General features: G+C 35.4%; 2 protein-coding genes across 5 annotated transcripts; both read left to right on the top strand.

Annotated features, from left to right (window-relative positions):
• Positions 1-65,133: 65,133 nt before the first annotated feature.
• LOC138693491 (uncharacterized) lies at positions 65,134-129,513 on the top strand. Of its 4 annotated transcripts, XM_069817495.1 has the most exons (7): positions 65,134-65,463; positions 92,307-92,352; positions 97,546-97,640; positions 106,818-106,891; positions 113,384-113,518; positions 115,143-115,225; positions 122,829-125,416. In XM_069817495.1, exons 4-7 carry the CDS (start codon positions 106,823-106,825, stop codon positions 122,995-122,997), a joined length of 456 nt encoding a protein of 151 aa, XP_069673596.1. In that variant the 5' UTR covers positions 65,134-65,463; positions 92,307-92,352; positions 97,546-97,640; positions 106,818-106,822; the 3' UTR covers positions 122,998-125,416. The 4 variants fall into 4 exon arrangements, with proteins under 4 accessions (XP_069673596.1, XP_069673598.1, XP_069673595.1 ...); XM_069817497.1 differs by lacking the exons at positions 92,307-92,352; positions 122,829-125,416 and adding an exon at positions 129,286-129,513; XM_069817494.1 differs by lacking the exon at positions 92,307-92,352.
• Positions 129,419-130,888, top strand: LOC138693369 (zinc finger protein 782-like; the record flags this gene model as incomplete). Its single annotated transcript, XM_069817289.1, has 1 exon — positions 129,419-130,888. A coding segment is annotated over one exon (894 nt), but the record flags the coding sequence as incomplete, so codon positions are not given.
• Positions 130,889-144,179: the final 13,291 nt, after the last annotated feature.

Genomic DNA, 144,179 nt, shown 5'->3' with positions numbered 1-144,179 from the left:
CTCCTATTCAAGAAACAGAACGTGGTCAAAAGGAAAGGCGAAATGATGGAAATAGTTCAAGCAAGAATAAGAGTCTAAAATATACTCGAAGCAGCAGGTGAGCCAGATATAGACTGTTTTCATGGTTTGATGAGAGAAGAAGTCCTAAAGAAAAGTAAATGTGAAGCAGCAAATCCAACCAGAAATGATATGCTGGAATTCTATTCAGAGCTCTATGTTAATGGCAAGAAGCCGTGCACATTTTGAACAAGTGTCAGAGCGCGAATTTACAAATCCCAGATTGAAACACTTGTAAAAATGGACTTGTATTTGGATAGGGAGCATCTCAGAAACCCCTTTTTCATAAGACATTGACAGAATTTCTCCCAAAGTTTAGTTCTGGAAGCAAGTATGATCTAGAGCATTTCTTACGAGCAGAATAGCGCTCTCTACATCGATAGTTAAGTATGTCCCTCTTTGTAGCACTTGTCATTTCTTTATCCCGCTCATTAATCCTCCTTCCACGTCCATTTTCTTTTAGCATTTCACCTTTTACATATATTTTTTACCTATTCGTCTCAACATGTCGCGTGACATTCGTGTAATTTTTCTAAATGTGGGTGCACACACTTGGACTTCTTCCCCAGTCTCCTTTGGTACAAAATAACTTAGTGAAATATCTCTGCCATACTTAGCCTGTTTATCATCAGTTTCTTTTTCTCTGGGTTGTTTACACGAGGTGCTAAATGAAAAAAATACCTGAGAACTGACTACAGATTACACAAAAAGATGGCTGAAAATTTTTTTGAAACTCTCAAGATCATAGAAAATAACACTATCACCGTGTGCTTTGATTGTCAACAGAATCAGCCTCTACCGAAATTATCAGTGGGGGATATATTTTACTCCCGCCAAGTCTGGCTTTACAATACTGTTCTGGAAGTCAATGAAGGAGGTGACATCCACCATTACACATGGCTTGGAACAGAAATGGAACGAGATATTAATGAAGTTTCTTCTGCAGTTCTGGACTATATTAAGAAACTAGAAGAGAAACTGGAAAAATCTACTGTGATATATAAATTGAGATTTTTTTCAGATTCATGCGTATCACAAAACAAAAATTCAGTAATGATGAGAATGTTATTGAGATTTTGTGATCTTCCAAGGTATTCACTAAAATAAAACATTACTTTCCTGTTATAGGGCACAGCTTCCTGCCACCCAATAGGATATTTGGTGTCTTTGAGAAGAACAGAAGAAATCAAAGTGCCATCGCAATGCCGTGAAATATTGAATCAATTGGGACGGTGCATGATTCTGAGTAATGATTGGGAAGTTTATGATAAAAAATCAAGTGCAAATAAAATTCTTAAACGGAAGCTGCCATTTAAGATGACAGAAGTGAAGCAAATCACATATGAGAAGAATGGGAGATGGAGGAGTCGACTGTGAAGTAAAGAACGTCTGCTGTTGAAGTACTAAAAGTGGCATCAGTAATTTCAAGGAAATTGACAAATCTTTTCCAGTCAAGCCTAAAAATCACGTGAATACGAAGAATAGGGATGATGTGAAAAAACTAATGAAATATTTCGATACATCAACAGAGAAAGCAAAAACATTCTACTCACAGGTATTACAAGATTTTCTGGAATCGAACCAAGAAAATAATGAAGCAGAATAGCCAGAAGAACCTTTGTATTAATGGGATACCTTGTGTTCTCAATAAAACAGAAGAAAAATTATTTATTTCAAAAATTAGATATATTTTTTCATAAAGTTGTATATTTCAATTTGAAGATGTTCAGTTTTGATAAAAACTCGCCAAATTCAATGCTATTTTCTGAGCTCTTGAACTAAGTAGTTGATATAAGATGTAATTATCATAATTGAACTTGGAATACTTAAATCATACGTATCTTTTAATTTTTGTTTAAATGTTAAGGGAAGAAAGTAAACAATAAAATGTGTTTCCTGAAAATTTTAGATTTTGAAGATGTTGATTTTTGAAAAAACGCTCCTCAATTCTTCCAAAGCTAGAGAAAAGAATAAGCCACAAACTTCTTGATTTTACTATTTATCACAGCTTTGATTTATTCAGATAGAGTTTCAATAAGCCTAGCTACGGTACTTGATATTCTACAAATATTGTAAGTTGTCTGGACATATTATTTTAGCAACCTTCACTAAACATTGTTACTGAATTGTCCGTGTTTAAGATGGCGAACAATTTTCCATGAAACTACATAGTTAACCAAGTTATGGGGGGGGAGGTATGGAGGGGCACTGCTCCCCCCAAACTCGTCTGAACTCTTTTTTTCATTAATGTTAGAAAATATTGAATTCAAAATATGTTTCTTTCTTTTGTTTATGATTAAGTTTCTGTGCTTAAATTGACGAATTAATGTCTTCAGATCATGTGTCTGGACTATAATATTTATTTAAAATTTTTGAATATATAAGAATTTCTAAACCTCATTTGAGAACTGAAAGTATTGTAATGTTTATTTTATAACAAACAACTTGTACTCATGTGTTAGAAGTCTGCAGGTGTTCAGGCCGCCACTTGGAGAAATATGAATAACATACTGCACAACAATGCAGAAAAAAGAAAAGTGATCCCGTTATAATGTGTAAATTTATAGACATTAAATAAAATAATTCGATATAATGTGTAAACTTAAAGAGAATAAATAAAGTAATTAAAGTTTAAATTTCATATGATATCTTCAGGAAAGCTTAATATAAAAAAGTTTCTGTTAGCATTGTTACGTAGGTTTATTGATGTATATGTTTTCTGTACGAGAGAGAAAAAGAGAGGGATTGTTTTAAATTATGCCCTATTATAATTTTTATAGTAGATCTACAGTTCAAGCCCTATACAATTCAGTCCGAAACATCTCGGATATGACATGTAACACTGTAAGAAACATGCCCCCCGAAAATACCTTTATTGAATGATCATATTCCGATATACTGTTCCACGGTCAAGCTATAACGGGGGAGGAGGTAAATGATGTTCCCCATAACTCCGTTATATGGGGATTCCATGGTTTAGCTTTGCCCCCCCCCCCAATGGAAACGGTTCTCTCTCCGCCTATGACCAATACTATGACCCAGGACGAATAGAATAAATAGTGTACGCACTTCTATGCTTTCCCATTGTCGGTGGCGGACCTGACAACTAATGGCACTTCGATCGCTAGGATCAATCGGTTGTCTGAAGTCAGATACCTCGAAAATGTATTTCTCGCGCGTTTAATGATGAAAGTTGCTTGGGATTGTTGATACTCTCTGTTGTTGAGGGTTCTGTAGTTGTCTTCAATTTGTTGTGCTTTGAGTTAGCCAGTTACAAAAGGATATTGTCTGGTGGTTTACAAAATAATTACAAAAATTCCGTACTGTTTTGTTCCGAGTTGTATATCGGAATACAGTAGAAATATTGTAACACGACATTTCTTTTCATCTCCTAAAGAAAAAGATGAGTTTGGAAAATGGGCCAGAGCGATTCCGCGGAAAAATAGGCAGCTTTCAGTAAATAACCGTATTTGTGATGTGCATTTTCCCGAATACATGATTATAAAATCAGACTGTTTTGTTATAAAAATACCGCGAGTGCATTGAAAATTACAAACAGAAACTGTACCTCACATTTTCCCTAATTTATCGAAATGATGAAATATATGAAAATAAACGTTACGGAGTGGTAACATTCGATGAGGTCAAACTCAGAGAAGAAATTCAATTTAATAATTATTACCTTAAAGTGGACGAATTTGTAGATTTCGGAGATCTCACGACTGATGTCCAAAAGAAACAATTAGCAAATCATGCATTAGTATTTATGTTTATGCCATTTATGCAAGATTGGATTCAACCAATTGCTATTTACGCTAGAAGAAACGCTACTCCAGGTGATACTCTCGCTAAAATTCTTATTACAAGTTGATCTAAAATTAGAAGCAGGCAGCTAATCATGGAGAGTAATTTAATTCATTTAACTTATAGGCACGTAAAATATCAATTAACTCTTTATATAGCCTATTAACAATTTGTAGGTTTTGTTTTCTGTCCCTGAATTCGCAATTTGTTACGAAAATATTGTTTAAATATTGAACTTATAATTGCTTTCACAACATTTCAGATCCCATTATATTTTCTGTTACGAACGTTCTTAATAGTATTACCGGTACCTGATAGAAGACTTATTAACTATGAATAAGGGACTACAAAGCAGTGGCGGCTCCTGCGTAATTCTTAAGAGGAGGAAAGAAGGTAACAGCACGAAATGACACCTTCTTGAATGAATGAAACATGCTACAAATTAGCCATCATGCATACATTAAAGACCAGGTAGTGTTTAAGCCCCTACAGTCTCGGCTGCGCGGAACGAGGAAACCGGGGCAAATTGAACGCTGCGCTTGCCGCCATGATGTAGGAGAGCAGACGCATAATAGCAGTGCGTAAATCACACAATTTAACGCTGTGATGATCTAAAATTGACAGATTATGTCCATTTTCGACGTTTAACGTAAAAATAGGACGAAATAAATATATTCAAAGTTTCATTGATATAGGTCAGAGCATTAAAAGAAAGAAAATACGAAGGCAGCAATTGATAGAAAACATGCTCATACATCCATAAATAGGCCTACACAATACACATTATAGAATGTATAATTTTACGATAATCAGCATATTGTTAGGTTTCAGAGAATCGAAAATTATATTAACATACATTACTCTTAGATCACAAGACGTAAATACATGCACCTTGATTACACAAGTTCCTATTATAATCAAATTCTTAAGTGAAATAAATATGTGATAATCAGTATAGACCTGTTGTTAAGTTTTAGAGAATCGTAAATTATATTACCGGTACTTTTAGACCACAGGACATAAGTAACCACGAAAAATATAATGCGCAAAGGTAGCAAAATTACATTGCATTTATAAGTCATTCTTCAATTAATAAAGGGAAAGCTATCAATTATAAAAAGTAGCCTACCAGTACCTAATACATTGCAATTAATAGGTAACATGAAGACCTAAAAACTAAACATAATCACATTATGTAAAAAAAAAAAATACTTTTTATTAGTGGATTTCTTTACATAATATATTGTTGAATAATTACAAGGGAAAAATTGTTACGGGGCCGGGTATCGATCCCGGGACCTCTGGTTGAACGTACCAGCGCTCTGCCACTAAGCTACCCGGGAACTCCACTCGACACCGTCTCAACTTTTCCCTTTATATCCACACAACTCGCGTGGGCTGACGAAGCCCCGGAACAATTTTTCCCTTGTAATTATTCAAATCTGCTTTACAGGAAGCTTTACCTGAAAGATTAGATTTGCATAATATATGCGTTCCTGTGTACGTTAACAGAAAAACCACAATTTCAAGTCACACAGAGTTTGTGTGCACTCGATGTGGGTCTCTGGCATTTCGTCAGCCCACGCGAGTTGTGTGGATATAAAGGGAAAAGTTGAGACGGTGTCGGGTGGAGTTCCCGGGTAGCTCAGTGGCAGAGCGCTGGTACGTTCAACCAGAGGTCCCGGGATCGATACCCGGCCCCGGAACAATTTTTCCCTTGTAATTATTCAAATCTGCTTTACAGGAAGCTTTACCTGAAAGATTAGATTTGCATAATATATTGTTATTTTATATATATATATATATATATATATATATATATATATATATATATATATATATATATATATACAGTATCATTGCTTGCGAAATGATAGTACGTAATTTTATGCACATATGTTATATCAATAAGATGACATTCCTTGCTTTTTTAATAATATATATTCGGCAAAATATAAACGGGTTATTTGTATGTGAACTATATGCATTTATAACCCCCCCAGTGCAAAATAATGCACTAACAATATCTGCAAAAACAAAACAACAACAAAGATTGCTGTGCAAATGACAGCATAGACCACTCACAAATATAAAGTAATTTTAATGGCCTACGGGGTAATGTCTCAACCTACAAAAAGCAACCTCTATTAAGTTACAAAATCTGCTACAATGTAATATTAAATGTTTAAATATTTATACACTTAATTAGGTAGATCATGTTTATTTGTTGTTAAACGCCAAAAGATGGTTTAACAGAAAATTAATAACTTTTCTCTTCCTCCCACCTCCTATAATCCCATTAGTGATATTTAGTTCCCACAGGAAATTATGTATTCATTTCCTTACATCTGAAACATAGCATGTTCTCCAACGAGATTAAACCCACGGCTGGCTAATTTATTAGTCTAGTTAGGTCTATACATATTGATCATGAACCCTGAATCATAAGTCCACAAAGTAGGCTTAGCTATTATAGCCATTTATTTATTTATTTATTTATTTATTTATTTACTTACTTATCCACCTATAGATTTTGAATCGATTTTTATTATCTTGCAGATAAATTAATTTACATAACAAAACAAAAAGTTATCTTTCCACTAATTGTATTTAATAACTGATGTGTAAGTCTAAATAATTCACTCAGTGGGATTTCTGTACAGTCTGATATACTTGTACTAACAATTAAGTATTCTTTGTTGTCGTAAACTACTGTTTGATTTTTAATGATATTGATAGTATAACAACAGAGATAATATATCCTACCTCTTGCAAATGGCTTCCAAATTAAACAGGGATGGTACAGCATCATCTTTCAAAATTCTATTGCCATTACTTTTCCAAAACTCTGTGTCTTTAAAATGAGCCGAAAACAATTTTACGTTAGGTGAAGGCACAAATTTATCCCTTTTAATAGCAACAAGCCACTTTGCAAGTAGCTCGGGTTTCGTGTTTACCGCCGTTTCTACCTATTTAATGGCGGCGTAAACATGCGCAGACTGGTTTCAATTTTGGACAGCACACCAGCGCTCCGTGTGAGTCTAGTATACTATATAACGTCTTTGGTAGTGTTAGGGTTGGCCTTCCCTTTTGTATAGCAATAATCTGTTTTTGTAAACTGATTTACCTAAATTGTCCAAAATATAATAGGTTTTCACTTCCATTCATTGTTGAATAACTGCACAAATTAACAATTACAAGGAAATTCACAATCTCGGAGCATTTTTCATGCACACTACAGCATCACACGTGTTGGAAGAGACCAGCTACTGTTGTCACGCCAGGAGAAGTCGCCTGAAGTACTTAGACGGGGCGGAGGAGAAACAGTCGCGCATGCGCACCGCGCTGTTCACTGCAGTATTCCTGTTCCACAAACATCTACTGCACGTGTCTATGAGTCTTGGCGACTTTATGAAAATAATAGTGGAGTTTTTATTGTAGTGTTTTATTAGTTTCTACAAGACAATTGTTTTCAGTATACCGCAAATCTTTGTATTGCTTTAGTTATCCTTTGCTTTTCGTGTTAATAGTGTTGATAATATAGTTAATGAATTTATGTTATTGTATACTGTTATTTAGGTTTATAGCAGTTTTTTTTTTTTTTTTTTTTTTTGGTTATTGTAAATATGTCGACAAAGAGGAAACAAGGATTGACAATCTATAGCGAAGAAAGGAATATTATTAGAAGTGCAAAATAATTCTGTGATGAAGAAAGAGAACAATAGTGCCTTTGCATTCCTCTTACGAAACCTACAGCAAAGGTAGAAAAGTACTCTAATCTATCCACAAGAACAATACAGCGTATAAGGCATGAAGTGAAAGACTGCACAGAAGGAAGTGCGTTGTCGACACCTGAGGGAGAAAAAAAAACGGAAACATCCAGACTACCGAAACGCAAATGTAGATCACTTCGACGGGAGACTGACAAAAACATATAATTGAGAATTTTTATTTGAAAAAGAAAGAGGGCCACCGGCGTAGCCTGCTGATCTGCAGTTGCGCTCGGGAGTGAGTTCGATTCCCGCTTGCGCTGACTACCTGGTTGGGTTTTTTCCGAGGTTTTCCCAACCAGAAGGCGAATGTCAGGTAATCTATGGCGAATCCTTGGTTTCATTTCGCCAACTACAATCTCGCCATCATCAATTCAATCGACACTGAAGAAGCTAGTAGTTATTACAGTGTCGTTAAATAACAAGTAAAAAAAGAAAATAGTAGCAATCTGCAACAAACTTCTACCCTTTTATAAGAGAAAATTGATTTGAAATGAAAGACAACATTAAGACGAATACTGAAGAAGAAGGATTTCAGGTGGAAGAAGTGTGCAGCAAAAAAAAATTGAGGGAAACACTGTGAATTAGAATACGTGAAGATATATACAGCAAATAAGAAAGCTTAGGAAAGTGGAAAAACCGATTTTGTATCTGGACGAGATGCGGATAGATAGGCCTACCAATTTAACGTTTCCCAAGTGCTGGCACAATAAAAATGTTACGGGAGTTTTGACTACCACAAATGTGTCCAGAACACTCATTGTTGTCCATCAGGGCTAATGGCTTTGTTGAGAGATTCGAGTTAATATACACGGCTGGAACATAAACAGACGATTATCATGGACAGATCATACTCCAGCAATTTTGAAAAATGTGATAAATGATAGTCATAGCGACAACACCGAAGATGCGGAATCTTTTATGTCTTCCGTGTAGCCAAGTAAGTGGACGAAGTTTTCAGGTCAGAGTGTAGCGTGAAGTTCCCCCGTCCCGCCTATCTACTCCCCGCGCCAACTCGTACTAACACGTAACCGGAACCGTTTTACGGAAATGGGAATGGGAAATAATCTGTTAGGAAAGCGAGAACACTGCACCCACCCACGTGGTCTATGTTGCCATATGTACATTTGACAAGTTCAGTATCACATGCTTTTGAAAAATATCAGTTCTTGTAAAGTCATATTACCATTATTATTCAAAGCTGCCGGTGGCCGATTAATTTTTTATGTCAAAATAATGTAGTTTGCAGTACCTTCAATTTCAAATTTATTTGTACAAAATTGACAACTTGGCTGTTGTCCGTCTAATAGACAATGAATGGAAGTGAATTTCAGAGGCCAAAAAAATATGCGATACTAACTTAGAACTACTTCCTCTTTGTTTTATATAAATCCAACTTCAACTTTCAGATATCCTCGTAAGTTTCAAATCATGAATATAGCTTATATAAAGTGCAATGAATAATATTTTTGATTTATAATTTTGAAAAAAAGTTTATATTGTGTCTTTCATAGCGTTGCGTTAGAACTGTTTTTATTGTGCCTCCTCCTAGATGTATTATAGTCCGGTTGAATGCAAGATCGTTAGATGGCAGCAGTAGCGAGCTTGCTGCACGACCAGTCGGTTTCTATTTTCCGCCCATGCGCTGATTCAGAGGAGGATCTCCTCCCTCTCCGTTCATTTACCCGCTTTAAAACTCTGCTTCTTTCTCTGGCCGCTAGTGCGCTGTTATCTATGTGTGCTAACTGCAGTAAAGGAGGAATGGATTGACTTTCCTCCACACAAAGAATTCGCATCTTTCTCACAGTTTTCTAGCAGCACATGAGCGTGCATCGTTTAAAACTCGATCAACCGAGATTTTCTTACAGCTGTGAACTTAAAAATTATCGAATCTTCCTTGAATTTCAAGGCACATATTTCATTTGGTTATTTACTTTCAAAAGAAGAAAATGTGAGGATGACGTTCCTCCCTTCCCTCCCTCGAGGAACCGCCACTGCTACAAAGGCATTTCTTAAGTTACAAATAGCCGGGTTAAATGCAGTGGCGGCTACTCCCTACGTGCTAACGTGCTGTAGCACGCCATAAAATTATCGTCGAAATAATATTGTTAAAAACGCACATAATACAAATTCTACTTATAACACTTCACTATTTTCGATAATTTGGTGCTATAGACTCAATGGAATCCATCCTTACTCTACGTGCTAATTTCCAATTTAGCTCGGCTAGCAGTGTCTGCTCATGCGCAGAACAGCACTTCACCTCGCCCCTCCTTGACATTTCGTCCTGCTTTTTCACACAACACCGTGCTCACTACTTTAGTAAGTCTATGGCTCACTATTGTGCAGCGCGTACTTTCACTTTGTTTTGGTGAAACTTTCTCTCTTCCCTTCTATATTCTTTGGTTCGTAGCAGTCGACGGAACAGTGCTGCCTACACACCGCTAAAGATATAACTTTGAAATAAAGAAAATACGTTTTATATATGTAGCTTATTTTTGCTTTTTGTGTTTTTCATAAATATAATCATATTGGAATACATTTGTGGACGTTTGTGTAAACAGGTTTACTTTTATATAATCTCAGCAGATAGTTTTGAGTTTATTATCTACGTGTTACGGCGGGGTCTATGTTGGCATACCTTATCGCGGGAGTCTGTTAAAATAGGGATTATTTTCCATTTTCAAAACAGCCTGTGCAGGTTTATGGTATTCATTATCTTTTATACTGTGGTCATTTTAAATGTATATTCTGCTGTGTGTCTGTCTATATTTTGTCCCAATGTAATTCAGATATATAATATAAGTTTAATGTGTATGTTAATCCAGAGACAGGTTTTAATATTGGGATTATAAACAGTTTCAAAAATATACTGTAATATCACAGTCTAGTATATACAGTCGCGAAGCTTGGGGTGATTTTTTGCATTTCTCGCGATAGTTGCTAGCCGCTTGGAGCGCTGTGTGTACTAGGAACAATCAACGAGTTAGAAAGTTTCTAACTCGTTGGGAACAATAGACTGTGTCACTGGTATCGTGATCTAATACAGGCCGTAAGACAGACCATGTGACTCGCTTAACCCGATCACGAAGGGCGGCGTTTCAAAATGTATTGGGATGCATAAAAAGTAACATACATTTCTCTAAAATGTAGTGTAATTGCATTAATAAAATTTAAAACAATGATTAGGAGACAATTCAGACATAATTCCTTGCGAGTTAAGGTGTAATATTATTTTTGGTGTGAAAATTACGTTCTTCGTATGTGTAATAGACCTACCTGCCTTTATTTGCATTAAATATTGCGAAATTATTGTACATTAATTTATGCACGATTCAATCATTTTCAGTTGCACCGCACGAATATTTAGATATGTTCAAATTATAGGTTATGTTTACTGTCCCAGTTGCCCCTTTCTGTCTAATTTTAGTGGTCTCCAATACCCTGACATTCATATGGAAATATTATAGGTTATGTTTACTATATCTTATATTCCTAAATTCGCAATTGTACATTATATTTAGCATAATGTCATGTATGATACTCCACACATTCTATTTGTCTTTATTTTAATACTACAATTGAGTATTGAATTATTGTATTTATCTACTACCTAAGAGAGGAAGTAACAATCGTACGTACACTAATTTCATAAGAGTGGTATGATAAATTTTCTGTCTTTATCAAGGAAGGTAGATGTGCTATATTAAAATCACAATATAAATTCATTTTATTAAACCTCAAAATAGCTTCCATTCTAAACTTAAAATGTTGATGCGAAAAGATTATGTTAACATGTAAAATTCTCTTCACATTAAAATAACACAGTTTTGTAATTATTTCTGCAACATATTATGCAACAAGAAGTAAAGGGAACTTATGGACACATTACACTAAATAAAACTTAGCTATGATACGTAATAAAGTTATAATATAATAATTCACTGAGCTCCATACACTGAAATAGAAAACCCGAACTTATATTATGGCCTGGTCTAGATCGAAAAGGCATTGACTGTGCCGTATTTCGCATTGTTGTGAAAAGTTATGTAAACTATGAAATGTTCGTTATCGGTTGTAAGAACTGTAAATGGCTAAAGTACAATAATTTGAGTAATACAGTAATATGGGACAAGGAGACGTTTGTTGCACTATAAATTCTAAGAAAAAGAGGTCAGAGTTATCCTTCTTCCGAAAGATCCAGGAAGGTGAGTTTATAAGATATAATATATACTTTATGAAAATAATAGGGAAAGAGTCTGTGATGAGGCGATAGTAGCGATCCTGGTGGCTAGCAACTATCTATGGATGCATATTTCAATTGTGTATGTTTGCATATTTAGTAAGTATTGAGCTTCGCAACTGTATATACTAAACTGTGGTTATATCATGATGAACTCCATCGATTCATTACTCAAAACTGCTTTCTCCAAGCAGCCATAGAAGATTAAATTAGAATTAAAAATCTATGGCGGCCAACACCAATATTGTGCAGAAAGTAAAGGATGGTAAAAACTATGTGTACACTAGGAAATGTAACAGAAGAGTTTATGACAACAGTGACTGGATATGTGGATGCGAAATACGAAATGCTCTGTTCTCCTTCCCTTGCCTCCTATTTAATATCGGTGATTCATGTCTACGACAGGTGTCAAAGATCTTGGTCTCTGAATGAATATATAAAGAAACATCCACACAGCAAGAAACATAAACTCGTTTGATCTTTGTACGATTGGCACCGCAAATATTGCAGCGCAGCTAATTGAGCTTATCAAGAATCAGCACAGAAACATAATGAGAAAGTCGAAAAAATCGATATATTTGTCGAAAATAATTGATTGTATTAAATGTTGTGGAAATTTGAACTAGCGCTACGTGGCCACGATGGGACGGAAGCGTCAGATAATCTCGGTGTGTTCATAGGTCTTACTAATCTGATAAGCAGCGTGGACAGTGTAGTGAGAGCATACATTGAAAATAGCAAAGTCGATTCAAAATGTCGACGGATGGATTTCACCTTCAAAATTTAAGAGAGTCTAAAAATATTTTAGCACGCTATTATTTTCAGGTACGAGCCGCCACTGGTTAAATGGAAGAAATTTGCTTTTAAAAAGGACTGCATTCAGCATAACTTCTTCCGAGTAACGCTCATAGCGGTAGCAGCGCCGCGTTGCGGCGGATTCGTGTAAACTCACAGTGCGTACACTATTTTTTTTCTTCTATTTGTCCTGCTATGACTTTTTGGAACGATTGTTTCGAACCTCTTACAAAGCCACTAAGTTTTTCTGCATGCTCTACATCTGAAAGAAAACATAAGCAATGTTGTTTTAGCTGAGTTACTGTCATTGCTCCGGAAGTCACAGTGAAAAGATTTCAGGTTCTGCTTCTCTGTTATGTTAACATGTCTGCTGTGGCATAAAGGCATGTCAGTGCCTAATAAAAATATTGGAACATAATCTCCTCCTAAGCAATAAAAAATCTCCCATAAATAAATTGCGCTTTTCTGTGTTAGCACTCGGCTTTGATAAAGATATTCTGCCATGACGCTGTCTTTGAGAAACGAGCGGGGTTAGATAACTAGTTAGTAAGTAGGGGGTGCGTTGACGTCATACTGAGCAGTCATCCATCTCAAGGACATGAGTTCAACTTTCTTATCTGAGCAGGCTATGCCCAGCTGCTCAATTCAAGATAGATTGTGATATATTGTTAAGTAACGATAATTAATCTAACAAGAATATAACGTTAAAGGGATTCATTGTTGTTACATTAGACTTCATACGATGAAAATAAACGCAAAAAAGAGGACCTACAACGAAGTGCCCGCTTATACGACATCTAGCGAGGAACGACTGTATTTCAGCATTTCGTGTGTGGATATTATTTGTGACCGCGGAATCTAACTAGTGCCGGTACCGTAACGTGTTTTCGCAGTGAGGATCAGGGGAGGTGCAGCTGGGATAGGAGTACTTACAACATGAAAATGAGAGAATGAAGATAACCTACGAGCACGGAAGGAGTTGGAGAACAATGTGCAGCAAGAAGATGAGCTGTTCATTGCAGTGGAGTATTGCCAGTCTGTTATCACCTTGTCAAATGTGGGATATACTTCCAACTGTGCTTCTAATGGTAAGTTCCTTTGTATTTAGAATGTATGTTACGAATGATGTAGATTTATCTGTTCGTCAGATTATGAAAGCAAGTAAGGTTATAGTGGTAAAAGTGTAAAATGCAAGGCGATAGAACTCTCCTTTTATTCGCTGATTTTTGTATTTACCATATTTTTTTAATCTTATTTCCATAGTTAGGGCCTACTTTAGGGCAAAAATGACATAAGTAGTGTATGTAATGTCTCGGATTTTGCAATTTAACCGGTATAATTCTTCTGTATCGTTGAAACTACTGTATGTACTGCCATGATTACACGCCACATTTAGGGTTGTAATAGCGATGGGTCGTTCATGAACGAACTAGTTCATTTGAACGACTCGTTCAAACGAACTGCTCATAGTTCGTTCATTATTTTTGAACTAATAGTTCATATACAGTTCACGTGTGCCGCACAATTGAACGAACGAACGAACACTGAATGGACTGAATTACGAACTGTAGTTGAATACATACGTGTAAAGTGACTTTGAGTTGTTTTGCGCTTGCATACTGAGTGATTAACAGAATTTTTATAATAAATTGGGGAAATGCGCACATTCGTGTTTTATAACTTTAATAGCGCTCAATGATACCGTCACATTTCTCTTCACCAAGTTCACACACGATTCACGATTGGTTCATTCGGGCTGTGCTGTGTCAGCTGTGTGGTGTGCTGTAGATGCAGTGCAGCCAACTCTACCAGATAGGTTCCGACTAACTACTATAATCTCTCTACTATAGAATCTCCTAAACTGATGCGAAAATCTGCCAGGAAATAATGTTGTGTATTTAATTTTATAACTATGTTTACTGTGAAGAATTAATCCACTTGAGTCAATATGTATTGTAAAAAAACTTAGAACTTTGACATAATTCACACAGCATTCAGCCAGCAGATGAATCCCTCTTCTATTTTAACACATATGGGACAAATACCTGTTTTGTGCATGAATTAACGTATACAATTACAATTCACTGCATACAAGCTATTTTCCAGCTTTTATGAAATTCAAATCTGTCAGAATCAGCAGTGAACTGGCAACACTGTGTAGATGTTCTGTCTTAATATTTCATAAAATAATCGATTAAAATATTATCTTGCAAGAAAAGGTCGGTTGGTATGTTATTTATCTGCAATAAGGAAGGGAGAAGTTGTGTTTCAAGGAGACTTCTTTTTGTCCTAGTTGTCCGCTTTATATGAAGGGACAGGGAGGAAATGAGAGAAAGAAGGTTATGTTCGCTATTCTCTCGCTATAGCTTTAGGTCAGAACACATTGCTATGCCATCTGTTGACGATTTCATTCATTACTTAGTGATACTGGCAACAAAGTGCGCACGAATGTGCGTTTTGTGCGATATTGAACTACTTAGTTCCTATTAGTTCATTTGTAAAATGAACGAACTAGTTCATTTGAACGACTCAAGTTCATGTGCGGGAACGAACGAACTAGCTCTTGACAATGAACTATTTCGCCCAACGCTAGGTTGTAAGAATATAGTGGGCCTGTCTTTTGTATAACTCGGTGACCACTGTATGTCTTTCTTCCTCTAATATACATGATCTGTTATTCATATATCCGCATATGAAGAAGCGGCCTAGATTATCCAACACTTATATAAAGTTAGAGCTAGGTCAGTATTTACCCTAGTTTCTAGTATATGAGGACCACACAGCAAGAAGGTTAAATAAGCATTCGAGCGTATGATGTTCCTTGTGCTTTTCTTGCGCGGAGGAAGGAGCGGCAACCAAGGAGTTGTCCCCCCCCCTCCACTCTACCAGCAACCCGCAGCAAAGAGCTCGCAATGCTTTGGTACGTTGTTGTGATGTAGTCGTAGGGTCTATGTTATTTAATGCATACAATTTACGGTGGGATATTTATTAACTTATGTAGAGAAGAGAATGAATGATCGGGTTAAAGAAGAAAATCAAATAAATTGTTATAATATAGCTTAATAGCTATTTAAATCAAGCCTTTAATGAGCATAAAATTCTTAAGGAAAAATATTAATATGCTGTAGGTGCTCTGATACAATTAATAAAGAGGCACTAGGTAGCTACAGTTATAAAAAAATAAATTCACACGTAAAAACAAAAGTTAATTGGCTGTTGAAGTTATAGGCTTTCTTCCTCTTATGAGGGACACGTCTGAAATATTCCTTTGCAGCAGCTACATTACATTATAGGAAGTTTTCTTATAAGGTAAGGGTGTTAAAATCTAACGACATGGACGAAATACCAGTATGTTCGAAAGCATTCATTTTCTTGTCTGAGATCTGTTATAAGCGACTTCAGGTATTTTTTTTTTAATACTACAGAACTTTCTCAAGTCTACAGGTATGCCATCTAAAGATCAACGAGGCAAACATCATAATCATCACAACAAAACATGTGATGATGTTCAAGGGACGGAAAAGCCATTATGGTCGTAAAAAAGTGATCGAATATATCTTCCCGACAATCTCAACATAAAACATTATGGAATATATATTTCACAAGGTCGTTCTGATGTGTCTTATGAACACTACAGGAAGATTTTCGAACCAGATTTAACGTATTATTTAGATATCCACGCCGTGACACTTGCAGTACATGTGACAAGTTTCAGGCTGTTCTCAAAGTTTATGATAACATTGTGTCTTTTCTTTTTGTACGTGAATACACTCGCAGAATGACGCTGTATTCGCTTTGTTTGTGTTTACGTACCAGCCAGGCCCGGTCTGCCTATGGCATATGACGCTGAATGTTCCGGCAACTCTATTCATCCTTTTTGCCGTGTACAGTTCATATGGATAAGAAAATAGCTAAGTTAGCTTCGTTAAAAAGGCACAGTTTCTTCTTAAGTTCAAATAATTGACACAGTACATAATTAAAAGTTGTTAGTTAAGTAAGTTTTAACATAGGCCCTAAGTGTTAAAAATGTTGTGCACCAAGAATTTTATCTTCATTTCAGTCACCCATTCAAGAGATGCATTAAATACCATTTCGTACAAGAAATGAGGCGTTGAAAGCAGAAGTGGTGTAAGTAATTTCTTTAACAATCCGTGTTAACATGATAAATTAATACAGGGACATCACTTTATTTTTACCAACATTTTTAACATTAACCTGGCTATACTCGGAAACACCGTTGCCCCCTTCCATTACAGGAGTTTGATGTTACTAGTGCAATATGTAAACAAATCATTTTACTAGGTATAGGAGGAGAGAAAAGTAGTGTATCCATTTATGTTGTAGGGAAATACGATATTACGATTTTCAGTTTGATCATCACTTTTACGGAATTTATCAAAATACAGTAGAGTAGTAACTTTTTTTTTTTTCAAAAACTCAACTTTTAAGGCGGCTATGTTCGTTATGTAATGTCTACTTTATTTAGCATATTAATTATTGATGTTATCATACAATATAGAGAGTGCATTTAAATTGAGGGGGTCATAAGTAAAGGGCTGTAAGTGCACTTAAGTTACTTTTGAGAAAATGGGGTTTAAATATTTAAGCTTTCGTAAAATCGGTGAAATCTTTTATTTAAATTTTAATGTGTGATGCGATTAAAATATCCCTTTGCCACTAAAATTTTAGATACTTTAGCTTACACACTGCTTGCACTTAACTCATGTTATTACAAATGTCACTAGCATTCCTTTGCTTCTAGCCACCTCAATTCAAAAAAAGCTAATCTGAATTTTTAAACAAGTTGCTGAAAATGGTTGCCGTTCATTACAATGCAGGCTTCAATTCAGTATGCATATTATAAAAAACATTTTGAAGCATATTCTCTGAAATTGAATTTATCGTTTCTTGAATATAATTTTTTAGTACGATATTATTAATATAGGTTCTTTCTTCTATAGAAAACGCAATCATATTTCTGAAACACACTATACACTGCAGTGTTTACTTCACTGCTTGAAGACTTCGAATGCAACAGCGGCCGTAAGTTTGTGTGTCTGACGGGAGCAAGGACATTAGTGAAGGGGTGGGAGTGAAGTACATTCAGAAATGCAGGTACAATAAAAATGCAAGTAAAAATAAAATGATGTCCCTGTATATATTTTTAGTAAAATGGTCAAGTTATCAGTTCTGGGGAACAGCACGCGGGACATTAGTTGTTACTCTGCGCCGTATTTTATTTTATTCCTTGTTATCTATTTTTGATTTACACCACTTCTGCTCTCAACGGCTCAAATGTCTGATTACCTACCAACTAATACTGTAATTAAGGTATTTAAATTGGTCACAGTGATGCCAAAAAGCAAAAAAGGGGGCATCATGTAAAACACAAATCTGTTCCCGTTCAACACGGAAACTTTATGCAGTACATTTTGCTCACTTAACTTTTATTATAAATGTAATATTTAATCTACTTCTCATATTTTTCTTGCTATTTCATTTTACTGTTGCTATGACATCGATTGAAGATTGATCATAATATACAACATAGGCACGACTACGAATGGCCAAGTCATTTTCTGCTTCCCCTGTTTATAAAGCCAGGGACGTTTTTCAATGAAATTAATAGAGGAGCCTTGCCTCCCGAAATAATTCGAAGAGAAATTCCTCATGTTAAAAACCATTAATTTGTATGAAAGACGAACGAGGACACAGCCTATGCCAGAAATGGCTATTTTAAATCCACAGCTGTTGCAATATGCTGGTGACGCAGCTCACAATGTCCCCTCTCCGTCCCTCCTCCTGCTTTTGAGTTCGAGGAATCCCCACATATAATGCAACGATGACACCACTTCTTTGTTTATGATCTACATTTTTTCCAACTCATTTCAAATCTATCAACTATCGCGATCGAACAGTAACGGTCATTAGTAGGTCTGAGAAATGTATCGTCGTTGTTCCTGCAATAACTCCTATATGTGCGAAATATAGGATACAATTTTTCAGTAGGAAGAAAAAACACATTTATTCATCCTATGGCAGCTGTACGTAGGAGACTGTAAATTCTCAAATTTTCGAAACGAAGAAATATAATTACATATAGGAGATTTTATTATTATTATTATTATTATTATTATTATTATTATTATTATTATTATCACTATCACTATTTAAGCTATTTAATAGAGCAAAAATCTGAAAATCGATGAATATGTCAGTTCTATCTATAGGATCTATCTATATCTACAGTATAGGAGTTATTGCAGGAACAACGACGATATGCCGTTATACTACCGGTGTGTCTCAGAGTTGGGGTGAGTTACCGCAGTCAGTGTCTTTCGTTCGTTTGAACTGATGCTTATCACGGGAAGTTAGTCCTCAGCATTTGGGCCATTGAAAGACACTCTTTTCACTTCGAAACACAACTATGTGCTAAGGAAAAATTTAAAGACATAATTTTCTTTATTAAAGATAAATTGCACAAGGCTATTTAAAAGACATTTTATTTTCTGTCTGTAGAAAATACACCTAATATAACATTGACAAGTATCAGCCTTATTATTTTACTATGTGATAGTGTATTACGTTTTTGTTTTACACAATTTTTCATTTCATATATTGCTGCAGTGAATAGCAAACCACATTTTCAAATTTTCAAAGCAGAATGATTGCCTGTTGCTAGAAAACACAGCCTTGCATCTAAAGAAACTTCGTTCCACTTCTGCAGAAACAATAGGGGCATATTTGAGATATTTTACACAAGCATTATTTATAAAGTCTGTATCATTATTACAAATTTCTTCATTTGATATTAAGTCACAAATTTCGTCCTCGGCATCTTGCTGTTATTCTTGTTTACAAGACGTTGAATGCTGCCTGTTACGAATAGCAGTATTCGGTCGTAATGTAACCGATCAACTGAAGTTCACTGCTGAACGAAGCACACTGAAACCCCAACGCAATTACGTACTGGTACCTAAAGTCAGAGGCGCATGTAGCGGCGTACAATTCTTAGCTCTAGTCATTAGTATTACCAACGGAAATAACAATACGGAATTAACAGTGTAGTTGACTATTTTTTCCTAACATCAGTTAAAACCAATTATTATTAAGTTTCATGGCCGGTTTCACCAACCTTCGTTATCATTATAACGTCTCGTTAAATAATTTAATGACACGTTAGTCAGTTTTTGTGTTTCACCAAGTATCATTATTGCTAACGCATCTTTAAATTCATCGTTAATTTATTAGGACCTATTCGTCGCGTTAAAACAGTAACGATGCGTTAAGAAGTCAACAACATGGCGGACGTAATTATTCGATGATGAAGTTCTTTATTTAGAACTTCAACATAACGACGAACTTATATGTTGTAATAACACTCGGAATAATCATTTTGAAGATTTAAGTGATAAAGAATTCCACGAAAGCTACACATTAAGGAAATAAGTAGTAAGAATGATTCTAGAAGAAACTGAATACCGGTATACTATATAGGTTAGAATACGACAGATAGAAATCACCCACTTAACGCCTCTTCAACAGATTCTTCTCGTTTTAAAATAACCTTGCGGGAAGTTTTGAAATAGTAATTGATGATATGAACGGGGTATCAAAAGCTGTATTGTCTAGATATGTGAATAAATTATCAGACGTACTATCAACATTACAATAGTCATTATTTCTATAGGCCTAATAAGCTTATAGCTAAATTTTATGTTGTCATAGACAACATAGATTGTGTACATGTTCCAATCGTATATCCTGGCAGTAATATAGCCAAAAGATTCTGCAATAGAAGATCCTATTTTACCTTCAGTATTCAAAAAATTCATAGGCCTATGTAAAGCTCCGCATAGAAAAATTGTGGCTAAACTAGCGCTGAGGTAGTTTCCTTCGTACTCTGCTTATACACCTTCACATACGAATCTGTGACAGGTTACGTTTGATTAGTTTAGGTTTTTGTTATGCCTTGCATATACGATCAACTGCATTACCACAAAAAATCCCTTATAAGTTCAAGGATTTTCACTTCTACCTCAGAACTACCTCAGCGCTAGTTTATTGAAATTTTAATAGGTTAGAATACGACAGATAGGAATCACCCACTTAACGCCTCTCCAACAGATTCTTCTCGGTTTAAGATAATGTTACGGTCTACACGGATAGCACAACATCCCAAAGGAGGATGCCTTTTAAATGAAAAGGGTGCAAAGAGATTTTCTTTTAGGAGACAATGGATACCCCTTAAAATCCAATTTAATGACACCTCTCCTGAATCCTGCCACACAAGCATGGCAAAATTGTTACAGGGTACTAATAAATCTGCATGAAATACAGTGGAAAAGTAGTATGCAATTTATGGAAGAGGCGATTTCCCGTCCTAAATTTAGGCCTAATATAATTGCTTAGAATGCTTTGTATAGAATTAATGTTGCATCAATTTTTAAGCTGTCGACCTTGTAGTCCGCTAAATTTTCTCAGATTTCCTTTAGAAGCTACAATTTAACTGCTCTACATTCCTATTATTTACATTTGGAAGCAGCTGTCTTTTTTTTTTTAATTGCGGTATGACAACATACTGTATTTAGGAAGATGTTCTTAAAATTACTGCCTCTTACCCGTTTGCCTATGATTGTTTCCTCATGCCAAACAAAGTCAGCCATGATCATATGTAACCAATGAAATTCGCGATTTCGAAGCCATGGTCGTATGAAAAACAAAACATGCAAGATACAAGTACAAAATCCCCTCGTTAGTAAACGCCTGTTAATTTTAAAGATACGAGGCTTGGTGAAACAGTCAACTTTTAAAGATTCCGTTAAAATTAAACGATCCATTTGCTGACAAGTCGTTTGTGCTGATTTAAAGAAGCTTGGTGAAACCGGCCATCAGTATTTTTTCATTAAATTTAAAAGCGACCGTTATCACTAGACCGCTTGAGTGCGGGCCCTAATACGGCGATTGCAGACGGGTATAGAGTATGACGTAAGTCTCTCTCGCCTTTCGCCGTACTGTTCCGTGCATCGAACCCGAAACATTCAGAGTGTGTTTAGCTGTCATACTGGAGAGTTGCGTGTATGAAATGCCATATTACAATGCCTAAAACAACTCGTTCACGAAGTGCAATACTAAATAATTTAGTGGAACAATTCGGACGCGATATATTTAGGCTATTATAGAATGAGAAAGTGTTGTATGTGTCATGTGTAATTTCAGATTATTACGAACTAAGAAGTACTGTTTTGAAAGACACTGTAATAGTAAAGCACACAAGGAAAATGTTGAACGCAATTCAAACAAGAACCAATCGAGTTCAAATAGTCGGTCACAATTCAATATAGACTTATGTGACATGTTGGTACACACACATTTGTGTGTACCAACATGTCACATAAGTCTATATTGAATTGTGACCGACTATTTGAACTCGATCATGGCGGCCGGGTAGCTCAGTTGGTAGAGCAGCTGGCTACGGACTGAAAGGTCCGGGGTTCGATCCCAGGTGGTGACAGGGTTTTTTCTCGTTGCCAAACTTTCAGAACGGCCCCGAGGTTCACTCAGCCTCCTATAAAATTGAGTACCGGGTCTTTCCCGGGGGTAAAAGGCGGTCAGAGCGTGGTGCCGACCACACCACCTCATTCTAGTGCCGAGGTCATGGAAAGCATGGGGCTCTACCTCCATGCCCCCCAAGTGCCTTCATGGCATGTTACGGGGATACCTTTACCTTTTACCTTTTTATACAAATTAACATAACCCAGGAGAAGCAACAATACGTAAAGAATATTTACCAATACGATTGGCAAAATTCGAGAAAGCGTGAACGATAAAAAAATAAATGGATTTCAGTTGATGAGTCTACAGACGTAAGTGGTAGATATGTGGCAAATGTGGTGGTCGTTATACTTTTCGAAAACTGTGCAGGAAAAAAAATTGTGCTAACTTCAGAGAAATTGGAAAAGGTAAACCATGCAACTATTGTCCAATTTTTTATAAGGCTATGCGCCTTTTATAGACGGAAAGGATTAAATATGATAATGTACTTCTTTTCATCACTGATGCAGCTCCATATATTATTAAGGTAGCAAAACAACTTAGAGCGGTATTCCAACATGGTGCATTTAACTTGTCTGGCGCACGAACTGCATGGAGTTGCTGGAGCTATTCGTGCTTTACATAGCGATGTGGACTGTTTTATAGCGTATGTGAAAAAACATATTTCTCAAAGTGCCTTCAAGAATATTAAAATTTCGAGAAATTGCACCAGCTCTCCCCCTTCCACCTTAATCCGTAGTTACGTGATGGAGCACCTGGCTTGAAGCTGCCTTATATTTCGCAGAACATTGAAATAAATTCAGTCTAGTTATTCATGCTTTAGATGGCAAAGATTCAGCTGCTATTACAACAGCAAATTCCCTGATTTCAGAAAATATGCACCAAAATCTACAATTCATGAAGACCAATTACGGAAACTTGCCACAAGTTATAACTCAACTGGAAACGTCTGGTCTACAAATGTCCGGGTGTATTAAATTATTTGAGAAATTATCGGAAATAATTAACAAGATACTCCAAGGACTGTATCCTGATAAGGTAAATGACAAATTAGGTAGTGTAATAAAAAATATTGGCTATGCTGTTTTGAACAGTTTGGTGAAAAATCAGGACAAAAACTTAATGAAAATGTAAACCTTTTCACGTACTTTCCATTAACCTCATGTGATGTCGAAAGAAGCTTTTCTCAGTACAAACATATTCTAACTGATACACGCAGAAGTTTCTCCTTTGACAATCTACTTATGTATATAGTTGTACATTGTAATTCCTTATTGTAAAGGAAAAGATTCCGTCGATATCGCATTAATTAGGTAAGTACGAAATATATGATTATTGTAAGGATGCAATTCATATACTCAAGACAGTACGTCTGAAGCACGCACAGTGAGTTGCCTACCTGAGAGTTCAGTACACTCGCCACGGAACGCTCCAGTCATACTTAACTTGACGGTAAAGGGCCCGCGCTTTAGTTATCAATCTTCAGTTGTAGTGACGTTTTGTTGCAATGGTCGTCGTCGCGGGTGTATGCTTGTTAAGTGATCAGGATTACGATCTGATAGTGGATAATTCTTAATAAAGAAAACTGTTAAGAATATCTGCAGTGTCGAGAACAGAGTGATAAATTGGACAGTAGCAGTGGCAATGAAACCCACAGCTCATGTTCATTTTCGTTGCAAGGATGTTCAAAGAAGTGAAAGGGAAAATGCCGTGCATACGGCTCGCAATTTTCAACCATCTTGCGTTAAAAATTTCCATGTGTAGTGTATGAAAAATCAGACGATGTCATTTTCTGTAAAATGTGTAAGGATTTTTTTTGGGGGGGGGGGAGCAGTTAAAGTTTTGTTGGGCTTTTGTGCAGAGTCCTGCCCCCTTCCAATATTTCAAAGAAGTCTGCACCTATGATATGCAGCAATTTCGTTTAGTAGCGAGGGGCAACTTGGGTGGTCTGAATATGAGTTCTCTCCCGACTTCATCTCGTTGGACCCTTTCATTTCACCGTGAAGAAGTACACAAATTCCACGATGCTTATGAGGCTGAAGCCCACAAACAGACCACAGATACCACCGAAGTTGCCTGAAAGAAAGAGAGCGAAGCAAATCATGTACAGGGACATCATTTTATTTTTACAAACATTTCTAATATTAACCTGGCTATACTTTGTTGACAACCGGAAACCCAGTTTGCTACCCCCTTCCACGACTGGAGTTCGATGATACTGGCGTAATATATAAACAAATCACTTTACTAGGTATAGGAGGGAAGAAAAGTAGTTCATCCATTAGGAAATATCACGCTTTTGAGTTTGATAATTTCCATTAGGTTTTTGTTTAATCAAAATACAATACAGTATTAACCCATTACTGCATAGCGTCCTAAAAATGGGACGTGCGTAAAATACTGATTTCTATGGAACTTTTTCTTGTTTAGTACAGTTGGAGGCATTGTTTAGAAGGTAAATTATTACATTGTATTACGGTGTTGCAGTATTTGAATTCCGCGCGAACATTTGTTCACACCAGCTAATTTTTTACAAAATGGCAGGATAACAGTATTTTGTGACGCACCGCGTGTAAGTTCATTCTAGTTACTCTGTTATGATGATACAGACATCTGATTTTATTTTTAATGAGTTGAATACTTCAGTTTTCATATGGTATATAACAACAATAAAATTTTCTTATATGTTGCTAGGTACAAGGTGAAATAAAGTGCCGTCCTAAAAATAGGACGCCCTGCAGTGTGCACTCCTGTAGTATTCTGTAATATGTATATGGTTTCTATTACATTGTGAGTGAAATTCTGGGGTTAATGGAAAATCAAAATAATAATAATGAGAGTCTAATATATGTGACCCCTCCAGAAGATTTCCATGATACAAATAAATACAGTGATAAATAGGACGACGAGCATGAGGCTTATTTGAATGATCTTGGAGGTAAAATGCTACTTAGTAAAGCGGAATTACAAAAAAAAAAAAAAAAAAAAAAAAAATGTAATGATGATAATGAAGATGACATTGTTGATGAAAGTATGCCAGAGTCTTCTAACATAAAAGCTGCAACAAATGATTTTGAAAGTAGGCTACATTAGACAAAAATGGAGCTGAGGTTTCTCGCACAAGTTATTGCCGTCCGAAAAGAAGGAAGCTAATATATGAACATTTCCAAGACAGGGATGGTAATTCCAGGTAGAAGGCCATCGTACTACTACAACTACAAGTACTATTATTACTACTATAACCACCAACGTACCGCGCCGTGGCATCGTGGTCTAAGGCATCCTGCCTCGGACTCGCGTTACGGAATGCGCGCTGGTTCGAGTCCTCATGGGGGAAGAAATTTTCTCATGAAATTTCGGCCAGTGTATGGGACCGGTGCCCACCCAGCATCATCATGCATTTGTGGAGCTACGATAGGTAGCGAAAAATCCTGTTTCGGAAACCAGCTATAAAGGCTGGGGGGGGGGGATCATCGTGCTAACCACACGATACGGCCATTCTGGTTGGATGATTGTCCACCTCTGTTTCGGCATGTGGACGTGAGACCAGCAGCAGACTGGTCGGTCTTGGCCTTTCATGGGCTGTAGAGCTACAAATTTTTTTACAATCACCACCATCAGCACCAGCGCTAGCAGCAGCAATAGCAGCACCATCACTAGCAGCAACAGCAGTACCAGCGCTAGTACAGAAACAGAGCAGCACCACCGTTGGCAGTACCGATGTTAGCAACAGCGGCAACAACAGAGTGGTGGTCCATCTTCACTTATTTTCTTGATGTTGCCATAGTAAATGCTTGGTTTCTGTACAGAAAAATGAAGCCTCAAAACTCTTCAGAACAGCTCCTCAACTTTTGCCGTCTCATGGCTTTTACAGTACTGAAAAGGAATGGGGTGAGTTCCCACTAAGGAAAAATTGTTCCCATCCCATCAGGAGACATAAGATTTGATGGTCAACACCACTGGCCAGTTGAAAATGAAACTCAGAGAAGGTGTGCTAATTGTACAGGGAAAGCGAAGTCCATCTGCAGCAAGTGTCAAATTGGACTCCACCCTAAATATTTCTACCCATACCACACAAAATAGTGTTGTGCAATGCGTAGGCTTGTGTGAGGAGGGCAGTTGAACCACTGATTCTAATGTGTGTATATGTATTTGCTACATAATAAATACATAAGTACTATTTGAACTAAAAGAGGGGTTATTCTATTCAGCTACTGTATCACTGACCACTATGCATAGCGTCCTATTTATGGGACGGTCCTTAATTTTTATCCCAGAAAGTAAATAAAGATAAAAATGGTAAGAAAGCATTCTTAAGTCACAAACTTAAACTCAGAAACGCATTTTTCAAGTTATTAATAACTTTATGCAGTAATGGGTTAACAATGAGTGTTTTTACTCACGAACTGAGCTGTCCATGTGGACGTAATAATTATGCGTGTATAGTAATTTTCTATCATACTGGTTGAGTGGAAAAGAAGGCCGATTGGCCTTAACTCTGCCAGTTAAAATAAACCATTATTATTATTATTATTATTATTATTATTATTATTATTATTATTATTATTATTATTATTATTATTATACAATCTACAGCACATTAGCGTACACTATAGAGAATGAAGTTAAATTGAAAAATAATCATAATATGGATATTTAAACACATTTTTTTTTAAATGGTGGCCGTTCATTTCAGTACAGGCTTCAGGTCTAATGTGCAAATTATTGCACTATAGACTATTGTACCTAATTCCAATTACCAGTTTCGTCCTTCGTACCAGTAAGGCCGGGTGCACACAGAATCAGACGCGACGCTACGTTTTGCTTTACAACGCCTCGCGACACCTTAAAACTGTCTGCTCGCGATAACTGATTTGCTGGCTGTGTGGGATTGGAAAACTGGCCTAGGCTAGAAAATGGCGTCAATAATAGAGGACTGTCTATATGAAAAATTCTATTGTATTTGTTTATTATTTCCTAAGGACGCAAGCTCCTGAAAATCTATACGATTGAAAGAGTCTTAAAATTAAAATGTACTGCACAAACGTCATTTGTTATGTTTATGACTACTTCACGACTCACAATAAAGACAAATAATATATTAAATCAATAATGAGTGATGGTATAGAGCAGAGAATTAGGCTTACTACAAATTACACTGGTCAACAGTCTTTTGCGCCAGACATAAGACTAACAAATTCTTACTAATTTCGATCTTCTGAATTAAAAAATAACAAGCAAAAATTTCCATCACTTCGGGTTTTCGAGATGCACAATATAATTAATTTTCTATGCATTTTATTTAAAAAATCACCGTATTTCGTGTGTAACTATTCTATTTTACAAATGTGAAGGCCCATTATGTGAAAACAATATTATTATAAGTAGGGCACCATGTTAGAAGCACTTGTAGAAAGGGAAATTATTTTATTGCCCTTCTACGAGTTTTTTTCGAGGAAGTGAAACAGGTTCGCGGTATAAATTCACTTGAGTTTACCTGATTTTACTTGAGATGTGCATTTCTTTCACGGTGAGCTTTAATTACATTACTGTAGTTTATATTTTGCAATATATCACCATGTCAAAACCACTTCTAGAAGCGGAAATTCTTTTATTGCCCTTTTCGTTTCCATTTGGAGGGAAAGAAACAGGTTCGCCGTATGAAAACGCTTCAGTTTACCAGGATATTTCTGTGGTGTTAGTATTCTGTGTAAGACGTGTATTTCTTTAAAGTGTGCTTTAATGGTAATATTCAAAGTACGAATGGTTTATATGTGCGGATTTGAAGATTGTAGCATTGCTTTTTGGAATGCAATTGGGCTACACAAAATTTTGCTGCTTTCTGTACGAACTGGACAGTCGCGCTCGAGATATTTTATTTTTATTTTATTTTATTTTATTATTTTACGACGCTGTATCAACATCTAGGTTATTTAGCGTCTGAATGAAATGAAAGTGATAATGCCGGTGAAATGAGTCCGGGGTCCAGCACCGAAAGTTACCCAGCATTTACTCGTATTGGGTTGAGGGAAAACCCCGGAAAAAACCTCAATCAGGTAACTTGCCCCGACCGGGATTCGAACCCGGGCCACCTGGTTTCGCGGCCAGACGCGCTGACCGTTACTCCACAGGTGTGGACTCGCGCTCGAGATAAGCATTATAAAATAAAAGACAATCACTAGAGCCAAGGAAGAAAAAAATTATACATCAACCCCTTGTACCTCAAAGCGAAGTAGGCTAATTGTACCTCTTTTACACAATAAGTTAGAGTTAATGAAGAATTTGTTAAAGGGATAAATTATAAAACTGAAGCATTTAAAAATATCCAGGAAAAATTTCCTGCTATTAATAATCCGTGGCGCTACACCCCGTGAAGAGCCCAGACCGACCAGCCGGCTGCTGGCCTCACGTCCACATGCCAAAACAGAGGTGGACGATCATCCAACTAGAATGGAGGTATCGTGTGGTTAGCACGATGATCCCTCCAGTCGTTATATCTGGCTTTCGCAACCTATCGTAGCTCCCCAAGTGCATCACGATGCTGGGTGGGCACCGGTCCCAAACACTGGCCGAAATTTCATGAGAAAATTTCTTCCCCCATGAGGACTCGGACCAGCGCGCATTCCTTAACATTTCCTGCTATTAGTGATTCAAAAATAAAAGAGGGAGTTCTCAATGGACCACAAATTAGAGAAATAATGAAGGACAATCACTTCGAATCTTTGCTGGAAGGAAAAGACACAGCCGTCTGTATAGCATTCAAGGAGGTTGAATTAATTTTCTGGATAACTGTAGAAGTGAGAACTATGAAGAACTAGTGAAAAATTTACTGTTGGCGTATTAAACTAGGGGTTGTAAAATTTCCCTGAAAATTCACTTCCTTCACTCACATCTTGACTTTTTTTCCCGAGAATTGTGCGATTTCAGTGATGAGCATGATGAGCGCTTCCATAAAGAAATTTCAACTATGGAAATAAGATACCAAGGACAATGGAGTACCAATATGCCAGCAGACTATTGTTGGACTTTAGCTCGTGATACCCAGTGTAAAAGGAAATGCAGAAAAAGAAAGCTGTAATCTTCTGAACAGTGAATATTTAGCCTTATTGTCATTATATAAAACAATATTTTGAATAGATATAAATTCCAAAATTTTTCAAAAACCGTAATCAACAACTGTTTTTATTGTCATATTCGTATTCAGGAGGCTCAAATTATATAGAAAACATATATCACATGCCTAGCGCAAAAAAAAAAAAAAAAAAAAATGTTAACATTTGTTACGCAGTGTTATTATTCACCTGGTGCTTTCATCTCATTTGCAATTTTTCAGAAACCACATTATTCTCGTGATATTGTTTCAAAGATTGTACAGAATGTATCTTTCCTGTACTAAATCAACTAATTTATTCGCATCGAGCTCCATTATGAATAATGTGCACTACACAACAATAGTATTTCTAGATAGTGAAAGCGTGCAATCATAGCCACTACTAACGCATGCGCAGTACACTGCAGCTATCAGACAGTCTCCTCGCGACGAACTTCAAGCAGTCATTCGATGTCGTCTCTTCGTGTCTCCTTGTGTCTGCTCGCGATCGTCGCGCCGCGTCTGATTCTGTGTGCACCCGGCCTAACTCATGTTGAAATAATTCTGTACTTAGTCTATAAAAGAGTATCTTACGTACTGTAAATTCAATCTTCACTTCTGTCCGATCCAAAAAGATAAAATTACTCAGCCATGCTATCTACTGTCCGTCCAAGTGGTTATGTCGCAGGGTCGTAGAAAGGGGGGGGATCACGTGACAATTAATTACTTAACTAGGCCCTTTTATTTAAGTTATTTTAAGCAGTTATATGGGTATAATATTACGTAGACGTCCAATTCCTAACAAAAATTAATGTTCTTAGAAAAGAGCTAAGACAGCCCAGCCACTAGCCTTTACAGAGAGGCGAATAGAAGCAGGTGGTGGAAACCGGGATGCGACGTAGGCGAATGGACGACAGTACCTATGCGAAAATGATTCAATATTGAAAGCCCTTTCGTCACTGGAAAACGTGAACATATTTTTGGAACGTACTGTTTACTATGACCGTAAGGCTACTATGACTGTATATATGCGGTCTTGGTTCTGTGTGGAGGACGGTTGAACTTCATTAGTACAGGGACATCATTTTATTTTTACTTCAATTTTTATTGTACCGTAGTTTCTGAATGTACTTCACTCCCACCCCTTCTACTAATGAAGTTCAACCGTCCTCCACACAGATCCAAGACTGCATATACAGTCATAGTAGCTTTACGTTCAGAGTAAACAGTACGTTCTAAAAATATGTTCGCGTTTTCTAGTGACGAAAGAGCTTTCAATATTGAATCATTTTCGCACAGGTACTGTCGTCCATTTGCCTACGTCGCATCGCTGTTTCCCCCATCTGCTTCTATTCGCCTTTCTGTAAAGGCTAGTGGCTGGGCTGTCTTAGCTCTTTTCTGAGAACATTAATTTCTGTTAGGAATTGGACGTCTGCGTAATATTATACCCATACAATTATTTAAAATAACTTAAATAAAAGAGCCTCGTTAAGTAATTAACTCTCACGTAATTTCCTCCTTTTCCACGACACTGCGATATAACCACTTGGACGGACAGTAGGATACATGTCTGAGTAATTTTATGTTTTCGGATCGGGCAGAAGTGAAGACTGAATTTACAGTACGTAAGGTACTCTTTTATAGAGTAGGTACAGAATTATTTCAACATGAGTTACTGATACGAAGTACGAAAGTGGTAATTGGAATTACGTACAATAGTCTATAGTGCGATAATATGCACAAAAGAACTGAAGCCTGTATCGAAATGAACGGCCACCATTTTCAAAAATGTGTTTAAATATCCATATTATGATTATTTTTCAATTTAACTTCCTTCTCTATAGTGTACGCTAATGTGCTGTAGACAGTATAATATACACTGCATAATGAATACGTCCGAATGGACAGCTCAGTTCGTGAGTAAAAACACTGAGTATTAATATAGTACTCTATTTTGATTAAACAAAAACCTAATGAAAATTATCAAACTCAAAAGCGTGATATTTCCTAGTTTACGTAAATGGATGAACTACTTTTCTTCCCTCCTATATCTAGTAAAGTGATATGTTTGTATTTTACGCCAGTATCATCGAACTCCAGTCGTGGAAGGGGGTAGGCAAACGGTGTTTGCGGTTCTCAATCTTGATTCAAAGGTATAGCCAGGTTAATATTAAAAATGTTAGTAAAAATAAAATGATGTCCCTGTAGAAGGGGTGGGAGTGAAGTACATTAAAAAACTCAGGTACAATAAAATTGAAGTAAAAATAAAATGATGTCGCTGTACATGCCATGTTTATTCGAAGACACGTACTTTGAAACTTAAGAGACTATGAAATGGTGGAATTATTATGATGCAATTTTGTAACGAGTTGAAATGTACACTGCTCCGCCGATATAGGAGAAAGCGATGTTACCGACTAGATACAACGCTCGGAGCAAGTCCCCTGCGTCACGTTTATATAGAGCGTGGGGAGTATTGTGGACAGTAAAACATTGAGCATGCGGGAATGGGTTTAAGAGTTGTTGATTAGTTATAACCCTCTGATTGAGGTTGTCGCTGATGTGTACAGATACGGAAATACAATTTGGAGCCCCATTACAACACGCTGCGCATGTGCAGTAAACAAGAGCCCCTGTATACAGGCCTATGCAACTTGTGGGTAGAGTGCAAAATTGTTGCCTGCATGCAGGTGGACTCCATCAAGACTCGCTACAAATTTTAATTCCATATCTACATCTATTATCAGGCAGCACATCTCACTTGACGATATGTGTCAGAGGAAGAACAATTGTTTGTATGCATCTGAAGTCTGACTAGTGTAATACGTAGTTAGCGACGTATGCAATGGAGGGGGGGAAAGGAACTGGCCACCCTACTCAATTATTTCCTGGCCTAGTTGCCTCATAAGTGGTGCCTTCTTGGTATCACTTGTGAAGTTCTGACCTGTCTAAACAACAATTAATTATAAAAAGTGAATCTGATACAACGTTAATGCAAATTAATTTTATTTTCTAAAATACATTTATGTATAAGATAGATAGATAGATAGATAGATAGATAGATAGATAGATAGATAGATAGATAGATAGATAGATAGATAGATAGATAGATAGATAGATAGATAGACAGACAGACAGGTAAATATTAGGCTATCTTAAAGTGTCTAGCGATATCCTTGACATATGTGCCGTTTTCAGACATAAGGTTGTCGGCGTGTTTGGCTTGGCCTCGTCACAGCAACGGACCACGCTGCGCTGTTTTGCTGCTTCCTTCAGATTCAGACGCATTCACTAAATCGGCGGCGCAGTGTGTCTGCAATAAACACCTTTAAGAACAGCTTAAAAGATAACCTTATTAGCATTTCACTCCAATCATACTGATTTAAACTATCACTGACTACATTGTTACTTCTTTCTTTAGACATCATCCTGATAGTGCTGTATTTTCAAAATTGTCTCATAATAATCTCTTTCTATTATCTAATATTATTTGAAATATATTAACATTCTATGTATTTTAGCTTAATTCTGCTACACAGTTTATTTCAGTGTTTAATAGTTCATAGTATTTTGTTGTTTAATTCGTAAATAACTCTTGTATACATGTAACTCTCATCTAAATCAAATTGTTGAATTCTTTTTAAGTTCATGCATATGTATATACACTTTTTGCTGGTTGAGTGGAAGAGAAGGCCTTACGGCCTTAACTCTGCCAGCTAAAATAAATCATTATTATTATTATTATTATTATTATTATTATTATTATTTATCTACTACGAAGAATGGCTATAAATCATGCTGACTTTGCAAGTAGGCTATGTTACACAGAATTTTACTTTGACATTGGAGTTTCGAAAACTTAGAAATAAAGCAAAGCAGGTAATCAGCCCGGGCAGAGCCTGACGCAGCCTGGGGTCAGGAGTTTAACTCCTTATTTTGTAGCTACTCTTGCAGACGGAGTTACATTAAACCATACAATTTAGCGTGGGCGATACAGAATTAGGTATAATAAGCAGGCCTGTGATATTGGAGCATGTTTACAGTGAAAGGAAGCCAACTCAACACAGTAGAGTACGTAGCACAGCTCCGTCCTGTGCAGTGCAGTCTGCAAAGAGAATAATTACTGAATTACTTTCTATCTTTAACTTCATTTCAATCATTAGAAATTTCAACTGAATGTGGGCTTAGATGTATTGTCTACTGCGTATTTAGTGTTTGGTTACAGTGAACGACAAGATGCATTCTCAAAGTTTCGAAAGCGAATTGTGTCTACTACTGTCTAGTATGGACTTGAATGCAGAAAAGCTGCGAAACGACAGATGCCTATGTGAAATATCTGACATCACTGAATTCGACATCTAAATTATCTACAGTGTGTTTCTAACCCGACAGAATATTAGCTACCTGACAGAGTGAACTGAACCCACTGTTTTTTGTAATGCAGATTTCATTTTTTCACACACTTTGTTGCCTGCATCGTCTTGTATACTATTTAGTTTAGCACAATGTTATTCATTACTGAAACTTCTTCCACCAGTTTAACCCCACTCTTTTCTAAACTTCCAATTGCATGAGCAATAAATCCAAAATTTGACACAATATAATGACACTGTTGTTCAATACTTGGGTCACAAAGCAGTAATTGAACCACACCTATAGAAGCTGCATCATTCTTATCGAACATCTCTATCACCTTCTTTACGCTGGAGAAACGTTCATGCAAGTATCTGCATGCTTGCAGCCGGGATCCCCACCGTGTTAAAACAGGAACAGGCGGAAGAGGCACTCCAGGACACTCGTTCCTCAATGTAGTAACACGAGCTGGAGTTTTTACAAATACTTTTTCACATTTGCAACTAGCCTATCGACTTCTGGAAATGGCGTCTAACATCACAGTCTAGTATATACAGTCGCGAAGCTTGGGGTGATTTTTTGCATTTCTCGCGATAGTTGCTAGCCGCTTGGAGCGCTGTGTGTACTAGGAACAGTAGGCTGTGTCACTACTATAGAGAGGCTGAAGACCTCTGATAAGCGCTCCCTGCGGAGGCCAACAGTACTATGGATCGTTCCCTACAAAACATGGTGGTCTACAGTACCGCCAGCCTCCGCAAGGAGTGCTTATCAAAGGTACACTGCCTCCTTGAATAATAAGGTGTCCCGTAGTTTCCAATTAATATTTTTTTCATATTCTTGTATGGTACACTTTCAATAATAATATTTCACGACATATCTAATTTTATTATTATTATTATTATTATTATTATTATTATTATTATTATTATTATTATTATTATTATTATTATTATTATTATTATTATTATGTATTTGTATTAATTGTAGACTTGGGTTAGTGGAAGAGCAGGCCTTAACTCTGCCAGGTAAAATAAAATAAATTCTTATATTTTTGGATACATCAATATTTAATTTAAACATTTCGCTATAGGTTTTGTAAAAAGCTGATTTATAAATGAAAAAGTTATAATTAAGACTTTAAAATTTCCAAAAATGTCTCATTCCCTCGGATTTAAATGAAATGTACCGTAAATCATAATATTCGTTGCTGGATAATTAAACCCTCTCAATACAGGTACCATTGCCGCAGAGAATTATAAGATAAGACGGACTGAGCATAAGCGAAATATCTGTATTAATAAGTTTGTACCATCAAGAGTTTACTATTTATTGTGTTTATAGGGCCTACTCCAATTTTCTTTTTATTAATGCGTAGGGCTATTTTTGTTAACAAAGAGGAAAGTTAGCACTTGCATCACACACAACTTGTCATTATTGTTCAAAATAATATAAGAACAGTTTTATTCAACAAAAGCCTCTGCCTAGTTGCGAGACACGTGTGAGATCAATATTTGTTTCAAATTATATTAGACTACACGATGTCTTCATCACGCGACAGTATTTGTTTCAAACTATATTAGACTACATGATGTCTCCATCACGCGAAAAGAAGTGTACCTAGCTGTGGCTCCTGTTGTTTCTGATAACAATGTTAATCGTAAGTATCTTATCGTTTCAATAAATGTGGTGAGTTATGATCACGAGTAACTTTCTATTAGTGTCATTCTTTAATTATTATGTTGCATGCTAAGAGGTTTATAGGTCAGTTTCTGTCAGATGCGTTTCCAATTCACTGTGGGCTAAAGCAAGGAGATGCACTATCACCTTTACTTTTTAACTTTGCTCTAGAGTATGCCATTAGGAAAGTCCAGGATAACAGAGAGGGTTTGGAATTGAACGGGTTACATCAGCTGCTTGTCTATGCGGATGACGTGAATTTGTTAGGAGAAAATCCACAAACTATTAGGGAAAACACGAGAATTTTACTGGAAGCAAGTAAAGAGATAGGTTTGGAAGTAAATCCCGAAAAGACAAAGTATATGATTATGTCTCGTGACGAGAATATTGTACGAAATGGAAATATAAAAATTGGAGATTTATCTTTTGAAAGGTAGAGAAGTTCAAATATCTGGGAGCAACAATAACAAATATAAATGATACTCGGGAGGAAATTAAACACAGAATAAATATGGGAAATGCCTGTTATTATTCGGTTGAGAAACTTTTATCATCCAGTCTGCTGTCGAAAAATCTGAAAGTTAGAATTTATAAAACAGTTATATTACCGGTTGTTCTGTATGGTTGTGAAACTTGGACTCTCACTTTGAGAGAGGAACATAGGTTAAGGGTGTCTGAGAATAAGGTGCTTAGGAAAATATTTGGGGCTAAGAGGGATGAAATTATAAGAGAATGGAGAAAGTTACACAACACAGAACTGCACGCATTGTATTCTTCACCTGACATAATTAGGAACATTAAATCCAGACGTTTGAGATGGGCAGGGCATGTAGCACGTATGGGCGAATCCAGAAATGCATATAGAGTGTTAGTTGGGAGGCCGGAGGGAAAAAGACCTTTAGGGAGGCCGTGACGTAGATGGGAAGATAATATTAAAATGGATTTAAGGGAGGTGGGATATGATGATAGAGAATGGATTCATTTTGCTCAGGATAGGGACCAATGGCGGGCTTATGTGAGGGCGGCAATGAACCTCCGGGTTCCTTAAAAGCCAGTAAGTAAGTAAGTATGATAAGAGGTTATTTGTAGTTTTAATAATTACAGTTTTCAAAAGTTCTCTGTGTTAATTCCAATTTCAAATGAATTTTTCTCAATAACTTAATTATTGGATTTTTTTTTATTTTCGCCACTACCTTTCCTATATTTTACTCCTATTAGTTACATACGTCGTTTCTCTTGAAATCACCTGGTCAGCACTGAATTACATGATTTCATATTAGGTTAGATTAGCTGTAAGGTAATTAAATTTGTGACGAAGTCAAAAAATTATTTATTTTTCTTCTGCCGAATACATTCATCCGTCTTTAGGTGCTTTGATTTGGTTGCATCGAGTATAGCTTGTCATTTAATATCTGGGCTATATTTAGTGAAACTAATAAAACATAGGCCTACAGCTGTTATAAAACGTAAAGTTTTGTGTGTATTTTACTTTTTACTTATTAACATAGTCTTAATATGTAACTCAATTCACAAGATTACTAATTTCATCGGTCATTTCCTACAACATCCGAGCCACGCCCCTTTGTTTTGACTAACCAAAATATGGCGGACCAATGTTCAATTGTCTTCAACTTTCAGAGGTCTTCAGCCTCTCTACGGCGTTTCAACCATATAAATTAATTGGAATGCATAAAAAGTAACATACAGAGGTGTGAAAATTATTAGAATAATCTTAATTTTAAAGGTTTTTTAATAGTTCCTTCACAAATATTAATTGAATTGATATACGTTCATTTGAACCTTCACAACAATGTAAACGCAAAGAACAATTTCTTTAAAGCATTTCTTAATTAATTTTTGATATTTCCAATTCCGCCAACATAATATAATAAGTTCTGAATTCCCATAACAATTGTAAAATAAGAAAAATACCAATGTACAACAATGCTTTCCGGCATTGTTAGTAGTAAATATATCCTGCATCAGTATAGTAATATTATATACCAATATTCATCAATTCAGTGAATATTTGTGAAGGAACTATTAAAAAACCTTTAAAATTAAGATTATTCTAATAATTTTCACACCTCTGTATATTTCTCTAAAATGTAGTGTAATTGCATTAATATAATTTAAAACAATGATTAGGAGACACTTCAGACATAATTCCTTGCGAGTTAAGGTGTAATATTATTCTTGGTGTGAAAATTACGTTCTTCGTATGTGTAATAGACCTACCTGCCTTTATTTCGATTAAATATTGCGAAATTATTGTACATTCATTTATACATGGTTCAATAATTTTCAGTTGCACCGCACAGATATTTTGATATGCTCAAATTATAGGTTATGTTTACTGTCCCAGTTGCCCCTTTCTGTCTAATTTTAGTGATCTCCAATGCCCTGCCATTCATATGGAAATATTATAGGTTATGTTTACTATATCTTATATTCATAAATTCGCAATTATACATTATAATTAAGTATAATGTCATGTATGATACTCCGCACATTCAATTTGTATTTTAATACTACAATTGAGTATTGAATTATTGTATTTATCTACTACCTAAGAGACGAACTAACAATCGTACGTGCATTAATTTCATAAGCGTGGTATGATAAATTTTCTGTCTTTATCAAGGAAGGTAGATGTGCTATATTAAAATCACAATATAAATTCTTTTTATTAAACCTCAAAATACAGTAGCTTCCATTCTAAACTTAAAATGTTGATGCGAAAAGATTATGTTAACATGTAAAATTCTCTTCACATTAAAATAACACAGTTTTGTAATTATTTCTGCAACATATTATGCAACAAGGAGTAAAGGGAACTTATGGACTCATTACACTAAATAAAACTTAGCTATGATACGCAATAAAGTTATAATATAATAATTCACTGAGCTCCATACACTGAAATAGAAAACCCGAACATACAGTATGTTATGGCCTGGTCTAGATCGAAAAGGCATTGACTGTGACGTATTTCGCATTGTTGTGAAAAGTTGTGTAAAGTGTAAAATGTTCGTTATCGGCTGTAATAACTGCAAATGGCTAAAATAGAATAATTTGAATAATAATGTGGGACAAGGAGACGTTTGTTGTACTATAAATTCTAAGAAAAAGAGGTCAGAGTTATCCTTCTTCCGAAAGATCCAGGAAGGTGAGTTTATAAAATGTAATATATACTTTATGAAAATAATATATAAACCTTATGTATTTCGTATTTCAATAGTGGAAGGAAGGTGTTAATTTTTTAAAAGAACACGATATCAAAAGTACAATACATTTTATTGTCTGCTAGGGAAAGAGTCTGTGATGAGGCGATAGTAGCGATCCTGGTGGCTAGCAACTATCTAAGGATGCATATTTCAACTGTCTATATTTGCGTATTTAGTAAGTATAACTTCGCACGAAAACATGACAACCTTCCCTCATCCCCTTCACCAGTTAACTGCTGGCACGCGCAAAGGATAAACCTTAGCCGAGTTGCCAATTCTTGAAGTCATTGCGATTTGCGAATGTTTTTCAAACTGTGTTCCGTGAAACCGCTATTTTCAGCGAGACTATATTATCTTTGTAAATATACGTTAATTTATAATTACTAAAACAAAATCGGTATAAAAATGAACAAACTTATTTTAAAAACACTTTATATTTATATTTTCACTAACATGTTTTGCCTAAATAAACAAAGAACTGCAGAATTATATAATAAGTGTTAAATTCTCATGTTATTGAAGTTCCAGAATTTTATACTTAATTAAGGATGTTGCGCTGGTAAAGTTTTCGGAAACTGTGATCATTGAATAGCAATTTATAGTACAAGAGAGTAAAATTAGATTTTATCCGCTTCGCCTTGGGTGATAATTTCCACGAGCGCATAAAATCTGTTTACTCTAGTGTGCTATACAATATTTTATTCATTACTGGTATGTAAATTTAATTTTAAATTGTAGGGCTTTTCTTTGTAATGTGTTGTTGGCGAAGAAGTTCATATATATTCATTTTAATTAATGCCAATATGTTGGTTGTCATGTAGAGAGTAATTTAAAAACATTTAATTCACTGCTGTAAGTTAGAAAACTTTTATTCACTGCTGTGAATAATGTCATTAATTAGGTTGCTAAGGACGGTGAAATAAAGACCAGTTTAGATACCAGTCATGGATAAATGCATTCCTTTTACATCATTTTTTCATAACACGAAAATCATATTAAAGCACGAAAGAATATATTTGTTTCTCTGCCAGTTTAGTTGCTGATTCGATGCAAATTTTCTGTAGGCCTAAGGAACTTTATAAGATACGAAATATGATTTAATTAATTAAGGGGGCATGTACACTTCTTATACTTTAAAACTCTGTTATGTAAAATATAGACTAATATAAAATTTAAGTTTCTACACAAACTATTGAAGTTCATTCAGGTAAAAACAACCTGTATTAGTTTTTTTTTAGTTATTTAACGACACTATCGATTACTAGGTTATTTAGTGTCGATGGGTTTGGTGATGGCAAAATGGTATTTGGCGAGATGAGGTCGAGGATTCGCTATAAATTACCTGTCATTCGACTTACTGTTGAGAAAAACCTCGGAAAAACCGCAATCAGATAAATCAGCCAAAGCGGGAACTGAACCCATGACCAAGTGTAACTTCAGATCATTAGTCACCTCAGCCAACTGAGCTACGCCAGTGGCTCTGTATTACCGGTAGTTCTGAAGTTATGATTTTTAATGTAAAGTGCGGCATTGGCTATAATAGCTGTTAAGTGGAAAACGGCATGAGCTTTTTCTTCTTCTTCGCAAACTATATTCCTTAAAAACCCTTTTCCTGGTAATTCCGAAAGTGCTGGATAGAATCGAATGACATTTTTTCTGCATTCTTAAACGTAATGTACAAATCAGGCCAGAATATTTCCGCAAGTTTATTTGCTGTTGGCGATATCTCTTTCGCGTACTGTTCACATACTGTTCGGCGAAGTAAATCACGCATAAAATCGTCTATCATACCGAATTCTGTTTTAATTCGTTTATTTTCTCTTTAGTTGGTGAACCGTAATTCTTAATTTCTATGCCCCATATATATTTTTTTACCAACTCCACCGGTTGCGTCCGATGTTAAGTGATTGTACTTATCAAACTGCCTCAACTTTCGATTACTCTATGCATAGAATTTCTAACGTTAGACACAATATTTTAACACTTTGTTTTCTTAGCTACGCTCCTCTGCAAATAAGATATCGTCGCTTAAGAACCAATACCGCGTAACTGACATTTTTGGCCAAAACTGTTTTTTTGCACAAATGTTACCTCCACTGTCATCTGCATGCATTGACAAGCGCGGAAATTTGATTGCATGAATGGCCTGCGTGCAAAGGAGGGGGGTACAATACCGCGTATCTGAAGTCACGAGAAGTCTGTAGGAAATACCGCGTATCTGACAACAGATAGGCTGTTATGTCTACTCCCAGCGCGCCCTCAGTACGGAAGCTGGTTCTCGTTAGTGCCTTGTAAAATTGTGTCAACAGTGTGTGATATTCTGAGAAGATTAAAAAAGTGTTCAGTTTCAATTATTTAAAAGGTAAATATAATAGAATTATTTCACTAATGTCAATTGACTGTTAGTTGAGCTGAATTCCCGCAGAATCTTACTGCAAGTTCATTCACTGAAATATAGTACATTTATTATTTTATTATTATATAGGCCTACAGACACAAGAAAAGAAATGGATAATGAATAAGACTACAGTCAGTTTAGCGAGAACGAAATCCTATCAGTGCTATGTTCTGCATTCAAGACGGGAGAAACTTCTGTGAACATGAACGAAGGTATGGCATAAGAAATATCACAGTTATTAAACGTTTATTTTTCTTCAGTTACGGAATCATAACAGCAAACTTAAATTAAGTACTTAATATAAATAATCACGAATAATTTGCGCTACATTCAGTGGTGCTGAGCTTGGTTCCTTCCATTTCCTCCGATAGGAGGAAGATCTAAATTGATGATAATATTTACTACACATGTTTTTTAATCCATTTATATCACATTTATAAACACTAGTAATCTCATCTTATTCGTAGGTGCACTGCCTCATAATTCAAATGCAAAAGAAAACCGTTCTTCTGAAAATGGGCTGCTGCAGATCAGGTATTATCCGTATAGTGTTATCAGTAAGGTTATGATCGTATTATGTAGTCTGGTATGATTTAAAGCAACACTATTAAAATAATACCGCTAGAAATAGGACAGGACAGAAACTGAAGACAATACCCCGTCAATGAAGGATCTACACCAAATTTCGGATGCGTCATCAGATGTAGACGACCCCGAAGAATTCGTGAGTGCTACTTATTCTACATCTTTACATTCGTCAGAAAAAGGTAAAGAGAAGAATCTACAAGCGTTTTATGGAAATTTGACAGAAAAGAAAAAGAAGTTCAAAGCCACAAAAGAGTAAGTGGAAGAAAATGAAAAATAGAAAGCTTAGAATGGAAGAGGAAGCTTATCTTAGCTACAAGAGATCGAAAGATGGCAAAGTGACACATGATACGGAAAGAGATGCAAGGAATTTGGAGCCAGAGTGTAGTTATAAAATGTGCCAAAATTCGAAAGTAAGGGGTTGTAATTTAATTTCTAATGAGAGAAGACACATCTTTCAGGCATTCTGGAAAACTATGACTTGGGAACAGAGGACCGTTTACGTATCATATCTTGTGGATTTCACTCCTACGAAAAGACCTGGCAGTACAAATTCTGAATCGAGAAGAAAGAGAACATTTGTCTACAACCTAAAAGTTGATGAGAAAAAAATTCAGGTTTGCAAAAAGATGTATCTGTGTACATTGGGAATTAAAGAATGAACAGTGCGATATTGGTTAGCTAATAGTACTGATGGCGTCCCTTCAGTAAAAGAAAGTCATGTTCTCGTGCAAAAGTACAGAAAAAAAAATAGCATTAGCAGCCTGCCTAATTACCGTCACTTTATTGTATATAGAACCGATTGTGCCATAGTTTTATGATAGTATTCCACACAAGGGTTACTCAAGGATTACTTTTTGCGATTTCAGCATAGGCCTATAATTATTTCTTTATTGTGTTTAACGAATATTGTACCTGAAAAATTATCATTATTATATTTTTATATGATTTTCTTTTCATTATTCACAAGTCAGTCAATAATAATAGTAATAATAATAATAATAATAGTGTTGAGTGTTAGAGAAGGCCGTATGGCCTTAACTCTGCCAGGTTAAATAAATCATTATTATTATTATTATTATTAATAGTAATGATAATATTAATTATTTATTATAAAATTATATTTGTCAGCAACGTTTTAGTAACAATTCTACTTATCTATTCAAATACCTAGTATGAAAATAAAGTACCTGGTATTAGATTATCATTATTATTATTATTATTATTATTATTATTATTATTATTACTATTATTATAACAATAAATATTGAACTGTGTCTTCTTTTTCCTTTCCCATAGTTTCAGCATTTGACTGACTAAGAATGCAGCAATCATTGTCTGGGACGTAATCTAGTGCTGATTCAAGCTACAGCCTACCGACCTTGACCTCAAGTTAAGTCAAGTCAGATGGTAGGACAACAATTCAGATAACACATTGATATATACAACAGCACGAATAATATTTCCAGAAGGCAGTTTTCACGCAAAGAAAACGCTTGTCAGCATGTGTCCTAAAGTTGTCTCACAATACCGCGTAACTAACAAAATGTAGTCAACGGCAGAGGTCCAATACCGCGTAAGTGACATGGCCAAATGTCTACGGCCATGATTATCAATTTTCACTTAGTTACAAATTAGTTAAGCTATTTCATAGCCATACACCACTTTTCAAGACTATTGCGTTATTTTTATGGTTTTTATTCGGTTTTTTCCTTCTCCTGTAAAATTTACATTTTGTCAGTTACGCGGTATTGGTTCTTAAGCGACGATATTCTGTTTTCTTCGACGGTGTTATTTGTTCTTGTGATGGTCCTGGATCTTCAGGTGAATCAGGAGGCCTGGCTGCGGATCATCTGCTCCAACACTCATTAATCATGGCCGGAATAAATAGACATATTGAAGCGCTTTCTGAGGCAAACATAAATGTTTCCAATTCTCCCCTGAATGCTAAGACTAACTGCAGTCTTTCTTAATACTGTATGTCCAAACAATTCACAAGTGTTTTCGTTCGTTGTTTGAAAGTCTTCTGTAATTTTATTATTATTATTATTATTATTATTATTATTATTATTATTATTATTATTATTTCGTGGAGTATATTCTAAATTACTTAGTTTTTTACAACTCCAAGATAGCAATGATAGATGAACAGCAATTCTAAAGACATAATTAACTTTATTAGGACAATAATATAACCCTGCCCAACTCCATACCCATCAAGGCTATCAAATCAGCCATGCAGTAAGAAACATGCAGTGGAGGAGCTCGCAGCCTCGTACGGACACGAAGTGTCACGACTTCCTCCGTACCACTGTGTTCTAAATCCTTTGGGAATGTTAAGTGTTATGTTTTATTTAACGACCCTCGCAACTGCCGAGGTTATATCAGCGTCGCCGGTGTGCCGGAATTTTATCCCGTAGGAGTTCTTTTACATGCCAGTAAATCTACTGACATGAGCCTGTCGCATTTAAGCACACAAACGCCATCGACCTAGCCCGGGATCGAACACGCAACCTCGGGCATAGAAGGTCAGCGCTATACCAACTGCGCCAACCAGGTCGACCTTTGGCATCAACTGAAGTCTTATGTTAGGAAAAACAATATTATCCCGACTTGAGTCTAGTGTGTTAACTTCTGCGTGATGGAGCTGCAACAATCGGTCCTCATAACTGGTCCTCCTGTGTTCAACATGCAATTAAAACGGAAGGGAATTATATGAAGCACGACAGGGACAGTAACCAAGAGAGATTTGTGATTCATTTAGGAGAGAGTGACGACGAATAGAGGTAAGGGACGAAAAATGTCATATTTTATTACATAACATTTCAGATTTCGCTGCGAATTTAGACACGAAACACAAATTGACAATATTCTTTCGATGTTATTATTATTATTATTATTATTATTATTATTATTATTATTATTATTATTATTATCATTATTGATGTAGTCTAAGTATGAAATATATTAGTTTGAAGAAGTTGACCGTACAATGATTCTAAAACGGATCTTTATACACACAGTAACTCAAAATTAACCATTCATTAATTCGTGATTGATTGAATGAAAGTACAATTTGTTGTATAGAAATAAATATACGATTGTTTCATACCCACGTGGCGAAGTCAATGTAAAACGTGACAACTGCGCGCCTAGAAATTTCCGCACGCGTCCCTTAATGACCGGGGTGGACCGTGTGGCTAAGTTCTTCTAGCAACAAAAGAGACCGACTGGGGATCCTTTGAAAAATACTAAACTGTGCTGGAACCTCTGCTGTTCTGTGGCACGCAGGGCGAGACAAGTGATTGTGCCGTCTTTCTGTATGTTGTTTTCAACGTAGTTACTGTCTTTAACATATTGGATGCTGCATCGGTAACAATCATACCTTGTCATGCTCTATACCTGATGGCCATAATAATTGCTTTGCATGTTGAGAAACCCCGCATATTGTAGGATTAATTGTTCACAGCATTTATCCCATCACACGGCAGTAGGTATGTCCAGCAGGGCCTTCCGGATCCAGACCCCCAACAATCACATTAACTACATGCCGCCCACAGCATCCGTCGTCTCATCAATTGACCCCCATGTGTTGGTTTGTTAGTTTATCTCTGACCTCAGTAATGCATGTGTTGTAAATTTTCTCAACATAGTACAGGGACATCATTTTATTTTTACTAACATTTCTAATATTAACCTTGCTATACCTTTGGATCTATGATTGAGAACCGGAAACACCCCCTTCCACGAATGGAGTTCGATGGTACTGACGTAAGATACAAACAAATCATTTTACTAGGTATAGGAGGAAAGAAAATTAGTTCATCCATTTACGTAAAGTAGGAAATATCGCGATTTTCAGTTTGATAATTTTGCATTAGGTTTTTCTTTAATCAAAATACAGTAAAATATTAACAATAAGTGTTTTTACTCACGAACTGAGCTGTCCATTCGGACGTATTCATTATGCAGTGTATATTATACTGTCTACCGCACATTAGCGTAGAATATAGAGAATTAAGTTAAATTGAAAAATAATCATAATATGGATATTTAAACTCAATTTTGAAAATGGTGGCCGTTCATTTCGATACAGGCATATTTGCATATTATCGCACTATACACTATTGTATCTAATTCCAATTACCAATGTTGTCCTTCGTACTAGTAACTCATGTTGAAATAATTCTGTACTTACTCCATAAAAGAGATCTTGCGTACTGTAAATTCAATCTTGACTTCTGTCCGATCCGAAAAGATAAAATTACTCAGACATGCTATCTACTGTCCGTCCAAGTGGTTTTGTCGCAGGGTATTAGAAAGGGGATAAATCACGTGACAGTTAATTACTTAAAGAGACCCTTTTATTTAATAATAATTTAATAATAATTCCAATTCCTAACAGAAATTAATGTTTTCAGAAAAGAGCTAAGACTGCCCAGCCATTATCCTTTACAGAGGGGCGAGCAGAAGCGGGTGGGGGACACCGGGATGCGACGTATGCAAATGGACGACAGTACCTGTGCGAAAATATGATTCAATATTGAAAGCTTTTTCGTCACTGAGAGACGCGAACATATATCTGGAACGTACTATACTCACTAACTCAGTACTGTTTACTCACTTTGACTGCATATGCGGCCTTGGTTTGTGTGGAGGACGGTTAGGAGTTTACTAGTAGAGGGGGTGGAAGTGAAGTACATTAAAAAACTCAGGTACAATAGAAATTGAAGTAAAAATAAAATGATGATCCTGTACTTTCGTAACGTAGTCTGATGTGGAATTTCACTTCCGGTGTATTCCTAGAAAACCTCGCGGAAGGCTGTATTTGCGAGTTTGTTAAATGGTATGTCGGCAGATATAAATGCCTTACACATGTCTTTATAAAATGTTGAATTCGACATAGGGTCCTTCTGCACATTTCCTTGTTCCAGTCGTTTATGTTCCATTGTACTTACGTGTCTTTGAATGTTATATTCCTTGTTTTTAGCAGACGTAATGCTGACATTGCAAAGTTTACAATACAGATTGTTATTTAGAATGCAGAATATATTTGCACCATACTGTGCAACTAAATATTCCAGTTCCCAGGCCGTGTTTCTTTCCTTCTGAGCCATACTGTGGAGCGCACTGCACTTGAACGAACTGAACCGCGGACGTTGTGTCCCTCCCTGCACACGTACACTTGCGTACTCCGTGTTGGCTTTCTTTCACTGTAAACATGCTGCAATGTCACAGGCCTAATAATAAGACAGAAGTGCGCACAAGCGTGCAATTAGTTTGGTGTGAGTTATTTCTCTTTACTGTATTCCACCAATGACTTCGTTCTGTTAGTGCAGTCACTAAGGCAGCCGTGGCGAAAATGCGACTCACGAGCACATTGTGGCTCGCAGTGCTTTTCTCTCGCTTCCTACCTACAACCCCCACCCTCTTACTCACTGGAGTCAAACTCCGTTCTATTTGTATTTGTCTCGGACCTGCGAGTGGCGTATCGTCGCAATATCTCTCTCGAAACCATGTACCTCTACAAAAAACGAAAGTTTCAAGTAGGATGGGAGGACGCATTCTTTTGCTTACAATATGATGAAAATATTAAATGTATGATTTGTTCACAAATATTACTAGGAAAACGGTTGTAAAACATAAAACGGCATTATAAGTTACTACATGTTACTGATGAAACATTAAAAGGTTAAGTATTATTATTATTATCATTATCATTATCATCTATGTACGTCGATTCTTTTACAGCAGATGTACGAATAATGCGGTTAGATCTTCAATTTAAACTCACAGATTTACAATGTGACGTTAAATGAAAACTAGATGTAAGGACTTGACAGATATTGAACTTTTCAAATCTTTGGAAAAAAATAAATATTTGAAGCTTCGTTCTTTCGCTTGCTCTGTTGAAGTCATGTTCGCTGTAACTTACGTTCGTGAAAAATTATTTTCAACAATGAAAATAGTAAAAATCAAATTTAGATCACGACTGACAGACAAATACCTTCGTGATCAACTACGATTAGCAGTAAGTGACATAATTCCTGATTTTGAAACTTTGTCGCAGACACATTCTGAAGACAGTTAATTTTAGGTTGTGATAATGTGTCCTATGTTTTCTTGTTCATTTCTTTCTTCGTTACACGTCCTAAACATTAACTTCCCCTTCGGTTGTCTGCCTCCCTCCATACGTGCTATGCACGTTGCAGCTTACACAGTGGCTCGGCGTACCATGGCCTTTTCGCCACGGCTGCACTAAAGTGATGTTTTGAACGCACTTCGTTGCACAGTTTGCACACGCATTCGGGGGAAGAGAATTAGGCATGCATTCAGCTGCAAAGTTTTTTCTTTAAACTGAACTTTAAACTTTAAACTGAACGAAAATTTAAGTACTCACCATCAGGTGGTGAGTACTTAACTTTTCGTCGTTCACCCATATGAAGCCAGTTACGTAGACCAATTTACCGACAGTGCCCTTGCCCAGGGTGAGCCGTGGGGGGTGGTCGACGCTACACCCGCGATGAGATGAGATGAGATGAGATGAGATGAGATGAGATGAGATGAGATGAGATGAGATGAGATGAGATGAGATGATGGGGATTTGTTGGAATGCCACAAGGAACCGGAACTCCCTGAGAAAATCAGGACGCCGGGCTTGCCCAAAACAAGTTATAACATCGAGAATAGAACTCGAGTCCACAGGTTTATAAGTCCAGAGTTCTATCTACTAGTAAACTAACTATAAATCTTTGAAATGCTCACATAAAAATAATCAGATACATTTCTAAGTTGATGGAAGTGTCATATGAAGCTAGGGTGACAAGTTTCTTTTATGGATTAATGTAATGTAACCAGTCAATTGTTGTCCTACGTAGAAGTGATGATCATGAATTTAGTACTGGAGTACCGTGTAGTCAGCGCGATGATCCCCTCCCGGCTTTTGTAGCCGGTTTTCGAAACCGGATTTCGTTAACTATCGTAGCTTCCCAAATTCACCATGATGCTGGGTGGGCACCGGTTCTATACACTTATCGAAATGTATTGCTTATAGATTATTATTTTATTACTGGAGTCAAGGAAAAGAGATAACTGAGCGAATTGTAACACTTCCTGAGCAAGTCATACCACATCTTGCTTCAAGCGCAGAGTTCTTGCTTCCGAAGAAGAGGTGCAGCACACCGTGGTTTCTGACAGTCATACTGTGTCTACAAAACACTAATGACTTGATATATTAACGTGCAGAATGTTCGTAGTCGTTTTCGTGGCCGTCGTCCTCATCAACATTCTCAACGTCGCATCATTTGTTTTATTGTAGTGTCGGTGCAACTAGTAATAGCGAGACGAGTCCGAAAATTTGCCATGAGATTACCTGACATTCGCCTTATAGTTGGGGAAAAAACTTCGTAAAAACTCCCAAGCAGGCAGTCAGCCCGATTAGGTTCAAACCCACGCCAGAGCGCAGCTTCGAATTATACAGGGTGATGCACGAGGACTTGCCGTCACTTACGCAGCTTAATTCCGAAGATATTCTGAGCAAAAAATGTCATATAAACATTTGTTCTAATCGCAATATTTTCAAAGTTACAGTAATTTGAAGTTGTTAGTAAAATACCGTTTACCTTTAGCTTTAGGGCTAAAAAAATATTACAAATAGAGAATGAACTATTCAGAAGTATCAATTCTTTAATTGGCTAGTGTTCTGAAGCTAAAAATGTGTTGTGAATTGCTTTGTACAGATTTTATTTTGCAATTTTTAACTAAAAGTTACATCATTCTTTATTTATTTATTTATTTAATTTACTTACTTAATTACTTATTTACTTATTTTACTTATTTTACTTATTTATTTATTTATTTATTCTGGTGTAATTAAGGCCATCAGGCCTTCTCTTCCACAACACAACGCACTTATCACAAAAATTGTTACAAATCATGCGACTTTAGGAACTTGTTCCTTTACAGTTTAATTATGCATCCTAATGTACAGTCTTAAAGAGTTTAAAAGAGTGGCGTGATTTGTAATAATTGTGATAAGTGCGTAAGAAAATGTTATTTTGTGGTTAAAAATCGATAAAAAAAATCTGTACGAAGCAACTATGGAATTCACAACACACTTTTAGCTTCAGAATACTAGATAATTAAAGAAATGATACTCCTGAATACTTCATTCTTTATCTATACTAATAATAAATCTGTAGCCGAAATTTTTCTGGTAATTTTCGATTTTCCAAAAATAATTGGTCCTAACATATATAATTAACTACCCTGAAACCGAAAATCGCATTTTTGAAATTTTTGTTTGTATGTCTGTCTGTATGTTTGTTACCTTTTCACGCGATAATGGCTGAACCGATTTATATGAAAATTGGAATGTAAATTAAGTTCGTTGTAACTTAGATTTTAGGCTATATGGCATTCAAAATACTTTATTTAAAAGGGGGATTATAATGGGGCCTGAATGAAATAAATCGAAATATCTCGCTTATTATTGATTTTTGTGAAAAATATTACATAACAAAAGTTTCTTTAAAAATGATTTCCGATAAGTTTTATTCTTTACAAAATTTTGGTAGGACTGATATTTAATGAGATAAATGAGTTTTAAAATTAAAATAACGCCATCTAAGACGGTGAAATGAATTAAGAACAAATGACTTCGTCTATAAGGGGCCTTGGACATCAACAATCGAAACAGGGGCTTTGTACATCAACAATCGAAAGCTATTAAACATAGCGTACAGAGAATGTTTCTGTGTTTGTATGAAGTAATATCAGAAGCTAAATTAACCGATTTGTATAATTAATTATTATTTCATCATTGGAAAGTGTAGTTTCTCTAGATGGACATAATGTTATAATGTTATTACCGTAACTTCTGAGTAAATCGAGGACAGGTAAGATTAAAATAGCTTCTTATGTACAGAAAATTTCATAGGCTATTTTGTACATTCGTTTTCTGTATTTCTTAAAATAATATTTATGTACACTCATTTTAATCTCAGAGAATTAACGAACAACGAGAGTGTATTGATTTAGTATGCAGTAATAGTACGTTAGCTTAGCAATCCATTATTTTATCATTCAAATTTTAACTATGCTCAATTGAATCGTGTTAAAGTACATAAAATATATATGCAATGAATGCAATGCAAAAAAATTGGGTAATGAGCGAAGCAGATTATCTTGCGCTGTTGTAAAAGTTGTTCCCTGGATCAAACGTCCTATTTTAATTATGTAATTACTTTATATTTATTTCTAACAGGTGCAGCGGAGCGCACGGGTACGGCTAGTACTAATAATAAATCTGTAGCCAAAATTTTTCTGGTAATTTTTGATTTTCCGAAAATAATTGGTGTTAACCTGTATAATTAATCACCCTGAAACCGAAAATCGCTTTTTTTTTTAATTTTTGTTTGTATGTCTGTCTGTCTGTCTGTCTGTCTGTCTGTCTGTCTGGATGTTTGTTCCCTTTTAACGCGATAATGGCTGAACCGCTTTATGTGAAATTGGAATATAAATTAAGTTCGTTGTAACTTAGATTTTAGGTTATATGGCAGTCAAAATACGTTATTTAAAAGGGGGGGTTATAACGGGGCCTGAATTAAATAAATCGAAATATCTCGCTTATTATTGATTTTTGTGAAAAATGTTAAATAACAAAAGTTTCTTTAAAAATTATTTCTGATAAGTTTTATTCTTTGAAAAATTTTGATAGGACTGATATTTAATGAGATAAATAAGTTTTGAAATTAAAATAACGCCATCTAAGGCGGTATAATGAAATAAAAAAACAACAATCGAAAGCTATGAAACATAACCTACAGAGAATGTTTCTGTGTTTGTATGAAGTAATATCGGAAGCTAAGTTAACCGATTTGTATAATTAATTATTATTTCACCATTGGAAAGTGTAGTTTCTCTAGATGGACATAATGCTATAATGTTATTACAGTAACTTCTGAGTGAATTGTGGACAGGTAAGATTAAAATAGCTTCTTATGCACAGAAAACTTGATAGGCTATTTTGTACATTCGTTTCCTGTATTTCCTAAAATAATTTTTATCTACACGTTCATTTTTATCTCAGAGAATTAACGAACAACGAGAGTGTATTGATTTAGTATGCAGTAATAGTACGTTAGCTTAGCAATACATTATTTTATAATTCAAATTTTAACTATGCTCAATTGAATCGTGTTAAAAAACATAAAATATATAGGCTATGCAATAAATGCAATGCAAAAAAATTGGGTAATGAGCCAAGTAGATTATGTTGCGCTGTTGTAAAAGTTGTTCCTCCTGAGATTCAAGAGCCCCCACAAATTAAAAACTTTCTAATTGGAGTACATCCGTTATCAACACACTTTTTTGTAATACAGTATAATATAATATAATATAATATAATATAATATAATATAATATAATATAATATAATATAATATAATATAATATGATATAATATGATATAATATAATATAATATAATATAATATAATATAATATAATATAATATAATATAATATAATATAATATAATATATTATAATATAATATAATATAATATATAATATAATATATAATATAATATAGTATAGCATAGTATAGTATAATATAATATAATATAATATAACATAATATAATATAATATAATATAATATAATTTAATATATAACATAACATAATAATAATAAATCTGTAGCCAAAATTTTTCCGGTAATTTTCGCTTTTCCAAAAATAATTGGTAATAACAATTAAGAAACATATTAAAGGAATTGTCATTGCACCAAATGAGTGGTCTCTAGATCAAAATGATCGCATTTCAATTTTTAAAATACAATTTAAATTAAGTAACATATTAAACGATTTATCCTTCTATCAAACACGAATGTTCCCTGGATCAAACGTCCTATTTTAATTATGTAATTGCTTTATATTTATTTCTAACGGGTGCAGCGGAGCGCACGGGTACGGCTAGTCTGTAATATATTTTTTACCCTTAAAACTCAAGAATAATGGTATTTTCAAATTAGTGTAATTCTGAAAATACTGAGATTAGGACAAATGTTTATATGACATGTTTTGCTCAGAACGGCTTCGGAAATAAGCTCCATAAGGAACGGTAAATCCTCGTGAATCACCCTGTATGTCTCCGCCATCGCCTGGATTTGAACTCGGTTCTGCGTCCGTCTTATGTCAATGCTTGTCAACTGAAGGCGGCTGAGAATATTATAGAATATGCCAAGTCAAAGTTGAGTAAGAAAATGTTCTGAAAGGGTAGGTTGGAGCAAAACAAAGAAGGATAAACATGAGAAAGTGATTGGATAAAAAGGAAGAGAGGATATATTAATTACTTGTGAACAAGGAGACAGCAACAAGATACAGTGCTCACAAGAACCCTGATCGGTCGTACGGCAAGAGGACGTCCGGCTGTTGCAGTCTGAGCATTCCAGGCACGAGACGGCCTCCTCCATCTCCGGACCCAGCTCGTCTGTGGCCTCTAAGGCAGCGTTTCTAAAAAAAATATCATTTTTGTAGCATATTTTAATAGCAGTATACTTATATTGTAAAACAGAATTAATTATTTAAAATTGAGGTAATTCATTTAATTTTATATTACTATTAGTATTTTATATTATATATTTATATTAATGTTAATAGAAAAAATTCATTTTAGTTTATTAATAAATCAAGGCTATTAGAGTTTGGATAATCTTTAACTTATTAACTAAACAAAATAAAAAAAAATGTTGGTACTCACATTAATGAGATGGATAAGCCTGCCGATTCTTGCACAGTTGTTCTATATTTGGATGTATGCTGATAAGCTCAAGTCGGAGATCGTCACATACATCGAGTCGATTTCGGTACTTTGTTTTTATTAGAGTTAGTGATGAAACCCTTTCTCACACAGATGTCAGTTCACAAAGTGCAGTCGTAGAGAACGGTTGTGTAGTAAGCAGCATATACAAGTAGGTTAGCGTGTGAAGAAGGTATGGGCGACGACCTAAATTCTTACAGGTCGCGAATCGGGTGCTTCAATGCAGGGCAGTGTTGCAGATGTTCAAAAGGTGAATATGCTACAGTGTCGGATAGAATCAACACATTTGTGGCCGCGGCTGTTTTATCAATTCTACTGATTATTGGAAATGTGGAGTTAAACCCTGGGCCTGGAGATACAGAAGGAAGAGTCTACAGTGATGAAGTGTTTCAAAGAGAATGGATAAACTATATGAAAGAAACTAGAGAAGACAGACTAAAGGCAAGTTTTCTACTAAACAAAGTAGCAAGTGATATAGATACATTAGTAAACAGATACACTGAAGTGGAAAAGAAGTTAAAGTCCAAGAGCGGGTGGTGTTAAAATCGATAGTTATAAAATGGGAGAATGATAGTAGAATTAATAACACTGTACTAATTTATGGTGTTGAAGAGCGCAATCATGAAAAAGGAATTGATACTGGTTTCGTAGTGTTAGAATTATTAACTGTTTCAGTCTAAACTTGGACATAAGTGCTATGAATAACGCGTATAGAGTCGGTAACGGAAAAAAAGACCAATTATTGTGAAATTGAACAGTTACTTTATCAAAGAGCACATTATTGCCAATACGCGTCAACTCAAAGGCACAAATATATTCATAGAAAATGACTTTGCAAAACAAATTGGAGAGAAAAGAAAGAAACTAATTCCAATATTAAAAGAAGCTCGAGGTAAAGGATTGAGGGCAACTTTCGTAAAAGATAAAATGAAGATAAACGGAAACATAGTTAACGTAGAGTCCTTAAATAATCAATTCACTGAGGATTTATTCAGTTGCTGCAACAACAGAAATAACGAAATAGAGACTTGTGGAAATAGAGCATCATCGACACCACACGTAAACAGAAGTGCATCACGAAACAGGAAGTCTAGAAGCGTAGAGAGGACTGATAAGAAAAGTAACTCATCAAGTGGGCAGAAGGAATCAGAAATAACAAATAGAAGAATTGATGAGCTTACGGGAGTGAATGATATTAGAGCATACCTATATAAACTAGACAGCACTGTTTTCACAGATCCCTTTAGAAGAAAGAAGAGTGAAGAAGGAAAACCTAGTATGGAAGAAGAGGCTGGAACCAGTGAAGATGCTGTTTGGGGAGCTGGGGCACAGACTGAGAGAATGACCAGTGAGGGTAGTCTGAGGCTCGCAAGTGAAAATACTACAAGGAGAAGCGATTGTGGATCAACCGGCAAAGTCAGCGCAAGTGAAGACCAATTAATAAGAATGCCACATGCCGTTGGTAGGTAGTCCGGGGTGCGCGAGAGGAAGTGCTACAATTTGGAGGAGCTGTGCGATACCGACCGATGAAGTAGAAGCAGGTGACGAACAGTTAATAAGAGGTAAAATGACAAATAGAAACTCTAACAGAGATAAAGTAGATTCAATCAAAACTATAGATACTGAACGAAACTACCTACTAAGAGATAGGCATCAACAAAGATTAAATTTTCCTAAAATCAGAAAAACTTATTATTAATTAAATAAGGTAAGAAGACAGGTTTTGAAAATAAGATAGAATTACGTCAAGGTTTTTAAAATAATAATAAAAAAATTAAAAATAGAGAATTAAGGTAGTTATTAATGTATTCCGATAGCTATATTAATTAGTAAAGTTCAGAAGAAAACTTGACTTTATAAATTGGTTAACTAATATATTTTAATTTCAGTAAGAATGCATTTATAATAAATTTATTAGTCATCATAATATCAGTGAATCGATAATGAGTACATGCGACACAATGATTAAACTAAATTAAGGTTGATTATGTAAGCAACTTGTCAAGTTTGTGTTTAAGCAGGTATGCGGTAGTCTTCATAGAATTTACGCAAACGTTTCTGCTGACATGAAAATATTGCAAGAAAGAAAGATTATCCTACATATGGAATGTACCGATTCAGCTATTTCAGGCTCATGACTTACAGTATGTCGACATCTGATCACCTAATTGGAATAATAAATTATTATGTAAAATAAGACCTAAATATTACAATTAAATTTTGAAAAGGAGCAAATAAATAAGGTTTAAAGTCTTAAGGGTTATCACCAGGGAACGGATTTATATGGACTAAAAATATATGAAATATGTAAATATATATGTAGTTATTTTTACCAAAATATGGAATTAAATATGGATTTTTACCAAAATATGGAATTAAATATGGACTTAAAATTATAAAAAAATGACTATGTACGTTAAATATTGGTACATTTTAATCAAACTAAACAAAAAATATAATGGACGTACCTTATCTTCCAATGTAGTTTCAACAAAACACAATTTTTATTGTCTGTTACCATAACAATAGGTTACAAACATTTCTTTCAAGTGCTGAAAAGTGAATCTTCTTCTATTGTCTCTGAGGATAGATTTATACTGACTAAAAGAGCGTTCGACGTCACAAGAAGTAACTGGTACATAATTCAATTTCACAATGTCTGCTGGGGATAAGTCCAAGTTAATCTTCACTGTTGATTCACCACTCATCACAGCAACAACCTTTTGTAGTTCTTCATATCCAGGGTTTTTTGAAAGTACAGTGTCCACCTTAGCTCTTACTGCATCTGCAACTTTACCTCTACCACGATTCAGTTGTTCCACAGTACTATTTATAATTTCAAAACTTTCAGATAGTGAAAGGTGCCTATTTTGGAGACTTTTGAGCGTTTTTATGATGCATGAACATGTATGCTGAATGTGAGCTAAGTCATTCTTCACACTTATGTCACAGGTAACTGTTTTCGCAGTATCAATTGAGACTGCATCTTCAGAGTCCAATGCAAGGAGAACATTGTTAATAGAGTCTATATGTTCGGCATAATATTCAACTGCTTCTAGCCATGTACCCCATCTAGTTAAAATTTGCTTTGGTGGCAATGGAATTTCAGGGTACATTTCTTTCAACACGTTAACTCTACTGGGAGCTTTGAGAAATACTTTTTTCACTGATGAAATCAAAAAATCTACTTTAGGGAAATTGTCTCTGACCACTTCTGCCACACGATGAAATGCATGCGCCACACAAGTAAAATGAGTCAATTTAGGATATACAACAGATAATGCTTGTCCAGCTTTGACCATATAAGGGGCAGCATCGCTAATAAAGAATAACACATTATCGTACATAATACCCTTTGGCCACAGGATACCCATAGCTTCGTTGAACAGTTTAACTATAGTTTTGTTATTGCACTTTTCTAGAACATCACAATGTAAAAGAATTCGTTCAGAATATTGTTCACTTAACAAACCGATAACTACATTACCAACAAGTCTACCTTCTTTGTCGGGAGTCTCATCAATGGAAACCCAAATTGAACTTTCTTTAATTTCATCTCTTATCTTCTGTATTGTCTCATCGTAGATGGATGGAGCATACGTCTTCCTAAGTGTTGACTCATCCGGGATTGTATGTTGAGTATATTTTTCAAGGAATTCCCTGAAGACCTTATTCTTTAGTTTGTAGAGAGGAATATCAGCAGAGATGAGAGAACGGCACAGGTCGATGTTAAACTCAGATCTTACATTCGATGTTGTTGGTTGTGTTAAAAACAATTGTCTCTGCTTGGAATTTAGTTGTTTGTTGGCCTGATGTTTACTAGTTGTAATGTGTTGTTGCACCAGGAACTTTTGTGTAGATGATACTGCACACTGACACAAATTACAAAATAATATTTTATTGTCAGTTGATAAACCATCTTCTTTAAATTCTGAAATGTAACTTGTTAGTTTTGATTTTAAATTGACTGAATGACGTACTTTTGGCATATTTACCGTCTTTATAGTATGATTTACAAAACTGAACCTATGTGTACTCTGACTGGCATTTAACTGTTGAGCTGCACAACTGAAGTCTGTTAAAAATTTTAAATTAAATTAATACAGTTTTGTAACTTACTTTCCCATTGTTGATAGGACTGCTAATTTTCAAATAACTCTGATGTTAAAGGGATTACTGAACATGTGTTTAAATCTCTATTGTTGAAATGTATTTTTAAAAGTTAATGGAATTTTGTTTTGTTTTATTGTTAAACCTAATATAATATGGACTGTTTTATATGAAATATGGAAAATATATGGAAATTAACGAAAATATGTACTAAACTCTAAAATATGGAAAAATATGGAAAATAAAAGTAGGATTTTTCAACCCTACACATTGTGAAACATAAAGATAATGCAAAATATAAATTATATTAGCTTTATAAGTAAATATGTATTTACATATAAATCCTTTCCCTGGTTATTACACATTGTTATTATCCTTCATTCACTCCATATCATTCATTTTCTTCAAACAGCTGTTGTTTCAGTGCATACGTGAACAATTATTCACCGAATTTAAAGATACCGAAACTGCATGAATTATAAAATGGTATTTTTTTTTAATATAAATGATTGAAAGTAATTCTTGTGTGGTCATATGACTGTCTGGAGAATTCTGCATGTACCCGTATCATTTTCAGCGTGTGCAAGGATTAACTGTGGCGGACTTCGAGCCCAGAACATGTTCTGCCAACGCATGTTGCAGCAGTGCGCTGTGTTCCTATCACGCATCTTATTCACGGTGAGGCTGGTTTTACTTCAATTTCCACAACAGTCATACCTGGGCATTTGAAAACCCTCATGAAGTACGACCGAACAAACATCAACAGAGGTTCTGTCTCAACGTTTGGGGTGGAATCATTCATGATCACCTTATTGGTCCCTACTTCTTCCCTCCGCGTCTGAATGGAGAAACTTATCAACAGTACATTTTCTCAGAAATGAGTTACATCAGTTAACGGATGCTGTGCCTCTGGACGTCATCCACCGAATGTGGTTTTTACACGATGGTGCTCCAGCTCATTTCAGTCTGATTGTTCGTAATTTTTTGAATGATCGATTTCCGCAAAGATGGATTGGTCGAGGAGGACCCATGGAATGGCCTGCTCGATCGCCTGATTTGAATCCAATGGATTTCTTCGTCTGGGGTTATTTGAAGTCCTTGGTTTATGCGACTCCTGTACCTGATGTTTACATTCTGAGAGAGCGTATCCAAACTGAACTTGACCAAATACGAAACACACCAGCAGAGCATGGAACGCAGGCTGATGGGATGCATCGAAGCAAGAGGAAACCACTTCGAGCAATTTTTGTAACATTTCATTTAGTGTTGTAACTCTGAAATAAATGATTTTCAGACCCATGTACATAGGAACTTTTTTTACTGTTTTGGTGTAAGGAACACGTCCCCGACATATTTGACACCAATAAAGTTACACCCTGTATTTGAACTCCGGTGAGGGTACCTTTGTCAAAAGCTCAGTATGTGGACGCTGGTTTCACCTCCTTCGTCAGTATTTTGCGCTGTTGGGATACAGAATAGTTTAAGGGGGGGGGTCTGCCGATTAATTTTCGGCACGCTGTGTTTTTAGTGTTGATTTTTCTTTTGGCTTATCCACCGTACCTGTTTCTTTTGTTTTCTATCTTTTCTAATAGATGTCTCTTTCTTAAACTCCATTTTCTGTCTAATTTCTTATATCTGTATGGTAAGCGAGATTATTCGTTGAGTTATACAGGGACATCATTTTATTTTTACTAACATGTTTAATATTAACCTGTCTATTCCTTTAGAGAACCGGAAACACCGCTTGCTCCCCCCTCCACAACTGTAGTTCGATGATACTGGCGTAAAACACAAACAAATCACTCTACTAGGTATAGGAAGGAAGAAAAGTAGTTCATCCATTTACGTAAACTAGGAAATATCGCGATTTTGAGTTTGATAATTTTCATTAGGTTTTTCTTTAATCAAAGTACAGTACTGTATTAACAATAAGTGTTTTTACTCACGAACTGAGTTATCCATGCGAACGTATTCATTATGCAGTGTATATTATACTGTCTAGAGCACATTAGCGTACAATATAGAGAAAGAAGTTAAATTGAAAAATAATCATAATATGAATATTTAAACACAATTTTGAAAATGGTGGTCGTTCATTTCGATACAGGCTTCACTTTTGTGCATATTATCGCACTGTAGACTATTGTACCTAATTCCAATTACCAGTTTCGTCCTTCGTACTAGTAACTCATGTTGAAATAATTCTGTACTACTCTACGTACTGTAAATTCAATCTTCACTTCTGCCCGACCCGAAAATATAAAATTACTCAGACATGCTATCTACTGTCCGTCCAAGTGGTTATACCGCAGGATTGTAGAAAGGGAGGAAATCACGTGACAGTTAATTACTTAACGAGGCCCTTTTATTTAAGTTAAATTAAACAGCTGTATAATATTACGTAAACTTCCAATTCCTAAGAGAAATTAATGTTTTCAGAAAAGAGCTAAGACAGCCCAGCTATTACAGAGGGGCGAGCAGAAGCAGATGGGGGAAATCGGGATGCGACGTAGGCAAAGGGACAGTACCTGTGCGAAAATATGATTCAATATTGAAAGCTCTTTCGTCACTGGAAAACGCGAACATATTTCTGGAACGTACTATACTCAGTAACTCAGTACTGCTTACTATCTGCGGTCTTGGTTCTGTGTGGAGTTGGAACTTCATTAGTAGAAGGGGTGGGAGTGAAGTACATTCAAAAACTCAGGTACAATAAAAATTGAAGTAAAAATAAAATGATGTCCCTGTAGTTGATTTTTATTGGTTATTTTTCTGTTTTTGCTTATATTAATTTTTTTTCCGTTGCTTGGGTCGCGGTTTGTGCTGGTCGCGTCGTGGCGTGGGTCACGAGTCAGTCGCAGCTGTCCTTGGCCAGGATCCTGCAGGAGGGACGTAACTCGGAAACGACCGTGGCTTGTTGGCCTAGGGCAGGCATGTCAGAAATCAGACTCTAAACGTGCAGTTATGTGCGCGGATCGCCAGTCTGTGCAGGTTGCATCAATCAAGCGTTGCTCTTACCCGTTCTTAGCTGGAGGGGTGTACAATAATAAATTCTGCGCTCCTAGGGTTGGATTAAATAGACATTTGGGCATTATAAACATAGTTAGCAGAACGAAAAAACACGGTTATTATCAGTGTCTATATTTCACAATTGTAACACAAGAAACTTTAGGCTTACTCAATTATACATCACAAAGTAGTGGTTTGTAAAGCATAATTTATTAATATGATTTTTATACAGTACATATTTGAAGAAAAAAATTGCGGTAATTTCGAAACAACAAGAAACGAACAAATATTTCATTTTACGTAGTATGTACTAATTATTTTAAAGTAATAGACCCTACTCTTTCATTGTTCGTCAAGCATTGTTATTTACTGTGACCATTGGTGCACAAATGTTGAAGAAAATATTATACTCCCAATTAATTTCATGCAGTAGGACATTGTGAAGTTTTTACACTGAAATTATTTCTTTGCTGTATGTCAATATAAATTAATATTAATATTAATAAATAAATTAAGTTTAGAATTTAAATTCACATATAGTTTATTTGAAAACGTTGAGAGCAAGTATCGACAAGTCGGGAGCGTTACTCAAAGAAATTAAAAGTGTAGTTCACAAGCTGTGAAGCGACGATATTCTATTTATGTCAGATTTAAAGATTTATTAATATCAGTATATTGAATTAATATTGTAACGTGAGGTGGAAAATTTGCTATTATATATTTTTTCCAGAAAATTTTTCCGCCTTCCAAATAGTTGTTTTCTTCCTTCCTTCCTTACGATTTCAAGAGCCTCACATGTATTCCTCACTATATTCTCATCACTTACCAGTTTATGAAATGAAAGTCGTAAGTCGTCTAACCTTTGATGGCTGTGTTAGTACAGACTCCAAAACGACGCCATTGTCAAGTACGTTTTGCCGTGAGAGTACTGATTAAGAAATAAGCGCTGGCAATATCATATTTTGAGAACTTTACTAATCTGATCTAAATTGCCACCTCACAACACTATTACCTCGACATAGGCTGATGAAAGCCTTTCATTTTAAAATAATTATTATTGTTGGCTGAGGAAATCATTATAACAATTATGTTATATGATTCGTAATTTCTCTTCTTCGTTATCTGTGAACTCCTCACTTTATTTATCATAACTCATTCACAGACAGCCAAATCGGCACTCGTACTGAAACTGTGTTACTGAAACAAAAGCTGCTGCAGGTATTGTATAGCCCTGTCGCGTTCCCCTCCTAGGCGATTCACTCCCTCGAGGTAGGGGAATAGAGACTGCACATCGCACAGAGACAGTTGCACAATGTGCAGGGTTTTGACATGCCTGGCCTAGGGATTTAGTGGTATGGTTTCATTATTTCCTTATTTATTCTGACCCTATTTGGATTATTATTTGGTTAATTTAATTCTGTTTTATTATCTGAATTTATTACTCCTTCGTCTTCACTTTCATTCGTTAAATTGAGGTCAGAGTTTAGATTATATTGGCAGCCCCATTTGAACTTGTGTGTATCTAAATGTGTGAGAGTTGGTTTGGTAATTTATATTGGATATATTATTCGAATTGTAATTTCAAATTATTCTTATAACTTGAAAACTTTTAGGTCTAACGAGATCTTGAAATAGACTTCATCTTCCTATTCTCAAATTTCAATTATTAACCATATTTTCACATTCACTAAACTAGAATAAAAATTAATACTTAACGTTGCCTCTCTTTATGAACTCAATAGCTTGGTTTGACAAGGTTCTAACTTCAAAAACCATTATGCTGAGAAAATTGAGTTTAAAGTTTCATTATACTATAACTTTTTTATTTATGAATATTTTTCTAAATAATTTTATATACCTTCTTACATATCAATGGAAAGTAGTTTTAATGAGTTCTCTTTAAAAAATTTCTTTTTAAATCGTAGAATCTGAGGTAGCGAAAATGCAGTTAGAACCTTGTCACTTGAAATTTGACGCTTCAGGAAAGTTACAAAGGTGTAAGTGCACATAGAACCTTGTCAAACTAACTTTTTAATCACTATTCAAAAAATGTGTTAGTTACAACTCCAGATTATAGGGACAAAAAAAATTAAATACCGTAAATCTATGTTGAAAAAAGAACATTATGGTATCAACTATAAAATAATATTGGATTGTGACACTATTTCAAACAAAAATGTATTTAATCTATACTAAGTGGGTCGCTGAGTACTAACTTGTCTTGCAGAGCCAAGAAAGGGATAGCGGCTTTGATGTCCTTTTTCAAATGTGAGAGTTCAATTTTATTATTATTATTTTGAACTTTTGGTTTGATATTCAAAATACGTATTGATGCTGTGGAACCGGGTTCGACACTCCTCTGTGTTCATTAAAATTGATATTAGCAACTTCTTTTGTTCATCTGTCTCATGGGTTAATTTGTATTTGATTTCATGGTAAGGCCTATGTGTTTTTGAACTTCACAGTATCTAGTTGGGAGAATAGAACAGTCTTGTAGGCCCTAATTTAATAGCTTTGCAGTTACTGAAAAATCCTTGATATCTTCTGCTCTAATTTGTATTACCCGATAAGAGTTACGACGGTTCACCTGCTTTAACAGTCTTATTAGATCTATTGGAGAGTAGCAGACTGCAGAAAATAATAGGTTCTATGAAACTCTACTTATTCTTTGTGAGTATTTTTTGGCTACGTTTATGTTTGCATTTTGCCTGACATTTTTGGTATATTTACAGTTTCTTATGAAACAGATTTCCCTCTCCTCTACGTTTCACATAGTCTACACCTTATCTTCCTGATGTGCTTTCTTCCGCATATTACATTTCCACGATACTGGTTTGGCCATAACATTCCGTACATTCTTCTTCTTTGGCGTATTTTGAAGTGGTTCACGATTTGAATTAGTTTCAATTCCAACCGTACTCCTTCTTTCTACTTCATTTTCATCAACATCCGTTTTAAAACTGTTTGTTGTAATGCTACTTTTATATTCTGCTGTTGCTGTCGCACAATAAATATTCACGTTCGACGGTTGAGGAATAGATCTTCACATAATGTAGGAAATTTTAGCTGTTCTACGTCATGATGTCTTTTTTACTTTCTTCCTCTAATGTTTAAAACAACAGTATAAGTTACTTACTTTATAGGCCCACAGACTTTCCGAGTTTTATGTTCCTGTTAGTCAAGAAGTAACACATTTATAACAGTAACAGAAAATAGCAATAAAAATAATTTATTGAGCTCACTGTGTATACAAAATTTTAAATAACACAATTATAATATTATGTGATATGGCAAAAAGGGCTCATAATTAAGGTTACTCTAAAAGAAAACTAATTCCGGAATGTGATATGTGACAACAATGTCTAATGGATAACTATGACACTCATACAAATTTAATTCTTGCGAATATTGTTAACTTCGACTTTTTGGACATACTGTAGTTACAGAAATAATTCAATTTATTACTTAGCAGTATTTTCATCACTACTGGTTAGTCTCGGTAGAAGTAGGTGGGACGAAATCATCTGAATCACTGTTCGAGAAAATATCTTGCTCGGATTTATTTTCACTCATGACTGTGTTATAAGATTCAATCTAACAGATCATAAATAGAGTCACTCCAGGAAAAATTATTTATACGAGTATCCAACAATGAGTAGATAACAAAGAACGTTTAGTAACAGGAATGCGCTTTTAAACCGCCAACACAGCAGAACAAAAGCATGAGCTATGGTTTTGTAGTTACAACCTTGTCAAATTAAAAAAATAACCAATTTCATTGCAGATAGAACTATGGCACAGTACTAATTTCTTTGTTTGTCAACAGATAACGATAAAAGTCAGTTTCCTATAAAGATCTGATTGAATGAAAGGTTATGAGTACACAATCTTAATTTCACCGATTTTGTCAGTTAGAACCTTGTCAAACCAAGCTCGCGAACTCTGTTGTTGCTGTCTGAATTTTAATCTCAGTTTGTGTTATTTGACGATCCTGTCAGACCTCCAGTAAAAATTTCTTAATTCTTGTTCGCTGCCAGTTAGCCAAATGTTTCTCTTGCACCTGAAGCAACTTGTTACAAACTGCATCCCAGCAAACTTACTGCCAAAAATTAAGCTTATTGTTTGAGGATAATGTAAAATTATGCGGCGAATTTTTTTTTTTTTTCAGATAAGTTAAGGTAAGTTAATTATAACTTCATTGTTTGATTGTTAATGTCCGCAGTAAGCCGCTGCAGTTACATGGGGGTGCCTGGCAGGCAGGCGAATTATTCCTGTGATAAGTAGGCACAAGTGATTGGCTAGACAACTCACTGTGATACATTTTAAGTTTCCGGTAAGATAATTTTGCCAGTCAGTCAGAAGTCGGGTTGTTTATTTGTCAACCTGTACCAGGCAGGTACCAGCTGGTAGTTACCACTCTACTACTTTATTCACTCTGATATCCGTACAGATGGAAAAACAACATTGACTTTATTGTGGTCAAATGATAGGCAATTCACATAAAATTTCCCTTGTTACTATTTTCAGTTTAATGTATTTTGAAACATCCTGTGAATTCGTATGTGTATTGGTAAACTGACATCAACGCCATCTGTACACAGAGACTTTCTAGCTTATAGTATTTCATCTGTCGCACAACTTCAGTGCTTTCCTGCGTTCGATTGAAGTATCTGCCGTAATATAAGCCTTATTTTCGTATATTATGCTAGGCCTACTGAGTTTATTTCAAGATTAGGAAGAGTTTTAAATTTCTTTAAGAAGTTACGCTGAAGCGCTGAAATCAAGACGATCTCTCTTCAAGATCGAGTTCCCCAGTATTATTGTGTAGTGCGTGGTTTTCCTTGACAGTGTTCGTTCGTTGGAATCTGTTTGTGTGCACGTAAATAGTTTCTGTGGACTGAGTTTAATTAAAGTTCGGTGTAAACCTGAAGATAAAGGAACAGATTACGAAGGGAACGGTGCAACATAACGGTGAGTTACATACTGATGATACTTAAAATAGTTATGCATATAAAGAAGTTTTGTTTTTTATCACGTTTAACCTCCAAATTACAAAAATATATCTATATTTTTTATTGTAGTATGTTTGTCATTGTAATACTTCAAGCTACTAGCTGTGTATTATGTTCCTTTATGTTATTTTAAGAAAAGTGTCATACTCAGACCTCGGTCTATTTTTTATTTACGACAGGGGCAAAAATACTTACGCATTATGGAAGAAATATTTACTATATGTGTGCGATTCATGCGTTACAAGTAACTGATTTATTTCATATTTCTAACGTGAATTCGGACTATTCCAGAGAATTCTTCCTTAGAATTTATGTCAAAGTAAATGTTGAGTGTTTGTTTTATATTTTTTAGTATAAGGTAGGGTTCTTGGTCCGGTATTACTCTTATTGTAGAACTGCATCGTTGTGATATTACAGCCATTCTTAAAGACTGCTTTAACACTGCTTTAATCACGCGTTGCCTTCCCTACTGATGTGGATCTGTGTTTTCGATAACCGCTTCGGTTTGTTTTCTCAAGTTTTCCCGAACTGTAAGCAGAATGTCAGATAATCACATGGCGAATCTTCAAAATAAACGTGAAACGCACATTATACTTTAGTTAGTATATAACCTGTCACAGATTCATATACACAAGGCATAAGAAGAGCATAAACAAAGCTAATGTAACCTAACCTATCACAAATTCCTGCACCGAAAAACTTACAAATATTCAAGTTGCAAGTTTGAGTGTTGCGTGCTATAGAAAAGCCTTCTTCGTGTCCACGGTGACGTCCGCTAGCTTTGTCGAAATTGCGGCCATGACTTATTAAGCAAAACGCACCAGCTTTGCGTAATACGTAATCGCATTGTGGAATATGCTTTTATACATTTACAGCTGTGGAAAGGCAGTCCAGTATGTGCGAATATTTATTTTATTACCGCGTAACAATCCCACTGCTGGTCTGTTCTTCATTTAATTATAAGGAAGGACAGAATTTGGTCGGAAAGGTGGACACAGGTACCACAGTGCCTTTCACAGTTTGTTGGAGTGATTACGTGACATTTCCCATGTGACGCGTTGGTGATTACAAGTATTCCTACTTATTGCAATTCCACTTTTATTATTTTTGAATGAATTCTCTCTTTTAAGAATTAAATTGCCGAGTCTTTCATTTATGTTTTCAGTAAACTGTTTAAATGATATAAACATAAAAATGAACACGAATGAAAGGTAATTTTAAAGATATGATAGAAACACCTTGCGTACACGAATCTGTAACAGGTTAGGTTTGTTTAGTTTAGGCTAATGTTATGCCTTGCACATATCAATTGCAATTCCACAAAAAAATACCTTATAAATTCAAGAATATTTATTTCCGAAACCACCGGAAGTACTTCAATCTTAGTTTCACCACAATTTAGTATGTACAGTTGCGAAGCTCAATACTTACTAAATATGCAAATATAGACAGTTTAAATATGCATCCATAGATAGTTGCTAGCCATCAGGATCGCTACTATCGCCTCGTCACAGACTCTTTCCCTAGCAGACGATAAAATGTATTGTACTTTTGATATCATGTTGTTTTGAAAAATTAACACCTTCCTTCCACTATTGAAATACGAAATACATAAGGTTTATATATTATTTTCCTTCCTGGATCTTTCGGAAGAAGGATAACTCTGACCTCTTTTTCTTACAATATTTATAGTACCACAAACGTCTCCTTGTCCCATATTATTATTCAAATTATTGTATTTTAGCCATTTACAGATATTACAACCGATAACGAACATTTCACAGTTTACACAACTTTTCACAACAATGCGAAATACGGCACAGTCAATGCCTTTTCGATCTAGACCAGGCCGTAATATATGTTCGGCTTTCTATTTTACTGTATGGAGCTCAGTGAATTATTATATTATGACTTCATTGCGTATCATAGCTAAGTTTTATTTAGTGTAATGTGTCCGTAAGTTCCCTTTACTTCTTGTTGCATAATATGTTGCAGAAATAATTACATAACTGTGTTATTTTAATGTGGAGAGAATTTTACATTTTAACAAAATCTTTTCGCATCAACATTTTAAGTTTAGAATGGAAGCTATTTTGAAGTTTAATAAAAAAAGAATTTATTTTGTCATTTTAATATAGCACATCTACCTTCCTTGATAAAGACAGAAAATTTATCATACCACGCTTATGAAATTAATGTACGTACGATTGTTACTTCGTCTCTTAGGTAGTAGATAAATACAGTAATCCAATACTCAATTGTAGTATTAAAATACAGACAAATTGAATGTGCGGAGTATTATACATGACATTATGCTTAATTATAATGTATAATTGCGAATTTAGGAATATAAGCTATAGTAAACATAACCTATAATATTTCTATATGAATGGCAGAGCATTGGAGACCACTAAAATTAGACAGAAAGGGGCAACTGGGACAGTAAACATAACCTACAATTTCAATATATCTAAATATTCGTGTGGTGCAACTGAAAATTATTGCATCGTGCATAAATGTACAATAATTTCGCAATATTTAATCGAAATAAAGGCAGGTAGGTCTATTACACATACGAACAACGTAATTTTCACACCAAAAATAATATTACACCTTAACTCGCAAGGAATTATGTCTGAAGTGTCTCCTAATCATTGTTTTAAAGCCACCGGCGTGGTTCAGTCGGTTAAGGCGCTTGCCTGCCGGTCTGAAGTTACGTTCGGGCGCCGGTTCGATCCCCGCTTGGGCTGATTACCTGGTTGGGTTTTTTCCGAGGTTTTCCCCAACCGTAATGTGAATGCAAGGTAATCTATGGCGAATCCTCGGCCTCATCTCGCCAAATATCATCTCGCTATCACCAATCTCATCGACGCTAAATAACCTAGTAGTTGATACAGCGTCGTTAAATAACCAACTAAAATAAAAAAAAATCATTGTTTTAAATTGTATTAATGCAATTACACTACATTTTAGAGAAATATATGTTACTTTTTATGCATTCCAATTAATTTATATGGTTGAAACGCCGCCCTTCGTGACCGGGTTAAGCGAGTCACATGGTCTGCCTTACGGCTTGTATTAGATCACGATGGCAGTGACAGTCTATTGTTCCTAGTACACACAGCGCTCCAAGCGGCTAGCAACTATCGCAAGAAATGCAAAAAATCACCCCAAGCTTCTCGACTGTATATAGTAGACTGTGGTTTCACCAATCATACCATTCCATCATACATTTAAAATTGCCGAATACAATTTTAACCTACTGTACTTCAGTGGATAATTATTACAAAACGAACACAGAAAAATTAATAAAATAGAGCGCGTCAACATTGATTCAACTTGTCATGAGAGACTTTCCATACCGCTTGCAGCAATGCATCAATGCCGATGGAGGTCATTTGCGTAATGTTATATTCAAGACATAAAATGGCAATTCATGTAGGCTACATCTGACTGCCATAAATACAATTTCGTAGTTATGCATATGTTTTGATAATTGTATTTTTATTTTGTAGCCTACTATTTCCTAAGGCCGCCTTGTATTTAAAATAATAATAATAATAATAATAATAATAATAATAATAATAATAATAATAATAATCTATACTAACAATAAATCTGTAGCCGAAATTCTTCTGGTAATTTTTGATTTTTCAAAAATAATTGGTGTCAACATCATCCTGAAACCGGAAAATCGTTTTTTTTTTGTTTGTATGTCTGGATGTTTGTTACCTTTTCACGCGATAATGGCTGAACCGATTTATATGATAATTAGAATATAAATTAAGTTCGTTGTAACATATTATAGGCTATATAGCATTCAACATACTTTATTTAAAAGGGAGGTTATAAGGGGGCCTTAATTGAATAAATCGAAATATCTCCCTTATTATTGATTTTTATGAAAAATATTGCATAACAAAAGTTTCTTAAAAAACGATTTGCCATAAGTTTTATTCTATGCAAAATATTGATAGGACTAATATTACTATGATGTACTGAAGTACATAATATTTCTGTGCAGGAATTCTGCATTACCATATGGCGAGATACATCCGTTTTGAAATAACAATGCTTTTTATATCATGGCCAGGTCAGATTAAAATACGGGTAATAAAGATGAAACAAATGAGTCTGCATTTATTTAAGGCGGCCTTGGAATTCTTGGACAACAATCGAATTAATATACGGATGATATGATATATGTGTTTATAATATACTATAGACCCGTCGCTCTAATTTCCGGCAGCCAATCACGTTGCAGGTCGGCTACATTTAAACGTGTGCGCCTTCTGATTCGCTGATGAAGTTGTTAAGCATTTCCTAAGGCTGGATAAATACTTAATATAATCGCCCGCCATTTTGGCTCTTTCGTTGGCGTCCGCAGAAAGCACACGAGAACGTTATTTGCCGCTCAATTGTTTGCTGAATTACAGTGCGTTTGATTTATTATCATAGGAGCTACGACATGATGATGTTTAACTGTGTGGCAAATAGATCCCTCGTCTGGTAGCTCGGCAACGAAAGAACAAAAATGGCGAACATTACTACTTACCTAGACTTTATAGAGCCTTCACTTCCTAAGACGTAAGCAAAGAGGAGGAGTCACGCCGGGAATAACAGCGTCGCGACTATAAATGTTATTATATTATAAAGAGAGAGAAATTGTGTTTGTATGAGGCAATCTCAGGAAACCATTTAATAGATTTAAATAATTCTTTCATCATTGGAAAGTGTAGTTCCTTTAGATGGACGTAGGCTTTATGTCATTACAGCTCATGTGTGAATCGAGGACTGGACACAAATGCATATAAGGTAGGACTAAACAGAACCTTAGGCACAGCAAATTTTGTATAGTGTCGAAATTAATAATTCATGAAGAGGTCCACTGTATTTCTGAAGACGACTCTCACAGAAGAGCGGATATAATAGCAATAAACAGGCAACAACAAAAGGCTATTATCATAGATCCAACTATACGCATGGAGAGAGATCTAAACCAAGCTCATCAGGTTGATCAGGAAAAGAGGGCCGTTTATGAACCTTGTATTCCCTACCTTAGTGCCAAGTATAACATCCCTCTCTTCAATTGGTCAGTGACAGGTTTATTTTTTGGTGCTCGGAGTTCTTTACCAAAATTTACATATCATTTTTTAAAACAATTATCAATATCATCTTTTGAAATTCAAAAAATCATCTCGCAAATTCTCAAAGATTCCCTGCAGATTATACAATTTCATTTATACCACTCAGAAGGCCTTAATTAAGGATATGCTCATTTTAAATAAAATCTTTTTTTATCAGTATAATTTAGTCATCTTCTAAGATTTTATTTTGCAATTGATAATCAATGGTGCTTAATTGTTACACTTTATTTTTATAACACTATTCATATTTAATTAATTGTATTTGTTTGCTATTCATTTCCGGATCCTCGTGGTCATCCTTGATTAAGGCCGGATGAGTTTCTCTCTCTCTCTCTCTCTCTCTCTCTCTCTCTCTCTCTCTCTCTCTCTCTCTACTGCAGTTAAAGTTAATGCTATTTGGAGGTGCCGTACTGAAATTTGATGCCTGATTTGCGTTGCGTTTTTTATGAAAGAATGAAAGCCAGAGATGGAATAATTTTACAAATATACACGTGGCACATATTAAGTATTAATTATTCAATAACATAACGTACATATTGCTTAATTACGTATTTGGGTGAGCTATGGCAATGCATACTTAATAGGTAACTGTTCTATGTAGTGCACAATACTCCACATTGAATAATTAACAAAGAAACATCTTTAGCATGACTTGTGGTTTGTAGGCCATCTCAGATCCCTCTGAGCGCGAGATCTTATATACTCGGTCAGTTACGGCCAAATGTTACAATAAAAATAATTAACAACATAGGTACCTCAGTCATAACATCATACCAGATGAAACTATGAAGTAATTACATAATTGAAATAAGACTATTTGGTCTAGGGAGCATTCGTTTCAGTTGCAAGAATAATTCGTTTAACATGTTTGTAAATTAGCCTTGAATACGTTGCGCTGCTGGAAAAGTTTTTCTTCCTTAGATTCAAGAGCCCTCTCAACCAATTAGAAACTTAGGTAGGTACTTACAGCAGAACATGTGTTATCAACACACGTTTTAAATAATATAGGGCAGTGCAACACCTTATTTCAAATGGTATCGTTCGGTGACAAAACTTCTTCCAACTGAGAGTAACAACCCTCAGTTCTTACAAATATACTCTATTTCAGACGCTGTTAGGTCTAACATAATACCAAGCTTAAAAGTAGAATTAATCGAACAACTCCGGAACCCATTGCATGGTAATAACAGTTACATTCATAGTTCTAAATGCAACTTTGAACGTAATTCAGGAGAAAATTATTTGTTAACTAACAATAACAAAGCTGAATTTGGAAGTATAACAGATTTAAGTCAATGATATTTATTTATAACAGGTGCAGCGAAGCGCGCGGGCACGGTTAGTAATAATAATAATAATAATAATAATAATATCGTCGTCATTATTATCTATGCCATTTCAGTAACTTTGGTGTCGATGATAATGAAAATGTCTTTAAAACCTTTGAATATCCTGCAGTTTTAAAAACTACGTTGTATTCTATATCATTGTACTAATCAAAGGGCCGACTACACGGAGCAAGAGGACGCGTGCCCTCGAGAAACTCAGAGCTGGGTAAGCTGCCCCATGCGTGAAGCAGTAAGCCCCGTGCTGTTGTGAGGTCTTCTCCCTCATGTGTGCAGTGAAGCAGTCTGGGCGCTCCACGTGCTGAAGTCAGCTTTGTCCGCATCGCTGTAGGCTAGATATTGCACAGTTGGTGTTATGATATTTCTAATTCGTCTGCAGTCATTGTTCCTCTCCTGATCCAGAAGACTACAGCCAGCAGTTTTTCGTACAAGTCTCATTTCTGCAGCGGTCAATCGTCGGACATCTTAGAGTCGAATAGTCCAGGCTTCACTGCCATAGCAGAGAACTGGTCTTGACAAAAAAAATTTATATTTCAAGTCTTGTACAGGGATATTTTTACTTAAATTTTTATTGTGCCTGAGTTTTTTTAATATACTTCACTCCCACCCCTTCTGCTAATGAACTTCCAACTGTCCTCCACACAGAACCAAGGCCGCATTCAGTAAACAGTACTGAGTTAGTAAGTAAGTATAGTACGTTCCAGAAATATGTTCGCGTTTTTCAGTGACGAAAGAGCTTTTAATATTGAAACATATTTTCGCACAGGTACTGTCGTCCGTTTTACTACATCGCATCGCGATTTCCCTCACCCGCTTCTGCTCGCCCCTCTATAAAGGGTAGTGGCTGGGCTGTCTTAGCTCTTTTCTGAAAACATCAATTTCTTCTAGGAGTCCACACCTGTGGAGTAACGGTCAGCGCGTCTGGCTGCGAAACCAGGTGGCCCGGGTTCGATTCCCGGTTGGGGCAAGTTACCTGGTTGAGGTTTTTTCCGGGGTTTTCCCTCAACCCAATATGAGCAAATGCTGGGTAACTTTCGGTGTTGGACCCCGGACTCATTTCACCGGCATTATCACTTTCATCTCATTCAGACGCTAAATAACCTAAGTTGTTGATAAAGCGTCGTAAAATAACATACTAAAATAAAAAAAAAAATTCTTCTAGGAATTGGACGTCTACGTAATATTACACAACTGTTTAAAATAACTGAAATAAAAGCGCCTCGTTAAGTAATTAACTGTCACGTGATCCCCCCCCCCCTTTCTACGATCCTGCGACATAACCACTTGGACGGACAGTAGATAGCATGTCTGAGTAATTTTATCTGTGCGGGTCGGGCAGAAGTGAAGATTGAATTTATAGTACGTAAGGTACTCTTTTATAGAGTAGGTACAGAATTATTTCAACATGAGTTACTAGTACGAAGGACGAAACTGGTAATTGGAATTAGATGCAATAGTCTATAGTGCGATAATATACACAAAAGAACTGAAACCTCTATCGAAATGAACGGCCACCATTTTCAAAAATGTGTTTAAATATCCATATTATGATTATTTTTTAGTTTAACTTTTCTATATTGTACGCTAATGTGTTGTAGGCAGTATATTATACACGGTTAATGAATACGTTCGCATGGATAGCTCAGTTCGTAAGTAAAAACACTCATTGTTAATACTGTACTATATTTTGATTAAACAAAAACCTAATGAAAATTATCAAACTCAAAATTGCGATATTTCCTAGTTTACGTAAATGGATGAATTACTTTTCTTCCCTCCTATAACTAGTAAATTTGTTTACATTTTACGTGAGTATCATCGAACTCCAGTCGTGGAAGGGGATAGCAAACGGTGTTTCCGGTTCTCAATCGTTAATCTAAAGGTATAGTCAGGTTGATATTTAAAATGTTAGTAAAAATAAAATGATGTCCCTGTATGTCTTTGTACTTTTGTGACTGTAAAGACTTGTTTAATGATTATCTAAGATTTATTATAATTTTGGATTTTATTAGAAATGTCACTCTTCATTGTACGTTAGGGTGTAACTTAAATATCTGAAGGAGTTGATCTGATTCAGTATGAAATTATCGATGTAAATCTTGAATAATATCAAGGGAAAAATTGTTCTGGGGCCTAATATCGAAGCCTGGACCTTTGGTTAAACGTATCAACGCTCTATCAGGGAACTCTACCAGACACCGATCCAATTTTCCCCTCTATATCCACATACCTCAAAGTGGCTGACAACCGTCAAGCAACCAACATTGAGTGCACACTAACTCTGACTTAATTGTGGATTTCTGGTAACGAACAGAGACGTGTATCATGCAAATTATATTATCAGAGCAACTTTACAGGGAGTTATACCTGAAAGCTTGATTTGCATAATAAGTACACGTCACTGTTAGTTAACAGAAAGCCACAATTTAAGTCATACAGAGTTAGTGTGCACTCAGTGTTGGTTGCTTGACGGTTGTCAGCTCACTTTCAGGTCTGTGGATATAGAGGGAAAAATTGGATCGGTGTCTGGTAGAGTTCCCGGATAGCTCAGTTGGTAGAGCGATTGTACATTTAACCAAAGGTCCCGGATTCGATACCCGGCTCCGGAACAATTTTTCCCTCGAAATTATTCAAATCAACTGTATAGGGAGTTATACCTAAAAGCTTAATTTGCGATGTAAATCTTACTTCTCACGGGTTGTCTACCCTTAAAAGCCATTATTTTTGTTGAGCTTCCTAAATTGAAGACATTATTACAAAAACAGCCCTAGTCATTTTTAATGAAATTGAATTAAGGACACATTTGCCACTATTTCAAATGTTTACAGACTCCGAAAATGACACATGTCAGGTGCAATAACCACAAGGATAAACACCAGTTGTATGGAAACAGCTGACATGTGTTGTTCTGTTTGTTTTTATTGTTCTCCTGAAAAATAGCAATTTTGACAAGGGTTGTTTTTGTAATAATGTCTTCAATTGTAGGTTTTTGTTATAAGATATAGATGGTGGTTAGAGTATTGCAATTCATCTTTGGTATCGCCAAAAGGAACTTGATCAAGAGTATCAAGAGCAGGCCTGGGCACTCACAACTTGTTTGAGACATGCAGATCCCCACTCCACCGACGAGCACACGGGAAAGTAAGCAATGTATAAGGATTTCACCAACTTTCGGCTTTTGCTGGTTGCCTGAAATCTATCACTGATGCACAGTGCCTGCTGTCCGTTGTTTATAAGGCAGTGTAGTCGAAAAGCACATGGGGTGGACTGGGAGTCACGAGTTCCTTTCCATTTCTCTTTTGTGCCCAGGGCTGATCCACAGTGTTATTTCCTTGCAGTGTGATGGATCCATGTACTGTCAAACGCCAGCGTCGAATGATGGAACTGATACTGTAAATAATAATAATAATAATAATAATAATAATAATAATAATAAAAATTGCAAGAAAAAAGAACAAAATTACCATGAAAAATAAAATATTTATTACCAAAGTATTTAGAAAACACAGAAAAAAGCAATATCACACACAAGAGTCGCTGAGTACGTTCATGACACTAATATGATGTGTGACCGCCTTTAGCCAACAATATCTCTTGAATTCTCTCAGGTATACTTTCTTGCAATTTCTGGAGAACTGTGGCAGGAATATTCCTCCACCTGCCACAATGTAGTTGCAGACTTTGGCTGCTTGTTCACCTTCTCTTTGCCCAGATAATGCCAAAGACACTCGATTAATATTTAAATCTGGACTATGAGGAGGCCAGTCCAACAGCTGAACATCTCCTTTAGCTTGTTTTGCTGCAAGTAGGTTTTCACTATATTTTCTGTGTGCTTAGGAACATTGTCCAATTAATCGCAAACCTTACGGCATTGCATGATGAATCAATATTTGTTTGTATTTAACAGCTGTCAGCTCACCTTGAATTCTTATCAAATCACCCACTCCGTTAACTCCATATTTGCACACTACCACCCCCGTGTTTCATAGTTGGTTGCAGCATGCCTCCTCCAATCGTTCTCCATTCTTCAGCTTGACATAGTGCCTTCGCTGACTTCCGAAGATTTCGAATTTTGATTCGTCGCTCCAAAGGACTTGTTTCCATTATTGACTCCCTATAGTTTGTGTTCTCTTGCGGATGATAATCGCCTTGTCCTATTACCCTTCCGTAAGAAAGGTTTTTTGCAGTAACACGTCCATGAAGACCACTTTTGATGAGTGACCGTCATACTGTAGATGCATGTACTGTAGTATTGCAGTTTTCAGAAAGTTCTGCTGCCAGTTGTGCACTTGAAGCTGCTCTACTTCTCAGGGCTGTCACTTTCAGATACTGTTCATCCCTTGCAGTCAATTTCTTGGGCCTGCCAGTCCGCTTTCGATCATCTACTGTCCCCAACTGTAGCTTTTCCCTCAGAATCTCCTGTACCGCGCAACGCGATACACAGTTTGTAATGCAATACTTGCTTGACAATGATACTGCTCACTCAAAACGCAAATTTTGTATCCCATTCAACTGAAACTTTTACCATAGCTGCTTTTTTTCTTGTTCAACCTGCTAAGAAGAGACTCAGTCTATTACTAACTTCAATGTTGTTCCATTCTTAAAGAAACACATTCATTTCATCTAGTACACAGCACTTACTACAACTTGTTCTGTTTATATGCAATTTGCAAACACAGCACTCAATATACCCGAGCGAGGGTTGTGTGATGGATCTATAAAGGAATGTGCTGTTTCCATGGTTTTACATTAAGCTTGGTTTTCGTGACGGAGACGAATTCTTGTACTTATTTCACCACTAAGACTTCATTCTAACTTGTTTTACACCACTTTCATTCTCAATTCTAGGAACTAGGACACAGGGACATCATTTTATTTTTACTAACATTTTTAATATTAATCTGGCTATACCTTTCTATTAACGATTGAAACAGGAAACACCATTTCCTACCCCTTCCACGACTGGAGTTCGATGATACTGGCGTAAAATACAAATGACTTTACTAGGTATAGGAGGGAAGAAAAGTAGTTCATCCATTTATGTAAACTAGGAAATATCGCAATTTTGAGTTTGATAATTTCCATTAGGTTTTTGTTTAATCAAAATACAGTACTGTATTAACACTTAGTGTTTTTACTCACGAATTGACCTATCCATTCGGACGTATTAATTATGCAATGTATATTATACTGTCTACAGCACATTAGTGTACAGTATAGAGAATGAAATTAAATTGAAAAATAATCATAATATGGATATTTAAACACATTTTTTTTAATGGTGGCCGTTCATTTCGATACAGGCTTCTAATGCGCATATTATCGCACTCTAGACTATTGTACCTAATTCCAATTACCAGTTTTGTTCTTCGTACTAGTAACTCATGTTGAAATAATTCTGTACCTACTCTATAAAAGAGTACCTTACGTACTGTAAATTCAATCTTCACTTCTGCCCGATCCCAAAAGATAAAATTACTCAGACATGCTATCTACTGTCCGTCCAAGTGGTTTTGTCGTAGAGTCGAAGAAAGGGGAGGGAGGAATCACGTGACAGTTAATTACTTCACGAGGCCCTTTTATTTAAGTTATTTTAAACACTTGTATAATACTACGTAGACGTCCAATTCTTAACAGAAAATATTTTCAGAAATGAGCTAAGATAGCCCAGCTACTAGACTTTACAGAGGGGCGAACAGAAGCAGGTGGAGGAAACCGAGATGCGACGTAGGCAAACGGACGACAGTGCCTGTGCGAAAATATGATTCAATATTGAAAGCTCTTCCGTCACTGGAAAACGCGAACATATTTCTGGAACGTACTATACTCACTAACTCAGTACAGCTTACGCTCCCTCGGCTCTGTGTCGTGAACGGTTGGAAGTTTACTAGTAGAAGGGGTGGGAGTGAAGTACATTCCAAAACTCAGGTACAATAAAAATTGAAGTAAAAATAAAATGATGTCCCTGTATGTATTATATATATATATATATATATATATATATACTGTATATAATATGAGTGACAGGGGGCGTACCACAATTATAACGTTTTTTCTTATACACAGTAAATATGTAAAGCTGCTCTATGTGAACAGAACGCGGATTGATTATGATCGTTTCATACAGTCTGGGCCATATTCAGTCAGCGCGTGTTAAGCTTATGAGTGCACAAGACAGAGCAAACAAACCAACAGTAGCTGCATAACAATGCAGAGACATTAAACGAAGAAGAATACTGTGAATTTATGTAAATTAATACATGAATATAACATAAATAGAATAGCAAAATTATATAATTAATTTCAGAATGACTGAATGGATTTGAATTTTCGTATGCCGTAACTACGATTGTTGGTCTCTCGCACCTTCCACTTCACTCGCCAGCTGCTGGCGTCAGTGATGCATAATATTTTCTAAAACTCCAAAAACCAGTTGCAGCCATGAAGGTCTGCTGGGAATTCAGCAGCCGTGTTCATGCAGTCTGCTGTGTGACTATCCTTCCGCACTGTGCGCCGTCTTAGAGCTTCATCGACTATACTCCGTTTCATAATGTCTGACAGTAGATGTAAAAGTTACTGGCAGAGGTGGAGAGTAGTTAGAAAGTGTTATGTTTTATTTAACGACGCTCGCAATTGCCGAGTTTATGTCAGCGACGCCGGTGTGCCGAAATTTTGTCCCGCAGGAGTTCTTTTACATGCCAGTAAATCTACTGACATGATCCTGTCGCATTTAAGCACACTTAAATTCCATCGATCTGACTCGGGATCAAACCCGCAACCTCTGGCATAGAAGGCGAGCGCTATACCAGCTGAGCCAACCAGGCCGACTGGAGAGAAGTATGGCCTCATTCCATTGGTTGTATAGCAATATACTTCTCTCCTCCTCTGTTAACAATGTTTACTAATAATCAAGGAAATACGAAATACGATTGCATGCTATACAAGTTCAATACAACAATGGATAGCAGTTCTATGGATAAACAAAATTCCTGGTACCAACGAAACGAAATTGGACCACAACAAGGTTAAATCAATATTGAGTACAACCCTCTTCAGATTATACATTATACAATACATAGCAATAGCCGAAAGAAGTACCAAAAGCAAAATTTGAGCTGTCTAATGACGAAATGCAATATAGCAGCGTTTGTCAAAAGTTTTTGAAGTGGGGACCACTTTTTTAAGTCGGAACAGTTCCGCGGACCACCTTACTCTTGTTCCCTTCGAAAGCAAATTTATCATTTTTGTAGCATATTTTAATAGTCTACCAGTATACTTATATTTTAAAATAGAATTAATTAAAATTAATAAAATGAAATTAATTTTATATTAATATTAACTAATTAAGCTAATGTTAATAGAATATAATTCAATTTTGTTTCTTTAATAATTCAAGGCTATAAGAGTTTGGATAAACTTTAACTTATTGACAAAATAAATAAATAAATGTTGGTAGTGACATTAACGAGATGGATGAGCCTGCCGATTCTTGCACAGTTGTTCTATATTTGGACGTATGCTGGTAAACTTAAGTCGGAGATCGTCACATACATCGAGTCGATTTCGGTAGCCTACTTTGTTTTATTAGAGTTAGTGATGAAAACTCTTTCTCACACAGATACGTGGAAGCAAACTGAATTACAATCTCTAAAGCACCATTGTACAGTTCACTATATTCTCTTTTCACTTGTGATGAGGTCCAGAAATTGACCATACCTTTCGCTTGGAATTTAATTTCGCTTGGAAGTCCGGTCTCATTCGAGAGTTCAGTTAACTGTTCTCTTTCACTCAATGAAAGTTTCTTAGTTTCAATATCGCAATGAAAGTGATCAGGAACCTATGAAAATTCGTCATATTTACTTGGAAAATAAGTTTCAAATTGTGACCTCAGAGTTGTATTATTGGTGTACGTGACCATTTCAATGTGCAGACGGGTGTCGGCAAAGCTATTAAGAAAGTCATCAATACATGAAAAGGTTCGGTCCTCTGTTACGAATTTGGGTGGTCCCTGGCTAAGTTGCAGGGGCGGCGCCAGATGTGCACAGAAAAGATGGCGAGACACACCATGTTCATAATGCTTTAAATCCGTCTTTTGTTGTTTAGAGTAGAGATAGGGTAGATGGATAGGGTAATAAATTTCATAAAATGTCAGTACTAGGAGAAAAGTGAAAGGTGATTGCCATGTGTCATTTCCAAACTCTGAGATTTTCAGCTATAGAGTGATACTCAGTTCGTTTGAATTTTATTGTTTCTTCTGTCTTTTTTGAATAACCACAAGGGCAGACCTCGAGGACCACAGGTGGTCCGCGGACCATAGTTTGAGAAACGCTGCAATATAGGATATCAAAATTTAAATGTATACAATAAATACTGTAACATCTTAAAACGATTGGTTGGTAAAAATAACACTACTCAACAAGGTTTTCATAACATGGACAAGAATAATTATTTTTACGTAATTTGTATGTCCTGATTACGAATATGGCATTGAAAAAGTGCCTACACGTCACATTTTTTCAGAAACGTACATTTTTAGTTAGTGAATCGTATAAAAATGTGTTAAAATCTAGCCACTTTGAAAGAGATTCTTTTCTTTAACATATATCTTTTACACAATTATATATTATTTCCGTTCTTTTAAGGTACCATTTGAAACATATTTTCACTTTTGTGGGTTGAATGAGTGTTACCCTTAGCGATGGTTTATTGTTTTACTACTCTTATCATGCAGCTGCACGGAGGGTAGGTCACATCTGGTTAGAACTGACTAAGGGAAAGGAAGAAATACGTTCGCTGTTGTATCGTTAGACAAGAAATGAACAATTTAGCGATTAGTTCTGATTGTGGAAGTGTTGTGAGCGGTACTAGTTATTCTGTAATATTATTAAATGGATCGTGGTCGTCGTTCATGTAAAATTTTTTCCAAATAGTTTGTGCATTGTTTATGGGGAATTAACTTTGAAAACACAACATCGATCAATTACAGACAATGTAAAAGAGACATTACTTTTATTTTGGCTGTAAAGTGGATGAACAAGACAAAAATTGGGCACCACACGTGTGTTGTGTAGCGTGTTACGTGAAGTTAACAGAGTGGCTGCAGGGGGAAAATAACATGTCTTTTGCTATTCCAATGATTTTGCGACAGCTAAATATAAAATTGTGTATCCTAATCTCCCACCAGCCATAAGACCCGTGCCACATTCTCCTGAACTTTGTCCCTATCCCTCCACCCAGTGGGCAAGATTATGTCATTTCAGAGGAACAGGAACCATCATAATCTTCAGACTACCCTTCAACTTCCGCTGATGCCATCCACATTCCTGAACATCGTAGAATACCACATCTGATACGACAGGTAGAATGTAATGATATAGTTAGGGATTTAGGTCTTTCCAAGCAACACGCTGAACTATTAGGTTCTAGATTATAAAAATGGGATTTATTAGCAAAAGATATTTTACGGGTAAAGCATGGAGGGCACTTCACTTTATTATGAGAATCTTGAGAAAGGCTAGCCCCAAATCGAGGGAAATAGCATATCTAACGTTAGTGCGACCGTTAATGGAATACGGAACTACATGTTGGGATCCCTATAGAATATACCAGATAAATTCCTTAGAAAGAATCCAGTATAGGGCAGCGAAATTTGTTAAAGGTAAAAGAGAAGATGGAAACGATACGATAAAAGAACTTAAATGGGAAACTTTGGAAAACAGACGTAGGAAAACTAGAATAACATCATTGTATAGAGCACATCTAGGTCAGAAAGCATGGGTAGACATAACGGCTCGGTTAGAAAAGCCAACGTACTATGGTAGGAACGATCATGATTTTAAAATCAAATGTAGGAAACAGAAAACGGATGTAGGTAAATTCTCATTTTTAAATAGAACTATAAATGATTGGAATGACCTACCTGCAGCGGTCTTTGAGGGCTGTCCTTCCTTAAGGAGATTCAAGAATAATTTAAAAAGTTGTATATAAAGTGAAAATTAAAATTAAGGTGACATTCAACATTTCATTTTTTTAAGGTGACATGTATTTATCTAGGCTGGTTTGAATTGTAAATTATTTAAAACTAGTGTGTAAGAGGGCCTTAGACTAGAAATGTTTAGTTTAAATGTAGTTCTGTTTATAAGTATGCATAAGGATGTAATTATTTGACTTATTTGAACTGTTGTATCAGTGAAGCGAGGTGAGTCAGTGAAGTTATGGTTTTACAGTGCAGTGAATAGTTCCGATCAGTGATAATTTATAGCGTCAATGAAATGTGTTCTATAGTGTCAGTGAAATGAGTTACAGAGTGTCAGTGAAATGTGTGCTAAAGTGTCAGTGAAATGCGTCATAGTGCCACTACAGGGAATGAAATGAGAGTAAAGTGAAAGACTATTGAAACTTATGTAGGACCTATAGATAATTATGTAGGTTGTATTGTAAAATTAGGTATTTTATTTTATGTTTTATTATTATTGTGTTAAATTGTATTGTGTATTATTATTGTATTGTGTGTAAAATTGTATATGTGTTGTAAAATTGTATTGTGTATTGTAAATTTTATTGTGTATTGGTTATCATTTTATTGTGTATTGTTAATATTGTATATACCACTGCCACCGGGTGCTAGCCCACTTGCAGTGTAAATAAATACATACATATCAAGATGTCCGTGTTCAGAAAACGAAACAATAAACTGACTAGTTATTTTGTAATGGAAAATTCTGTTTGTGCCTGCAAAAATGTGAACGGGCTTATGGATGAATTAGATATTGAATATAATCCAGAAGAATGGAGACTGTTCATCGATTTATAAAAACTAAGCTTAAAAGCAGTTTTATTGCACAATGGCAATACAGAACCTTCCATCAGTGGCTCATTCAGTCACTATGAAAGAAACTTATGAAAACATGTCACTAATATTGAATGCAGTAAATTGTAATGAACATCGCTGGGCAATTTGTGGGGATTTGAAAGTAATAGCTTTGTTGCTTGTATTACAAGGAGGGTTTACTAGGTTATGTTGTTTTTTATGTTTGTGGGGCAGTCGAGCAACAGCAGAAGAACTGGCCTATCAGACAAGGTTATATTCCTGGTGAGCATAATATTTAATATCCTCCGCTAATGCAACGTGAAAAAGTGCTTCTTCCTCCACTGCATATAAAACTAGGGCTAATGAAAAATTTTTTGAAAGCTCTAGATAAGAGTGGAGAAGCCTTTCAGTGCTTAAAGACTCTGTTCCCTAAAATCAGTGATGCTAAATCAAAAGAAGGCATATTTGTCGATCCATAAATTAGAAAACTTTTGAAGGACAGCATTTTTGAGAAAAGACTTAACCCCAAGGAATTACCAGCATGGAAATATTTTGCATCAAAGGTTTTTTAGAGAATCATAAGGCAGAAAATTATCGCCAATTAATAGAGACGTTACTAAGAAACTAAAAAAATGGCCTGCAGTATGTTACTGAAGATCCACTTCTTACATTCACATTTGAACTTCTTTCCTGAGAACTTGGGGACTGTAAGTGATGAGCACGGAGACCGATTTCACCAAGACATTGCTACAATGGAGCAACGGTATCAAGAAAGATGGGATCCAGCGATGATGGGCAATTATTGCTAGTTTTTCAAAAGAGAAGATTCCAGTTCTCATAAGAGAAAAAATTAAGGTAGTTTTTTATCTTTCTCTGTTTTATTCCACGAAGTCGTAATAGCTGTTCCGTTATTACTGTATCAGTTTTATCATATCTAAGCTGCCCTTGGAAATTTTCACACAAGAAATGAGAACAAAGTAATTTTTAATAGGTCAAAAATCCTGATTTTTCAGTGTATCAAGTAAGTACCTATAACACAAAAACGTGACGTGTTACGAACTTTTCGCTATCATTTTCGTGTTCAGCGCATGCGAATTAGTTAAGATCAGCCTATTTTATCAATGTTTGGAAAAAAAGTTCAAATTTGTTGAGTAGTGTAATTGGTAGATACAATGCACGTACTGAATACTTACAAAACATAATAAATCAAAGTTACATAGTTTAGTTTATTTACTTACACTATTGTTCATATACATGCAGTAGAATTTATCAGTACATAAGAGAAGTGCTAGTAATAATCACTAAAATACCAAAAATAATTAATAGAAACAATACAATGAAACCTGCTAGAGCAGAGGAAAACAACGTACAAGTTTCACCCTTACTGAAATTTTCTTCTGCAAGTGAGCAGGGAACAGGAAACAGTAATTTTACTTGCATTCCAGGGCGACATTCATTTGTGCAATCTCTGCTAGTGTAACTGTGTAGGAGACAAACTAATTCTCTCTTCGTATTGCTTGGATCCATTGTTTTAGGATTTCAGGACAAGAATGCAAAATTTATATATATATATATATATATATATATATATATATATATATATATAAAATCAAGATTCTAGCCTAGGCTTACAGTATCACTTCGTTTTACCTTCGGTTTTCTCGTAGCAAAAGCAGAAATAACTTAGGCCTAACTATGGAAATGGATACCACTTCTCATTCTTTGGTCTTCTGAACAGCCAAATGTCACACAACGTCTCTCAATTTTGTTTGTCTTTATTGCGCTTATAGAACATGAACGTATAATAATAATAATAATAATAATAATAATAATAATAATAATAATAATGATGATGATGATGGTTTATTTTAACTGGCAGAGTTAATAGATCGACTATTGATCAGATTTTTTGTATTCGACAGGTATTGGAGAAAAAATGGGAGTATAAGGATACAGTACATCAGTTATTCATAGATTTCAAAAAGGCATATGACTCGGTTAAGAGAGAAGTTCTATATAATATTCTTACTGAATTTGGTATTGCCAAGGATATAGATCGATTAAATAACGCAATTTAACGTTAACACAACCTGTAGGTCTAGGCTATCTTAGACTTCCTTAGGTAGGGATCTTGGTCAGGTGGTTACACTCTTATTGTAGAACTGCATCATTGTGATCTGCAGGGGTATTACATCCATCTTAGAGACTACTGTAACACTGCTTCAAGCACACGTTCCCTTCCCTACTGATGTGGAGCTGCGCTTGAGCGTGGTTTCGATCCCCGCTTCGGCTGATCAACTGGCTTTGTTTTCTCAAGTTTTCCCGAACTGTAAGCAGAATGTCAGATAATCACATGGCGCATCTTCGACCTCATACTCTTCAAAAAAATCTCATTATGACTAATCCCATCGACGTTAAATAAGCTTGTAGCTAATACAACGTCGTTAAATAACCGGCTGCAAACGTCTTATATCAGCCAGGGAATATAATAAGTTACGTTACAAATACATTTCCTTAGACACGAATCCTGTTGCTCGAAGCCAAATATGATGCAATTTTCTCATTCTTTCAGGAGCGAGAATTTAAAGTTTTAACGACTGTATAAAATCATAGTATCGTGTTTCACACCAATTGGTTAGAGAGAAAATCATAGAAATAAAATATGCAAGTCATATTTTGCCACAATAAAGATAACATTAGGATGCAAAACATACAGCAAAATCTTTTTCTTTTTTTTTTTGCCCAAAATTGATCCATCATATTTGCTTGGAATCACAAAATTTCTGTACGGCCTATATGTAGAGGCATTTCGTCTTCATTTGTCAAGGAATTTTCTATAGCATTCGACACTGAAGATTTTATTGATGCAAAATTGTGAAACAAAATAGTCTAATTTTTAGTAGGAAGATGGTTCGGAATGTGAAGAATTCGTATAGGACGTCAGTTGACTTGAAAACACTAGAAAGTAGGTAAAATGTAGAAATAATTGATCGGAACAGATAACCTAAAACTGATTATTTAACACGTGCAATGAAGAGGAAGAACATTTAAAAATAAACGTGAAACGCACATTATATTTCACTTAGTATAAGCAAGGCATACAGAAGGTATAAACTAACCCAACCTAACCTACACAACGCATACGAAAAGCCTAAAGTAAGCTAATGTAAGCTAACCTGTCACAGATTCCTGCACCGGAGAACCTAGAAATATTCAAGATGGAAGTTTCAGTGTTGCATGCAATAGAAAAGCCTTTTTCGTGGTCACAGTGACATGTTTGCTAGCTTTGTCTAAATTGTGGCCATGAATTATTACGCGAAACGCACTAGCTGTAGTCACGGAAGAAATTTTCTCATGAAATTTCGGCCAGTGTATGGGACCGGTGACCACCCAGCATCGTGATGCACTTGGGGAGCTACGATAGGTAGCGAAATCCGGTTGCGAATACCAGCTATAACGGCTGGGGGGATCATCGTGCTAATCACACGATACCTCCATTCTGTTTGGATGATCGTCCACCTCTGCTTCGACATGTAGGTGTGAGGCCAGCAGCCGGCTGGTCGGTCTAGGCCCTTCACGCCACGGATTATTTTAACGCACTAGCTGTGGAAAGACAGCCCAGAATGAGAGAATATTTTTATTACCGCGTAACAATCTCCCTGCTGGTCTGTTCTTCATTTAATTATAAGGAAGGACATAATTTGGTCGGAAAGGTGGACACATGGACACAGGTCCCACAGTGCCTTTCACAGTTTGTTGGAGTGATTACACGTAGGCCTACGTATTGAACTTCCATGTTATTATTATTGGATGAATTATCTTTTGTAATAATTAAATTACCGAGTCTTTCCATGTGTTTGCATTATTTCATTTTTATGTTTTCAGTAAACTGTTTAAATAATATAAAAATAAAAATTAACAAGAATAAATGATAATTTTAAAGATATGATTGAAACACCTTGCATATACGAATCTGTAAGAGCTTAGGTTTGGTTTGTTTAGGTTAATGTTATGCCGTGCACATATGATCAATTGCAACTCAAAAAAAAAAAAAAAACACAAATTCACAATGATTTTCACTTCCTAAATCACCGGAAGTACTTCAACCCTAGTTTCACCAATCATAACTTTCCATTATATCTTTAAAATTACCGATTAAAATTTTAACCAACTTAAATCGGTAGTTATTACAAAATGAACACACAAAAATAAATAAAATACAAAGAGTCAACATTGATAATGGAGGATTTGCGAGTGCCATTTAATATTCAAATTTATTTTAAATTTTTAAAATTATGTTTTGTAGGTCATGTGCAGTGTTCGACACACACACACACACACACACACACACACACACACACACACACACACACACACACACACACACACACACACAAAACGATCTCGTATAGCGTGAATTTGTCCAAGTCCACTTTGGGCAGCGCCAAGTCCACACGACTACGGAAAGAAGTTATTTTGCACCTAAATTATCCTAAGTATATATAATAATGATAATAATAATAATATTAATAATAATAATAATAAATTATTTATAACACTTGAGTAAGCTGCCGCTTGCATGATAAAATTATCATCTTCTCAAATAGTAAGCCTAGGACCTGTTAGCCTCGAATATCTTTCGTGAGGTCTTCCAATAAGTCTTATCCCTCATGATGATGTGTAGTGAAGCATCTGTCTAGGTAGTCTGGGCGCTCCATTTTTTGTACATGTTGAAGCCAGTTGTGTCCGCATTCTTATATATATTGTACAGTTGGTGTTATTTCTAATTCTCTGCAGTGTCAGTGTTCTTCTGTAATCTAGAAGACTATAGCCAGCAGTTCTTCGTAGAAATCTTATTTCTGCAATCGTTGGTCACCTTGGAGTCGAATAGCTGAGAACTGATTATGCCAAAATTTTATATGATTTAAGTCTTCTTTGTCTTTGTACTTTTGTGACTGAAAAGACTTGGTTAATGATTCTCAAAGATTTATTATAAGTTTGGATTTTATTAGACATATCACATTCTTCAAGGTATCTTAGGGTGAAACCTAAATATCTGAAGGAGTTGGTTGACCTGCTCCAGTATGAAATTATCGATGTACACCTTACATCTCACGGGTGTTTACTCTTAAAAGACTTTTTTTCTTGTTGAAATTTCTAAATTTTAGGTTTTTGTCATAAGATTTAGGTGGTGAATAGAGTATTGAATTCATCTTGGTTATTGTCGAAAAGGACTTGTTGATTTGCATATAACAGAGCATCTAGAGCAGGCCTGGCACTAGTAACTCATTTGACACGCTGCACATTTCCCCTTAAGTCTCCACTCCACCTTCCCCGGCTGAGACGAGTACACCGGAAAGTAAGCATTGCTCAATGACGGATTGTATAAGGCTTTTACGAAATTTCGGCTTTCGCTGGTCGCCTGAAATCCATCACTGGTGCACAGTGCCTGCTGCCCGTTTGTTTATAAGGCAGTGTAATCGAAAGGCACATGGACGGAGTTTCTGAGTTACTTTTCACTTCTCCGTTGTGTGCAGGGCTGACACAGAGCGTTATTTCCTTGGAGTGTGATGGATCCATGTACTGTCAAACGCCAGCGACGAATGATTCAAGATTCTGTCAAGGGCTGACAGAGAGCAACTTTGTCTGCTATCACACTAATTATAACATTTTTGTTACGTAAATATGTACGTAAGCTACTCTATATGAAAACAACGCGGATTAATGACCATTTCACATTATAATCGGAGTCATGTTCACTCTGCCCGTGTTAGGCTTATGAGTGCACAGGACAGAGGAAACAAACCGTCTGTAGCTGCATAACAATCTAGAGACATTAAACGAACCTTAATACGTATGAATTTATCTAAATTAATACATGGATATAACATATTCATAACGTAAATAGAATAGCAAGATTATATACTTAATTTCAGAATTATTGAATTAATTTGAATTTTCGTATGACGTAACTACGATTGTTGGCCTCTCGCATCTTCCACTTCTCTCGCCAGCTGCTGGCGGCGCTAGGGACTCTGCGGACAGCAATGCAGTTGTTGTGTACCGTGTAGTAGTGCGTTGCGTGTTGACTGTCGTTTGCCGATAGATACTTTCAGTGATGCATAATATTTTCTAAAACTCCAAAAAAGTGTTGCAGCCATGAAGCTCTGCTGGGAATTCAACAGGTGTGTCCAGTGCTTCAGTGACCACATGTAGTCTGCTGTGTAACTCACCTTCTCCACTCTGCGCCGGCATAGAACTTTATTCTTTGAGTGTACTCCGTTCCATAATGTCTGACACTAGATGTGAAAGTTACCGGCACAGGTGGAGAGAAGTATAACTGCTATTCAACCAATGGCATAGATCTCATTCCATTGGTTGTGTAACAATATACGTCCCTCCTGCTCTGTTGGCAATGTTTACTTCTCCTGTCAGACATTATGGAACGAAGTATAGGCGCAATGCATCATTCTGTCGTGTGATACAAAAGGCATAGACTCGATTCCCAAATTTAATTCGTTAGCAGCATCGCAAAATGAAAGGTTGTGGTGCATGTGTGTGTTTATATGTCAATTTATAGCTTTAGAATGGAACGCCTTTATTACCTCCTAGTGAACACTCTTATTTAAGTATGTCCATATGCTTTCAGTATGTTTTGTCACTATGCTAAGTTTTACTTATTGTTAGATTAACATAGTACAAAAAATCAAAGCAACTTTTTCGGTCTGAGAATATTGCAACAAATTATTATTAATGATCCATTCAATGTGATGTTAAGGCACGTAGGTTCCATAGCTTAGGCAAATTTTGATTAATATTCGCAGCGTCTGTCGACAGAAAACTTGCTGTAATTTATCGAAGGGTATAAACACACCATAAGCTTGGGTTTCCATTATAAGCTTAGTAGTTGTAGTTACTTGGGCAACTCTCCGAAGACAGGTCTGAACCTCATGAGTGACACCAATCAGGAATCACTCAAGAGGAAACTAAGCCACGAGATAATGGGGTAGGTATATAAACTATAGGAGGGTCAATAATGTAATTTTTTACATTTTCCTTTTAATACCAGCAATACTAATTTTGCCTCCGATTAAGGTTCTGGCTGATAGGCTATGTACATCTATTAACAGGCAGTACATCTCACTTGACGATTTCTGTCAGAGAAATAAAAATTGTTTGTATGCATCTGAAGTCTGATTAGTGTACTTGTAGCTAATCGGTGATGTATGTAATGGAGAGGGAAGGGAACTGACCATCCTACCCCATTATCTCCTGGCCTAGTTGTCTCATAAGTGGTGTCTTGCTGGTATCACTTGAGGTTCAGACCTGTCTTCGGACAATTGACTAAACAATAACAATAATAATTTGAGGGCAAGTAGGTTTCCAGGTCAATTAATTTTGGCTAAACTAGCGCAGAGATGGTTCCAATCGTACTCCGTCAATAAACCTCTATTGTTGTACAGCTGCTTCTTCAGCCTTACCAACATAACTAAGCGTGACATTAGGAAAGTTTCACGCCAGTGTACACTGGATTTTTTAAAGTTATGTTTTGTTAGGTTACAGCTTAGATTAGGTTAGATTAGATTAGATTAAGTTTGGGTAGTTTAGGTTTTTCTGAATTATTGCGTATCACGTTAAGGTGCAATTGTATATACATTCTTGGCTTCTAGTCGAGTCATACCTATTATAAAAAAAGTTCCGATGCCAATTTCACACTGAAAATGAGGGTCGGAAATTGCTGTGAAAGTGGAGGCTGGCGGAGAAGTGCAGGAAGTTGAAACAGGTTAAGTTAGGTTAGCTTAAGCTTTTCGAATGCTTTGAATTTACGAATGTGCGACAGGCCGGTTAGTTTAGACTGAATTTCTTGCATGTCGCATGATGATCAGAACTTCATAACTCCTAGAAACAAAATTTTACAGGGAAGCAAGAAATTATCTAGATAACGAGGCTTTTACGCATTCTTAGCGAAACACTGCGATGTTGCAATAAAATCAGTCTTCTTGATGATGAGGTATCTGATTTTCTATTGCTGTTTCATTTTGAGCCATAAATGGAATTAGGCTGCGCGATTTTGTTTCTTAACTTCCCAACCAAAAATGGACTTACTAGGTTTTGAAAGGAAATTGGTGGCAGCATTATTATACTGCTAATATTTCTAAACACAATTCTCTTGTTTATTAACATTATGTTTATTGAAAATCGTATAATAATGGAATAAGTAAAAACAAATTATAATATCTATATAGACAAAAAATACATGAAATATGAAACGAAAATAAAACTGGAGTTTAAAGCGGTAATAATTAATTGCACTCTGCCTAGTTATGAGAACCAGATAGTGGACTTATCCCGTATCCAATTTTCACCCAGCTCCTTACACGCCATTCTCCAATGCAGAGTGTGTTAAGAAATATGGTCTTACGAACATGAATCATTTTATCATTAATTAAAAAATGATAATGCAACGTGTATGATCTATGGCGTATTTCTGTTGTAGTATCTCTGGACATCCTCTGATTTTATTCGTCGTAGAGTGGAAATATTTAAAATGTTGGCTTCACTTGTCGTTTTCCACTGTCTTCGTTACATTTCCACTTACCAGGTTCATTTTTACTGTACCCCTACTCGCTCCTTGTTAATGCTCCTCTTCCACGTTGCTTTATCTATTTTCCACCAGCCAGTTTCTCTGGGATGTCACCACTTCATATTGAGTCTTATGGTGTTTGAAACTACGGTATAAGAGTATAACCAATTGGAGGTATAAAACAGTAATAAGTACTTGACCATGAAAACTACTCATTTTTAATACATAATATGTATAATTTTGAAATACAAACCACATCAGAATCATTTTCTGAGGAAATGCCATTGTCGTTTTCACCAGGTACGTATGCTTTATCTTTCACGCTATCGTCACTATCAAACTCATGATTTCCAAGTCATGTTCAGTCAATTCTGCAATTCAATACAATTAAATATTAAAATATATACAATGAGCGATTCGTGATGTTGAGCACGCTGTCTACGTGTGTGCAAGTTGGCGTAATTTCGGCGACATGGGGTAGTTGATAATAATAATTGCGTCATTACACCAAAAAATGCGTTATAGCTCGAATAACAAAGCATTAGAAACATAATAATAATAATAATAATAATAATAATAATAAATAATAATAATAATAATAGTAATATTAATAATGATGATAATAATAATAATATTAATAATGATGATGATGATAATAATAATAATAATATTAATAATGAAAATAATAATAATAATAATAATAATAATAATAATGATAATAATAATAATAATAATAATAATGATAATAATAATAATAATATTAATAATGATGATGATAATAATAATAATATTAATAATGAAAATAATAATAATAATAATAATAATAATAATAATAATAATGGTGGTGGTGGTGGTGGCAGTGGTAGTATATTGTCGTATAAGACTAATGTGAGAAGTTTTGTTTTGTTTTTGCAGGTAAGCGTCCCCTTCATGAGACAGCTCTGTCGGTGTCGACTGCAAGGTAAGTTTTTTTAAGTATTGACTGGGTACGTTCCTGTGGGAAATCTGTTTAGAGATGAATGTCTTTCAACAAGTACAACGAACATAGTAATTAAAAAAAGTATTTCGAGATACTCTATTATCACGGGATGTATAATTTTTTCTTTTCGATGGAAGAAAGTACGGACCGTATGAGAAAAGTGTTGACGTATCACTTGATTACCGTAACACGTGACATTCAGAAAAACAGCGTCTTAGAACTTACCATAGGCCTACTATTATTATATAGAACGACGTAGCTCGTAAATCGAGCCGCAATCTGTCTGTTGCAGTAGCCTACTTCAAAAAAATCCTTTTCTGGATTTTTGTAGTCAACAGTGTTTATATTCTGGTATTGAAATTCGTATGAAATTTCCGCATTCAGTTGTGACTGAAACTTCCATCTGAGAGATGTTAAAATACCGCCGTAAAATCGTCTGGATAGCCTTTTTATCTGGTTAGTTGGTCTGTAATCATTAAAGTGATTGCTATGATCACAATATATAGTGATAGTGAAATTTTGTGATCAGTGAAAAGTTTATAGTGTCAGTGAAATGTGTTCTACTCGTATAGCGTCAGTGAAGTGTGCCATAGTGCCAGTGCAGTGAGTGAGATGAAATATATCAGTGCCAAAGAGAAGAATGGAGCGTGCGAAATGGACAGACAGAAGAAGAAGTGAAGCTATGTTGGAAAGAGTAAGTGAAGAGAGAATAATTCTGAAACTTGTCAGGAAGAGAAATAAAAGGAATTGGTTGGATCACTGGCTGAGAAGAAACTGCCTACTGAAGGATACACTGGGAGGAATTGTGAACGGGAGAAGAAGAAACTATCAGGTGATAGACGACATCAAGATAATATGCATCATGTGCGGGGACTCAGAGGAAGGCAGGGTGTAGGAAAGATTAGACAGTTGGGTTTGCAGGAAATTATGAATTAATAAATAATTGAATGAATGTAAATTATAATATGTATGTATGTATGTATGTATGCAAGTTGTAATGGCAAATTACTTTTACTTTAAGTAATTAGTTACTTTAAAATATTATTATTATTATTATTATTATTATTATTATTATTATTATTATTATTATTATTAAATGTAATTATTCTGTGTAATTATGTCTTCAGTGCCATCGCGTGTTCTAATAAACACTTACAAGTAAACAGTGCACTGACTACGAAGATACAGCCGCTCACCCATCATTCTAAATGACGCCTACATTTAATATTAAATGACAGTGACTTGACCACACCATCACTTTGTGATGATGATGATGATGATGATGATGATGATGATGATGATGATATGGGTACACATACAGACTATACAGATGAGAGGGAAGTAAGCTGGGACGTCCGTGCAGAAGATTTCCGACTCGTAAAAGAAATCTGTACCTGTCAGAGTACTTTGGGCATATACATTGAAATTGGACACTGAATAGCCTCTGCAATAGAGAAGGTCGCTGTAATGCAGTCATTACCAACTGGTCGAGTTGTGACGTCGGAGTACGCTTTTCCTCTCGGAGAAATAGTCAGAGTCGATCTCGGAGCTGTGGCGGATCGTGGCTGTCGGAGCTACTAGCTCTGGTTGAATGTATAGGTCTGATAGTGTAGAGAATGAAAGGAAAGCAGATGTCGGTTCCTTCGATTATTATGAAGTCGTGCTCTTTTCACTTAGCAAGCCCACTACTCTTTTCTTTCCTGTCCACTACACTTCTCTTCAATGCCCCCCTCTTTGCCAATACTTCCATTCTCCTCTGTCCTCTTCTCTCCACTATAAAAACTTCGCTTTTTGCTACGTTTTGATTTCATTCCCGTGTTTTACGTCTCGCCGCTGATTGTGTTGTGTTCTGTCTGCTGAACCTTCGCTTGTCTCCGAATCCCTGGATTAGCTGACTTGCTGCGTGCGGAAGTAAGACAGCCACATCTGTGATTCAGAACCAGCCTCATACTGGATCGCAATAAAAGTTATAGTACTCGCTTGCCCCAGCTATCAATTTACCATATTAACTCTGTCACATAATTTCTCAACAAAGACATCGAAATGCGAACCCTGGACGACCAGTAAGATTTGTAATTGATGAAGAGTGCTTAAGGAGCAGATTTCTATCTATACCCTTGTGCACTATTATCACTTCATCAATGAAATTGTTGAATAGCCTATATCATGAACTTTATACGAACGAAGAGGGGCAGAAATTTTTTATAGTAATGTCACAAGAGGTCTGAGATCCCCGATAAATCCAGGGGCGAAGCGAGTGGGTGTATCTGGGTGATCAGACATCGAGTGACATTTATTAGGACTATTTCGTGATGAAATAAAAATGTAAATAATATAAGCTTATCTCTCAAATTCGCTCATAAAATGTTAATAATTGTACACTTATGAATACTTAACCTATTCAGATATTGTGAAGTTGAAATAGATGAATATCGATTACTGCAATGAAGAAATTGGATGTTATTCAGTAATGCCAATTGAGAAAAGCGAAATACAGATTTAAAATGTTATTTACATGTACTGAAATACATTTTCATTATCTGCTGAAATAATAATTTATATTAAACATTTCATAATATAATTACAAATAACCTGATTAATATCTACATTAATTAAATAAACAATTGTTATGAAAGAGTGTCATTTTCTTTAGATATGATGGAAATGGAATTAGAAGATTAAGATGTAGGTGTGAAAGTAGGATTTCGCACTTTATTTAGTACAATGGATTCATGCTCATCGATTTACGGGGAAACAGTTGGCGAGACTGACTAAATAGAAGAACAATCATGTGATAAATTGATAGTGACAAATCGAGCTGCAGAAATTATCGCGATGTATGATTGTGATCGGTTGGAATTCAAAATTTCATTACACTTCATTGGTCGAAAATGAAATGACGTCACATAAACGAAATAGTCATGTTAATTATGATGGTCGTAATAATGACTATCAAGATTGCTTTCATGACGTCGACGGCACAGATATAATGTAGGTAATTCGGCTATCATCTTCCCATCTCAGAGATCTTTGTTTGAAGTCTGAGAGAACCTATAAAATGTGTGGTATGAATAGTTATGTACAATAGAAGTAAATTTATTACAGTTATATGAACATTCATTCATTCATTCATTTATTTTATTCCATAGATCTTACATGAGCAATGAAGCTTTAAGATGTGGAACATGTCAACATTTTACAATATTACAATTACAATTTTTACAAATTTTTATAGTTTTACAATTTAGTAATTTTCTACAATTTTTACAATTTTGTACAATTTTTTTACATTTTGGCGAGATGTAGTGAGATGAGATGAGGTCCGAGGATTCGCCAAAATATTACCCGGCATTTGCCTTTTCGGTGGGGGAAACCTCGGAAAAACCCAACCCATTGTTTTACAGTATCAACTCTTGTTTTCCCTTGCATCAATAACTAATGTATATATGGTAATAATCATAATCATAATCATTTATTGCATCCACTGATCACATACATGATATGGGACATGTCATATTTACAAACTAATAATTAATTACATAATATACATAAAAGTAATAACTATAATTAAATGCAACACAGATACAAATATACAAAACTTGGAACTTGATTGAAAAAAACTACAGGTCAGTCGATTTCGGCTATAAGTCCCGTTTGCAGTATGTCTTGAAGTCAGGAGTCAATTTCAACCATCGCGTCTTTCATGAGAAGACATCCTTCTCGAAGTCGGGATCTGGAAAAGAGGAAGTAAAATTGTTTGAAGTAAGGCTTTCTTTTCCTATTCAGTTATGACAATTTTCAATAAATTCGTTCATACTGTAAAAGCAGTTTTTGATTAAAATTTTATAAAGTGCTTTCTTAAATTTCTGATGTGCAGATATTTCTTTAAGATAATTTGGTAGGCTATTGTACATAAGAAGACCAGCATGAATGAAACTGTTTTTATATAGAGTTGTGTTAAAACTTTCAATAAAATAATTATCTTTGTTTCTTGTATTGTGCTGGTGTGTGTCTGAATTTGTAGGAAAGCTATACAAATTATATTTGATAAAATTTAGGGTTTCATAAATATAAATACAGGGTAATGGCAAGATGTGTAATTTTTTGAAGAATGGTCTGCAGCTGGTAGTTTGAGACACTTGAACTATGGCTCTAATTGCTCTCTTATGTAGTTTAAGTATTTGTATTGAATTAGGTGAATTACCCCAAAAGATTATACCATACGTTAAGATAGAGTGAAAGTATGCAAAGTACAATGTGCGAGCAGATTCAATAGATGATGCTGTTATTAGTAATCGCAAGGCAAAGCAAATTTTACTTAATTTCTTCCCTAGTTCCTGAAGGTGTACGGACCATTTTAAATGTTCATCTAGCCATATAACAAGAAATTTTGTACTGTTAGAATATTGAATTGTTTCATTTTGATACTCTATGACCGGCCACTCAGAATTATTATTTTGTGAATGATGAAAAGAAAATGGCTAATAATAATAATAATAATAATAATAATAATAATAATAATAACACCAACAACAATAATAATAACACCAACAACAATAATAATAATAATAATTATTATTATTATTTATTTATTTATTTTTATTTATTTATTTAGAATATTAACGTACAAAACAACAGCACAAGGCCAATTACAGTTTAGCACGATACAGAACAGAACAAAACAACAAATGATGATGAGAATGAATGATAGAAAATGGGAATGAGATGAAAATACAAACAATATAATAGTCTACATTAATCATTGATCAAATGCAACAAAGTAAGATAGCAGAAATAGTTATTAAAATTAGTTCAGTGAGATAATTAAAAATAATGGCAATTAAATATAATGAATGACATAATGAATAGATATCAAAAACAGTGCATACAAATAATTATTAAAATTACAGTCGAATACAAATAAACAATAATGACAAATTGGATAGATAATTACAAAAATACATGATACAGAAAAGCTAAAAACAACTGAAGTTAATAATAATTTATTTTGCGTACATCATCAATCATAATCTTTTGTTATCTCTTATGTAATTGTAATGCAGTTTAGGGACACGAAGATAAAAAAATGTATTTTAGAGGTACGCTAGCAAAAAAGATTGACTATCACTGCTCTACCTTGTACAATGAATGTCAGTCTTTTAAATTCTCTTTCAGTTGCTATGGATGTGATCAAGACAGAACCTGAAGGTGATCCGTTGGCAATACAAGTTAATAAGGCAGTTGTGGAAGACAAGAAGCCTTTGTCAGAGGTAAATTGGAAGTTACTGCTACATATTTTCTGCTATAGACATACGTTAACAAACAGTTAAACCCGTAGAAAAGAAAAACCTAAAAACATTTATATCAAATATTTTTAATAGGAAATGAAATATCTACAGTAAAATTCTTAATGTTTACCACATAAACCGTGTAAAATATTTATACGAGACTTATGCACAGTTGGCACAGAAAACGTTACTAAAAACCATGTATAGGCAGTGATAATTGCTTTGCTGTAGTAATATGCACGAAAGCCCCTGTTTAAGGGGTTAGATACTGCTTAAAGGAGTGAAATTTTGGCAATATTCAACTTTTTTTTCCTGCATTACTTTATCTTGTACAATAATGAAAATTAATATGTGTAAAGCGCTGTCCTTCTGCTATACGATAAACATAATTTTACTATTTAAAAATAATTATATATATATATATATATATATATATATATATATATATATATATATATAATTCGAAATTTTCTCGGGCTTCCAGCCAGGTCATAAGTTGGTGATCCACCGACATTTCGAGGATGTTCATCTTCCTCATCTTCAGGGTTAAGTGATATCTGAGGGAATGAATGAATGAGTGGGGGGAGGAGAAACTTTAAAGGTACGTGAAAACACGTCCTTTTTGCAAGGGGGGAGTTGGGGCTGTGAAAAACTGAATATGTGAGCTCCAGGCCTCTTGGCCACTTGTCTCACTTCGGGTTTCGCCGCCCCAGTGAAGGAGCGCTAGAAATTTCCAGTGGGTAAGCCGAAAATGGACGTAACTGATTAGCTACAACATACGGGGGGGGGGAGGAGGGGCAGAAGTACAGCGACCTGATCCGGAGGAGAGACGCGATGGAGGAGAAGTCTAGGCACGAAACGGTGATAGCCAGTTTGGCTGTTTGAAGATTCGAACGCGTAGGGATTAATCTTACAATAGCCAATTGGCTCTTTGATGATTTTTCTCAGATCAGGAGACCAGCCAATTGGCTCCTTGATGACTCCAGTGATCTGTACAAGGGGACGATTGAACCCTGCCAGGGCCCGAGTTCGATGTGAATAATCATTAATTTTGAGCCGTCACCAATGTCTGTGGAAGTGAATGCAGGTCCGTGGCCCATTTCTTTTAGGGCTCATCCCGACATTTGTCTTAACGCCTTAGGAAAACCACGGAAAAACCTTAGGCAGGATGAGATGTCTCAATTTTAGAGACTAGCCAGTTGGCTCTTAGGTAAAATGACTTGATTCGATGGATGTAGACTAGCCAATTGGCTCTATTACAACTCCATCGATCAGCAAAACGGATTTATTGGGGACGATATGTTAGCTCAAGTTATTTAACCATCATAACGGTATTAGCCAATTGACTTTTTGATGGTTTCTGTCAGATCCGGAGACTAGTCAATTGACTCTTCACTCCGTAGACCTGTAAGAGGGATAGAATGGATTTATAGCCCGAGTTAGAGCAGGCCATTTCACAGCGGTTGCTTATTAGACTAAGTCATGAATTAATAATCTACTACCTAAATCTGGGAGTGACACCTGCCTCCCTGTTTTCCTGTCTTAAGAGAATAGCTAGTGGACCTGTCTGGTGTCTTCGCCGTAACCTAGGATCATACCGGCCGAGGCCTGATATGAGCGGGTTGGAGCTGGCACGAGTGGCCTCATACAGGTTTCTAGCCAATCGAGCAATGAACTCGTCTACGGTTGGCAAGTTTAGCTCATCGTGGAACTTCTCTGAGGGAAAAAATCGAAGGAGAATTGGGAGGAAAATTTAAAAGGTACGCAAAACGCGTCCTTGCAAGGGGTTGGGGGCTGTACAAAACTAAATATGTGAGCTCCAAGCCTGTTGGCCACTAGTCTCACTCCGGGTTACGCTGCTCCCCTGAAGGAGCTCTAGAAAATTTTGAAGGGGAAGCCGAAATTGGACGTAACCTCTTAGGTACCACATACGCGAGGGGGGCTGAGATTGATCAAGTGATCACGGAACGGGGCGAGGAGGAGTTGGCTGGTGTTGCCGTCAGGATGGCAAGACGCCGTCATCTGTTGTTCGATGACAAAGCAGGTGAAGGCCGTCGGAAGAAGCGCCGTGAAATCTAAGCTGCAATTTGAGATATCCCTGTCCTTTCAATTTGCGACTTATTGAGTGACCTCATATGTTTAATAGACTATTAATATTATCTGAACTAGGGCATACATAATTTATAATAAAGGTGGAATATATATGGGGGAAGGGCATATAGGTCCGTGGCCCATTTCTTATAGGGCTCATCCCGACATTTGTCTTACGCCTGAGGAAAACCACGGAATACCTTAGGCAGGATGAGTTGTCTCATATAAGAGACTAGCCCGAGTTCGATGTGAATAATCATTAATTTTGAGCCGTCACCAATGTCTGGGGAAGTGAATGCAGGTCCGTGGCCCATTTCTTTTAGGGCTCATCCCGACATTTGTCTTAACGCCTTAGGAAAAGCACGGAAAAACCTTAGGCAGGATGATACAGGTTCAATATATCCATTAATGACCTCCCGTTTCGCTATATCCACGGCAGAAGTAGTCATCTGTATATCTATGCAGACGACACTGCCCTCTTGGCGATGGGCAAAACCTATAGATTAGCGTCCCGTGGATTACAGTCGATCTTAGATCACCTCCAGCCGTGGTTCCACGACTGGAGAATCAAGGTCAATGTAGAGAAATGTCAGGCCATACTCTTTTCACTAAGAGGCTCTAGGTTGAATGACTCTATGAATCGATGGATATATACTAGCCAATTGGCTCTATTAGATTTCCATCGATCAACAAAAGTAGATAATGTATGGAGGGATTTTGTTTAGCCCAGTTAAGACAAGGTCATTTTACAGCGGTTGCACTATCCAAGGAGTCTCATGGAGTTGAGCCGTGGCTACCAAAACCTGGGAGTAACGCCCTTAATTATCTCTGCTATGCGCTGATCTGTTGTTCGATGACAAAGCAGGTGAAGGCCGTCGGAAGAAGCGCCGTCAGGATGTCAAGATCGAACGGCTGACCTTGGGAGATGCTGCAATATAATACCTTGGATACCGTCAGGTTACCGCGTTCCGCCGCTATGGCCAGGGTTTCTTTTACTCTTCTATCCCAATAGCCCGCACATTTTACCAGGACCTCGGCGTTATTGAAATTAGTCCTATGGCTTTTTTCAATGCAATGTTCAGCCAATCCGGATTTTTCGGGCTGCATTAATCTGATGCTTCTTTGATGTTCCGAAAGACGCGTCGCTATTGTGCGTCCAGTCTGACCAATGTAAGCCGCATCACATTCACACGGGATGCGGTAGATCCCTGGTACTCTGAGGCCTAGATCGTCTTTTACTGATCTGACCTTGTTCCTGATTTTTGGCGGAGGTTTGTGGATTGTTTTTATTCCATGCTTGTGGAGCAGTCTGCTTATCTTTCCCGACAACTTCCCTGTGAATGGTAGACAGGCTGTGGCTGGTTTTTCCGCTTCTAGTGAGTCCGTGATGGGCTGCTGCTCCTGCTTCTCGTGTCTTGCTCTGTTCAAAGAGGCCCCGATGTCTTTAGCCAAATATCCATTCTGCTGGAGGGTGAGCTTCAGGTGTTGAAATTCAGTGTCTAATTGCTCCGGGTCCGATATAGAGACTGCTCTATGGGCCAGTGTGTTAAGTATGCCCATCCGCTGCGCTTTGTGATGGAAACTATTCGCGTTCAGGTACAAGTTGGTGTGTGTGGGTTTACGGTATACCGCATGGCCCAGAGATCCGTTGTTATTTCTGGAGATAAGGATGTCCAGAAATGGGAGTTACACCGTTCGTTTCAACCTCCATAGTGAACTGGATCTGGGGTCGTAGACTGTTTATATGCCTGAGAAAATCTGGTAATGTGTCTTGTCCATGAGGCCAGATGACGAACGTATCGTCTACGTATCTGAAGAAATGTGTAGGCTTTAATGGCGCTGTAGCTAGTATTTCATGCTCCAGATGCTCCATATAGTAGTTGGAGATGGCTGGTGAAAGCGGAGAACCCATGGCGACTCCGTCAGTAGTTATATATATATATATATATATATATATATATATATATATATATATATATATATTTTTAAATTCACTGTTCACTGTGCAGTGATGAAGCGTTTCCCTCATAACTCAAAAGGTATTCAACATTCTGTGATGAAAATTTTTTGTGTGTATTTATGCATGTCATGTCTACAATATGGTGCAAAATCACTTCTCTATTATCTTTTAATAGATTGTCTGACAAAAAATAAGTTCATTTTAAAAAATGGTCAAACATTTAACACAAATTAAAACAAAAATATTGTTTATTAAGGAATGTAGTTGAAAGAGCATGATATTGTAAACATGAGTTTCAGCAATAAAATAAAAGAGAGAGAACATGAAAAAGTTACCAAGTTTATGGGTTATGAGGGAAACGCTTCATCACTGCACATTGTACACAGAGATATACTTACTTATGGCTTTTAAGGAACCCGGAGGTTCATTGCCGCCCTCACATAAGCCCGCCATCAGTCCCTATCCTGAGCAAGACTAATCCAGTCCCTAGATCATATCCCACCTCCCTCAAATCCATTTTAATATTATCTTCCCATCTACGTCTCGGCCTTCCTAAAGGTCTTTTTCCCTCTGGTCTCCCAACTAACACTCTATATGCATTTCTGGATTCGCCCTTACGTGCTACATGCCCTGCCCATCTCAAACGTCTGGATTTAATGTTCCTAATTATGTCAGGTGAAGAATACAATGCGTGCAGTTCTGTGTTGTGCAACTGTCTCCATTCTCCTGTAACTTCATCCCTCTTAGCCCCAAATATTTTCCTAAGAACCTTATTCTCAAACACCCTTAACCTATGTTCCTCTCTCAGAGTGACAGTCCAAGTATCACAACCATAAAGAACAACCGGTAATATAACTGTTTTATAAACTGTAACTTTCAGATTTTTTGACAGCAGACTAGATGATAAAAGCTTCTCAACCGAATAATAACAGGCATTTCCCATATTTATTCTGTGTTTAATTTCCTCCCGAATATCATTTATATTTTTTTACTGTTGCTCCAAGATATTTGAACTTCTCCACTTCTTCAAAAGATAAATTTCCAATTTTTATATTTCCATTTCGTACAATATTCTCGTCACAAGATATAATCATATACTTTGTCTTTTCGGGACTTACTTCCAAACCTATCTCTGTAGTTGCTTCAAGTAAAATTCCCGTGTTTTCCCTAATCGTTTGTGGATTTTCTCACGTCATCCCCATAGACAAGCTGCTGATGTACCCCGTTCAATTCCAAACCCTCTCTGTTATCCTGGACTTTACTAATGGCATACTCTAGAGCAAAGTTAAAAAGTAAAGGTGATAGTGCATCTCCTTGCTTTAGCCCACAGTGAATTGGAAACGCATCTAACAGAAACTGGCCTATACGAACTCTGCTGTACGTTTCACTGAGACACATTTGAATTAATCGAACTAGTTTCTTGGGAATACCAAATTCAATAAGAATATTATATAAAATTTCTCTCTTAACCGAGTCAGATGCCTTTTTGAAACCTATGAATAACTGATTACACAGAGATATATTACAATTGTTACAGCTTTTATTGGTAAATTGCTTTATATTTCATCTGGCCGGGAATATGCACTATTATCTTATGCATAATCTTTTTGCGCGTCGATTGTATTGGAATTGACACTTCATTCAAAGTCGTCCTGGGATCTGCAGGGTGGGACAGCTCACAGAGAGTGTGTCTTGCATGGTCAGGGGGTAGAGAGGTGAAGGGAAGCAGAGGGAAACTGTAAAACCCATATTTTGCTGCCGTGGCTTGCAGAGCCAGGCGACAAGGGAAGAAGATCTTTCCTCCAACTCCCACACCATTATTGTAATGCTACGTCAAATGGATTCTCTATTCCCTTGAAACCAAATGGCAAAATTTTTATTTTCTCTTCACATACTTATTGTTGTAGAAACTTATAGAGTTAATATAACGAAATTAATAGTCTCTTTTGCCTTATTATTTCGTATATATCTAGCCTCCAGCAGAACCTGCCTTAACTCAAAACGATTGCACGAGTATAATCCTTTCGATATAGCACGTAAAATACGAAAGAGTCTTCTTTTCCGTACCGTAACTTAACCAGTGCAAATGTGCAAGCATGAGTGTGTGTGAATTACAGAATATTAATTTTATTTTTCTCAACTTTCCCTTGCGGAGAAGATTGATGTAATGAAGTGAAATTAAAGGGTCGTTCGTTACCCGACTTAAATCTTACTCAAGCTTCATCCAGCCGAAATAGTGCATATATGTAAGGAAGTGTAACAGTGAAATTTAAGTTGAACATTTGTGGTTGACTCCTCTTCGGTGGTGATACTACATAGACTAGGAGTGGTGTGACAGATTTAGGGTCGTATTCATAGACGAGACTTTGGAAAGTACAAAGTCACCATTTTCCTATTCACAGTCGACGCTTTGACGAAAGTAAACTTCAATCGTGACTTTACTTCGAAGTCGCCGAAAATCTAGACTTTGACTTTGACTTTCGTTCGTGGACATAAGGAAAATGGCTGATATTTGGAAAATTGTTGAATTTTCCGAGAATATTGAGGGCATCTAAACCTGTTCATGTTCCTTAGCGTATTATTAGATACAGATAATAAATTTATATCAAGGTACAGATTTAATAAACAGACAGTATTAGATATCCTCGTCATGTTTCAACATTCATTGATGAATAAAAATCAAAGAGGATTATCTGTTCCACCCATATTTGAATTTCTTATTTCATCGCGATTTTACGCTACAGGTAATTCATGGCTTAATAATGATTTGACTATTTAATTCTATAGAGGATAATTATGTTATACAGTTGGATATGCAGTTAGTTTATAATCCTGCGGTCGTCATAATAATGTTTTCTGAATATTTATTTCAATTAATTTTTAAGTAATCTATCATTAGTGGCATCTTCTTATCTTCCTTATTTTCAGAAAAAAATTATTTTATAATGAAATAATTCGAGGGCTTCATGTGAACCTAACCTAACTACAATAGATGTTTTGTTCACAACAAAATTCTTAGCAGGCAATACTATTTCAGATGAACTATATCATCATGTTTTGTAGTTACGAATTTTATTGTATTATATACGAGTACAAGACTGTTCGAAACAGTTACGATTTTTTGTGACCAAGTAGAAGAACGAATTATTATCTATTGGTGTAAAGATATAAAAATGTCAATTTTTTTACTTACGTTAGTTTCATACTAAGCCCACGAATAATTATTCTTATGTAAAGCAGCAAGAACGGTTAAAAATCGCTTAACATGTACCGATGTTCAATTGTTTCATTGATTTGTGACTCAAAAGATGGCTTCGATTGTGGCAGTGCCTACTTTATTTCAACTATCTATTAATTTAATTCGTTTAGAAGGCAGTGATTGTGATTGCCAACATTAGAACAAGATCGTCAAATCTCAACTTACCGGCGACAAAGTCAAAGTCTCAGAAGGATTGTCTATGAATAGGACTTTTAACAAAGTTAAACTTTACTACGAAAGTCGACTTTGGGAAGACTTCGTCCAAAGTCTCGTTTATGAATACGGCCCTTAGGACATTCGCCTCTAAAAATTAAAAAGCACGAATCTTCGCAATCTCACTTGAAAAATGTTGTTTCATAGGCTATGTTAGGAAAAACTAATATTTCTGCGCAATTAAGTGAAACGAACAGAACAAACATTCTCAAACATAATCAAGAAGTGAGAAAAAAATCGTGAAATTATTTTTAAAAATATTGATTATATTAAGTTTTGTGGCCTATCTGAACTTCCCCTTAGGGGACATGCTGATGCTAAAGTCCGTGAGTAATCTAAACGAGCCTCTCAAAAATTATTTTCTGCCGATCAGAAATTCAGACTGAAATTGATGGTATTAGTTTTTTTTAGCGATTAGCAAGTGATACCACAGACATCTCCCAACTAAGTGTGAAAGTTTTGGTTTTTCGATATGTAGTGCATTTATTTTTGTCCTACACTTATTAGTAATGGTGTCGAGAAGTAAAATTTGTATGCACCAAAATCTACTGCAGCTCTCCCAATCCACAAGTTCACGAGCCGCCACTGGCAACAAACGTTCAATGTAAATGTGCATAAATGCGACAACCACATTGGACTTCAGAAACGAAGAAGGTAATGAAGAAAATGAAATCACAGATGTGTTTGAACTGATCTGAAATTAAATTAAATGCTAATGGCATGGGCAATGTTCAAAAAGATATTGAGCAGTAGGTGTTCAGGAATGGATTTCTAAGGGGTGGTACAGTTCATGTAAGTTAACACGTTAAGTGAAGAATTTCTTCTAAGTAATTGAATTGTATTCCATCCCATACTGTGAATTGTGAGCGAGGATTTAGTTGCGTGAATCTTGTAAAAACTGGAATTAGAAACTGCCTTTCAGTAAGAAGAGTTAGCACTCTGCTAACAATACATCTTGAAGGGCCTACACGTAAATAATTTAAATGTTCCGAGTGTCCATAGAGTAACGTATATTAATGTGATGTAAATTCAGCAGTAATTGATACTAAGCATATCTGCGTCTAATATTTACTTACATAAGTATATCTAGATTGTGGCAAGATGGATTGAAAGTAGGTAATAAAACTCCAAGAAACAAATTACATAACTTTTTGTTTGTGTATACCGGTACTTTATTAATTTTATCTTTTATTTATAATATTCCACAACCTTTTCGCAATTTGCACAGATATAATTTTTCATTTGTGGTTTTCTGCGACAATTATTTATTTTTTTTTTAGCTTAAACTCTGCTGGTATGTAGCCTATATATTTGGTAATGTATGTACCCTGGACCTCTATTGAGGGAAGACAGCCTGGCCCATGCTTACTACATAATTACCGTATATTGATTTTGTGAACAGTTACCTGAACTATTAATGGTGAGAGTGGAATTTTAATATAATATTTTATAAGATAAATATGAGAAAGTTTCAATAGTATTGATAGCGTATGCAATGTTTTTTTTTTACATATATAATAAACCCTTCATATGACATGTTTCCTTTTGAATAAGCATGTCGTAAGTTGCAGTTTCATTAAAGGCATTTCGAAAAGCTCAGATATAGCAAACAGCTGATTTTTTTACTTTCTTTCAGTTGTAATGGACGTGATCAAAATGGAACCTGACGTTGACTCATTGGCTGTAGAAGAGGCAAATACTTCACTAGGTGTAAGTGTGAATAGACCTTTCATTCGAATCCAACAACTTCAACCTTTGTTTCTGTTTTATACTTATTTTCATTTACTAATTGTTACACAGCCACTGTAGTAATATACTTTATGCTCGACCATGCCGAAATGTAGTAATTATACACCTGGTAGCAGTCCTTTAATGCATGTCATTAAAGTACACCTACTCATTAAAGTACAGGTCTTCAGCCAATGATAACTCGGCTTACATGTGTTCAGCCAATGACAAGTCAGCTTTGTACCGTTATAAAACCGCAAGTATCGATTATTCTCGGATATGCAATCGAAAGAGAATTAGCGAAAAGTCACGGAGGCTGGAAATCCAATACTGTCGCAGAAGGTTATGTTCTGTTACTATAATAATTAGCGTTAATTGTAAATAATATTCAAATAAATTCAATTTGTCATCTCGTTTTTCAATGTCGAATTCAATAATCAAGGTTATAATATTATAATATTATCAAGTTTAACGGGACTACGTCAAGGTCAATGACATTATTGTTCCTCGGAAAAAATCAATACTTTCGCGTCTGCGCACATCTCACAATTCATGACTTGGAACAAGGTCACTTCCGATCTTGTCAGATACAAATAAAATGTATACATCTGAATACCGGTAATTTCAAGTTAAAAATATGGTCGAGCATAAAAAGTCGTATGAAACTCGCCTATAATGGTAATTAAGAAGCTCGTATGAAAATTATGAAACTCGCTTGCGCTCGTTTCATAAATATCCATACTCGATTCTTAATTACTATCATTATAGGCTCGTTGCATAATGTACTGTTAATTTATCATATTTTATGTTATTGAAACTCACGCCTCACTTTGTTACTGAGATTTCATTTCCCATGAAAACTTTGCGGTTAAAAAATAAATTAATTTCTTCTTTATGCAGCATTTACTCTGCTATTTGAGTCCATAAACTTCAATGATGAGTAGTTAAATTCTCTCATCCTTTGTTTATAATTTATAAACTTCATGAATTTGAATCTAGCTTGTGAAGGTAATACCGGTATTGTCAATTGCGTTTCTTTTTATAAACTTTGTTAAGCACGCATAAAGACGTCTGTGAGAGGTGATTGATTTATTTACGTTCGTGCGTGTGATCACACATACATACACGTACACAACACATACACCGAAAATAAAGAAATTTATTAATATATTATCTTCTACCCTGTCCTATGCAATGTATGCAGGCAAAGTAAATGTCTATAATAAGCTTTCATTAGTCAGTTGACAAATTATATTATTAATATTCTACAAAACTTTCATTTCCTCACTATGGTATGATTTTCGTCGTTACAGCAAATGGCCGTCACTATCGGAAGTTGATTTTACTGAATTCAGGATTATAAACCTAGATAAGTAAGTTAACATATTACAAATAACTGCTCTAGGGTTCTAATTACAACTACTCCTGCCATCTACCGACATCTATGACAAAGTTCTTGCTGAGAATCAGTCAGCTGTTCATAGTCTAATGTACGTATGTACTGAATATCAATATTTTAAAAATAGACTGTGGTGCAAAAAGTACTGTACAGTACACCTTTTTGAAGTGCATTACAATATCTCAGAAAATGAAAAACTCGCTCACTTCGTTTTTCAAGCTTTTCCTCGCAACCCGTATCGTAATATATTGTCACAAACGTAATCCCATACAGATAACATTACAAGAAGGATTTTTAATCTATGTTAGATACTTCGATACCTACTAAAAAGTGTTCATCTTCTTTCTGATTGGGTTTTCCCTCAACCCAATATGAGCAAATGCTGGGTAACTTTCGGTGCTGGACCCCGGACTCATTTCACGGGCATTATCACCTTCATCTCATTCAGACGCTAAATAACCTAAGATGTTGATAAAGCGTCGTAAAATAACCTACTGAAATAAAAAATCTTTCTCATTGCGAAGCCAATATTAGAGGCCACTAGCCTAGCTCAGATGGCTGAGTTGCTTGCCTGCCGATCCGGAGTTGCGCTTGGGCATGGGTTCGATTCCCGCTCGGGCTGATTACCTGGTTGAGTTTTTTTCCGAGGTTTCCCCAACCGTAAGGAGAATGTCAGGTAATCTATGGCGAACCTTCGGCCTCATCTCGTCAAATACCATCTTGCTATTATCAACTCCATTGAGGCTAAAGAACCTCGTAGTTGATACAGCGTCGTTAAATAACCAAGTAAAAATATATATACTGTACATATCTGTTTATTGCAAAAACAAATGCTGCCACAAATCTTTTACGAGGGTAAGTTTCCTAATTCAAATTGAATATGTTTCTTTAAATGTTCCACATCACGAATTTTCAGTGCATAAACTCTGTCCTGTAGTACTAAAGTGAGATATCGTGAACAAGGAGGATATTCTATGGCAAGAGATCTGCCGATCAGTTTTTTCAATTAAATAAGTTGTTCACAATCAGTCCACAGTGACGGCTTCATCATTTTGTTGCCATTTTATTTTCTCCTGAACAAGTCGTAGGTGTTCAAATAATAATAATAATAATAATAATAATAATAATAATAATAATAATAATAATAATAATCTATACTAATAATAAATCTGTAGCCGAAATTTTTCTGGTAATTTACGATTTTCCAAAAATAATTGGTCCTAACATATATAATTAACCACCCTGAAACCGAAAATCGCTTTTTTGAAATTTTTGTTTGTATGTCTGTCTGTATGTATGTTTGTTACCTTTTCACGCGATAATGGATGAACGGATTTCGATGAAAATTGGAATATAAATTATGTTCGTTGTAACTTAGATTTTAGGCTATATGGCATTAAAAATACATTATTTAAAAGGGGGGTTATAAGGGGGCCTGAATTAAATAAATCGAAATATCTCGCTTATTATTGATTTTTGTGAAAAATGTTGCATAACAAAAGTTTCTTTAAAAATAATTTGCGATACGTTTTATTCCTTGAAAAAGTTTGATAGGACTGATATTTAATGAGATAAATGAGTTTTAAAATTAAAATAACTGCCATCTAAGGCCGTATAATGAAATAAAAAACAAATGACTTCGTCTGTAAGGGGCCTTGGACAGCAACAATCGAAAGCTATGAAAGATAGCCTACAGAGAATGTTTCTGTGTTTGTATGAAGTAATATCGGAAGCTAAATTAACCGATTTCTATAATTAATTATTATTTCACCATTGGAAAGTGTAGTTTCTCTAGATAGACATAATGCTATAATGTTATTACAGTAACTTCTGATATAATATAATGTAATATAATATAATGTAATATAATATAATATATGTAATGTAATATTATATAATATAATTTAAGTTATTTGAAGGCTTCAGAACCATAGTGGCCCAAGCGCCATTTACTGAATGCGTAGAAAACAATGGTTAAAATTAAGTTATTACCATAATTCAGTGGAAACCTATAACAAGTAAAATAAAGTATACACATTAAATCTAAATGATGTCAATCTTCATTAAACTATGGTTGCATGTAATAAAAATTAAGAAACATGTTAAAGGAATTGTCATTGCACCAATGAGTGGTCTCTGGACCAAAATGATCGCATTTTAATTATTTGGATGCAATTTAAATTAAGTAACATATTAAACGATTTATCCTTCTATCAAACACGAATGTTCCCGGGATCAAATGTTCTATTTTAATTATGTAATTACTTTATATTTATTTCTAACGGGTGCAGCGGAGCGCAAGGGTACGTCTAATAATAATAATAATAATAATAATAATAATAATAATAATAATAATAATAATAATAATAATAATTTATTTATTTATTTAATCTGGCAGAGCTAAGGCCAGTATGCCTTCTTTTCCGCCCAGCCAGACTCTAATTCTGATGGACTCTTTTGAGAGTTTCGGTACTATTTCATGAAGCATTTCGAGGTAATTTTCAGTGTGGTCAAAAAAATAGGGTCGTTGAGCTCATCAGAAAGAATTGCCGCCCAAACACTCACACCAGGAGCATTTATTCCTGTCCCATCACCTTAATGCGGCTGTGCTGGTCCATTTCAATGTGATGCGTGCAGTTTTGCTTAGTCAGGACAATTGTGCCTCCTGCAATTAAGAAAAGAAGTTGTTGCCCGGGCATTAATATTGCACCCTATAATTTTATAACTTCTCAGGTGTAAAGAGTTGGTGTTTGTTGTTTAGTCAACTGTCTGAAGGCAGGTTGGAACCTCATAAGCAACACCAATGAGATATCACTCAGGAGATAACTAACCCAGGAGATAACGGGATAAGGTGGCGAGTTCCTTTCCACCTCCATTGCATACATGGTCTATTAGCTATATTGTATTCATTAACATTCCATGGTATTCATACATTGCTTACAGCTAGAATATGGAACAAGTCAAAAAACTTAATACTATTATAAACTCGTAATTTATAGTCACAGTCTAGATGAAATATATACAGACGAGATTTACAATATAGTCTACTAGTACAACACAAAGTTTTAGTATCAATCATGAAGCGTTATTGAATGTCATGAATTCACCTACAGAATAGAAGGCGTGAGAAATTAGGTACTTCTTTAATTTGGCCCTAAGTAATCTTATGTTTTGAGTGTCATTTTTTATATCGATAGGGAGGCTATTAAAAATTTTTACTGCCCTATAGCTCACTCCTTTTTGATAGAGTATGAAAGTCATTTTTTTGACGTGTATTTATGCTATGAACTGTTGAATTAGTTACAAAGTTTTCACGATTATTATTAATGATTATTATTGAAAAGATATACCTACAAGCCATGGGCATTATTTGTAGTTTTTTTTAATAGTCCTACACGATTCCCTAGATTTGGCACCTACTATTATTCTAATTGCTCTTTTTTTGTAATATGAATATACTGTTACTATCTGTGGAATTTCCCCAGAATATTATTCCAAAACTCATTACCGAGTGGAAGTATGCAAAGTATATTGTTTTTAAGGTATTGATATTTACTATCTTTTGCATAGATCTAATAGCAAAACGTGCTGAATTTAGTTTGGGGGAATTTCTTTAATATGATTTTTCCAATTTAACACATTATCGATTTTTAAGCCAAGAAATTTGGTTGTTGTTGTTGTTGTTTCTAATAGGGATCTATTGTTAATTATTGCGCTAGAAATTTGTGAAGTTGAATTTGGACAGGATTTAAATTGAATTATGTTAGTTTATATGTGAGATATATTGCCTGATAATACAGGGACGTCATTTTATTTTTACTTCAATTTTTATTGTACCTGATTTTTTTAATGTACTTCACTCCCACCCCTTCTACTAATGAAGTTCAACCGTCCTCCACATAGATCCAAGATCGCATATACAGTCATAGTAGCCTTACGGTCATAGTGAACAGTACATTCCAAAAATATGTTTGCATTTTCCAGTGACGAAAGAGCTTTCAATATTGAATCATTTTCGCACAGGTACTGTCGTCCGTTTGCCAACGTCGCATCCCAGTTTCCCCCACCAGCTTCTGTTCGCCTCTCTGTAAAGGCTAGTGGCTGGGCTGTGTTATCTCTTTTCTGAGAACTTTAATTTCTGTTAGGAATTTGACGTCTACGTAATATTATAGCCATACAATTGTTTAAAATAGCTTAAATGGGCCTCGTTAAGTAATTAACTGTCACGTGATTTCCTCCCTTTCTACGACCCGGCGACGTAACCACTTGGACGGACAGTAGATAGCATGTCTGAGTAATATTATCTGTGTGAGTCGGGCAGAAGTGAAGATTCAATTTACAGTACGTAAGGTACTGTTTTATAGAGTAGGTACAAAATTATTTCAACATGAGTTACTAGTACGAAGGACGAACCTGCTAATTGGAATTAGGTACAATAATCTATAGTGCGATAATATGCACAAAAGAACTGAAGTCTGTATCGAAATGAACGGCCACCATTTTCAAAAATGTGTTTAAATATCCATATTATGATTATTTTTCAATTTAACTTCATTCTCTATATTGTACGCTAATGTGCTGTAGACAGTATAATATACACTGCATAATGAATACGTCCACATGGACAGCTCAGTTCGTGAGTATTGTTAATACTGTACTATATTTTGATTAAACAAAAACCTAATGAAAATTATCAAACTCAAAAGCGTGATATTTCCTAGTTTGCGTAAAAGGATGAACTACTTTTCTTTCCTCTTATACCTAGTAAAGTGATTTGTTTGTATACTACGCTAGTATCATCGAACTCCAGTCGTGGAAAGGGGTAGCAAACGGTGTTTCCGGTTCGTTAATTCAAAGGTATAGCCAGGTTAATATTAGTAATGTTAGTAAAAATAAATTGATGTCCCCGTAGATGTACATATCAACCAGAACCTCAGTCAGAGGTAGTGTAAAGAGGATATTCCTAATTATGCGCGGAAAAAAATATATAGTTAACATGCAGACTTGGAGTAAAGTGTTCCAAGAATCTGTTACCTTCCAAAGAACAATAAAGGATATTGCTCTGTACTCCGCAGGAAGGAAATGTGACCCCGCGTCATTCCCAGACTACTGTGGACAACATGGACTCCAGCTACATTCTCAAACGGGAAGTTAAAATAGAGGAAACTTCGGTGGGAGTTACGCTTCCTGCATTGAAACGTGAATCTGAGGTGAGTCGAATTTGTTCATCTGCTTTTACCACTAACAACTGCACACAATTTCACACAGACTACTTTCTGATGCTTGGCATCACCTCACAGATTCATAGCATAGGGTTTTGTAGTTCCTAATTTACTGGCATAATAGACGTACTTTTTTCCCTAATGGAACAAAAATTCAGAGTGTGTATTTTGTTTGAGGAAAAATATATTTAGCAACAAACCAGAGGTACTAGACATCCCACACAATAATCTCACCGGTGTGGTGTACGAAAGTTCTTTTCTTTATTGTATTTTATTATTTTATAAGTCATGAGTGATGACAGATAACACCTGCAGGGAGGAAAGCTTCTTACAGTCCTATCCTGACTTTGATTCATTGATCCATAGTGTTGTGCCCAAGAACAGGTATTTCACTGCAAACCCAGCATTCTCCAGTAGGCCTATTTCCTACCTTCCTCTTAGTCTCATCATATGATCCATATATCTTAATGTCGTCTATCATCTGATATCTTCTTCTGCCCCGAACTCTTCTCCCATTCACCATTCCTTCCAGAGCTTCCCTCAACTTCTCTTCACTTCGTCCTCATGTCCATGTTTCTGCGCCATTCAATGCTATACTCCACACTGAGCACTTCACTAGTCTCTTTCTTAGTTATTTCTCCACAGATCCACAGAAGATGCTCCTTTTTTTATGAAAAGCTTCTTTTACCATTGCTATTCTCCTTTTAACTTCTTGGCAGCAGCTCATGTTACTGCTTATAGTACACCCCAACTATTTCAAGCTATCCACTTGCTCTACTGCCTCTTTTAGAATTTGCAAGTCTACCTTCTTTACTTTTCTTCCTATGGCCATTGTCTTTGTATTATTGGCGTTTATCTTCAACCCATACTGCTCACAGCTGTCATTTAGCTCCAGTAGCATATCCCTTAGTATCATCTCCTCTTCTGCTAACAACTCCATATCTTATGCACTGTTCACACCTGTGGAGTAACGGTCAGCGCGTCTGGCCGCGAAACCAGGTGGCCCGGATTCGAATCCCGGTCGGGGCAAGTTACCTGGTTGAGTTTTTTTCCGGGGTTTTCCCTCAATCCAATACGAGCAAATGCTAGGTAATTTTCGGTGCTGGACCCCGGACTCATTTCACCGGCATTATCACCTTCATACCATTCAGATGCTAAATAACGTAGATGTTGATACAACGTCGTAAAATAACCCCAAAAAAAAGATCATGAAGAGAAATGGACCGTGGCAATGACATTTCCAATCCGGCATTTGCCTAAATGACTGTGGATAACCACGGATAAAGCACAGTCAGGTTGGTTGGTCGGTCCGGGGATTTGAACCGTGGACATCCCAATGCGAGTCCCGTGCTTAATACACGAGCCATGTCGCTCGGGTAAATATGGTAACATCATCAGGTTTACAAACAATGCACACGAAAGCTTTGGCGTTGTGGTCCACAGCAAAAGGGAGAGCGTGAGGATGAATATCTAGCGCCTCAAATCTCAATCCCTTGAGGTGAAGGAGTGCATTTGTTTATGGTTTGACTACGATGTTCTTTTTTAATAGTCCTTACCTCTTCAATCTATCATTGTCATTCTTGTCTGTTAGCGGTATATTTATTGGTTTCAGGATGAGACATTTGGCGTTGTTAAAGTGAAAGACGAGATTAAGCTGGAAGAGATCGCGGAGGACTGCGAAGTTTTATCAGAAAGGTGAGTAATGTAATGTCTTTAATCTGTGATTGCCTTCATTAGTTCATACAAATTGTGTTACGGAACTTACAGGAACAGAAGCGTGACGTCACATCGAATTTTATACTACCGCTTTTGTAAGTTAGTAATGGAACAGAATAGTTATTTATGTTACAATGATTGAAAGTGAGGTTTTAGTGATAAGTTGAGGTGTTTACGTCCGAAGCTTAGCTGAGGTCGAAATTTCGAAATTAATTCGTGAAATACTTTCAATTCTCGTAACGTACGATGTTTTATTTCATATTATGTCGAATTCCATTACTTTTAATTAACATGTACTTTTCGAAGAACTAGTAGAAAAGGACACCTCTAAAATATGCTCAGAATGAATTGGCCCGTATGCATTGTTGAAATCGGTAAACGAACTACGCTCATTACGAGGCTATCCATGATGCAGGAACAGTTGATAGACTGAAAATCATGGAGGGATATACGGATGATATTTTGAAGTTCGAAAAGAAGCATCTGATAAATAATAATAATAATAATAATAATAATAATAATAATAATAATAATAATAATGATTTATTTAACCTGGCAGAGTTAAGGCCATACGGCCTTCTCTAACACTCAACCAGGAGTAAAACTGCGTTACAAAAAACACTACAAATTTACAAAGTACACTACAATTTTACACACAAAAGTGAATAAGATAATAATAATAAAATGTAAACAACAAGTAAGAAGAAATCAGACCTAATATATAACATACAGAAAGAAAGAAAAAAGCATAATAAAATGTGAACAGCAGGTCAAAATAAATAAGACGTACAAAGTATAAAAAAATAAAACAATTATTGATAATAATAATAATAATAATGATATATAATAATAATAGTAGTAGTAGTAGTAGTAGTAGTGGTGGTGGTGGTGGTGGTGGTGGTGGTGGTGGTGGTGGTGGTGGTGGTGGTGGTGGTGGTGGTGGTGGTAGTAGTACAAAGCCTACAATGAATACAATATTTTTAAGTACACACAGTAAGGAAAATTATGATTATATATAGCTCAACTTATCACATTACAGATATACCATTATCGGAAAATATGAAAACAAAAATATAAAATAAGTCAAATATCACTAGAACATAAAAAAATGTGAATACTTGGAAACATGCAATACAACACTTGTCATAATAGGAAGTTAGTTTGGCAGCTCGTCATAAGATAATTTTCTAACTTTGATTTGAAAGATTTCAATGTTCGGCAGCCCTTGACTTCAGGCGGCAGAGAGTTCCAGTGACGAGAGGTAGCAACAGTGAAAGATCAGGAATACAGTGATGATGTGTGAAGTGGAATTCCTAGAGTGTTATCGCGTTGTGATCGAGTATTAATATTATGATAGCGAGAGAGAGTATGAAAACGAGCGAATAAATAATAGGGGGATGAAGTGTGCATAATTCGATATAAGAGAGAAAGTGAGTGCAGATTTCTCCTCTCATGTAACCTAAGCCATGATAACTTCTCGAAAGAAGGTGAGATATGATCATATTATCGAACATTACAAATGAAGCAGACGCACATGTTATGAACACGCTGTAGTTTCTGAGCGGAATCAATCCTGAGATAACTGAACAAAACGTCGCAATAATCGAAGTGAGGTAGAATGAGTGTCTGTACCAGCGTCTGTTTTAATTTATATGGATAATGATAATGTGAATGGAGAATAGAGAATACCTTCTTACATGTATATTTAATAGTAGCCGTACCCGCGTGCTCCTCTGCACCCGTTAGAAATAAATATAAAGTAATTATATAATTAAAATAGGACATTTGATCCAGGGAAGATTCGTGTTTGATAGAAGGATAAATCGTTTAATATGTTACTTAATTTAAATTGTATTTAAATAATTAAAATGCGATAATTTTGGTCCAGAGACCACTCATTTGGTGCAATGACAATTCCTTCAACATGTTTCTTAATTTTTATTACATACATCCATACTTTAATGAAGACTGACATATCATTTAGATTTAATGTGTATACTTTATTTTACTTGCTATATGTTTCCATTGAATTATGATAATAACTTAATTTTAACCCTTGTTTTCTACGTATTCAGTAAATGGCGCTTGGGCCACTATGGTTCTGAACCCTTCAAATAACTTAAATTAATATATTATATTATTTTTTATTATATTATGTTATGTTATGTTATACTATATTATATTATATTATCTTATGTTATGTTATCTTATATTATATTATATTATATTATATTATTTTTTATTATGTTATGTTATACTATATTATATTATATTATTTTTTATTATATTATATTATGTTATGTTATGTTATGTTATACTATATTATATTATATTATCTTATGTTATGTTATCTTATGTTATGTTATCGTATATTATATTATATTATATTATATTATATTATATTATATTATATTATATTATATTATATTATACCCAATGCAGGATTGTACTAAACCGATATATCTAAACCGTTTTTAAAGATAGATTCAAACAGTTTTTGCAATGTATTTGCAAAAGTATGTTCTACAAACTGTCTGTAACAGAATTTTGATATTAGTCCCTACGTTGGTAAAATAAACAATTAAAATTTAATAACAATTTTCTGATTTCCTTTCTTGCAAACAAACGCACGTATTTTTAAAATGAAATCAATTAACAAAATTCTGTTACAGAGAAAAGTTTCCTAATAGTCCAAAGAATGTGTGTTCTAATATCATGCATGTATCTTTAATAGTTCAGAAATTATATTCATTTTGTCTGGCAATGTAGCAAAATAAATGAAGTTACTGGAAACCAATAAAAGCGGGCGTGTGATTTAAAAATCCATAGCGCAGGAAGTTTAAAAATGACGTCTCAACATCCGATAAGGGCACAAATACCCACGAAATGTTATGCAATGTATTCCACACATATCAAAGGGTATTTTAAAGAAAAAAACAATTTTTTGAAAATTTAATTTACCGGAAACAACAATAAAAGTGGGCGAGTGATTTAAAAATCCATAATGCAGGAAGTTTAAAAATGGCGATCCACACATATCACAGAGTATTTTAAAGAATATATATATATATTTTTTTTTTAATCTAGTAATTTTTCATCAAAAATACCATCCTCTCCTCTTAAAGTAGTAGCTTCTACAACCTTCCCGAGGCTGATCCACACTGTTGTTTTCTCGCTCCCAAGGTCCCAGAACAGTCTAGATAACGCTCGTGATAAATAAGAAACTAACCATAAGTGGAAAACAACTAAAATTCTACATTAACAATAGTAAATGTTGCAACAAAGCAATTAAACAAGAAGTTTAAAACAACTAAAGTTCTATATTTGATTATTATATCCTTAGAAACTAAGAAATACATAAAAAAAAAGATTTAGTTGGAGAACAACTATTTTGGTAACACTGAACCAGCACAGAAGCACGCAGGAAAAATAGCAAGGAACCTACCCTCGAAATCCAGCAAGCTAGCCATCCACGGAGCCACCAGAGCGCATTATTAATGGTGAGTGACCACGCAGGCGACCCATCCGCGCAGTCACCTTGGAATCCATCACAGAAACACGCACCGTCTCAACCGGGCTTTATGTTATATAATATTATATTATATTATACTATATTATATTATATTATATTATATTATATTATATTATATTATATTATATTATATTATATTATATTATATTATATTATATTACATTATATTATTTTATATTATATAAAAAATGTGTTGATAACGGATGTACACTGATAAGTAAGTTTTTAATTTGTTATGGGGGGGCTCTTGAATCTCAGATGGAACAAATTTTATTTTACAACAGCGCAACATAATCTGCTCGGCTCATTACCCAATTTTTTTGCATTGCATTTAATGCTTATGTATTTTATGTATTTTAACACGATTCAATTGAGCATAGTTAAAATTTGGATTACAAAATAATGGAATGCTAAGCTAATACATTATTACTGCATACTAAATCAATACACTCTTGTGGTTCGTTAATTCTCTGAGATAAACATTATTTTCCTATCAAGTTGTTTGTGCATAAGATGCTATTTTAATCTTACCTGTCCTCAATTCACTCCGAAGTTACTGTAATAACATTATATTATTATGTCCATATAGAGAAACTACACTTTCCAATGGTGAAATAATAACTAATTACACAAATCGGTTAATTTAGCTTCCGATATAACTTCATACAAACACAGAAACATTCTCTGTAGGCTATGATTCATAGCTTTCGATTGTTGTTGACCAAGGCCCCTTATAGACGAATTCATTTGCTTATTTCATTACACCGCCTTAGATGGCAGTTATTTTAATTTTGAAACTCATTTATCTCATTAAATATCATTCCAATCAAAATTTTTCAAAGAATAAAACTTATCAGAAATGATGTTTAAAGAAATTTTTGTTATGTAACATTTTTCAGAAAAATCAATAATAAGCGAGATATTTCGATTTATTTAATTCAGACCCCCTTATAACCCCCCTTTTAAATAAAGTATTTTGAATGCCATATAGCCTAAAATCTAAGTTACAACGAACTTAATTTATATTCCAATTTTCATCGAAATCGGTTCAGCCATTATCGCATGAAAAGGTAACAAACATACAGACAGACAGACAGACAGACAGACAGACAGACAGACAGACAGACATAGAAACAAAAATTTCAAAAAAGCGATTTTCGGTTTCAGGATGGTTAATTATATATGTTAGGACCAATTATTTATTTTTTTTTTTTGGAAAATCGAAAATTACCAGAAAAATTTCGGCTACAGATTTATTATTAGTATAGATGCGTATCCCAATTGAGATTAGATTCGAAGCGTTGAGAGAATGATTGAAGAGGGTATAAATAGTGTAGAATTTTTACAAGGCGTACACGCGCAGGTTCGTACGACTTCCACAGTCGATAGAATAATATTCCAGTGATTTGTGTAGTGGATAAAGTGAACTGCAGAATAAATATAAACATGGTTCTATGTAGGCTTAAATATTATTTACTAATTTCTGTAGTATTATAGAATAGGCCAATTTTAAAATCTTGTAGTATGAAAAGTTAACTATTCAATATTAACCTTGTTTTTGTTTTAATTCATTATGTCGCATTTGTTTGTTAATAATAATGTTCAAGTTATTTGCATGATGCTTATTGCGGGCCCAATTGTTAGAAAAGGATACACCTACAATCTGTTGAGAATGGATTCCCGAATTGTACTTACTTTTGAAATGTGATAAAATAATTTCGAAGTAAATCAGGAGGATTTGTCCATAGTAATGTCACAAGATGTCTGAGACTTGCCAATAAATCCACGATTGAAGCGAGTGGATTTATTTGGGTTATCTCAGACCTCGAGTGACATTTATTAGGACTATTTCGTGAATAAAATAAAAATGTAAATAATATATCCCTAACATTCTCTCAGAAAATGTTAATAATTGTATATTTATGAATACTTAACCTATTCAGACATTGTGAAGTCGAAATGGATAAATAACGATTACTAACTTTCGAGAACCAGTGCATGCTGGTGGTTATCTACAGCAATAACGTAATATTTTCTATACATGCTCTTTCCTAGAACATACAAATTCACGTCTACATCGGTGGAGTAAAGGTTAGCGCGTCTGCTCGCGAAATCAGGTGGCCCGGGTTCGATTCTCGGTCGGGGCAAGTCACCTCGTTGAGGTTTTTTCAGTGGTTTTCCCTCAACCTAATATGAGCAAATGCTGGGTAACTTTCGGTGCTGAAACCCGGACTCATTTGACTGGCATTATCACCTTAATCTCATTCAGACACTAAATAACGTAAGATGTTGATACTAAAATAAAAATAAAAATACAAATTCACAAGTTTAAATTAATATTAGTTTTTAGTTTCAATTCTGGCGTTACAGAAGTAAGAACTGTGTTGTACTGCCAATTCCCTAAACTGAACACAAAACTTTTTAAGTCATTTTTTAGATCATTTTATTGATTTTAGGTCATTTTATAGATAATTTTTTTAGGTATATCTTTGTCATCAAAACCCGGGGCCTGGTCATAACACTTCAATTCATTCAGAATTATTTCTTCATCACTTTTATTCCTGCGCAGTCTTTAGGAAAAAATCCATCAGAACCATTTCAGTGATGTTCAGCTCTTTCTGGGAGAAATATTGGAGATCAAGTGAGTTAAGAGGTTCATTGCCAGAAACATTGCATTAGTTAGGCCCGTATAACACACTTGCAGAGTTTTCGCCAGCGAGAAATGTGTTGCGAAAAAAATTAAAAAATTGATAACATGGATTCAAATGGACGTCCACACACTGGAAGAGATTCTCGTTCGAGGCAAAAACCTCGCGCGAGTTTCTCGCTGGAATCGGTAGCTCAGCGAATTTTCTTGACACATTTATGAAAGACGTTTGACATTTATACTCTTTATGACGATTGAATGTAGAAAAAGATATCACAGGTGGCGATGAATTGTATTGTTTTTATTTGAAAATGAGGAAAGATGGCTGATAATTGCAGTCAGAAACTTATCGAACTTGTACGATGTCACCCGTAGGCCTATTTATATGATACACGGGATGAAAACTATAAAAACACGAAACTTACAGAAGAAATCTGGAGACAAATATCAGATTATCTGAAAATAAATAGGGTTATGTTTTATTTTGATGAGATTTAATAGTACTGATTAAATATTTGAAATAATGTATCTATATGTCTTAACAGTTTACGTAATTTTAATCAGAATATAGCAAAGAATCCTCTATCATATCATGAATGGCAAAAAAACTATAGTCCATTCAACCTAAAATAACGCCTAAACGTATCATCATTCAAATCAAAAACAGTATCCAAAACTCGTCCTTATTTTCGTAAGATACAATGTGATTTTCAGATATTTCTGGCTTTAATTTTAGGCCTACTTCTTTTTATGAACAAAATATATTCATGTAACTCCATTTCCTTATCATCTGAATTCTCAGATTCAACATAGCGTTCGTACGTAATTTGTAAAGTACGACAATATACTTACAGGTTATATATTTAAGTACGACAATATACGTAAATACATAACCTATAATATTTCCCCCAACGAGTGATTACTATAATCAGAAAAATGCTTTCTGCATGAAGGGAGTGCATAGCTGATCATAGCGAGGTGTGATCTGTGATAGCGAGAACTGGCCAAGTGTGTGGAGGAAGGCTCTTCGCCTCTTTCTCGCAACACATTTCTCGCTAGCGAAAACTCTTCAAGTGTGTTACGGGCATTAAAAAGAACATTCATTATCTCCATTCTCAGTTGTCTTGAGACAAGTGTTGGTATTTCCTGTTCATCTTTCAGTCTTAAATAAAATGTGATATAAACTGGACTTTCTAATTATATCCAAATATATACGATGTTTATTTATTTTACTGCTTTGACTTTTGTGTGAACTGAGATCAGCGTAATGCCTGCCCATGCAAAAGCATTCAAATTCGGAAACTTACTCTGCGAGAAATTATTACGTAGTTCTGGAATTTAATGTTTAGCTTTTAGCTGTTATGAGGGTCACAATTTTCGTTAATGTAGAATTCTGATTACAGCATTTTCACTAGTGATGGGACAGAATCGTCGCAGGTGCAGTCAGATATTTGTATTTCAACAGAAAACGCAGCCTCTGAAAATTCAACAGATCACCAGATTTACGTCGAGTTGCCGAGAGAAAAGGAGTCCCCGAGTGACAAACACCATGATTCATTTATATGCAATTGAAGTCTCACGTTCGTGTTCACACTGGTGAAAGGCCATTCAAATGCGAATATTGCGGGAAATCCTTTTCGTGTTCGGGAAATCTAAAAACGCATGTACGTAAGCACACGGGTCATAAGCCATTCAAGTGCGATGTCTGTGGAAAATGTTTTGCGGAATCAGGAACTTTGAAAGTGCATATGCGCCGACACACGGGAGAAAACTTATTCAAATGCAATATTTGTGAGAAAAGTTACACACAATCAAAAGGTTTAAAATATCATGCACGTAAGCACAGGGCTGAAAGCCGCTTGAATTCACCGTCAAGGGAAAATTCTTTTCAGACATAGTACTCCTCAGTACTTGACTAATTACGGCGCCAAAACCGGGGGAGAAACAATCTGCGCGGTAGAATAATTTTTTATTAAATTTACGGTGACTTGATTCTTAAATTTTACTCCTTCTGGGACACAATAGCCCTGCCAAGATTCTGGAATTCGCTACCTGCTAGCATCAGGGACTGTCGAAATAAAATTGAATTCAAACGCAAACTTACTAGGCACTTGGTCAGTAATTGATTTCTTGTAAATAGTTTCCTTAATCTATCACAAAATATTTCAATATCCAGTAATTTCACCACTATACAATTTTATTATTCTAGGTTTAATTTGTAATTCAGTAAATATAAAATATTCTTTGTTTTTCTATGATAAATTATCTAGCTTTAATTAGTCAGGTAATCTTTTCGTACTTTGATTTTTATTGTAATTGTAAATTTAATACTAATTGTAGTTTTATTTGTAACTGTAAATCTAATACTAATTGTAATTGTATTCTTCATATTATAGTTGGAATCTCCTGGTAGAGGGGCAGAGAAGGCCTGACGGCCTTATCTCTACCAGGTTAAATAAATACTAAATACATTTTTAACACATTACATTTTGTTTGTCTTAGGTAGACCTATATTCCGGTTTAGTGTTTTTCTTTTCTGTCACTTGAGGTTATGTAAAATATTTTTTTATACATCTCATTTCAATAGTTCGTGTGATGGCGTGCATTGTTCTTGATATTTCGCTCTCTTGAGAAACACTTATTACCGATATAGTTTCAATATGTATTCAACCTGTCCTACCTTAATACTGAGTTTGAAAACTAAAATTATTAATCACAATTACGTTTTTCCACCGCAGTTCTGGTTTCAACCAACGCTGACTATTCTAGTCGTAATTAGTTCGTATAAATATACACAATTCGTATCTTTGATACCATATTTAATTATATTTACTGGAATATAATTCCCACAACTTGCAAAAATCCAGACAAAAAACCACTGACCAGTGTGACACACTGTGTGAGTGAAATTACGTTATCAAGGCAGGTAACGAATTGGAAATTCGAATCGACAGGTCTGGGTAGACGTCATAAAATTGATTGAGAATGACTAATGTCATGTCACTATTTCATAATTTTATTGTTTGTTTATTTAAAGAAACGTGATTGTTTAAAGTTGTGTATATATATAACAATTCATACGAAAGGAAGAAGTGTTACTAAGCCATGTGTCAAAAATGACATGAAACGGTGTTAATTGCACAGGAGACAGGAAAATTCATATCTCGCAGCATAAATTGAGTGTTCTAATGTCAAAATATGAGTCTGAATATAATACGCACCCCAGTTTTCAACACAAAATTAAAAAATAAGTGTGTGTTAAGCTGGGTCCACACTATATAACAAAACACGTCATATAACAAACTTTGTATGCAACATGTTTCTTTAACTTGCGATATGTTATATTTGTGTTGGTATCAAAATAGAATTCTTGTAACAAATTATATAACTCGATAAATGAAATAAATGTCACGTTTGAAAATGGTGTCGACGGCAGGTGATGTAGTTCTTGCTGCTGCTGCTTGTGTGATTCTGGCAGGAAGTAGTAGGCCTTGTAAACGAAAATGTTGGGTGAGACAATCATTACAAGCTATAAAACAATAAAGTAGAAGTAGCCTTTTAGCAGATCTTGAGAGAGATGCTAGTGATTCCTTGGCAGAAGAACTTGGTTGTGATGGAAGTTTCATAAACTTGCCAGAATGATCAGTTCTGATTTTGAATATCTTATAAACGTAATCGGACATAAGATAAGTAAGAAAGACACTTCATTTCGAGATGCAATACTGGCGAGAGAAACCGTTACTTTAAGATTTCTTCCAAGTGGAGATTCCTACAAAATTTTAAGCTGTTTGTTCAAATTCTCCAAGCAGAGCATATCCAAGATTGTGCCAGAGTATATGAAGCTATCAATGACCCATTTTGTCTCTTAAAAGCAAGAGCATCTTGAAGTACACCCATTTTGATTTGTAGTGAGCATTTACTCCATATCCACTTTTCCCTTTCTTTAATTCTATCTGGCACTGACCAATAAGAATTCCCATTTTCTTTTCAACCTCTTGCACATCCATTTTCATATTAACACCCAATCCAACCCATGCATCGTGCTTTTTATTTGTCTTTGTAGCCCATATCAGTCGCGGATCCCATAATGCCCGTTTTTCTCTGTACAGCTCAATTAAATCATAAGTTGCAGTCTTGTTTCACTACATTATGCCAGTTGACTTCGGAACACAAATGAATAATCACGCCAAGTGCACAGACAATGCGTACAAGATACTACGCAGTATGCAAAACACATGACGTCACGAGTTCAGCAAGACTCAGCTCGTACTTTTTTGTGTAGCGGGTGTGTTTTATAACAAGTTACATGATGCGCAAATATGTTATATAACATCCTTTGATCTTTACCGACACCCGATGGATAACATATAACCACAGTCTACTATATACAGTCGCGAAGCTCAATATGTAGTAAAAATGCAAACAGGGGTAGTTGCCCACCACTAGGATCGCTACTATCGCCTCATCATCGCAGATCTCTCTCCTAGCAGCCGACAAAATATGTTACACTTTCGTTGTCGTGTTCTTTTGGAAAAATTAACACCTTCCTTCCATTATTGAAATATTAAATGCATAAAGTTAATTTATTATTTTAATGAAGTATATTAAATTCCACCATAAACTCGAAGATACCTGCAAGAAATAAGTTAATATAATTTTTGTTTGTGCAAAACGAACTGAAATTTACTATAATAGCTTCACTCATTCAAGATTATAGCGATAATTAACTATGAAACCAATAAACATTAATTTGCATTTCTCTTTACAACAATAATAATGGAAATATGAATTAATGGACTAACTTACGTGTACCGGTACTTGTAGTGTAGGCTTACGTAGTTAACAAAGTGGGATGAGGTTAAGCAATAATAATCACACCAGAATTGGAAATAAAACGTGATTAATACATTTTATTGTAACAGACTTTTTCTACGTCTCTAGTAAAGCAACAAATAAAAATAACAACAAAATTAACAGCTATAATTAAAAACATATCCTTTGAAGAAAAAATTAGGCCTAAGCAATAATAATCCCACCAGAATTGAAAATAAAACGTGATCAGTGAAGTTCATTAAAACAAATTTAATTTTTCTACGTCTTTAGTAAAATAACACATAAAAATAATAACAAAATTAATAGCTACAATTAAAAATATATCCTCTGAAAAAAAAGTAGACCTAACCTTTATTTCTCTGGAAATTTAGCAGCCTAAGTGACAGAACTTTGACCGGTATCTAATGTCCTTTCGGTTAGACTGAAACATTTCATTGTGAAATTTAAGGATATAATGTATTCTAACAGTCACAAAGAACTTCAAATTAAGAGTTTTGTTTCTGCACAGCATTCTTGTGGAAACCCAGGAACCTTTCTAAATCTTTCGGAAATCGGAAAAAGGATAACTCTGGCCTCTTTCTCTTACTGTTGCTACAATTTATAGCACTACAAACGTCTCCTCCTTGTCCCATATTATTATTCCAATTATTATATTTTAGCCATTAACATTTTCATTATAACCAATAACGAACATTTCACAAGCATCAATGTGAAATACGCAACGAGCTAGCACTCGATAGAAATACGACACAGTCCAAAGTCGACCATGGACAGTCTATTGTTTCTAGTTGCTAACCGCTTGGAGCGCTTTATCACGAGATTTGCAAAAAAACACCTCAATTTCGCGACTGTATATAGTAGACTGTGATATAACTTGCTATATAACACAAAAAACTCATGTTATATAACATTTTCTTCCCGTTTCTACAACAAGTTATATAACATTGTTTTGTTATATAGTGTGGACCCAGCTTTACAATCGCGTAAATATGATATTTCATTCACTGCATATCAGCATGATAGGACGCATAGACTCTACAACATGAAAATTCACAGTGAAATGTTTTTACATACTATGTTAGAAAGCCTTTTCGTCTATCTGAAATACACAGATTTTCAGTCACTATCTCTATGAGAAAATAATATTATCACACACATCAAATTTCATTAGTTGCAGTTAAGGTAACACTCTGCTAGGACTTTGGAATTTTATTATATTCAAAATGTTTTCTCATAAACATCTCATCTGAATGACTCAACGAAATTCTGTCGTGCGTAACATTTAAGAATTTGATCAATATTTTGTAAATATACAGTATTGCGTAACTGGTCACTTTTCTCTCACTCTATTGAAAAAGAGCTTGAAATTTCGTTTGTTTTTATTGTGTGGCAAACTGCTCTTCTTCTATCTATTCTTTCATCTTAAAATATAATACTGTGCATACTGATCCCATTTAGCCAGCTCAAATCTGTAATATAAAACTATATTCTGTAGAAAAGTGGTTTTCAATCTATGGCGCACGTACCCCTAGGGATACACAGGGTTATCTCAAGGGGTACACATCCCACTGATTTCTAATGTAAAAATTCTGACATATTAATTTTATTATAGCTACTCGTTTATAATTATTGCATTATATTGTAGTTTCTTTTGCAATATCAACTCCTGATTTTCCTTGCTTGCATATAATTTTACCTAAGTCAATACTATTACTATTGCATCAATAACTACTAAATGATGATGATGATGATGATGATGATGATGATGATAATAATAATAATTTATTTTTTGTACATCAATAATCATAGTCTTTTGTTGACTCTTATATAATTATAACACAGTTCGTAATTAGAAATATATTTTGGGATACGCTAGCAAAAGAGGTTGAATACCACTGCTGTAAAATACCGTAACTGTATAAGTAGTGCTAGATAGATCGATGGATTTATTCGTTCCATAATATTCTTACATTTGCTTTATAGCATAGAATAAAGAACATGTCCAATTCTTACGTTTAAATATAAATGCAATACATATAAAATGCAAATATGAAATATGTACAGAATTAATACCTTAATAACAATAATATTTTATACAATGTAATATGTTTACCATTTAATAGTATTAAAATATTTACGCAGTACTGTGAAATGTCAAGAATTCATCTACAGAATAGAAAGTGTGCGATATAAAGTAATTTTTTAGTTTTACCTTAAATAATGCAGGGTTTTGGCTATGATTCTTAATGTCTTCAGGAAGACTATTGAACATTTTTATCGCCATGTAACGTACTTCCCTTTGATAGCACGATAAATTTGATGATGGCGTATGAAAATCATTCTTTCTGCGGGTATTTATACTATGTATGGCTGAATTAGTTGGAAAATTTTCTTTATTACATAAGAGGAAATTTATTATAGAGCATATGTATTGATTTGTTAAGGTTAGAATCTCTAATTTTTTTAAAAATAATCTCCATGATTCTCTAGCCTTTGCTCCAACTATTATTCTAATGACTCTTTTTTGTAATAATATATTTTTACTATCTGCAGAATTTCCCCAAAATATTATTCCGTAGGACATAATGGAATGAAAATAGGCAACATATATTGTCTTTAAGATACTGCTGTTTAAAAATTGTTGTAACGACCTAATTATGAAGCATTGCTGAGCTAAGTTTGGGGGTTATTTCTTTGATATGATTTTTCCAAATTATTGTATTATTAATATGCAAACCAATAAATTTGGTTGTTGATGTTTCTAGTAGAGGTATATTTTTGATAGTTGTGTCCAATGTTTCAGAGATGAAATTTGAAGTGATTTTAAATTGAATTATGTTAGTTTTATTAATGTTTAATCCTAGTTTATAAGTAGTGCTGAAGTATGGCACCCACAGGTGACTAACTATTTTAAAAAACGTTAATCAATAATGGATGATTAGAATGTGAACTTCACGGAGACAGACTTGTGAATGTATTGCTGTTACGAGGGTCAGAATTTTCGTTAATGTAGATTTTTGATTACAGCATTTTCACTGGTGATGGGAATGAATCGCCGCATATGGAGGAGAAAATTCCTGATAATTGTACTTCTTCAGAGAATCCAGACTCTGAAAATTCAGATCACCGTGTGCCGAGAAAGAATAACAACTTCCAATGAGAGCCCAATGACAAAGCGCATGGCCCATTTATATGGGATATCTGTGGCCAAGTCTTCTGGGATCTCCAAAGATTCAGCATACATTCCCGAGCACACACAAGCAACAGGACGTTCAAGTGCGACATCTGTAGGAAGTGTTTTTCATATTCAGCAAATCTAAAAACTCATTTACGTACTCACACTGGTGAAAAGCCGTTCAAATGTCACATTTGTGGGAAATGCTTCTCAGAAACTGGAGCTCGTAAAAGTCACATCCGCACGCACACTGGTGAAAAGCCATTCAAATGCAGTATCTGCGGAAAGAGTTACTCTGAGGCTGGAACTCTCAAAGCTCACGAACGCACCCATACGGGAAATAATCCGTTCAAATGCGGGATTTGTGAGAAATGTTTCTCGCAATCTAATCACTTGAAAGCTCACGTGCGCATGCACAAAGGTGTAAAGCCATTCAAATGCAACATCTGTCTGAACTCTTTTTCGCAGTCTGGGACTTTGAAATCTCATATTCGTATTCACACTGGTGAGAGACCATTCAAATACGAATATTGTGGGAAATGTTTTTCAAGTTCCGGGAATTTAAGAACGCATGTACGCAAACACACAGGTCAGAAGCCGTTCAGATGCGATGTCTGTGGGAAATGTTTTTCTGAATCGGGAACTCTGAAAGTGCATATGCGAAGTCATACTGGCGAGAAGTCATTCAAGTGCGATATCTGTAAGAAATGCTTCTCACAGTCGGGAACTCTAAGAAATCATGTTCGTACCCACTCTGTCGAAAAGCCATACAAGTGCGACTTCTGCGAGAAATGTTATTCACATTCGAAAAGTTTAAAATATCATTCACGTAAGCACACGGATGGAAGCCATCCGAATCCACATTCTTCCCCGTCGTAGTACTTGCTTAATTCCGAGGGATACACAAATTGTCCAGGCCTGTCGTAGGTGATAACTAACTTCTGTTGTAAATCCCTACATAGTTCAACCTTCTTTTGTTTGCTATATCTGCATTTTGCTGAGTGTGAAGATCAAATGACAGTCATATCAAAATGGAAATTTATTTATTTTATTTATTTAAATTTAAATATACAAAATACAGAATATAATTGCAAACAAACAAGAGAAATAGAAATAAAATAAAATAATACAATACAAACAATATAAAACAGGAGATACAGTAGTATTAACAAAATTTGAGGCCGAATGAGCAGCGCTCGTGTTCGGTCGCAGTTCAGATATAATATTAATAGGCCTATAAGAGAATATAAAATAAAATAAAATAGCAAATAGAATTAAAATTACAGTTACAGAAATTATATAATACAATATTAATATAAGAGAAATATAGAAAATAAAAAAATATTAATAATAAAAATAAATAAGTAAAATAAAACAGGAACTAAAATTTAAATTACAGCGGCAATGGAATTATATAATATAATATTAACACTAGAGAAGAATAATATCGCACGTGAAAAGTAGGACTATATATATATATATATATATATATATATATATATTTAATAAAATTGAAGATATTAACACGTTTCTAATTTTGTTGTTATATGTTAGTGAGTTACATGTTGGAAGTTCTGGGTGTAATTTACTTAAAGCATTGTACAGCCGAGGGCCAAAATTAATGCTATGCTTTAGACCAGCAGAAATGGTTGCAAGTTTGTCCCTTTGTCTAGCTGACTGTATTAATGTTGGCTATTACCTGGTTGAAGAATTTCCTTGGAACATCACACGGTACCCAGTAGGAAAATATTTGACAGACCATTAGCTCATGGTGATTATTACACTTTTACTACGTCACACTACTTTTGACCAATAAAACGGTACGAAAGGACGTCTTTCAACCAATCATGGCTGCTTATCCCACAATTTTATCGCTTTCCTAGCATTTGTTTTTTTTTATCACTACTCTAGCATTTGTTTCCTTGTTTGCCAACATTTCAAACTGTAAATTCTTTACTGTACTATAAAACATGCTTTGCGATCGTAATGTGTTTCCCGCAAAGATAGTCGACTGAAAATGATGGCTCCGTTCAAACATTTTGGTGAAAGTAACATTAGTGAAATAGAATTTTAGTAAGTCAATTAATATCTATTATATTGTATTAGAGTACTTTATTTCTTCTAATCTCTGTATATTTTCTCCTGTTTTTATCACCTTCCTACCATTTGTTTGCCAACATTTCAAACTGGAAATTCTTTACTGTAATATAATGTATGCTTTGCGGTCGTCATTTGTTTACAACATAGGCAGTCAACTGAAAATGGCGGCTCCATTCAAACGTTTTCGTGAAGTTAACATTAGTGAAATATTCAGTATGTCAATTAATAATGTATAACGTACTTTCAAATCAGAAATAAATATAAGCCGTGTGTAGTCTTCGTAAATATTTGTTATTATTATTATTTATATTTTATATAACATACAGAACATTTAGAACTTGACATATTTTACACATAACATAGCAAATAACGAATCATGAATATCTAGAACTTGTTACATTTATTCCACACAAAATAATAAACCACGAACTTTTTAAAAGTTGAATATGTTTTCAAAACAAAATAAGGAATAGAAGTTTATCGAGCAAGGTAACACATCATGAACATGTTGAGTATGAACAACTTTTTTTTCAAACGATTTAGGACATTATTTTCGTTCATTACACATCCACATTTTCCAGACGATTTCCCTCCTCATCTCTGTCATCACTTTCACTCTACTCTTCATCTTCCATAGTCTCAGAAGCTTGGAAAAGATACTCACAAAATGAGCGGCTTTCTTCTTTTGCATATGGAAATAAGTTTCTGACATTCTTAACATTATTATTTTTCAGTGGAACTCGAGACACTGATTGAAAATCCAGTCTTGGAGGGAAGTTATTCATGTATGAACGTGTTCAATAAGTAATGGAGGTTTTCCAGCATTACTGTTCAAAATTTCACAACGAAAATTTCTGCGTATAACAAATTATGGACAGTCGATTTATGCATTCTCCGGAAAAAGGGCCTATGAAACCTTGTTGAAACTATGTCCTTAACTGGTCTTTATGAATTGCAGATTGTCATACCAATTTTCTGAAGTCAGGGATTTTGCCGTTGTTAAATGCAGCTCAATATTCACTATTTAATGCATGAACGACTTGTGTGTCTTCATTGGAATGTTCTCCATAATATAATGCAGCTTACTCTGAATGTCTTGAGTTGGATCCTCACAAGGGAACCTTCTATCATGGTGAATTGAAAAGGCGGTTATGCCGTATATTTTTTGAAAGAGGAGGCAAAAGTATGTCAGCAGGTGAAATTTTTCCGCCTGAGCTCCATAGAGATAAAAGTTATGGAACTTTAAATTTAACATGACAGCACAGCACAGTCTACTATATACAGTCGCGAAGCTTGAGGTGATTTTTTGCAAATCTCGTGATAAAGCGCTCCAAGCGGTTAGCAACTAGAAACAATAGACTGTCCACGGTCGACTTTGGACTGTGTCGTATTTCCATCGAGTGCTAGCTCGTTGCGTATTTCACATTGATGCTTGTGAAATGTTCGTTATTGGTTGTAATGAAAATGTTAATGGCTAAAATACAATAATTGGAATAATAATATTTTACTAGAGACGTAGAAAAATTAAGTTTGTTTTAATGAAATTTATTGATCACGTTTTATTTTCAATTCTGGTGGGATTATTATTGCTTAGGCCTACTTTTTTTTTTCAAAGGATATGTTTTTAATTATAGCTGTTAATTTTGTTGTTATTTTTATTTGTTACTTTATTAGAGACGTAGAAAAAGTCTGTTACAATAAAATTTATTGATCACGTTTTATTTCCAATTCTGGTGTGATTATTATTGCTTAACCTCATCCCACTTTGTTAACTACGTAAGCCTACACTACAAGTACCGGTACACGTGAGTTACTCGATTAATTCATATTTACATTATTATTGTTGTAAAGGGAAATGCAAATTAATATTTATTGGTTTCATAGTTAATCATCGCTATAATCTTGAATGAGTGAAGCGATTATAGCAAATTTCAGTTCGTTTTCAACAAAAAAAAATAATATTAACCTATTTCTTGCAGGTATCTTCGAGTTTATGGTGGAATTTAATATACTTCATTATAATAATAAATTAACTTTATGCATTTAATATGTCAATAATGGAAGCAAGGTGTTAATTTTTCCAAAAGAACACGACAACGAAAGTGTAACATATTTTCTCGTCTGCTAGGAGAGAGATCTGCGATAATGAGGCGATAGTAGCGATCTGACTGTATATACTAGACTGTGATGACAGGCTGTGCGAAGTGACTCAATGTGCATAATTAAAGGTTAAAATGGAGTTGTTTTTGAAGTCACTGCATTGCAAACGAGATATTCAGATGTTGTGCATCTTAATTGCAAACATGAATATCGATCTTCATGCAATGAAGAAATTCTGGGCGAAAATATTTGCGAAAGCATATCCTTCATATCTGCCTTCCGCATATTCGCGGAATCAGAAGCATACGATTTGATGTTATATGAGTCAGCAGGTTTATTTTTAGGGAACATTTTCTGTGAATCGGCTGACAGAAAATACATTGGAGAGGAGATTTGTCCGTCCATGGAAATGACTGGCATAATCACGTAGGAGTACGTCGCCGCAGCTTCTGATCCTACTGTGGCATAAAATTTCTCTCCCCCCTCCTTTTGAAATGCTGGTTTCGTCTGGAGTGAATCTCTTTTTTTTTTTAAATCGACTTTGATCAGTGTTGAGGATCTAGCGAGGAGTGAAGCCACGATCGACGAACAACTGCTTCATCTTCGACACGAAGCTGTCTGATTTCTGCTTCACCGCTGTCTCTTTGATGCGAAGTTCTTACTCACTTTATGCGTCACGGAACGAGAAACGGTACGATTCCGCTGCTTGAATCTCCATACCCACGAGTCAGAAGCTCTGAAGTTAAGACGGTCGTCAAGATCAATTTGAGCCTTCACTTGTATGCCCCAAAGCCTGATAGTTCCGTCATGTATGATAGCGTTCGTACTTGACATTTCTTTGAAATGTTGCAGAACCATGGCATTAATATCTGCCATTCCAGATTTCTTCTTCTTCTTCTTCTTCGTCTTCTTCTTCTTCTCCTCCTTAACTTTTGCATCGTAATCGTAAAACGTCTTCCGTGTCATGAGAAGGAATCAATTTTTTTAGAGGTGAAGGATCGTCTCTTTCCGCTGACTGTATCGTTCGTATAGTCGAGCGATTTCTGCATGTAATCGTCGTCCACTACGTTCTAATTCTTTTAGGAGAGGGACGTAAGAAGACGTGCTGATTTTCGACGACGAGATGTCTCCGTCTCTTCAACGTCCTCCGCTTTCTGGCAGTCTTTTTGGCGTCTCGTCATTAGTTCGTCTTCTATGTCACCATAATCTTGCTGCCCATCTTCGACGTCCAAATCTGGTGTCTCATCAATAAGAGCGACGTGTACGTTTCCATGGCCTCCTGTTCGTCTTTTAACTCATTCTTCAACTGATGAAACATCCGGATGAATACGACTGACTGGTGCCAAACTCTCGCACCAGCATCTGAACCACAACTTTCGGATCCATTCTGTATATGGCACAAATGAAACGTAAGAGTAACTGTAACACCAGAATTAGCTCGAGAAAACTTACCTTCCCATAATAAAAGTAGGTGATCGCATCCTAGCGATAATACCCAGTATTATTTAACCCTCGGTCTATACCTGGGGTCTTTTGTGACCCCACTCCTTTATTTTTTACAAATGCATATGTCAAATGTTGACATAACTCTTTCATGTTCCAGATATGCTATTTGTGAGCATTTGGCTACAATTATGTTACATTGTCATGATCCTAGTATAAGCGGTATAATATTATTTTTCATTTTTATCACATGGGGTCAGCAAAGACCCCAGGTATAGAGTACGCTATACTAATTTTTATAATGAATTAGTTACTTGGTCTCGCTCTTGGTGTATTTTATGACTACAGTGGAACAAATACAGATCAAATATTGATATTTCTTGAACTGGGATGCACTGTTGTGAGGTATTTGAAAATTTTTAATTAACTGTTTTCAGTTTGCAGTAGATTTCTGATGAAGTAAGTCGGTTTGTCTCTCTCTTTATTATAAATAATGATTTATAATATTGATTTTCAGAAAGGTTACAGCCTTAATCATGCTCTAAAAGACGCAGACCACAGTGATAGTGAATGTGACAATGTTTTCATATTCGAAAGCGACGGCGGTGTTGCGGCAGTAGATGTGACAGGAAGATATTCAAGTTGAAGACGAAATAGATATTGATTCTATTGATGCAGATGATAATGTCAATGCATTAGTGACACATTTACTTACATCAAGAAATGGACAACTGAACTATGCTACTCAGCCATCACCACAGCGTAAGCAACTCCTAGAAATATTGGCTATACACAAAATACTCTTGTGGCCGCTTACGTTCTGAAAAGATTCAAAGCCGTCTTGTTGTTGTCAACACTGCATAATTCTTTTGACATAAGTGAATGTGAACACAGAAAATGAGAAGTAATACTCCTCTATAATGCCATAGTCTGGTGTGGAAACGGTTGAATAAATACCAAAATACATAAATTATCCAATAATTATCCTTACAACTTCCTATTTTCAAGTTAGTTGAAAGAAATCTATCCGGGGTCAAAAAAGACCCCAGGTATAGAGTACGTTTTTCCATAGCAGATATAGACCGAGGGTTAAAACGCACAACAGCTGTAATATCTCGTTTGCAATGCAGTGACTTAAAAAACAACTTCACTTTAACCTTTAAGTATGCACATTGAGTCACTTCCCACAGACTTTCATGTTAAATTTACAGGCGGAAAAATTTCACCTGCTGACTTACTTTTGCCTCCTCTTTCCAAAAATATACTGCATTACCGCCTTTTCAATTCACCATGCTACAAGGTTCCCTTGTCAGTACTCTAATAGAGCGAGAGGTGAGGGTTTACGTCATACTGACCTCCTGAGCACACATCGTCTCATTAGGGTCATGGTGTACTCATCACACATTGAATTGCATTATTTGCAGTCAATGTAAAATAGTTTGCTAGAACGTTAGTATTTCATTAGTTTCAAAATGATTTCCCATATACATCGGGACAGAATGGCTTAACGGAATTCTGGCGTGCGTAGCCTTTAAGAATTCGATTAATATTATGTAAACATGCAGTATTTTGTAACTCACTTTTTTGTCGCTTAAGGGGAAGGACCTACAGGAAAACAAAAATCTTTTCTCATATTATTTTCAGTAGAGCATCTATTTACCTAAAATAGTTTGATATCAATGTATGAAGCCTTTTAAATACAACAATCTTACTTTTCCCCTTTATTGTACAGTCACAAACATAAAAGATGCGATATTATAAAGATAATTATATGTCGGTTCTCAAGAGTATCACAGGATCACAAATTTTGTCTTAAATGAAAGCTAAAACACTGCTAGTCTATTTTGTTTGATGATGTTTAGAAATTTTATACATCTTGATTACACAACTTTTAACACTGTATCACTTCGGAATATGTATGATAGGGCTTTCTTGTGTTAAACTTTAACGTACAGTACCTTGTTTACATGTTTCGACCTATTTATGGGTCATCTTCAGAACTAGTCGTTGTTGGTCTTGGCGCCTCTTGTTGTTTCCTGTGTGGGTGCATTCGTAGTGTAGAGTCAAAGAGTGTATGTGTTTTGAAATTGAGTTGTGTGTTGAGAATATCGTTGGGGTGTGTTTTTGTGTGTCTGTATATTTCGTATTGTTCTAGTGTGTTGAGTTTCTGGCTTTTTGGTTGGATGTGCAGTATTTCCATGTCTGTGTTTATTTTAAATTTTTAAGAAGAGAAAGAAAAATTGCACGTCTAATTTCAACTTATTCTTTAATTTGCAATTTGACAATTTCCTCTTATAGAATTATTCATGTATAGCGCGAGAATATGCCCTGAAAATTTTATTCAATTATCTCAATTATAATCTGAGATATTACATATTGAATGTTGGAAAATGTAAAGTAATCAAACTGCGGATATTAACGGAGAAGTTAAAGCAGAGTAAAAGGTTGCCCTGTAGCGGCTATTTGAAAATGGAGTATAAGAAATGATTTCCTTCTTAACAATCTTGAAATTTCGCTCAAATTATGTCAATACTATGAAATATTTTTAGGCAAAAAATAAAAACTTAATTTTGACACATATTTGGTTATTCGTGTAGGTCCTTCCACTTAAGTGGAGTAGTGCTTAAAATTTGGGGTGACTTTGTTGTGTGAGACAAGCCCCACAGACATCAAACTGCAGCGCTTGCTTACGAGTGTGTTTATGTGTAAAAGAATTTATAGCCTATATCCTAAGTGACAGACATATCTTCAAATTTATAATATTTATTCTTGAGTCATACAATTAAGGATAGTGAGTAGTGATGCCAATACGAATAAAGAATTTCAGTATAGAAGTTTAGTTGAATATTTCTAGGATTTTAGTGTTCAGATTAGAATAAAAACTTCCATGATTAAACAATAAATCATTCTGAATTCAGTGGTACGAAAGACAACTAATTAGTTTCGGATATAAGTGCGAAAGAAAGGCCGTAACTGATAACATGTTTTCCAGTTTTGCTTAATGTACTTGTATCTTCAGGTGCACATTACTTGCTACAATCTTCACTTATATACCTTGTATTTTTTAAAGTTATCAAGTGATGTATATAGTAAATTATAAAGCAAAATTTAGTGAAATATTTTACCCTCAGTGAAACAAAAAAAAAATATTGAACTTTGATTAACAATTTTTGTCATTTATTTCAAAGCATATAATTTTTTTCTCATGTTCTGTGTATGATATTCATAAACCAGTAGTTCTACTTTGTACAACAAAGGCTGCAGAAAATACTGTAAAAATTTCATATAAATAGATTTAGTAGTTTCAGAGAAAAATGCACTGAAGTTTGAAATATATCAACTTACTGAAAACTGCATTAAAAAAAAAGAGGAATGTGTGAATTACATGAGCCGCCAAATTTAAAGAGGACATTCAATGAGCTTACCTGCAGAGATACCTCCACAATATATACTATACAGTATTGTTTAAATGAGCATGTTTTGAACTTTTTTAAACACAAAATAAAAGATCGGATTTTTTACTCCTAATCACTACCTAGTTCCCTTAAAAACAAAGAAGAACATTCATTTATTCATAGTTTTCTGCCTTAACTTTGATCCAAACATTGTCCAATTTTCGTCCTATCTGCCTACCTTTTCGTCTATCTTGTTGGTAACATTCGGCTCATTTCACCATCATCTATTTACATGTCACTGTCATCACTACCATTGCCTGGTTAAGTTCACATTGCAGCGTGCTGTATTCGTACAAGAGTGCAGCCATTGGACAACAAATATAATTCACAGAAGTAAGCACAATAAGCCTCTGGCTGTAGTGTAAGCCTTTGGGTCCTTCCTCTTTGTAAAATTTGAGTGGGAAAGAATAATGTGACGGTCACGTGAGGTTCGATCTCACGACCGACGGAGGAAGGGCTCCTCGTCTTCGTCGCTCGGCTGATTTCGGTTGATGCTCCTAATCCGGTGCGACGTCGAGACGTTCGCCGTCAACTTTGCTGCCTCCATCCTGAGGGCCGCCGTCAGAGCTGCGTTGATGGTGCGATGCTCTGCCAAGAGTAGCTGTTGTCTGATTTCGGGGTCTCGAACTCCGCTGCCGAAGGTGTAGGCCGCCTCTCCAGCGATGAAGTCAGTAGGTAGGCCCCTGAGGGCCTTATGGGCCAGTTGTTCCACCGCCATTGCAAATTCTTGCAGGGTCTCGCCTGACTGTTGGATCCTCGTTTTTAGTTGGGTCCTAAATGCTGCCGCAAGTTGATGGTCACCATAACGTCCCTCCAGGGCCGCCATTATCTCAGCGGATGTCCCATCTTCTGGAACGCTGTGAAGAATCTCCGACGCCTGTTCCTGAAGCGCGGCCAGCAGCTGAGTGGTTTTCTCTGCTGCAGTCCACTCATTGTGCTCTGCGATGGCCTCGAACTGGCGACGGAATATCGCCCAAGACGTCGTTCCGTCGAACTTCGGCGTCTTGACGTTCGAACTCCGGGCTTCAGGCTCCACAGTTACGGACACAACTCAAGTCGAGCTCTGGTCTCGAAGCTGGCTTCACTGCTACACAAGACTGGCTTGCTGTCCACTGACTTACTCTCTGACTGACTGAATGACTAGCCAAGACAAACGAGCTGTGAACTGAGAACTGACAGTTCTGTGTTGTAAATAGTGCTTTGTGAATATTAATCCCCATTTCAGTTTGGTTGAGAGGCTTTCCCCTCTACTCACACTCTCTACCGCCAGTGAAGGGGAAGGTGCTACAGTCCGTCGTAAAAACGTTCGACTAATTGACTTACAACACAAAGTGTCAAAATCTATATTTCGAAAGTCTACACCAAGAAGTCAATTCTATTTTTATTACAAAGCCTGTATTATGACATGCATTATAATAAAATTAGAACTAGAAATATTTTTATAGACTTTCATAATCTGTTTTGTGCGGAAATTAAGAATTAATTTAAATTAACCTCTTCACGTCTTATCATATCACTATTATCACTATTATCTTCATCACCGTTCACCGCAGGTAATATTTTGTCTAAAGTTTGCAGTTCTTGACGAAAAAAGAATTGGTGAACTTTGGATCTTATTGCTGATTTTGTGAATTCGTCGTATTTTTCTAATAGTGGAACAGTTTTGCGAAATTTCACCGGACTCTTTAATTTATTGTCATTCTTCTTCGCCTCTCTTCTGATGCGATAAAAACTTGCTTTTCCCACTCCCGTCAGTTTCTCCGTCATCTCAGCCACCTTTTGTAAACTGTAAGTTGGATTCTCAGCACATAACGTTTGAAATAAATTCAACACACATCTCTGCTGACCACTTCGCATTGGTTTACCTTTTTTATGTTTTATAACACTGCTGGAAGCCATAATGTTCGTTAAATAATTTACAAACTACGATAAAATACAGTCCTAAGCCTAAATAAAAAAACTATGTACTTATATAAGAAATTAACACTACACTACGTACACTATTTCCTATACCGATATTCACAAAACACTACGAAGTAAACTGTAAGGAAGAAAACAAATCTCAAACCATTCAGGGCAAAAAGATAAATGTTTTCTCCACCGCTAGTTGCTACACTGGGACAATCTGCATTGTGTCGCTCCCCAACATTCAAACCAACATTCGTTAATTTTATTATTAGCCAGTTGAAAATATACTGAAACAAGTCATTGTCAGACATCTGTATGGCTGCAACAGTTCATTGTTGTTCGTAATAGTCCAAGTAAATTGTTATTGTCGTTTGTGGAGTGCAATAATGAACGCTGTGTTGCTATGCGGAGAGCAAATCCCATTGTTGACGGGAGTGAAATTAAATTGTAGAGAGTGATAATTATTGTTGAGATAATAAAATTTACATTGTTGAGTTGAAATAAACTTACACTGGTGTCGTCGTGAGATCGAACCTCACGTGGCCGTCACAATATATTAGGCTAAGTCCCTATTTGTCGTTCGACTTACAGCGCGGGCGCATGCGCAGTACGTATTTCTTTCCTTTCGACATCTGCTGAGTAGAAGCTGTTTCTATTTCTGTGCGACATTTCCTAGGTGGGCCAGCCGAATTGACGCGGCAGGACCCGAACATGGTTCGGAAAAGCAGTAGCAGACAACTTTTAATCAGCTGTTTCTCTCTTCCCGCGGGCTTTGTAGCATCATGTCAGAGTGGAACAAAAACCAAGTAATGAAATTAATCGAGCTTTACGAGGAATTTCCATGACATCTATACTAATAATAAATCTGTAGCCGAAATTTTTCTGGTAATTTTCGATTTTCCAAAAATAATTGGTCCTAACATATATAATTAACCACCCTGAAACCGAAAATCGCTTTTTGAAATTTTTGTTTGTATGTCTGTCTGTTTGTCTGTCTGTCTGCATGTTTGTTACCTTTTCACGCGATAATGGCTGAACCGATTTCGATGAAAATTGGAATATAAATTAAGTTCGTTGTAACTTAGATTATAGGCTACATGGCATTCAAAATACGTTATTTAAAAGGGGGTTATAAGGGGGCCTGAATTAAATAAATCGAAACATCTCGCTTATTATTGATTTTTGTGAAATATGTTACATAACAAAAGCTTCTTTAAAAATGATTTCTGATAAGTTTTATTCTCTGAAAAATTTTGATAGGACTGATATTTAATGAGATAAATGAGTTTTAAAATTAAAATAACTGCCATATAAGGCGGTGTATTGAAATAAAAAACAAATGACTTCGCCAATAAGGGGCCTTGGACACAACAATCGACAGCTATGAAACATAGCCTACAGACAATGTTTCTGTGCTTGTATGAAGTAATATCAGAAGCTAATGCTATAATGTTATTACAGTAACTTGTGAGTGAATTGAGAACAGGTAAGATTAAAATAGCTTCTTATGAACAGAAAACTTGATAGGTTATTCTGTATATTCATTTCTTGTATTTCTTATAATAATGTTTATGAAAATATTCATTTTTATCTCAGAGAATTAACGAACAACGAGAGTGTATTGATTTAGTATGCAGTAATAGTACGTTAGCTTAGCAATCCATTATTTTATAATTCAAATTTTAACTATGCTCAATTGAATCGTGTTAAAATACATATGCAATAAATGCAATGTAAAAAATTTGGGTAATGAGCCGAGCAGATTATGTTGCGCTGTTGTAAAAGTTGTTCCTCCTGAGATTCAAGAGCTCCCACAACAAATTAAAAACTTTCTAATTCATAATATAATATAATATAAACATAATAATAAATCTGTAGCCAAAATTTTTCTGTTAATTTTCGCTTTTCCAAAAATAATTGGTAATAACAATTAAGAAACATGTTAAAGGAATTGTCATTGCGCCAAATGAGTGGTCTCTGGATCAAAATGATTGCATTTTAATATTTTAAATACAATTTAAATTAAGTAACATATTAAACGATTTATCCTTCTATCAAACACGAATGTTCCCTGGATCAAATGTCCTATTTTAATTATGTAATTACTTTATATTTATTTCTAACGGGTGCAGCGGAGCGCACAGGTACGGCTAGTCAGAAGTAAGGACTATCACAATAGGATTCGGAGGGAAAATGCACTGGAGTTTATTTGTAAAAATTTGGAGTCTGTTCGTCCCACTACTATTCCCTCCGACATCAAAACAAAAATAAAGAACATCAGAAGTCAATATGCATGAAAAAAAATTAAACTTTCAATTCATTTTAATATAATAAATATCTATTGGACAATTTTGTTCCAGTTTTAAATCTTTACTGAGAACATGGGATAACCCTTTCTCCTGCCTTCTGAACCTCCATCTCCTTTCCCAGTCTCTCTCTCTCTCTCTTTTTTTTTTTTTTTTGCTCCTCATTAGTGCAAGCTAACAAAACACTTGAAGCTGCAGAAGCTAAAACAGCTGCTTTTAATTGTTAAAATCCATTCTGTTCATTTAAAAGGCTCACCACATCATTCACACGTTGCTCGAGCTCTACAACTAGCCTCGAGTAGCAGACGAGAAATCTGCCAAGAGTGAACGGTGATGCTACATTTAGCCGACAGAAAGCGCTTGATGTTGCGCGACAAATAGCAAGTGTAAATAGGGACTAAAGTAGCCTAGACTAGACTTTATGACCAGAATGGTCACTAATAATATGTGTCGAAATTGAGCGGTTGTTTTGCTGGATTAATATGCGTATAATATATTAATCATTTTTTAGTAATTATATATTTTATATCTCATTAATTTAAATTATCTCTGTGAAAATCATAAATATTAATTTAATTAGTGACCTACACTGTAATAGTACATTATGCAACGAGCCTATAATGATAGTAATTAAGAATCGAGTATGGATATTTATGAAACGAGTGCAAGCGAGTTTCATAATTTTCATACGAGCTTCTTAATTACCATTATAGGCGAGTTTCATACGACTTTTTATGCTCGAGCATATTTCTAACTTGAAATTACCGGTATTCAGATGTATACATTTTATTTGTATCTGGCAAGATCGGAAGTGACCTTGTTCTAGGTCGTGAATTGTGAGATGTGCGCAGACGCGAAAGTATTGATTTTTTCCGAGGAACAATAATGTCATTGACCTTGACATAGTCCCGTTAAACTTGATAATATTATAATATTATAACCTTGATTATTGAATTCGACATTGAAAAACGAGATGACAAATTGAGTTTATTTGAATATTATTTACAATTAACGCTAATTGTTATAGTAACAGAACATAACCTTCTGCGACAGTATTGGGTTTCCAGCCTCCGTGACTTTTCGCTAATTCTCTTTCGATTGCATATCCGAGAATAATCGATACTTGCGGTTTTATAACGGTACAAAGCTGACCTGTCATTGGCTGAACAGTTGTAACCTGAGTCGTCATTGGCTGAAAGACCTGACCTTTAATGATTATGTGTGCTTTAATGACATGCATTAAAGGACTGCTACCAGGTGTATAATTAGTACATTTCGGCATGATCGAGCATAAAGAAATTTAAATCAGTTGTCAGTCCCGTGTGTGGTGTGCGACGATGTCGAAGATGTTTTTTTTTTATTTTAGAGGGTTATTTTATGACGCTTTATCGACATCTTAGGTTATTTAGCGTCTGAATGAGATGAAGATGATAA

Source organism: Periplaneta americana, chromosome 17 (genome assembly GCF_040183065.1).
Source record: "Periplaneta americana isolate PAMFEO1 chromosome 17, P.americana_PAMFEO1_priV1, whole genome shotgun sequence".
Classification (NCBI taxonomy): Eukaryota; Metazoa; Arthropoda; class Insecta; order Blattodea; family Blattidae; genus Periplaneta; species Periplaneta americana.
This window is presented reverse-complemented; position numbering and strand designations above follow the sequence as displayed.

Excerpts from the sequence above, each read along its gene's own strand:
- LOC138693491 (XM_069817496.1), top strand. The coding sequence starts at position 106,823 with ATGGACGTGATCAAAATGGAACCTGACGTTGACTCATTGGCTGTAGAA. Across the intron at positions 113,519-115,142 it reads CATTGAAACGTGAATCTGAG|GATGAGACATTTGGCGTTGT; the intron begins GTGAGTCGAATT and ends TATTGGTTTCAG. Across the intron at positions 115,226-122,828 it reads TGCGAAGTTTTATCAGAAAG|CATTTTCACTAGTGATGGGA; the intron begins GTGAGTAATGTA and ends TTCTGATTACAG.